The sequence below is a fragment of the Leptonotus elevatus genome, chromosome 4, assembly GCF_054856555.1.
Source record: "Leptonotus elevatus isolate MCC_2025b chromosome 4, RoL_Lele_1.0, whole genome shotgun sequence".
In the NCBI taxonomy this organism is placed as follows: Eukaryota; Metazoa; Chordata; class Actinopteri; order Syngnathiformes; family Syngnathidae; genus Leptonotus; species Leptonotus elevatus.
In genome coordinates this window covers 12117452-12252876 of record NC_141242.1, presented here as the reverse complement: position 1 = coordinate 12252876, position 135425 = coordinate 12117452, and the positions used below count along the sequence as shown (strand labels likewise).

The 135425-nt window shown below is 40.7% G+C and overlaps 5 protein-coding genes and 1 long non-coding RNA gene across 10 annotated transcripts in view; 4 read left to right on the top strand and 2 right to left on the bottom strand.

Moving 5' to 3' along the window:
- The window catches only part of LOC147175554 (uncharacterized), a 13542-nt gene extending 6496 nt beyond the window's left edge, over positions 1 to 7046 (top strand). The window contains exon 3 of the long non-coding RNA XR_015094530.1: positions 6935 to 7046. This is a non-coding gene — a long non-coding RNA (uncharacterized LOC147175554). The remainder of the gene's footprint in view (positions 1 to 6934) is intronic.
- An 8068-nt stretch (positions 7047 to 15114) lies between these two features.
- Positions 15115 to 41478, top strand: prickle1a (prickle homolog 1a). Of its 2 annotated transcripts, none has more exons than XM_086073834.1 (8): positions 15115 to 15324; positions 34151 to 34369; positions 36097 to 36210; positions 37438 to 37575; positions 38077 to 38280; positions 38659 to 38845; positions 39177 to 40046; positions 40125 to 41478. In XM_086073834.1, the coding sequence occupies exons 2-8, from the start codon at positions 34175 to 34177 to the stop codon at positions 40976 to 40978; spliced, it is 2562 nt and encodes an 853-aa protein (XP_085929960.1). In that variant the 5' UTR covers positions 15115 to 15324; positions 34151 to 34174; the 3' UTR covers positions 40979 to 41478. The 2 variants fall into 2 exon arrangements, with proteins under 2 accessions (XP_085929960.1, XP_085929961.1); XM_086073835.1 differs by lacking the exon at positions 15115 to 15324 and adding an exon at positions 30243 to 30443.
- Positions 41479 to 41942: 464 nt separating this feature from the next.
- LOC147175552 (uncharacterized) lies at positions 41943 to 63796 on the bottom strand. Its single transcript, XM_086074467.1, has 10 exons — positions 63778 to 63796; positions 63402 to 63455; positions 63112 to 63182; positions 61918 to 62136; positions 61712 to 61773; positions 54112 to 54168; positions 53054 to 53208; positions 51106 to 51182; positions 50760 to 50891; positions 41943 to 43905 (listed from the first exon to the last, which is right to left on the bottom strand). Coding segments are annotated over exons 2-10 (969 nt in total). The 5' UTR covers positions 63403 to 63455; positions 63778 to 63796; the 3' UTR covers positions 41943 to 43710.
- A 1181-nt stretch (positions 63797 to 64977) lies between these two features.
- LOC147175551 (YY1-associated factor 2-like) lies at positions 64978 to 67851 on the top strand. The gene is made up of 4 exons (XM_086073873.1): positions 64978 to 65143; positions 65376 to 65504; positions 66428 to 66580; positions 67044 to 67851. Exons 1-4 carry the CDS (start codon positions 64998 to 65000, stop codon positions 67282 to 67284), a joined length of 669 nt encoding a protein of 222 aa, XP_085929999.1. The 5' UTR covers positions 64978 to 64997; the 3' UTR covers positions 67285 to 67851.
- A 484-nt stretch (positions 67852 to 68335) lies between these two features.
- gxylt1a (glucoside xylosyltransferase 1a) lies at positions 68336 to 78928 on the top strand. Of its 2 annotated transcripts, none has more exons than XM_086074812.1 (8): positions 68336 to 68525; positions 69632 to 69724; positions 70228 to 70411; positions 71065 to 71196; positions 71285 to 71536; positions 71990 to 72113; positions 72194 to 72366; positions 74594 to 78928. In XM_086074812.1, the coding sequence occupies exons 1-8, from the start codon at positions 68398 to 68400 to the stop codon at positions 74753 to 74755; spliced, it is 1248 nt and encodes a 415-aa protein (XP_085930938.1). In that variant the 5' UTR covers positions 68336 to 68397; the 3' UTR covers positions 74756 to 78928. The 2 variants fall into 2 exon arrangements, with proteins under 2 accessions (XP_085930938.1, XP_085930937.1); XM_086074811.1 differs by having other exon boundaries at positions 68336 to 68583.
- Positions 78929 to 105082: 26154 nt separating this feature from the next.
- LOC147175549 (PDZ domain-containing RING finger protein 4) overlaps positions 105083 to 135425 on the bottom strand; it is a 136906-nt gene continuing 106563 nt past the window's right edge. For 2 of the 3 annotated variants that reach the window (XM_086074813.1, XM_086074814.1), the window contains 7 exons: positions 127840 to 128093; positions 125750 to 125852; positions 115713 to 115811; positions 111565 to 111627; positions 109729 to 109830; positions 108465 to 108593; positions 105083 to 108144 (listed from right to left, as the gene is read on the bottom strand). In XM_086074813.1, coding sequence (XP_085930939.1) covers positions 106717 to 108144; positions 108465 to 108593; positions 109729 to 109830; positions 111565 to 111627; positions 115713 to 115811; positions 125750 to 125852; positions 127840 to 128093 — 2178 coding nt within the window. In that variant the 3' untranslated portion in view covers positions 105083 to 106716. Of the gene's footprint in view, positions 108145 to 108464; positions 108594 to 109728; positions 109831 to 111564; positions 111628 to 115712; positions 115812 to 121508; positions 121655 to 125749; positions 125853 to 127839; positions 128094 to 135425 lie in introns of those variants that run through there. The other variant, XM_086074815.1, reaches the window with a different exon arrangement.

The following is a 135425-nucleotide window of genomic DNA, read 5'->3' as shown; positions in this document are numbered from 1 at the left end:
TATAAACCAAAAGAGAGCAGAACAAAGTCCCGGCAAGTCTTTGGAGTGGCGAGGCTTCAAAAAGACTCTTTTGAAAGCAAAAGAACAGAGGCTAAAATAAGAATATGCTTTATGTTTGGATTTATTTTAAAATAATACATCTTTTAAGTCTGTCCTTTGGAATGAACCATGACCGAACGCAACCTTGATTACAAAAGTGCTGACGATGAACAATGCTCTGGTATGTATTCTATATCGTCATCTAATCCGCTACATTGTCCATCTCAATTGCTTTTTCAGTGGCATCGCGAAAGGGGTCATTCGTCTTGACCCACGCGTGACTGCGCAAACTGAGAGCACTTAATGTAAGCAGCGAGAGCATCTTTTTAAATCTCACACCATCCCGACGGTGACAGCTTATATCCGCAATGACAGAGACGCCATCGACATTCCGGCCGTCGCCTCGCAGGCCTCGTGTGCATCATCCACTGCTGAGTGGCTCCAATGCCCAAAAATGCAGTCGGGAGGAGAGGGGGGGATTGTGAGGGGGGGGATGGTTGCTTGCGGCTGTTGGCCGGATCACTCCACACTGCGCTGATTGTGCAGAAGACAGTGAAGTAGTGTTGGCTTCAACTGATGGACAAGCGCTCGACAGCGCTGTTTTGTTGCCTTGTCAGCTCTCTTAAGACTCGTACTTACGTGTGTTCTGCGAGTGACCTCGACTTCTATTGTGTGACTCAAAACCTGCAGGTCTGCCATACGATGTCAAGGATGCCTGTTTGATTGATAAGCATACAATACAGTGGGTCCCTCTTTTTTTCACGGGTGATTCTTAGGTTCATTATAGGTGAATTTTCTAAACACTTACTCTTAATAAATGTAACTTTTAGAATGCAAAATAAAGAAAAAATATCGGCACTGTAAATCATTGCACTTCCAACGGAAGTTCTTCATCTTCCATTACGAAGAAGAAGAGGAAGATTCATGGGTTTTGGGGGGCGAGGAGCTCTAATGTTCTTGGTCACAAATTTGTCATATAAAAAAAAACAATATTTTTTGACTGGTCCAACTTAAAAATAGCAAGAAAATCTGCGAAATTGTGAATTATACGGACAATAGATACATTTATGGCCACAAATGGGTGCCCAAAGACAACTGGGATAGGCTCCAGCACCCCCGCGACACTTGTGAGCAGTTAAGAAAATGGATGGATGGATGGATGAAAACCCCGTGATAGTGAAGCTGAAATCACCGAACTGCCATGTAGCAAGAGAACACTGTTTACACTACAGTAAGGCTCTCTTTGATGATATCAAGGAATTTTCCTATTTGATGACCTTCAAGGCCTTCTTAGCTGGCCCAAACAACTATCAGAAGCACTGACCTACATTTCAAACTTACATGAAATAATAATTCCGGGTTTTCTTCATCTTCTTTCAAATTTACACCATATCAGATCTTGCGTGCCAACCTCTTGTGGTCAAGACTAGAATTACACTCAGAAAAGACGAGAACAACATCAGTTATTAACTGTTAATTAATTAATTAATTTATTTATTTTACTTATAGCGCGAGAGCAAACCTGTAACACGACGCAGAGTAATTTACCCTACAGTGTTTTTGTACATTATTTTGTGACGTGATGGTGTTATTAAAAAGATAAAAACTGCCGTCATCCGTATAAAAAAATGCTCAAAACTATCAAAGCTGAAGATTCGTTTCCAAACGGATGTAAGAGTCATCAAGAACTAACTATGCATCCATCTTGATGTCATCTCAACAAACCAACTCAAAAGCAAATGTTGGTGCACCATTTGAAAATGACTCGTAAATATTGTAATAGTTTGTCCGCCGCTCCACTGTGGAGCCGTCTGACACCTAATGGTGACCCTTGACCCCTATGAGTGTGCATAATATCACCTCTTTATGGGCTAAAATTGCATGGGCATTTTTGACTTTGACATTTTTGTTTTACGCGAGTTCAAAGGTTAAGGGATTTTAGGGTCAAGGTTAGAATGCGTGCGTGTGTTAGTGGAATATTCCTACACACACAAACCACATGGAGAACTTCAAGGTAATAATAACATGTTTCTTTGGATTTCAGTGTCACCATATCAGTCCAAGCAGCGCGGTGACCTAGTGATAAGCACGCCTGCCTCGCAGTTCTGAGATTCTGGGTTTGAATTATGTCCCGGCCTCTCCTGTGGCTTTTAGGAAGTGAGAGTTTCATTGAGGATTATATCAATTGGAATAATATTTGTTTTTTTCTTAAAATTGGTTCATTATTTGCTAATTTGTTGATGGTTATATATATATATATATATATATATATATATATATATATATATATATATATATAAAATCAGCAATTTTCTCACCTTAATTTTTTTTATAAATTTTTGTAAATAATTGGTTGATTTATTACATTTAAATTTATAATAACAAACTAAAATACAAATGATCTATAGTACTTCTATTTTACAGTTACATAATTTCACACATTTTTCTAATGGATTTACTATAGTTTTTTTTAATGAATCACTTGCATTGCCTTGTCAAGCAATTTTGTTGGGCTACCAAAAACATATTGCTCACCACGGCGAACTACTAGCCAGATATTGAGCTGCACTGTATTTGTTTACAGTACACATGTAGCTAGAATGACAGACAGATCCATCTATCTCTTGCCTAATATGTTCCCTGTAATTTCATACGCCGATGTGCCGTACTGAATGTTCCGTTCAGAAAAATCGGAATACAAATGAACTACACCATATCAATGTGTCAACTATGTTCAACATTGAAAGATTTTTTGTAGCCTACTATAATATATATACTATATTGTGTGTGTGTGTGTATATATATATATATATATATATATATATATATATATATATATATATATATATATATATATATATATATATATATATATATATATATACACACACACACTATGCTATTTTCAGCAAATTACAACACTTCCCACACAGTCTTCTTGACTGGAAGACAAGATTCCCAAAAAACATGATAAGCAATTTGTCGAGTTCAAGCTTGAAAGCTGGAGTGAGCAGAGCCGTCGTTAGAGAGAGTTTGGCCAACTCGGTTTCGGCAGGGTAACAAGATGGCGTAGTACTCTACGCTGTGATTGGGCAACTGCTGGTCACATGACACAAAGATGCCATCTTTTTACCCTGCTGAAACCGAGTTGGCCAAACTCTCTCTATCAACTCCTTTAGTAAGTTTTGTCGCACCCTATGGTGGAATAATGCATTACAACAACAGAAATGCTACATAGATATGTCAAACTCATTTAAATTCAGGGGCCACTTTCACCTAAATTCCATCTCAAGTGTGCTGGACCAGAATGTCCTTGGTCTCATTATTTAAATATATCTAGGCTTTGTTTGTTTTTTGGTGCAAATAGTAATCTGAAATTTCTTTTTTAATTAGGACTTTTTTCCAACAAGAAAATATTCATACTGCAACGTTAAATGTCTTTGCAGAGTAGTAAAGTCGAATAGTTGACTAATCGACTCCGAAGCTGTATGACGCCGATAACAGTGCGACGTCCAACTTAGTGTACACAGTCAATAATGGAAACACAACCCAGATCAAGGCTTACTTTCCAAAGACCAATCTGAACTGTACCATTTTGTTGAAAACTTTTTCTTTCTTTTTTTACCCCCTCCCTCTTCTTCCAAGCCCCGCGTCCTGTGGAAATGCTGCCACTGCCAGATGGTTATCAGCACGCCCATCCCTCGCTGTTTGCTTTTGTTTTATTTCACCGAGCAAGCACTGACTAAGCCAGGATGAGGGCCGTGCATGTGTGACTTGCCCGTCGGCCTCTGCAGCCCTAATGCCAAATCGGTGTCATTTATGGTCCAGACGGCCCTTTTTCCACGCTTTGAATACTCTTGCGCATAATACAAACACGGGTCTGTGCCCAAGGCGGCAACAATGTCACTACAAGGAATTGTAAAAGTGAAATATTAAAATGTGAACATGAGCTGCAGGCAGATGGAGACAAGCGTGACAAAGATCCAGTTCAACTTGTAAGTGTACCTTCAGGACTTTTGGTCATGGCGCCAGGAAAGTATGTGGAATAAGTACCGGTATATTAAACGGTCATTTGTGCGTAGGTGGATCTCAAGAAAGGCTTTCTTTCAGCTACTATAGCACACTACATTACCCAGAAATCATTGCAACTGACAAATGGCTAATTGTACCGGATGACCAAATATGGGCAAATATCATCCTGTTTTGTCCACTGAATTTTGCGCTTTTGCGGTTGTGTCAATAATAGCTCAATTTTTGGACATGTTGTAACCCCCAAGAGGTCATCAATTGCGCCAATTCAAGGGACCCGAGGACGCCGAATATGTTCTTTTTGTTACTTTCCGTCCTTGACAGCTTCTCAGACGAGCCGCCACAAGAATGTAGTGTCCTACTTTTGACAAGCAGCAACACTGCAGGCGAGAAGTGTTATTTTAAGGAAAGCCGAAAGGGCTGCCACATGAAAATTGGGTTGCAAACACATTGGCAAGATGAGAAGATTTTTCTTGTCAATCATCGCCTTCCCAATGTGTGAATGTAATTGGCTTCATTTATGAATATTTAACCGGAATATGATCACTTATACCACGTGGGGGGGTGACGAAGCAAATGGCCTCTATGATGATTATTATAATTTCCTAATTCTCTCCAGAGAGAATTACACTTTAAAAAGAGAATTCTTGAACCAACTTGAGTCTAAAAAGAAAATTGTTGACCAACTTCATTGAATTACTTCAAGTGGTAAGACACATTTGAATTAATCAAAGCTAATATATTCAGTTTAATGACCTCATAATTAATTAAACTTAATATATTAACTTGGATTAACTTAATTCAATTGTGTGTTACCACTAGAAGTAATTGAAAGTTTTTGAGGATGGATAGAGATCAGATGTAGGGTTTTAAAACGAGGAAGAAGAGGAAGTACCTTTTTCTTTTGGCTAATTGGGTAGAGAGTAAAAACTAACTCATTCACTGCCATTGACGGATATAAACGTCAAAAATTCATTTGAACTATTTCTATTAGTTTAAAAAAAATCCACATTTGTTAACAATTGTATTAAACCTAGAATTTTTTTTATTGTACATTTAGAACAGAAATTTGTGATTAATCGCGAGTTAACTAGTGAAGGCATGCGATTAATTACGATTAAAAACTTTAATCGCCTGACGCCCTGAATTTTTAATAATCTTTTCTTTTCTTTTTTATTTATTCACTTCCATTGATGGCTATAGACGTCAAAAATTAATTTGAACTATTTCTATTAGTTTAAATTTTTTGTCCCACTTTTGTTAAAAAGAGTATGAAAACCTAGATTTTTTTTATTCTATTTAGAACAGATGTAAAAAATTGTGATTAATCGTGAGTTAACTAGTGAAGTCATGTGATTAATTACATTTTTTTTTTTAAAAATCGCCTCTTACCTTTAATTTTTAATAATCTTTTTTTTAAATTAATTTATGGCTGTAAATGAGTTAATGATTAGAAAAGAAAGTACACTCTAAAAAGTCTAAAAATAAAATTGTTGACCAACTTAATTGAATTACTTCAAGTGGTAAGACACAATTGAATTAATCAAAGCTAATAATATATTCAGTTTAATTACCTCATAATTAATTAACCTTAATATATCAACTTGGATTAAATTAATTCAATTGTGTGTTACCACTAGAAGTAATTCAATAAAGTTTTTGAGGATTGATGGAGATCACAAGAGGAAGTACCTTTTTTCTTTTGGCTAATTGGGTAGAGAGTAAAAATGTTAATGATTAGAAAAGAAAGTACAATCTAAAAAGAGAATTGTTGAACCAACTTAAGTCTAAAAAGAAAATTGTTGACCAACTTAATTGAATTACTTCAAGTGGTAAGACACAATTGAACACACAATTGAATTAAGTTAATCCAAGTTAATATATTAAGTTTAATTAAATATGAGGTCATTAAACTGAATATATTATTAGCTTTGATTCATTCAATTGTGTTTTACCACTTGAAGTAATTCAATAAAGTTGATCAACAGTCCTCTTTTTAGAGTGTACTTTCTTTTCTAATCATTCAAATTCTTACTCTCTAACCAATTAGCCAAAAGAAAAATGGTACTTCCTCTTGAGATCATTTTAAAACCCTACATCTGATCTCCATCCATCCTCAAAAACCTGTGTCCTCAATAGGGTCAGAGGTGAACTATCCCAGCTGATATAAACAACAAAAAAGTAAGTCGGCACAGGCAAGCGTGTACCGTATTTTCATGACTATAAGGCACACTTAAAAGTCTTAAATTGTTCTCAAAAATCGACGGTGCGCCTAATAGTGAGGTGCGCTTTGTGTGTGGACCAAGGCCCAAAATCTGACTGACTGTGTGGAAAGTCTTCCCGCGACACGTTGCTTATATACAAGAAAGGCGGACCTGTCTGAGGACAGACATGAGAGCACTGAAGAGTCAACTTGGTGGCGAGTTCTCCATTTTGACTTAAGCCCACCAGCCCGACTCCTGATCCCCTCGCCTGACGCATAGTTCTGCCACTGATATTGACTTATTTTGGTTCAGTTTGCTGTCTATATTTGAAATGGATTCATGGACTAGTCCCTCTAAATTGTTGGCCAGTCTCCTGGGGTAAAATGGAGGAAAAGGATCATAAAAAGCACTGTATCGGCGCCGGCCCACCGGGCCTGACTATACGTATTGATTCTATGCCAATACATGATATATTTCTATGGATTTTAGTCCCAGCAGGAACTTTGGGGAATTGAAGCTAACTTAGAAAACGATGCAATACTGCGCCTCAACTTTTCCAAGATGCCTCAGAAACTCCAGGAATGTACGGAATGTGACCTGTGAGAGGGTTCCACTTTTCCCAAAGATCCCAACTAAACCACAATCACCTTTCCCCATCGCAGGTGTGGAAAGAAGTGAACTGGCACGGACCCAAGTTGATGGTCCCGAAGAACACGACCCTCCATGGTAGGGCGCATTCCAAAACTTGCAAGTGCTGATGTGACCACAAAAAAATAAAATAAAAAAGGATTGGAAATGTGTTTATGGATTCTATTTTACGCCTTTAACAGGTCTTTAAAAAGCGAGCGTGGCCCAAGAGTGCAGCTGACCTCATTTTTTTATTAATTTAGCTTTTGATAGCATTTCATTGCAGCAGTGTTACAGCTCGGTGCCTTTTCAAGCAGCCAAGGATTGCAGTTGAACATGTGCGGCTGCTGCCACGAGGGACTCGATCCGGTGGGTCGACCCTTTGCAAACGCTTCCCATTGCCGCGGAAAAAAGGAGGATGATCCTGAAAAAAGGATTATCTATATTGCAGGCCAGGAATTTATGCAAGTGGCTCACAGGCAACGACTCGGAACCGCTGCCGTTCTTTGCTTGTGGCCTGACATTAAACATTCATCTTGGTGTTAAATTGTTTTAAGGAGCCTGTAAAGTCAATTCAGAGCTTTGCTTTTAATATAAAATGATTTCTGGAAACGTGAGTAGACTAAGAAATCACGTAGAACTCAGTTGTTGAGACTTTCCTGACTTTTTTTTGTTTTTTTTGTTTGTGGGGTGAGGTAAATGGGGCCAAATGGGGCTCTGGCAGAGCCAGCCCTCCCCCACTATAAACAGTATCACACAAAAGCCATTAAAAGCTAAACCCAGGCAACAAAAGTGAGTACACCCCCAAGTGAAAATGTCCAAATTCAGCAGTTATTATTTTTCCCTCCCGAGTGTCATCTGACTCATTAGTATTAAAATGTCTCAGGTTTGAATAGGGAGCAGGTGTGTTAATGGCTCTATTTTGACTTAATAAGGGAACAATACATTTTCACTCTTATTTCGAAATGTCATTTCGTCCGCGTTGTCCTATGGAAAGATATAATTAAATATAACAGAGATACTGTATGACCGTTTATGTCTTTGCTTGCATTCGATGCAATTGCGTTAGCTAGCTACCGAAAATGCTTCTTCCCTTTGGATAGTCTGCTGGTGTGACCACTTTAGAGTGCCTCGTTGTTGGCTGTGAGTGTTCTTTTTTTTTCTTTCTTTCTTTCTTTTTTAATCTGAGGGCAGTCTGAGGACATGGCTGCTTTCAAGCAGAACATCCATTTTCCCAGACATTTAATTTTTCACTTTACAGGGACTTTAATTTAAGTTGGGACTGGTTTCATTAAAAGAAGAGGACGGCATCAGGACTGCGCGAAATGTAAGAAGTGATCAACTTTTGCTTCTTATAATGGTAACATTAGACATCTTTAGTGTAGAGCGAGGTCGCCTGCTCTCTGGGAATGTTGTCTGTCGAAATGAAGTTGGGAAGTAGCAGCAGACCGTGAAAATGTGGAGATTTGATGATTCACCTGACGTTACGATTTAGACTTTCGAGAGTGAGTTGGATTTAGGTCATGCAAACTTCAGAGAAGGGAGAGATTGTCCACTGGAGTCCAGAGTGCTTGGTGGCACGGCCTGATGTTTGTCTTTCCCCCAGCGCCCCTGGTTCCCCTGCCAGGAAGCCAACAAACCTCCGCAGGTCACAGCAAACTAAGAACTGTGAGAGCATTGTATGCTGTCAAGCCCTTACAGTTTCCTGACGGCATTTATACATTTCCTAATGAAATTACTCCATGTGAAGCCCCACAAATTGGCGTCAACGTTAAAGTCTTGTCGTACAGGAGCAGGACCGCCTTTGTCTGATTTTTATGCCGCTGCGGTGAACATTGCCACACTGTAAATATCTAAATTGCCTAAACCTGGGTTAGACATCTTCAGGTTCATGTCACACTTTTTTTTTCTGTACAAGTAACTAAGTTGATGCATCGAATCTGCTGTTCTCAGTTATTCACTTGCATTTACCAAAATAATGCTAGCTTCTGATTGGTTAGTGTTAGTCAGCTGATAGTGGGTCAGGACGTGTTGTCGCTCTACCAGCCGAGTAAACTTTAAGAAAAAATCCGTCTCCATCCTGTCTTTTCATTTTATAAAGAGTACGAATCCTCACGTTAGCTTCTGGTGGACAAAAGCCAGCACTTCGTCCAGACTATAGCGACGCAAATCTACGAGTTTATTTCTTGTAAATTTACAACGTTTTTTTTCTTGAAAATTTGCCACTTTATAATGTTACAAATTTGCAAGTTTATTTCCTGTAAATTTGTGAGTTCTTTCTCGAAATATTACCCCCCTAAAAAAATATAAAAAGTATGTGACCCTAATACGCCGCTGCACAGTAAACATGATTCTAATTTGGTAGCAATTGGATAAATTATATATGGAAATGGCCAAAATGATTGAAATGGATGCTTCAACCCAAAATGGAAGACCGCCTGTGTCTTTCCGGGATGGCTTCTTGAGACAGACTCATGGTAGACGCACCTCCCAAATTTCAGGAGGGAAACAGGTTACAAAGAGATGAATTGATGAAAAATTCGGAGGTCAATATTTGGGCTTCAGTACCGTTTGTACATTTAACCAGAATCAACACAGCTGCCAAGCACGGTTTGAGTTTTTGAGCGAGGAATTTCATTGGCCTAAGAGTAATAACAATAGCAATATTTAGGAGAGTCTTAGCACCATGTGCACAGACTCTAGTAAAACCTCAGAGGAAGTGATATGTAAACACCAAAATCGAAGGGTGGAACTTGTGTGAGAGTAATCTCTCAGGATTTCAGCTCTTTCATAAAAAAGTCATTTGGGGGAAATTTGTGAGCTATTATTACAGCTGGAGCTGGAAATGACATTTATTTGGAATAACTGCAAGAATGAGGACCTCTCTCGTGGAAATGCACAGGAGCTCTATCCAAAACAAAAATGCGTGTCATATGTACGTTTGAGCTCGATTCGTAAACTGGGTGAATGGTTTCATTAGTTACTGGGAGCCAAATCACAGTGAAAATTTAAAGATTTAGCTTTTAAGGAAGTGAACCGTATGTGCTATTTATCGGCCGTGGTTGCTATTCCTCCCAACTCTTTCCTTTATATACTGTAGCATGTCACCGTCAATCCAACGGCTGCCTGTGGCCCATTAACAACTAATGATTATACACATAAGCACACGCCAAAGACAAGCAGATATAATAATGAGTGCAATGAACAGTTGGGAACAAATCCACAATTAGCACTGCTGGACGTGAACAAAAGCCTCCTCTTGTTTCAGTGGTCGTTTGTAGTTATTTCAGGAGCTCTGTAGCGCGAGGCAGGCAAATAATGTGCGGCCTATCAGATATAATGGGCTGGTATTCACACAATGCCTGACACGCATGCCAAACTAACAGCAGGCCTATACGGCTTTGTGCTGTTTCAGTGGACTTGGAGATACTGTCTACATTAAAAAAATATATATATATTTAAAGTCAGGAACAGGGCGTGATTGAAGGCAGATTGGACGATAACTAAAAAACAAGGTGGATGACCTAAACCCTCTGTGAAGGTCCAACTAGAGCTTAAATATGTGGAACTATCATAAAAAACTGGAAAATCCCTGAAAGATGCAGTCAACTCAAACCATCGCTTTTTAGTACCTCTCTCTGGCGTGTCTTCCACACGGTAAATATTAAACTTGCCGACATCTCCCCTCTTTGGTGGAGGTTCACATGCATGCCTGATCCACCACAACATAATCTTCTGAACAGAATTTGCTTCTCCCACTAGTCGATGAATCTCTCTGCTTCATCTATCCTTCCTTCTCTTTATCCTCCTTCCTTCCTTTAGTCTTTCCTCTGGGTTCTTGAGGTCTCCCTAATGTGTTGGAATTTTGATGTTTCTGGGGTTGGTGAAAGATTCTGGTTTTATACCTCTGTGGGTGGTAGGTGGTGTCTGGTTGGTGCTGGATTCCACTTTGTTTCATCTTTATTTCCTTTGATCCTTCCTCTGGTCTCCGGACACTTAACGACTGTGGCGGGACTCTGAAGTATGCAGTCAAGGTGAAGGGTTTGGGATTTTTAACAGGTTTCAGGTGAATTAAAAAGCACAAACTCGCACGCACACGTACAAAAAAAAAAAGAAGAAAAAAAAGAGCGATGATGATGACATGTTGACTCGGGAAGGCTGCCAAATGAATAATACTGAGCTCTCAAAAAAAAAAAAGTCAAGACCTTGACTTCAGAACTTCTAATCTTAAAAATAAAAAAAATCATTTCGGACTAAAGTGTTGCCTTCAATGACCATGACCCGGATGACTAAGCATTGGCACACGTTGCTTTCAGTAATATGATCCCGTCCAATTGTGCCAAACATACCAACGGCAAAGCCAAATATGATCTCTTGGGGGATGTGGGACCACCTGAAGCCCCTAATTGGTAAGCGGTGTTTGGGTATGGACGGCAGCCGGGTGACTGCTCAAGAGGTCCAGCTGCTCCGCCGCTCGGTCCCGCCTCAGCCCTCAGCTATTAACCCGGCGTCCTGCTCACTTTGTTTGTTTGTTTTCCTGCCTTTGTTTGTACTGGAGACTTCCCGTGTAAACTCAAAGAAACACGATCCCTTTAGAAAATAAAAGACCACTCAATTTGGAAAAGCAGTGAGTGACTATTAGGATTATATTCAATGGGCAATGAAAAGACATCGACATACCACCCAAGGAATTCAATCATTAAAACATCTGAATATCTCAATCATATTCAAAAAACAAAACAAAACACACTCCCAAGTTAAAAAAATGGATCTTAGCCCAATAAAAGGTTATTGTACCTAATAAAGTGCCTATGGAGCATATATTCCTCCCAATTACAGAAGTCAGAACCCGCATCATTAAAATAAATCCCACCATGTCACCTTCAACGGTCCACCAGCTCGACTGGAGCCAACGCAAACACGCACTTGCTCATAAAAAGCAGCGCAAACATTACACGCCAAAGCAGCACGTTTGATTAAGAACACCCCAGCAAATATTCCATCCATCTTGGCAAAAGCGGCTGTAACGACAGGCGCGCTTCAGCTGTTAAACACACACCTGTCCAGATGGTCAAGGCACGGTCATCGGTCAAAAAGTCAAACGACGACTTGCGTAGTCATTGAAGACACACTCTCAGATTAAAATGAACAAGGAAGAACTTTTCGGAGAGGACCTTTAAGATCTTAATCTTGTGAAATGGATTCAGTCATAAATCTTTGGATCGGAGGGAAGAGGTTTTGAGGCAAGTAAATTATGCTGGACGTCCATTTTTATTTATGGTCTAAGATTGCGTAATGGATGCTGTCGGCGTCATAAATATGACATTTTGGAACGTTCTGGACCAGCCGGTTCAACATTCTCCTTTTAAGGGGCAACCGTCAGTCAGCTTCACTTGCTGGCTTTTGGGTCCGCATATAGACTGAAATGGTAAATGGTGCTTCATTTACATCGCGCTTTTACACCTTACAAGGCCCTCAAAGCACTTCACATTTTGGCTACTAGTTCACCTACTGATGACGCAGCATCAGGAGCAATTGGGGGTTCAAATATGTTGCTCAAGGGTACTTCAACATGGTCTGGGATCGAATCCACGCCTCCCCCAGGTAAAGGTTGAAAGGTGTAAGATCAGTCGAAAACTCTGACGGCAAGAGTACTTAAAGATCCTTTGACTAGCAATGACTATCTTCTTGAGTCAGGTTTTACTGTCAACCTCGACTACTTGCGTTTCCGTACCTGTGAATTTGCATATTCGCAAAGTTTTTTTTCTTCCCAATTTTTGTTGTTGTTGGTATTTTCAGTTTATTTTTCCAGATTTTCACCATCATTTTCCCCATGTGAATTCTTCTGCATATTTATGAATGTTTATTGTAGAATTATTTGGGTTTGAATATATATATTTTTTTGTTATAAAATACTGATAATTGGAATGATAAAAAAATCCTGGGGAACAAATATTTTTTTAAATGCCCCCCCCCCCCCAAAAAAAGACCCAAAAACCTGTCAATATGTAAATCCGCGGTTTCCTACTGCAATTGTTTTTATGTCGTTCTTCAGCCTTCTCTCTGCCCACACTTACAGCCTTCAACGAGGCGCTCTAAAGTGGCCACACCAGCACAAGGTCCAAATCTACACAGCTGTCAAGACTATCTCGTTAAAACAGTAAAAACAAAAATCGCCCCTCCTTAATATTCCGCAATTTTCTACATGCGCGCACTCACAGCCAACGACGAGGCACACTAAATTGGTTACGCTAGTGGACTATCCAAAACAAAGATGCACTTTCAGAAAGTATAGCTAGCTGCAAATTTGAACGAAGGCGCTCAAGTACTTATATAGTGGGGGCTGGGGCGACTTGTCTCGGGGTCCGAGTTTGTCATTGGATCCTGTTTGAGCCACACCCCGAAAAATCCATAAAACTTAAATGGTAAAAAAAAAAAAAAAAAAAAGTTTAATGCTATATCTCAACAATTGAACTATAGTAGGCTTACTATAGTTGTTAAGCCTTATCAGATTTTCAGAAATCTCTTTTGGTGAACCGAGCTTCCCTTCCTCTTATCCTCTCTCTATCCTACTTACCTCTTTATCTTGTTATATATTACAATGGCTACTACAGCTACTGTTCAATTGGTCTATATACATAAATACAATACATGAGGAGTCAATACTGACCTTAAATTCAACTGACTGACAAATTGGGAATTGTAAATCCAGCCCAGATTTAAAGGGGACTCGGGCGCGGTTTAAATAGCCTCATGCAAGGCCATAAAGGATGTCCGACCTGTTCTGAGTTAAGATCACGCTTGCAACAGTACAGCGGATGTTTCCCTAACTGGGCTGTAAGAGAGAGGTAGAAGTCAAATTGCATACAATGTAATCAATGCTCGCATATTCGCTTTCAAAGACATTTTTCTGGGTCGAAGGTTCTAATCAAGATTTGGTTCAGTTGTTTGGGACACGTTGTCACTTCCGATGTCACGGGGTAGCACGTGATCGGGGGTCACGTCAGGTCAGGTCTGATTTTGGCAAGACGTGCTGCCGGCACACAGGTGCAAGCAAGGTCAAGTGGGATCATTTTTACTGTAGTGGTTACGTTTATGGTTGTGGTGGGTAAAAAAATGGACTACAAGCCTCATGGTGTGACTGTGACATATTCTGTCACGACTGAATCAATACAGAATATACTGTAGGTAACTACACTACCAATGTAATGCGGAACCCGCGCAAGGATGATACATTTAGAAAAAGCTCAAAGTAATAATAATAATCATGATGCACTGTACTGGTTTATATTTTTCCCATTAGTTAGTTAGCAAGGCACTTCCTGATTTACGGTGTGGATGACATTTTAACATTATCTATCTATCTATCCATATATCCAGCTATCCATCCTTTTTATGTTACATCTCTGACTAAATATAAAATAGTAATAAAAATAAATAAATAAATAAAAGTATTATGTACAAATGTGAAAATATTCATCCATCCCGTTTATGTTACATCTCTGACTGAATTTAAAATAAATAAATGAATGAATAAATACATAAATAAACAAAGGTATTATGTACAAATGTGAACATATCCATCCATCCACCTTATGTGTAAATGAACCAATAATTCACTTTACTGTAATACCCTCACTTTCTATTTTTAAAACTTAAAATGGATGTTTTATTCATTGGCTTTATAGTTTCACCACAGGAGATGCTATACTTGTCTCATTTGCTTATTAAAAAAAAGAAAAGGGTTTTCAATGTGCTATGTTTAGTTTCAATTGCTTTAATCTTCTTTTTCTCTATTTGTCGTACAGGATTTTACGTCCATGCAGCACTTTGCCTCATGTAGACCTACTGTTTTTGTAAAATCCTTGATAAATAAAATTGACTTGAGTTTAAATTCCCAATCGTTATGATAATAATTTAACTCATTGGCTAAACTTCCATTTTATTTCATTTTTTAAATAGAACAAACCCCCAAATACAAAACACTCATCCGTCCATTCTATCTTACGCCTAAATTGCACCAACAATTCCCTTGAAATTCCCCTGAAATTCCCCATTACTCTATCATAGCAAACTGCCAGCAAACGTTTGGCTCTGTGGGGTGGGCGTGGGGGTGGGGCTGGGGGTGCACACAGTTTTAAGCCAATCGACGTCCAGCGGCTCTCACCCGCTCTCGCGCATGCACTCACGTCAACGTTGAGAAGCGCCACACAAGCACAGCCGCTCAAGTGCGGCCGATGTTGTGACAGCGCGCTCGGCCGTGGGGTTGGGGGCAGGGGGGGCTGCATGCTCGCCTAATGAGCGAGCCGCTTCAGTTTTCTTTGGGATCCTTCATCATTCACACGCCGATGAGACGCTGTGCGGATCGCTTTTCGGGACTTTTGGATTTGGATACTCGCGATTGGCACCGCTGAGCGATTTGAAGGTGAGTGGAGGAGACGCTTTGACTTTTGACGGTCATTTGATGCCAGCAAACACTTGTCCGTGTGTTTTAGGTCGGTTGTAACTTTTAACAATACACACATTATTACATTAAGAGGACCAGACACATTTTCCACTCAATTCCTCCACCGGTGCGCTTTTACGCACCGACACCATGCAGCAAGGAGACCCGTGTCACTTTCCCTGCCGTTGGAGGCTCATTTGGAAAAAGTAAACTAAAAAAAAAAATCAACAGTCAGGGTGGTGTGGGAGTGTGCACGGACCCCCGCCCCCCTCCCTGCCCCCCACGGGGCTCCAGATGTATGGACTCAGCTGTCGCCTGTCACTTGGGTGACAACTGCTCCGCCGCTGCCTGCGCGCCACTGGGTGGATGTCAAAAGGGCGCCGTGGAATTGTGTGAAGAGGAATGCACACGCGCGCGCGCTCGAGCGCGCGAGCGCGCACACGGAGGAGAGGTGACAATAGATGAGAAGTCACTCTGGAAATGTGTGTGGAGAAGTGCATGAGCAGAGACGACCACAATGTATGTCAGCAGACACCCACATGATTTAAAAGAAGATTAGCAAATTAGTTTGTTTTTGTTATTTTTAAATGGTGGTTGTGGATTTAAGGGGTGTCGAACTGCAGCATCATACTGAAAGATGTTCCTAATATTTTGGACATCTGATGGAACATAATTGATAGGCCACATTGTGATTTTCCTCGGAGCGCCATTGTATAACTTAAAAACCCATACAAATGCATGCCTCAATTTATTACAGATACACAGCACATTAATTGATAACAAATTCTGAAATCAGAAGCCTGTTAAAAAAAAAAAAGTCTGATCAACTATTTTTCAAAGGGTGATTGATAGCAAAAATTGCTTGCAATATCTCAATGTTATTAAAAATGAAGACAATTTTTTGCCTTTGCAGGCCACATAAAATGAGGAAGCAGGCCACATCTGGCCCCTGGGCCTTCAGTTTGACACAGGTGCTGTGGAGCAGTTTAACTATATTTTTTTTACTAGGATGGATTTGGTCCTGATCATTCCTAGATGAGAAAAAAGACAATATTTGTATATAAAATATGTTAAATATGCCTAGATTATTTTATTGAAAAAAAAATGCTTTAATTGTATTGTAATTTGTTTAGAATTACTTAAATTATGAATATATAATATATCTAAATATGTAATCTATATTTTAAAGTATATCTAAAATTGCTTATTTTAATATGTTTTTAAATGTTCTTATTTAAAATGCACCAATCGACAAAAATTTGGACCCTGGGCCACACTTTGCTCTTCATGTTAGCCAATCAAAAAAAAAAAAACATGAAGCAAAGTTAACAATTTAGATACAATAGGTACAACCGTATTGAATAGTAAACTTCGAAATTATTTTTAATATTTTGGGTATCTTATCTATTTATATGGTACTTTTTTCAGTTTAATTTACTAACTTTATCACTACACTTGATGTTTGCAATTATGGTATATTCATATTCACATCATAAATTCTAACTTCATTTATTACCATCATTACTATTCTTTGCTGAGTGACTGGGTGAAATAATGCACTTACACTGACCAAATGCGGTCAAGCTTCAATCCTCAAGCTTAGCGGGACTAAATATTAGTTGTTTTGTTTTTCAAACACTGTAACAATATTAACTAAGCTGTAATTGCAATTGCAAAGGCGTTTTGATGAGCTATCGTTTGGACTGTAGTCTACAGGTGTACCTAATGTTGTGACCAGTAGGTTTACAATTAAAACTCCCTCCTCATCTCAAAGGAGGACGTCACCCTCAAAGAACGTTCGAGCAAAAAATATACTTTTCCAAGGACTGAAGAGTGCGGTAAGCCTCATTAAAGTCTTGCGCACAGCAAAAGTCAGCCAGGCTCGGTTGCTACGGTCACAGGTGATGACGTCACCGATCCCAGAGCACTTTCGAGTTGAGAGAGGCCCTGGATGAGGTGTTTGGTTTGGACACGCGGTAGTGGGGGTTATTTGAGGTATTATGGTGGAAGTGGGATTAATAACCGTAGCACGCCGATGAAAGCACTGGGCCAATGTATCTGAATGACTATGTGATTGTTGCAGTTGTTTTGAAATGTTTAATAAGTGAGAGGGACCGACAAACTCGGAAGCGAGCACACGAGCAAGGTGATGGTGTCACCTAGTGGTCACATGGGAGGTTGCTTGAAATACACACGGAACTATTATCCAGCCCAATAAAGACATATATATGGTTTCATTCTGTTCTGTATTCCAACTATACAGAATGGTCGGTTAGAGCCTTTGTGTTTGCTCTCTCACTTTGATTCTACAGCACGTCAATCATACATTTGCTTCCGCTGCTGTGTAACAGTTACAACAGTCCTCCCGGAAACACCTACCTCCAGACAAATAATCCTATTGTAACATACTCTATATAGCCTGCATTTAACAACATAACTGCCCATTCTGCACGCACTCAACTTTAAACTATTCTCCCAAATTAGAATGAACGTGGCTGTAGATATTGTTTAAGATATGTATAGACCAAAAGTAACCTCAAGGGAATTAAAGTCGCCATGAATAGAAACAAAAGTGGCCTACAGTTGGTGTGGAAGTTTTGAGCAAACATTTCTTAATTTCTTCTTGGCTGTATATATGATATTTAGAGTTTTTTTTTTTATTATTCTGGGAGAAATCATTAACCTTCCTATGTAATCTGGAAATACAAATACTAGTTCCAGAGCCAAATTATCCACATCCAAAAGCAATTATTAAATGTGAGGGCTATTTTTAAAGTAGCTTTTCTCCTTCTTTTTTTTTTTTTACCCCCAAATGGAAGTTTATAGTAAAGAAAAAAATAATAATTAAGTGCTGCCTCCATGAGAGAAAATACAATCCATGTTTGTGAGCATTTCACTTCCCTTAAATAAATATAATAAATTAGACCATTCAAGGTAATGGGGTAATGTTACCTAATTAGTTTTTTCAGAAGTGCGTATGAAAGTGGTAGCCCTTGGCATTAATCATCAGCTATTCCCCAAAATGTAGCTCTCACTACTTTGATGCTTGCTGAACTGAGGTCTCACGTGATGTCGAGCATGACACTGGTTAAACGTTACGGGCATTTTTCCCCAAAATATTGAAACTTGTCTTTGGTAAGAAAAAAAATCACAACATAATTCAACAGAAATGAAAGATTTCAACCGTTTGTGCATCATGATTGAAGATGGTTGAAGGAGTTATAACACCGCAACATCAATGTTTGTTTCCTTAGCCTGTCTATGGCGTTTTGCACTGTGTGTTAGCATTAAGCTAGCCTACTTTTGTCAGACGATGTTGTTGGTGTTTGGCTAAATACACGTTGTGTAATTCTCTTTGTTTTATGTTTTGTTTTCAAGTCAAATTCAAATTATTGCTCATGACCAAACAAATCAGCTGAGTTACAACTTCAAATCATAAATTGAGGTAGCTCTGTCATGCAGTTTGTCAGGTGACAGTGCACAAGAGCGGTGATGTTTAGGAGCCCTGTCAAATAAATGTTTAGCACATGGGGCTAAGTTGTGGTAGCGTTTAGTACAGGGGCAAAGCTGCGAGCTCTGCTTTCCGTCGCAGCACCTTGTAAGGCAGCTTCCACGCCTCCACTGGTGGACTTTAACAATGCGCCGCAAGCCCAATACCAACGGCAGACATAAACATGCATGCGTATGTGTCACGGTTGCTTTCGGATTGGACATGGAGTGAACGTCCACGGACTGGCAGTGTCCCGCATGTTGATTTAAAAAGTAGAACGAATCATCATGGCCTCCCCCCAATTCCCATAAATTGTCTGTAAGGCAAACACTTTGGCAGCCTTTTATACCTCACACTGGGACCAGTTTGTTTCAGCAGGCCGGAAGCAAGCGCGAGGAAGAGGGGTTGTGGGTTCGATTTGGCACGGAGCAAAAACTGAGAACTGTAAACAGGTGGTTCTCAATCTGGGATCGAGGGGCCTCTGGGGGTCCTCAAATTTTATGGGCTGCAAGGACACGGACTTAATTGGGGATACGGTTCGAGCGCGGGCTCGCCGCGGTCGGACACAAGTTCCTCCTGCACACATTGCATCCACATGCGAAGCATTTACTCCCACTGCACTGCAGTGATTAAAAGTAGTTAGTGATTTAGCGCTTGCAGGCGCGTAGCTCTGCAGAATGATGTTAGCGAGGCTGGGGGGACCCGGCGCTTACCGCACGTTGTAATTGCGACGCTAACTATCAGACCACCACGTTGATGAAAGTGGTCCTTGCCGCACACGCGTCTCATTATCGCCGACATGTTTATGCATTAGCTTTATCAATGAATGCACAATTGATGTCGTCATGACTTTCTCCCCCCCCCCCCCTTCAATAAAATATGCATTATCAGATGTCTCTTAAAGATATCTTGAGCAATTTCATTTGAGTTAACCAACTTTTTGAGTAACCTAAGATTCATATTTGACCCAACTCAATCGGGTTCTTCAATTACCAAAGGGCTGGGTCAAATTAAATTAATAAACCACGAAACAACCCAAACATTTTAGTTGTTTTGTGGGCTATTCATTTGACTCAACTTTTAAATAACATAAAAAGTTGGGCTAACTCAATCGGGTTATTCAATTAACCCAAAAAGGTGGGTGAAATGAATAACCCAGAAAACAACCCCTAAAATGGGGTTGCTTTCTGGGTTATTAATTTAATTTGACCCAACTTTTTAGGTTACATAACTCAAAAAGTTGAGCAGATTTATTTTTCAATTAACCCCAAAAAGTTGGGTCAAATGAATAACCCACAAAACAACCCGTTTGCTTTCTGGGTTTTTAATTTAATTTGACCTAATTTTTTGGGTTACATTTTTTTACCCAACTGGTGTTCCACAGGGTTTAGTTTTGGCACCCCTTCTTTTTTCATTGTATTTGCTGCCTCTGTGTTGCATCTTAAGAAAGCACGGTATTTCCTTTCCCTGCTATGGAGATGATTGTCAGATCCATGTCCCGCTAAGCTAGTACATCTCACCCTGCTGACCTGGGCCACCTGGCGTCTTATCTAAAGCAAACAGTCCCAAATTTGGGTTTTAAATAGGACCGGTAAATTGGTTCCGTTGCTCAATCATTTTTTTAAATCTTATGCAACTAAAGCCTAGTAATGCCTCTCCTTTCACAACAGCACTTAGCAAGGGTGATCCATACCTTCGTTGCATCTCGGTACGGCTGGATTACTGTCATGTACTTTATTTTGGAGCCAGCCAGCCCCCCTCCCTTGAAGTGTCTCCAGTTGGTCTAAAATGTTTAGAGTTCATTTTAAGATTATTTTATTTGTCTTAAACGCTTTAAATGGTCTCGCCTCACCTTACTTCTACGTGCCTGGCCGCTGCCTCAGGTCAGTGAACCAGACATTACCGAAGGTACCGAGGACTAAGCTGCGGCTCAGAGGGGATCAAGCTGTTTTCGTTACTTTGAAATGATGTCGGATTTTTACTTTATGTATATCACTTTGTCTGCAGCTGTGGTTATTTTTAAAGTGCTCAATAAATAAAGATGAGCTAAGTTGAGTAGAAATGGAAATGAGTTATTTTCCTGTTTCTTTGAATGTTCATTCCTGGTAAAAAAAAAAAAAAAAAAGCAAACATGGTCAGATACAGTCTAGTCATTCAAGGGAAAAACATTCAGCAAGCAGGGTATTCAGCAAAACCTTTCCGGACCCCCGTCCTGAAATTATGCAAAACATGCTCACAAACACCCTCAACCCAACCCCTTCCTGTGGACCCTTCCTCTTGACCCCCCCCCCCCCCCCCCCGGCCCACGGCGGCGGCGGCGGCGCAGGGGTGGAGTCAGTGGGCACCGTCGATAAGAAAAAAAAAAAGGTCAGCGGGGTTTAATAATGGACCGACAACAAAGTGATTTCCTGCCAGGACATCTTTTTTTTCTCAAACCAGCAATTTATTGCTTTTTTTCTTATCGAGGGCAACACAAGATTGCTTTGCCAAATCACACAATGCTATATTTAACTAGAAAATACATTCTAATAATAGACCAAAAGAACATAAAAGAGCTCTCGATATCAACTTCTCTGTCGTGGAAATCTGCTACTTACTGAGATTGTTTTTTATTTATTTATAGTTAGTATAGATAAGGCTTCCATCTTGATTCCCAACCCATTAGCCAGACATATGAAAAAGACCGGAGCTTGTTGTCACATATACTGAACAGCCAGTACTTGCCAGAAATTCCTCCTGAAATGTTGCTGTGGCCCTCTTGGCAGACTGATGATGTGATGCAAGAGAAGGTATGATTTTTTATTTTATTTTTTTATGGAGAGCTCAGTTCATTCGGTAAGAAAAGCCTACTAGAACAACTAAACTTTATTCGGGGTTAATTGGAGATACTTTAAATAGTGGCAGGTGTGTGCTGGCTCCCATTTAACATGGGTCTGAATGTGATTGGTTATTCTGAACACAGCCACAAGCCCAATCATATCTCAATTGTTATTTGTAGTTCCCATTTCTTTCTTTTTTTCATAGTTCAATTGAGCTATTACACAGTGGTTTACATTCATGGTGAACAAAGTTTCGAAACAAAAAAATCGAATTAGTAAACTTGATTTTTTTTGGTGTGTGTGTGTGTGTGTCTACACTCTTAAAACATTTGTAGAAAAAAATAACCCAATTTATGGGTCAAAAATGGACCAATCCTCTACTTGAGTCTTTCTGAGCCAACTTTCTGAGTTGTTTTATACAAAATGACCACATTTTTTGACCCAAGTAAAAGATCTGACCAATATTAATTTCTTGACTCAAAGTTTGGTCAAATTGACCCATGAAGTGTATTGGTCCATTTTTGATCCATAATTGGGTCACTTTTGACCCAAATGTTTTTAGAGTGCATAATGCAGTAATCCCCGATTCATCACAGGGGACATGTTCCATACCCTCACACAGTAGGTGAACATTTGCAATATACACTCTAAAAAGAGGTGGGTCAAAAGTAACCCAATTAAGGATTTAAAAAAATGGACCGATCCACTTTATGGGTCAATTTGACCGAACTTTCTGGGTTGTTTTATACAAAATGACCCACATTTTTGACCCAAGTAAAGGATCTGACCAATATTTTTTGAGTTGTTTTACACTAAAAGACCGATTTCTTGACTCAAAGTTGGTTTAAATGGACCCAAGTCGAGGATCGGTCTATTTTTTGACCCATAGTTGGGTTATTTGTGACCCAACTGTTTTTAGAGCGTGGCTTATCATTGATGATTGGAAGGTTGCCATGTTTGTGTGCCAGTGTTGAATGATTTTTGGCCTTCACCAAAAAACACACACACACACAATGATGACGTCTAATAGGGCAGTTTCTTTCCTAGAGTGCCCAGTAGGCCTGGCATCCTTACTGTAAAAGTGATAAGGCCACCAGTTAGCTCCGTTTTTCCATTTCCTCTTAAAACACACACGCACACACACACACACACACACACACACACACACACACACACACACACACACACACACACACACACACACACACACACACACACACACACACACACACACACACACACACACACACACACACACGCGCGCTAATGACCTCATGCCTGGAACATTACAAAAGGGCCTCATGAGAACTTCGGACTGGATCTCACAAAACCTGATTACAGCAGACGACTCTCATGCATGTACGAGCACTACAGAGCCTTCCTATGTTATTGTCCTTAGGAAGCGTAAACACATTTATTTATTTAAAGATTTCTTTTACATGAATGAAATACTGTTTGATTGAGAGAGTTTATCACTTACGTATGCTAAGGCGAGTAAATTGTAGTAAACAATTGTATTAAAAATAACTTCTTGGCTGTCAATATTTAAAAAATCGAATGATAAACAGTACGTTTGGTGATAACTGATTGCGCCTTCTTGTGCTGTGATATCCTTACGCCACTGCACAAAGTAGTTCATTGCGAATTGTACAGTAGTGTTGTAAACTGAAGACTTGTTGTAAGCCCCCCTCTGTGTTCGACCTTACAGGGTCCATTACGTTTTGCTATGACTCATATTCATTCATTATTGAGATCATTCTTTTTCTTCTTCATATCTCAGTACAGATATTCCACACGTCAGTGCACTTTATATGAGAGGGTGGGGATGGGCGCGTTTATCTGTACGCTGAGATATGCACCGGCTCATCTTCATTTCAAAAGTCTAGAAAGGCAACATGCGGCATGTCATACATTAGCTCTTTTATGAAGTGTTACCCAGCTTTTATTGAGGTAAGGCACCCATTTTACATTTGATAAATCTCACACCACTATGGGGGTTTGGGGGTAATCATAAATACTGCAATTATGATGATCGTATCTCATTTTACTTTTGTGAAATCTGGTGAATGGATTGAATGTTGTTATACTCGGCAGGACGCCATCGTACCTTCTGTCATCTAGTGGAAGAGCATTTAATTGTTTTCTGCTGCAAACTCCTGGAATATGCTACAAATCACTCAACTCATCTTGTACCAGCTCAATAATACAACCAAGAACTATTTTGCTTCTCAACGTACAAGTTTTGAGCTTCGTTTGCTTTATAGTTGTTATTTTTTCAGTTTCTAACCTATATCCTCTGGAAGTGAATGAAAATGAGGGCAAGCATGTTCGGTTTGAACTGCAGTCCAGTTCCTTCCCAGTGTGCAGCAGCACTGGAGCATGTGCTTAATTAGAACGCTGCAAAAAAAGACTGCAGCCGAGCGCTTTCTCCAGGAATGTTAATCATTAGTGGGATCCCGACTGAGAAGCCCTTAACTGTTATAGACCATCGCTGGATTCTGCGGGGGTATGGGGGTGGGTGGTGGTGGTGTTGTTGAGGGGTGGGGGGGGGGTGTATTTTGAAGCCGCACCGTTTTGGGGGCTGAAAACGCTTCCACGTGTGTCCCGAGGATGTCTTCTCTTCCTACTAAGACTCGCTCATTGCCCTCCGTGGGGATGGATTGTTCGCCATGTGAAGAGAAGGATGTTCACCTTCAGAGACAAGCCCCAGATGTTTAAGGAGTGACTTTTTAACAGCCGCGGTCAAACTTTTACGCGCAGGTACGACAAACTATTTCCTGCTCATTGTCAACATCTTGACAGTCAATACAATAAAGCGCACACTTTCCTACTCCAGCTCGCCAAGTTTGTCCAGGGAGACCACACATGACAGGGCTTGCCCCTTTGCTCATCCAGAGCTTTTGTCGGCGCGAGTGCGCAGTGTCAGAGCCATCAGACAGCCACAGGCTTTTGTTGAGTTATAGTGTCCTCAAATAAAGGGGGCTTCCTCCCGTTAACAGCCCCCCGGGAGCTCTGCTGCTCCACTTCCCATTGTTCCACAATGAGGTCCCACTTTTACAACTAGGTGAGAGGGTGTCAAATTGAGGGTGAAATACGAGCGCTGCTGATCGGGCGTCCCTGCGACGTTTGGCGAGGCCGATGGATAGAAGATGAGGGGTGGAGACAAGTGGCGTGCCGGATCCCAAATTGAGTTTGATGGAACGACATCACCGTATTTGCCCACTAGGAGCTAGGGATGTAACGATAACGGCAATGTCGTGAAATCGCGATATTAAAATGGCCACAATAACGTCGTCGTCATGTCACGATATTAAAAGCAGCTCATCTGTTAAAAAAAAAAAATGTCAGGTTGATTTCCATTAGTGCAGTTCTAGCACCCTCTCGTGGCTAGTTTTTTAGTGCAGTTTAATTTTCACAAGGCATGTTCTAGCCCATTTATGTTTAAAATCTACACTAATGGTAAGATGAAGGGGAACGTAACGTTTGTGAACCGAGTCAATATGTGGAGGAACTCAATGACTGCTTGCATTAGCAAGTAAGTGCCTCAATATTAAGTTGAGTTAAGTTATTAAGTGCTTTTTTTTTGTTGTTTTTAGTATGAGATAAAAAAAAAATACAATATTGTGACCTTTTTTATATCGTCAACCTCCCCACATATTGTGATATCGCATCGTGATGTTTGGACATTGTTACATCCTTATTAGGACAACGGACTGTCATCCAGAAGATGATTATCAGAAGCATGTCAACATGCTGCTTTAATATAACCATGCAAAAAAATGCAGGACTGCGACCCTGGAGAACTGGAGTTTGAGACGTAGAGGTTTAAACCAACTTTCCTCTTCCACGGGCTTCGCACACAAAAAAATGAAGGATGCCAAATAAATTGTTCACGTTAGCTCATTTATGCTAAAATGCTAAACCAAAGCGAGTTGACGAAGCCAAAAGTCAAGTATTTTTACTAGGATCTGTAGAATTCGAGCAGCAGAAGTCTCTAAATCTCCACAATCAGAACCAAAACAATCTACTCAGATGACCTTAACGCAGAGCAGAAAATGGAGCAAAGACATTATGAATCAAAATGTGATAGTTGCGGTTTCTTTATAGTTTTAAAAACTTTGAAATGCTCTATATAAAATTAATGTAGTAGTAGTAGTAAGGAGTGTTGGGCCAAAACAAGCAAACGGCACAAGCAGTGTAGCCCTCAAACCATAGTTTGGATAGCTCTGGCATAGACTAAATCTGTCTCCTAAACAAACTAATAATCCATAAAACAACAAAGTGTGTGACAGTTAAGACAGCAAATTCTTTAAAATGTCACTTTTCTGTAAACCAAAGCAAAATCAGAGCGAGATGGAAAAGTAAAGGATGTCCTGGCATGCCCGCTTGCTATAAGCATCCAATAGAATATGCTTGGCAAAACAGTGCACCAGGTCTCTGTTTGGATGAATATTATAGTCTCATAAAAACTTCAAGCACAACAACCTCCATAATATGTAGCTTTAAAAAAATGTATACCACAGCAAGTCTTTACGCTGTACAATAAGGTGCCAACTCTCAGCATGTAATATTGCACTTGTAATGTAAACAGTGAAGTATAGCGCATTGTGTTGTCATACGAGCCACAGAATGAACGTTGTATTATTGGAAAAATAGCAATAAAAATATGCAGCGTGTACTAAGGAAATGTAAAATCACAATAGATTGGTTGCAAGTTACAGAACAGTCATAGTAATGGTTATTGTAAGAGATATGGACGATAATGTTAGATCATAATAATAGAGCTATAGCTACATTAGGAGCGTAGAGTTTAAATAGAAATATTGAAATATAAGAGGGCAGGGGTGGGGGCTAGCATAGTAACAGGGGATTGTTGTGCTATGTCAGATTTTACTACCCAACATCAGAGTCCTTGTTGCATTTGTCGCTATAGTATTTGGCTAAGTCACGGTAGTTTAAGCTAGTTGTTAAAAAAAAAGAAGAAGAAGCTAAAAATCTGTTTTTTTAAAGGACCTTGTGAATGGCTGGATGTGACACGATTAATCATCACTCAATTCCACTGTACATAACATATAATCATGGATTATTATTGCCCTACTACATACCCTAAATGTTTTCCTTTAACGTTTATTATTGTGGTGGTGTACAACTGCACTGCATCATACTTGAAAGCGGTTTCTCATAGCTTGTAATGTAACCCTTGCCCCCCCCTTTTAAGACATTTTCCAGAAAAAAATTAAACAGCGTTATCCCCACGAGGTCCCTGTGACATTATTTTTCTTGAGTTCCAATAAATACACCGTGGCAGAAAAGAGCCGGGATGAAAAAGTCAGCTGTCTGCGGCGTGTCGCGGTGAAACAGTAAAAGCAGGGGTTACGCCAGGGTTAGGGGGCTAACAAGCCTCCAGTCTGACCTGAGTTTGGCGGCCGCAAACCAGCTAAGTCAATATCAAGACGCTGGCTGCCCCACCAGTTGACCTTTTCCTGCCTCTTTCGAGGCGTAAAAAGGATTGTTGTTACAGTAGAGTGATAGGCTTTTATTGGCCTTTATAACCGGGGCTTTTGTCGGGCCTGTGTCCTGCTAATACCCGTTGGCCAGTCATTTAAACCTGGAGAATGCCTACTTTTTATAAGGTGGCTCACACACAAGTGAGAGGCATTCTTCAGCGGGGTCCTCAATGACGGCGAGTTAAAGACTGACCTTCCCTTTGCCCCTCTGCCGGCATGGATTTACGACATGTCTTGGGACTTTAATTTGACTCGTTTGAATAGATTACATTAGGCTTGAACTCTTGCTGCTGTCCCCGTCTATGGGATTCCTCCGACTGGATGCTTTCCTCTCGCGAAGGACGTGTTTGGACCAGAGAAAAATGCGGTTTTATCGTCGGGTGTTCCCTTTGGATGATGATCGCCTTCCTCTTGTCCTGTCCTTCTCAGGGCATGCTGGTCATGGGCTACCTTGCTGCTAGCTTCTTCTTTTTTTTACACCGGTGAGAAGGTGCAGACCAGGTGTGAGGTGCCGTTCAGGTCGTTGTGGCTATGACCGGGGAATGGGCCGTAAAGCCCCTAGGCGATAGATTTATTGGTCATCTGGTGCTCTCAAAAGGTCACGGGTCAGGGATGCATGACTTTATATTATTCAACGATCTGAGGTGAACCTTGAACTGTGTTTGTACCTCTGACAATGGCGCAGTATCTAAGCATGAAATTCCGGGCGCTCAGTAGATGCTTACGCTTTGGATCACGAGTTGGGGAAGCTATGGGCCATATACCGACTGTGAGAGGATTTGATTTGGCCATGCAATTCCAAACCATAAAAACTTCCCAGCAACTGTAACATTTGAACAGAAAGCTAAGCCAAAAGGCTGTTTTTCGTCATCTTTACTTTCAATCGGTATTCTATCACGTACAACTTGCAGGTGGCTAGCTTTCTTGTATATTTGATAGCTAAGGATGTTTATTTTCAAACACAGTTTTATTTCCATTATTTCATTTTGGGAATTTTCATTTTTTAAATCCATTTTTCACCGACAGACAGCTCCTTGGTTTTTAATGTTAGTTACATTAACTTGTATTTGTATCTAACTAGCTAGCCATCTAATTGTCTAGCTAGCTGTCATCTAGCTATCCATCTAGCTACTATATCCAACCATCCATCCATCCATCTGCGTAGTTTTAAGGAAGCCAAGTATGTTGTAAGCGTAACCACATTTTAGGACTGGGTGATATTAGCTCAGTATTACATGACAGCGTTTTTACCCCAAAATACATAGTAATATCTGTTTGATTACGGCATCATATTTTTCTTGGTCACCCCGGACACCCCCTGCCTGAGATTATTAATAAAGTCCACTGCCTCACACAAATCCAACTTTGGTAGCAGCTACTATGAAGGCTGTTTCCTTGGATTTAATAGGCAGGATGCTGTGCTGCCCGGCCCCTTAAAGATGTGCTAATGGAGCAGGGGGTTCAGTGTTTGGGATGAGCACAAAAGCCGGCGTGAAAGGCTAGCCTGTCCTTCCTGGCCTTGGCTGCTGCAATGGCTTTGTAGCTACAGTACAATCGTGGCTAAAGCACATTTAGCAATCAAACGCGACAGAGAGAAGTCCCAAAATGCTCACTGACGATGACATGTCCTACAATAGATACATATGTAGTTTTTTTGTTTTGTTTTTTTAACACAAGCTTCCTTTGGACCGAACATTGACAGCTCTCATCCACCGCCCACAAATTTTAATTTAAATATGAAAAGCGTGTGAAGGCAAAGAGGGCTGGAAAGACAGCCAAGGAGAAGCTGTCAATCATACACAGAGTTCAGCCTGACATGCAGTCTGTGGCTCAAACTGATTTAGCTCATTATATTTATGACACAAAAAACTGCCAATAGTAGTAATTGAGAAAAACGTGAATGATGAGCAATGTAGCCATCAGAATCTCATTAGTAGTAACGACAGTAATACATGATGGTGGGTGGATCTTTGAAGTTATGTTAGAAGACTAACTTCACAATCTCCATTTAAATCTTAAATGAATGTCAACCTATCTACTTTTTTTTTTTCAATATTTTGTGGTTAACACAAAGCTGCCACTAAAATATTTTTCTTGACACAATCTACAAAGCACAACACAGAAAGGTGTAACTGTCCAAAGATTGACTTGAAACGGTCACTTTTGTTTTCTGAGGCAACAGGAAGAGCCTCATGTTGTGACATTCCTTCAGAGGTGAAGGAGAGGCAGAGGTCAGCTGCAAACTCCCTGGGGAGTTTCACTGGATGGGCAGGTATGTACAGTCTCTTTACGTCTCAAAGGTACGCTTCCATGCCTTCGGACGCAATAAAACCAACCACAGGATTATTGGTCAATCAGCAGCTCGTTTGATGAGGACCGTATCCTAAAAAACTATCTACAAGTAGATGAGTTTGAGTTTAGTTTATTAAAAGGACAGTGACATTAACATTAAGAAGATGGCTGCACCAGATTTAGCACAATGCTAGTTTCCATCTATGGCGAGCAGTACGTTGTCTTTCATTTAAATTAAGACTTTTACAGTATATGTAATACAGATGTTGTGTACCAACGATTAACTCAGCATTTTGTATGACTCAAGACATTAGCACGGATTCAGTCAGTTTCGGTAGGAAACGTGGGAAACCTCCCTGGTTTGATATGACATGCTGATTTTCGTGAGGAGGTGGAAAATCAACCCTATAATTAAAAAGCTGTACCGAGCAAATGCCTTGACATCTTTGCTCACTTGAGAATCATTCACCACTCTTCCCTCATCTTTGAATTGAGAGGAATGCCACTGCGGGTAAGAGAGTGGCCAGTGAGGTAAAACGAGCCCCTGTGTCAGTGACATGTTACTTAAGATTCACGGTTCCTACCATTAACTGGCGCTTTTCTCATTTGGGAGCCGGCGTTTGAAGTGCGAGGGGTGGGTCAAGCAGAGGCATTACCCAGCGTTACCCTGCTGTGACTGGCTGCTGGTGAAGGGGCTGGGCTGAGGTTAAGGGAGGGGGGGGGGGGGTTGGATTTAGGGAAGTGGGAGAGACATGGGTAAGGGATGGCCATCTGGTATACACACACCTCTCAAATACCTCTGGTGCTGTGACATCGTGCCAGTAACTGTGTCGACCACTCTGGTGGAGGCTGCTGACTAGTGCTCTGGATTAAGAGTGTTGACGATCATGCGTAGTACATATAGAGCTGAGGAGTTGCAGAAGAAACTAGGACAGGCTGCTGATAAGATCACTTTTCTTGCTTGGCTCGGGAGAGTTGACCTGAACTGAGGTAAGAATGGCTGGGGAATGACAGAGGACTGTGTCATCTCAAGAGATTCTCAGCTTTGGTTGTGGTGATGGGGAAAAGAGAAACTCTCATTCAGGGGGTAGAAACAAACAAGCTGATCCCGCTTTGGAAAGTCAAGGAGTCTCTTCAAGCATTTGTCAAAGGTCCTAGTTTCTTGTTCTTGGTAGTCCAAAGTGAATCCACTAGGATGCTAAGTGATGGCAACATGTGTGTCCTCATTCATCCTGTCCGGGACATGCAGGTGGTCCCTCTGGTGGGGATGACACTCCCTTCCATTTGGTCTTGGAAAAACACTCCTCTGACCACAAAAAGGGTCAGACCAAACAGTCTGTCTGGTCCCCTAGCCAGGCCATTTAGATTATTATTCTAGAATGTTCAGGTATACACAATGATGCAACTGTTTTAGAATTCTAAGTTTGTAATGCTTTTCCCAGCAAGGTAACAAACCACAACTTGTTGACAGGCTGCCACATTTGTGCCGTGAACTGTTTCTTTTCCGAAAGCTGAACTATCTTGTCAGATGCAAAAGCAGATTTGACAAGCTCAAGCTCTGGATCTTTGAACAGAAAACCAAGTTTTCTTTGTGAAATAGAGGCTGCATTGCTGAGCCAGGGGCCGGTCCAAACTGACTGAGAGCACTGTGTTGACTGTGTGCACGTCCATCAGTATAGACAGTGATTCAGAAAGAAGCCGCTTGTTTTTCCTGCGCAGCCACCTGAAGCTTGTTAAGCCAATGCTTTGGTGTCTGGACATCACAGGACATGGATTTAGAGTGTTGCTAAATACTTTAAAAACACCAGAGGCAGCTATATTTCTTGGTACGTCATAGTATGAGGTCCTGTAAGTGGTAAGAGCGTAAAAAATAAGATAACACATGATGCGGTGAAGAGCTGAATGGGAGTTTTGTTCATTGTCTTTTTAGGACTTTTCTGACATAAAACTTACTTGTTTAATGTATTATAACACATTTTTTATGAGTTTCCATCATTCAAACAGTTTTAGCTTCAAAGAGTCTAACTCCCCGCCACCCCCCCAGTTCCCTATGCGGCTATGCCCTATGTGGGCAGATCAGTCAGATATGCAGGATTGCAGCATCCAAAGCCATGTTAACAAGCACCAGCACAAAAGAGCTGAGAGCCTGTTAACATTCAGGACTGCAGGGGTCTGGCTTGTGTGGGTGGAGGGTGGCAGTTCAGGGATGAGGTGGGGGGGTGCTTCAATGATGGTCCGCGGGTGAGAAGGTGGGAGTTTAAAACTAATGACAGAAAACATAGACCCCTTGTTCACCCGGGAGGAGGGAAAGTTTAAAAGCCGACACAAGTGATGAGTCAGTGAGTTGGCAAGTCAACCTGAGCATGGCCAAGTTAGCTGGCTCAGTGCTTCTGTCATTCAAGGAAGCATTGGAGGCTAAAGTGAGAGGAAATGAGCTGCATGACAAACTAATGGAAAAATTAGCATGTGAGCAGATGTGCTTGTAGAAGAAAAGAAGGGGGGCTTTGACTAACACTGACGCCAAACATCCTGTCTTGCGATTTGGACTTCAAGCCAGACATTCCTGTGATTCAGGTTTTCGTCTGTATGGAACAACCAAACGTCTTAATGAAGCACATGGTCAAACGTGTGACCAGAGAAGCCTATAGTTAGCTTCCCGCTCGCTGCTCTCGAGCATGCCTGCATTTTTGCAGGTTATTTTGGTCTAATTTGCAAGTCAATGGAGGCGAGCGGGACAAGGGACTGTCTTTCTTCCCTTTTCTTAGGACAGGTTATCTGCCCGTGTGGACCTTAAATGTCATGTATGAGATAACACAGCACAAAAAAAAAAAAAGACTAAAAAAAGTGAGATAAACAAGCTCTTGATGGAACAAGCACCCAGTAAGTTCCTCAACAAAGGCACTATTGTTTCGGATATCAGATGTGATTAATGGGAGATGTCAAAGCCAAGGTGCTTGACTTGACATTTAGCGCTACAATGTAGTCACATATCCACAACTACAATAGCCTTCAGTAGACAGCAGAGCTCTCCCACGGCAATAATGCCAGTTTCTGTTAGATTTGACTTCCAAGCTCAGTAAATAATTTAATAACGTATGTCAAATGGCCTCACAATAAGACCTTATTGCCACACTAGATACCAGAATTTCCCAGATGATTGATAAAGTAATGTATTGACCTAACAAACATGACATGACAACTCATTGTTCAAGACTACACATCCACAGTGTTTTGCGAAATCTTACATTTTACAATGACACAAAATCATGTTATACATAATTAAGCCTTGCCCAAGGACACCTGAGATAGGCTCCATTTGACCCAAGTGAAGATAAGCAGTCCAGAAAATGGATGGATGGATGGAATTACAACTAACTTATTAGCCACTAGTCTTCTACAATGTTTTATTAAAATCGTTTTAGGAAAACTTTGCCAACGCCCATCTGACACGGTCTTACTTCTGATGCTTTTTTCCCCGAGCAGGCCTGAGAGGGAAATGTCAGACCACAGGTAGAGTTATTTTAAAAAGCCTAATCATGTCTAGAAGAATCTGGCATGCTGCTATCTAAAACCCTGTCGCCATAAACGAGAAGCAGGGATTAAACAACTGACAGGCTGTTTATGGATTCAAGTCTATCACTAGTATTTTGTATAAAAGTCAGCCATGTGTATTATTCCGCATATTCATATCTCTGAAATGATTTAGTCTGCGTTCAAAGGCTGCATTTGAGTGTGTCTGGTTTTGTCAGCTGTCTTGTCGCGGCCTCTGGTGCCCTTGCCGGCCATATGGGGGGGCAAATAGAAGGGGAAGCAAGGGGGGTTTCAAGGGCCCAGGTTGCTGGACGCTGGCCGGACTCCTATTTGATCTCAGCTAGAGGCGCTTGGTCTTTGAAGAAAGGCCACAACTGGACATACATTCTTCTCTCATGTGTCTTTGTGGAGCTTCATTAAGGTGCACCCAAAAGTATTTTTATACTTCACTCTGTGAAGATCGCTGATCAAAATTAGAACAGCCAGTAGATCTCATAACATTGTACTACCAAGACAGAAGTATATAGACTTCAATGGTTCTTTTATACATGATGTATTGATCTATTTATTGTCAACCACAGAGCCTAGCCGTGCTTGTAAAAATAGTGTACAAGGCCACCCCATGCAGTAAACACTGACTGTTTGATCTCCCTTCCAGATTTTGCCTCTGTGACATTGTCACTATCCGCCGAGCCTTCTTCCCTAGCTTCACCTGTCTGCCATTTCTGTGTCCGTTCGCAAGATGAAAGGACGGATCAGACAGTGGCTGCAGCAGGTTGGAAAACAAACAGCCACTAGCAAAAGGAGAGATGAAGGGAGAGAAACTGGCCTCGCGGACATTCCCCATATGGTGGCCTTGTCCCATTGTCAGGCCAGTGTTTAGACAGACCCCAGGCTCAACTGATCACGCCAGCGCGGGTCACTTGCGGCGGCCTCTCTTGAGACATAGAAGGGCACACAGCTAGTGGCTTGTTCTCACTTTTAATTTGTGGTACATGGAAAAAAGCTGACACAAGACATGAAATGCAAACCAGTAAATGGTTCCTTAGACACCATAAGGTGCCTATAAAGAAAAACAATGTTTTGATTCAATGACTTGATGTGAAGGAGTGATAAGAAATTATCATTTCAAGACCTAACAGATATTTCTCCTTCTCCCTGTCTAGTAAAAAAAAAAAAAAAGACATCTGATGAGCCTGGCAGGTGCGAAAATGGCGGCGTCAGCTGCTGGCTATCAAGGCGGGGCACGCCAGCGAGACTTGATCATGGAGCAGAAAGTCAGCAAACTGACGTCTGGCTTCCAGCGCAGTTCTACCTCGGATGACGACTCCGGCTGCGCACTGGAGGAGTACGCCTGGGTACCACCTGGCCTTCGGCCTGAGCAGGTGAGCTTAAGAAAATAATTGCCAATATGTTATCCAACTACATGTAAAGAGCAGTATGGTATTGATTCCTTTACAGACTACTATCAACAGGCATCAATCTATAGACTTAATCGGGAGTCGGAGCCTATCAGCTACTCCATTGCTAGTCCTGGTCTGGAAGGTTAGACTTGTGACAAGACAAGTGAGATGGTTTCATAAGAAGGACAATTGATATAAAAACTGTGCCAAATGAATCATTTGAGTGACTCGTGGTGGCAAAAACTATTGTACGAGGAGTCAAAATACTATGACACAAAACCTATGAAACCTTTCACCAGAGTCACCAAAGCGATTTGGTACACTATTGTTGTGTTGGCTGAGGTACTCCATTTTTACAGACCCTAACCGCAATGGTAACCCTAAATCACTATCATTTTCAAACCTTTAGACAGAGACGATTTGAAAACAATAATATGATGTCAAGAAATGTCCAAAATTAAATTGTGACAAGAGAAACAGAATGGTATTTACTGTACGTATAAATGAATTGTTTGACTTGGTCTACTATCAACTGAGTGTCATTCTATTAACAAGTACGACAGCATATACTGCATCTGTTTGGATCTTTCCCGACATTACCACCCCGAATAATGACGTATCCTCTTGATAGAGAATAAAAACAGCGTTGACCTCGTTCTAATTTCCCACCAGGTTTCTGCTCGTGCCCTCATTAGTGGCGTTCAGCAAGTTACACACCGGTGTCGTGTCGCAGTGGATTTAGGTTTGCTTTAAGGCTTGTTGGTCTACCTCACAGCCACTAACAGGCAGGATGTCTAGTTTTTATTTATGAACTGCGCTATGGTCAAGTCTGCTTGTGATTATCAGCGATCTGTTTTGGGTTGAGCAGGATCGGGAATTTGGTGTGTGTGTGTGGGGGGGGGGGGGGGGGGGGGGTAACAAGCCTTTTCCTCCATAAACACGCAAACATAAGCAGGGCAGTTAGTCAAGCCCGGAGGGCAGCCGGTGTAATTTGGCATATTTCCGAAACCCGCCTGTGTGTTTCTCTCTTCTCCTTTTCTGACTTCATCCTGCTTTTCCTTTTCAACCACACACAGAAACAAATAAGGGGTTAACGGGCCCGAGAAGTGGCTCACAGACCGAGAGAAGTCCAAACATGTCGGGACTTTTGTTTGGCCAATGCATGGGTCAACTGTAATGTCTTTACTGCACTCATTGCCTTGAATGGTGCATTATAGGTCATCATTATGGTAAAGAAACACATAGCTGCCAATTCCCCAGCCCCTGGGGAGCTGGATGAGGGGTAATAGCAGCATCAAAATGTGCATAATTTATGATGGGGATGGGGGCAATTTTGAGGTTGATTGTCAGTGTAAATTGCCATTGCTCCCCTTCTTTAGACGGCCCGAGCTGCAGGATGTCCCCAAACACATAAGACCAGCACATCCCACCTCTTTATCTGGCTGGCTCATAAAGTTTACTCACGAAGTGGTCAGCCACAAAGGTCAAAGTGCCACCGCGACAGGCTGCTTTGTCCTGTCCCTAGAGACAAGCTTATGAATGTTAAAAACAAAACAAAAACAATTTAATTTGAACTATTTGGACATTTATAATGTATCAAGGAAAAAAAAACATTTTGTAACATCTCATATTGAACATATTTTTGCCTCAGTTTGAGGCAAAGAATTTGCACATATATGTTGGTAATACCGATATAATGAATTCCTTAGGTCCAGCTGTACTTCTCCTGTCTGCCTGAGGATAAGATTCCGTATGTTAACAGTCCGGGAGAGAAGTTTCGAATCAAGCAGCTACTCTATCAACTACCGCCGCATGACAATGAGGTAAGAACTTATCGACTGCAACATCAGCGCAACAGTTACAGTACAATAATGTTCAGTTTGATTGACAGATTGTCAGAAGTATGGATTTACCAATAAAGTGACAACCTGACTTAGGAGTTCAATTTGTTTTGTAACTGAGCTTGTGACTCTGAAAACTTGTAGGTTGACGCACTCACAATATACAGGAAGTCCTCGAGTTATCTCGTACGCGACCCAAGTCGTTCTTTACGGCGCCCGTGCCTCATCTGTAGCACCTTCTTTTTCATTAAATTCCCACAGTAATCATGGCATTTTAAAGTTATTTTAAGTTGTGTTGTTACCTCCAGCAATGGACATCCATCGAGCAGGTCGGCTCGCCATCAGACAGTTTGAATTAGCTCCGCTCTGCCGTACGTCAGCAATGAATGTCTTTATATTATATAAATATTGGTTTCGGGTCACGCAAATATGTTTATTTAAAATTACTGTAACTACAAAGTATTTTGATGTACCGTAAATATCGACTTTAGCGGTGAAATCCAAAGTCGAAATTCTTGTTAAATCGCCGGCGTAGGAACGGAACTCGGCCGTAAACAGAGAACTCCCTGTATGTTGAAATATTAGAAACAACTCCCACTGCAGTTCTTCTGTCACCCCCTTGGCATCCTGGTCAACATCCCGCTGTGGGATTGAGGTCACAACATCTTGTAGACATCTTGTAGCGTGGGCACAATGCAACTTCTGACTGGATACTTCAATGTTGTTTGATGCCCCCCCCCCCCCCCCCCTTCCCAACTGGATTCCTGTCATAGCGGTGGGTTTTTACAAGGACGGCTCAGCAGGTTAGAGGGACGCAGATTGAAAGAGGCTTTATGTGATGCCACCACCACTGCCGTGGCACCGCGCTCCCACACGGCTTGTTCTTTTCTTTTGTTGCCTGCCTTCTTGATTTCCCTTTAAACAGAGGCCCTTGTTTGTGTAAACGTCTGCTTTGCCCCTTGTTAAGTCTTTGGGAAAGATCAAGAGGGCTTGTTGTAAAAATCAGGTTGTCAATCAGGGCCCGTGGGTGGAGAAGTACTGTATTAGGGGAGTAGGAAGGGCAAGCTAGGGTCAAGAGTTGCCTTTGTTCACCTCTCCTAAGTCTAAATTTACAACCTTGTACTCTTAAGTAACATTACCGCAGCAACATTTGACCCATTAGAACACATTGTCTGATGTATAACTCAGAATGGTCTCATTCATTGCCAGATTCGTTACTGCCAGTCTCTTAGTGAGGAAGAGAAGAAGGAGCTACATATGTTCAGCGTCCAGAGGAAGAAGGAAGCCCTGGGGAGGGGCGCACCGAAACTGCTGCCCCGCAGTTGTCTCAACAGCATTTGTGAGCATGTGAGTAGATTCCAGGCGAACCCACAACACTTTCACCTCTTTGAACTATTGTATTCATCTGCATCTGATTCAATGTCATTTAAAGACTAATCATTGAAAAAAAAAAAAAGAATGATGGATGATGCACTCTTAGTCTTAATGGCAATAACGTAGTAAAGTTAAGTAGACTTTGGTGCATCTGTACAATGTACAGTATTTATGCGAACCCAACGTACAAGCTAAATATGCAGCCAACGTCTTTTCGGCTTGAGTGGTTCAGTACAGTGTTCTACTTATTTAACAATGAACACTGCTCTCCCACCAAAAGGGGATCATAAAACTTGTCAAAATAGCCTTGACGAAGATTTCCTTGGACATTACATAGATTTTATTTCCTATTCACAGTGGTTAGAATCGTTTAGATGAGCTGTGACCAATGACAATCTGGCCAGAAAACAGAAGAGGCAGCTAGTTTTTGAATATTGATTTGCGGAAGAACTAATCATGCGTGCATATTTGCAGTGCGGTGAGAACATCAACGGTGGAGAAATGGCAGTGTTCGCGTCCAGGTCAGGCCCGGGTTTGTGCTGGCACCCAGCTTGCTTTGCTTGCTCCACATGCAGTGAACTTCTGGTGGATTTGATCTACTTCTACCACAATGGGAAGATCCACTGTGGAAGGCACCATGCTGAGCTACTCAAACCTCGTTGCTCAGCATGCGATGAGGTAATACCACAATTCTACAACCTAACAACTGTAATTTTCATGTCCCTGTTTTGGGGGGAAATAATTATTTCTCTTTATTGCCACAATAAGTACAGTTGACTGCAGTGCTGCTATTCTCGGGGGACAAGGACCTAGAGCAAGCTAAAAAAAACCCAGATGTAATTAACAGCCATTGAAATGTATTTGGGTGGGCTGGAGGATTTAACCCCCCAAAATGTGTCCAACAAATGCTGATAAACATTCCAAGTATGTTTTGAAACTGGAAAAACAAATCTGCGGGTGCCGATGTGGAGGCCGACTGTACCGCCTGGGGACATCCTTAAATCTGAACTGTTTACATACAAGATTTTAGTACGAGTGTGCATATTTGCCTTCCAGATCATCTTTGCTGATGAGTGCACAGAGGCTGAGGGGCGTCACTGGCACATGAAGCACTTCGCCTGTTTTGAATGCGAGACCATCCTGGGGGGTCAGCGTTATATCATGAAAGATGGACGCCCCTACTGCTGTGGCTGCTTCGAGTCTCTTTATGCAGAGTACTGTGAAGCATGTGGAGAACATATTGGTAAGAAATGGCACCATGCTCAGAAATTGATTAAATGCTGAAAGATGCTAAAACCGAGCCAAGGAAATAAATCAGTTGGGGATTCACAGCACTGATTAAAATGTAGTAAAGAAAGATGATTGAAAGCTTTCGGGCAATGCATAATATTTTCTTTTATCTCCTTGATGAAAAGTCTAGCGTTTCAGATCAAGTCTCGAAGTGCAGCCTATTTAAAACTTGAGTGCTAGGCTCTCAGCGTTAACACAATTTCCTTTATCTGAAAAACCATCTGTCAGGACTGAAACGCTCTGGGTAATATTAGTAATCCACTTTGCAATTCCCTATTTTCCAGGTGTTGACAATGCTCAGATGACCTACGATGGTCTCCACTGGCATGCCACTGAGAGCTGTTTCAGCTGTGCCCAGTGTAAGAGCTCCCTCATGGGCTGCCCCTTCCTGCCGCACCAGGGTCGTATCTACTGCTCGAAGGCATGCAGCCTCGGGGAGGACGTGCACGCTTCTGACTCATCCGACTCGGCCTTCCAGTCGGCACGCTCCCGCGAATCACGTCGCAGTGTGCGCATGGGCAAGAGTAGCCGATCGGCTGACCAGTGCCGTCAGTCGCTACTTTTCTCGCCTTCGGTCAACTATAAATTTCCTGGATTTAGTGGAAACCCTGACGACACCATGACCAACAAGCTCGCCCACTTGAACTTATCTGATGAGCATTTCTGGAGGGGGCGTGGTGAGGAGACAGAGGCCCCCGAAGATCAGGAGGAGGAGGAGTGGGCAGAACATGAAGACTACATGACTCAGTTGCTATTGAAATTTGGTGAAAACGGGGTCTTCAGACAAGCCGGTGACTCCAGACCCACAGATTTTTGGGTTGCAGAAAGAGATGCCAAGTCAAAACAGGAATCAATCAAAGCTTGTAGCAGTAGTGGCGAAGGAAGGGGCAGCCTGGCCAGCAAGAAGTACCAGGCTGACATGTACTGGGCCCAGTCACAAGACGGGCTCGGGGACTCAGCCTACGGTAGTCACCCGGGACCGGCAAGCAGCAGGAAGATCCAAGAGCTTGAGCTTGACCAAGGAGCTGGAGCAAGCATGGAAGATGAGCCGCAGTGGTACGGTGGATCTTTGGAGTGCATAACAGACGAGTTCAAGAAGAAGGATCAGAATGTCCGAGACTCTATGGACTCACTGGCCCTCTCCAATATTACTGGTGAGCAACAGTTTTTATGTATTAATGTAGTAACCAAATTATGTGCCGGATTTTTCAAAATGTGTTCCTCTTTTTCAGGAACCTCTGTTGATGGTGATAGTAAAGACAGACCTTTGGTATACTCCATGCAAGGATTCCACGATCTGGAGACAGAGGACTGTGAGAAAACAAGTAACATGGGAACCCTCAACTCCTCCATGTTACACAGGAGTACAAATTCACTGAAGAGCCTTGTATCCGAGCAGGAAGTGGAGGCAAACGTTGCTGAAGAAGAGGTGATACATCTTCCGGAAGAGAGACCAAAACCACATGTGCCTGCCCTTAGGCGGACACGTTCACAAGCTAGACAGCAGCAAGTGAAATTCTCTGATGACGTGCTAGACCGCTACAGTGATCTCCAGGTGCGACAGCCCCCGATGAGCGAACGAACTCGTCGCAGAGCGTTCCATTTTGAAGAGCAGGACCAGGAAAGTCACTCTGGACGCAGCCATCACCATCACCGAAGGCGTCGCAGCCGCAAGTCTCGCTCTGACAACGCTCTTAATCTTTTGCCAAAAGAGAGGGCCCAAATGGGCTACGGAATGGACTACAGACGGAACGCGCATGATCCAAGGAGAGAGCACGGTTTCCATGGACACCCACCAGCTGGCACCATGTCAGATTACAGGCTTCAGGGCTCAGCCATGGGCAAGTTCTTAGATCTGTGTGGGGAGGATGACGACTGGTGCTCCACATGCTCGTCCTCTTCTTCTGATTCTGAGGAGGAGGGCTTTTTCCTGGGTCAGCCCATCCCACAGCCAAGGCCACTTAGACACTACTATACTGAAGACTTGCCCAGCCCTGTGGCGGGCATGTCTCCTCTCCCTTATGGCCAACGGACTAAACCCAAAAAGAAGAAAGGGCATAAGGGTAAAAACTGTATCATTTCATAGGCATTATCTTCTGCTCCTGCAAAAACAGTGAACCTGCGCTCTAATAAATGGTTGTCATATATCATATCTGATTTGTTAGTGTACGCTTCTGTGGCATTACAACTTGCTGGTAAATTCATTCAGTATTTCAGAATAATGCATATTTATGAAAACATGATCTAAATATATTGATACTAAATGTATATATGTAGAGAAAATAAAAAAAAGTGGCTATTTTTATACCCTTGGCTTAATGACATGCTTACGTACAAAAATAGCATTAACATTAAACTAATGGTAGGTCCCCCCGCCACCCCAGTCTCCCTAATGAAGGTGCCACACATTTTGACTTGTGATCTTATGTCTTTAAATATGTGATGTTGAACTGGCTTGTGCAGCTCTGACGAGAGAGAAACCGTTTCAAGTGATGGTCATTTTTTTGTGTAAGACAACTATTGTAATCTGTATAAATGTATAAACTGGAGTATAAGGTTAACATAATTGTAATAAAAAATGTATATAAAAAAAAAAAAGTCCCAATGTGTGTTCTTTGGGTGAGGACGGGTAGTGACGCGGGTGGGGTTGACCAAAGCAGACAGCGAAAATGAAAAACTGAATAAACTGTTCCATTCCATTTTGAAGGCCGTGGCTCAGACTGTAGAGACGATCGTTCAGTAACCAGAAGGTCGGCTGTTCGATCACCGCTCTCCCCAAGTCATGTGCACTTCACGCACATTGCCTCCAGCGCTAATCACACTGGTGTATGGAAGGTGCAAATGTTTGGTCGGAGGGGCCGTAAGCGCACACTGGCAGCCACGCTTCCGTCAGCCTCCCCCAGGGCAGCTGTGGCTACTTAAGTAGCTTACCACCACCACAGTGTGAATGTGTGAGTGTATGAATAATGTATCCATTCCATTGTAAAGAGTCTTTGAGTGTCTAGAAAAGCGCTATAAAAATCGGATGCATTATTATTAAAGAGTAAACGTTTTAAAATCCAAATATTTATTGAGCACTTTTCAGTTAAAATAAAACAGATACATGTTCTAAAATAAGATCACAAAATTAGCTCACATTTTCTCCCTTGCAGGCGTTTAGATTAGACCCACAATATTGTGCCAGTTTTTTGATTACATACTATGCAAAACCAATGATCAATCTAACACTTTTTGTTGGTTAGTCGGGATGTAGCATGGGTTAACAACCAACCATGTACAGGATTCAGTGAATTGAAGAAATTAAATGAAAGGTTTGTCACGAGACTAATGTGCAACAAGATGAAAAAGGACTTAATGACTGCAGCAAGGCACTCCAAATGGGCACACATTTTGATGGAACCCTAAAATACGTCAGCTTGACATTGCAATACTTTTGTACATTCTTATCAATAATGTTTTCTGCATTAGCTTTTACCAGAGGATCATAGACATTATAATCAAGATAAAACACACTTTTACCTTGAACAGTAAAACATTTTGGTTTTCATACAGCCATTTCCATTGCCCTTTTCACTGACAAATAACACTATCAGCTCAACTTTCTCCTGCAGCGCCCTTCTTTTTTTTTTCTTTGATGAGAGCCCCTCGAGCACTTCCACTTTTTTACTTGCATTCTGGTGGCCGTGCTAAATACTTAAGCTAATGTTAGCACTATTGCTATCAACGGGTGTAAACAAGTAAACACTTACCACTATCTCCGGGACCGGGTGACTACAGATCTGTACAAGACGCAGTGTGTGACTTTGCAGTCTGTTCCCAAAGCCGATTGGCTGGTGCGAAGAAATGTATTTATTTTTAAACGTTGGTGAATATGTGAATGTGCCAATTTTAAGTACGCCTCACCATGCCCTGCTCCAAATAGCCTACAAATGCGTCATCCGCACCGCACGCATCTGTGCCCGCCGGTGCGAAGTAATGTACATTGACTATAAAGTGCACCGCCAGAAAATGCTCAGTTGCTCACTCCGTGTTTGGTGTTTAATGTACCATTCGCCAACATGTCTCATGGTGTCTGTGGTGTGGACGCATTTCCATTTATATTGTGCTTTGTTAAAATGCCCATGCGAAATAGTAGGGGTGTGCCATCTAAATCACCCCACGATTGGATTCGATTACGATTCAGGGTGCTACGATTTGATTATTGAACGATATGGACTAAAGGTTGTGGTGGATGATGACATTCGTCTCGCCCTTACAAAGCTGCGGGGACGTTTTGACTATTGTTTGCTGGTTAGCAGCAACAACCGTCGGATTCATCTCCGCTAACCTGGGGTGGAAACGCAAGAGGTCAGTAACTTCCGCTGCCGCCATCATCATCTTGTGCGGGCGGCAGGCGTGTCTTTTACTTTCGCTTTCCTGTCATTAAGTTATTATGGAAAATAATAGTTTTTTGAACATTTATGAATCGTTGTCAAATCGTCAAGTGTTGCATCGCGATGAATCTAATAATCGATGTTTTGGCACACCCCTACTAAATAGGCCTACATATTTTATAATAATATTATAATTAATTATAATAAATGCAATGATAATAAAAAATTGGCATAATTTTTTCCCCGCCGTTTTGGTTTTCGGCCAAGCATTTCTCATTTTCGGTTTTGACCCCAAAAATTTATTTCGGTACATCCCAAATATAAATCCTATTAAAAACAAAAACACATTTGATGAACAGTGATAAAAAACAATTAATTCCACAAAAGGATATTAATTAAAAAAATGATACAGGTTATTCAAAATAAAAAATAATGTCCACATTATTTATGTTGTACGGTCTGACAACTCCAGCGCCTCATCGAGTTCTTTCACATAGTGCCTGAGGGCAGCGAAGCAATTCTGCTTCATCTCCGACAAGTTTGCATTGAGAGCATCGGTAAGAAGATTCTCCAAAGTGGGCTCCTTGGTCACCAACATCTTCACCACTGTGACGAAGGTCTCACAATCCTTACTATAATTCTGCACAAAAATATAAAACAACATAATTTGAAAAATGTACCATGTTGTAGTAGGGATGGGGAGTGGTCGGGCGGGCTGGAGGTGGGGGAAATGATGTGGAGTTTTGGTAAGCAACCTTGAATTAGTTTCTCAAAAAGCACAAATATTACACAAGTGCAATGTACAGAATATGCCTGCTGTCATTTTACCAATTATAGACTTTAAACTGATCTGATCAGCCAATATTTTGCATTTAACCGCATTTTGTGATTGGCCGTAATTCACCAATCGATCAATGACGTAATTGACCGACTCCACGAAATAAGACATTACAGCATTACACATTACCTGTGGCGGGCCGCCACAAATTAATTTTGGCCTCTAATAAAACATTATGGTGCTACCTGTAAATAAATGCAAATATACTGCATCAAATGACTGAAGTATCAAACGTATCGATGTTGATCGTTTGGGAATCGATCTTGGAGGTGTCAAATCTAAGTGTCGATCCCCCTCACTACACCAGCAGGTATAAATTGGCCATTTCGTCACTGCTCCTTTTGTCATCTTTAGGGTCTTCTGAGCTTTGGAATACGATGTGACAAGACGCACAGGCATGGCAAATATATTTCAAAGAGCGTAACTCTTAACGGCTAGATATGACAAGAACTCAGAGGGAACACCGCGACAGATAGTTCTAAACAATAGGCTCCACAATGTCACACGTGCCAATGATGACGATTCCGTATTGTCCACGATTATACAGTTATATACATAATCGCTGCCATGTGAAAAACACTTGTGTCCATTTTTGGCATTTTTACGTTTAACGTCTGCAATCAGTTTCATCCCATAAACGTAAAAATGTAAAAAAAGAAAAAATAATTACAAAAATTGACAAACTTCAGAGAACAACGACGATATGCAACCGTTACTTAATGTGACAAACTTGCTTCATAACGGTCTCACTCAACAGATACGTTTTCAGATGCAGGGAGTAAAAGTAAAGACATCAGATTTTTTTTTTTTACTCAAGTAAAGAAGTAGAACAGATATCTGAAATTTTAAGTACAGTAATAAAGAATTTGTACTTTGGTATGTCCCACCACTGAGTTTAAGAGCATAGAGAAGAAGAAAACTCGGCAGGTAGTTCCTGGCAGCTGTTTAATGTGTTTCTTCTCAGCTGTTTCTTGCCAAAGAGCCGTATTCCACCAAACAGGTGTGCGAACGCATTCAATTGTGCGCAGTCGAGGCGAATGTCGGCCCAGAACAAAACGAAGACACGAGGTGTCAACATATTTTGCCGTACTGGAGCATTCTTTCACACCACATTGTAACAAGCTCTCACATCCCTCGAGGGTTTTTACTGCCGACCTAAAGCGGCTGTTAAGTTCTTTGTAGGTGTCCCAGGTGCGAGCTCACAACACCTTTATCACCTGAGAGAGGAGGAGTGGATGCATGGCTTTTTAGGACCACGCCAGCCAGGCAAAGGGGCAGGCCGGGGCAGCCAGGTCCTCCAGCGGTGACTTAATGCAGTCCAGATCACCTTTACCCCCCTTCAATTAGGGTCTCGAGAATTGACAGAATGTGATTCTAGTCTGCTGCTTAAAATTGTCTGTTGACCAAACTGACTACTTGGACACAATCTGCTATTAAAATATACACTTCCAAAAACTTTGTAACATATCTATATATAGGTTAAGTGTCAAATGATACAATATTTACAAAAAATTGACGGCTGTACTCTTATAGAACTAATAGAAAGTTAACCATCTTCCTAAATGTTCCTAAGATGTTCTGATCTCAAAGCTATCACAAAAGTAAACTGTAAGTAAGTGTTTGGAATATAAACGGCATGTTGGTTGCAATAAAACTCGAATCAACGCTCAACATCTTGAGCAGAATGTGAGGTTAACCGGTTAAAAGGCTTTATTCCAAGAATGTGTCAGTTAAAGGAAAATGCAAAACCGCAAGTGCTTGTTTCTTATCGTGAGACATATTGTGCAGTGTTTTGCTGATGCTTTTTATCATTGCGGAACCATCAATTTCAATTTTTGTCAGAAAAAGCCCTTCGTAAAAATAAAAAAAAAACATTTCAGCAACGGATGACATGATTGACAGAGTAAAGGCAATGATATCATCTCTATATTCAAACTGCGTCCTATTTTGACTGCGCGAGTTGGATTATATGAATCTTAATTCACAGAAGACCACAGTAACAAATACTATGACGTATAATGTCACTACTTGGCGAAAATCAGGCAGGAAAGGAAAAGAAAAAAACTCACACACCGGAAACCAATGTAGCTAAATCCAAAAACACAAACAAAAATCACAAAGGCTGCATTTGGGGGGATCCTCAGCTTAATTTTGGTCAGGCCGTAGGCTTTATTATTTATGTATACCAATATTTTATTTATTTATTGTCTAGATAAATTCAGCGTTTAATAAGTGCTGTCCACATGCTCACATGATTGTTTCATGATACATGAAATGCCACAGATTTATTTGCATCATTGTTGTAATCCAATTTATGACTCACTGGCTGATGTTTATGTCACACTTGTTGGGTAGAATTTTGTGAAGTTTTGAAGGCATAAAAGGCTGCAAGTCTAAGTGCTTGCCAAGTTAACAACTCTAATTGAAGGAGATCAACTGTCTTCTAAATTTGTGGTTCATTTGCCTTTGTATTACTATAAGCCTAAACTATCAAACCAAAACAACAATGTGTAATAAAGATGACGGTTTATTGCAAAACATACAGATTAATTTGTTTGTGTTTGTTAGAAAATACATGGGAAGAGGATCTTGAAAAAATAATCACATTAAATTCGTTTTCAAAATATGATATGATATATATTATAAAATATTTAAACTTCTATTTTATGTTTCTACCTCCTGATTTAAATTCTCCAGATGAACTAGCCACAGCATGCTCATAAAGTCCTTGAATTACTCCATTCCTGCATACCATGCCTCTACAAGTATTTTATGCCATACACTTTGCGAGTGCAGGAGGGAAACTACAGAATGGAAATTAATGGTAGGATACACGGTTTATTACTGCTATCAGCGCAACTGGAGTACTTGTCGCGTTCTCTCTCTCTCTCTCTCTCCAACAAGGTGTTTTGTGCTCACAGACGAGTGAGCCGCAAAGGACCGAAATACCCCAGACTGTGGGATGCGTTTGAGCCGTATAATGACAGTGCTCAGTGCCTTGAAGTACATACAAAGCATACGGTGTGCGCAACCACATCTTAGAATGATTGTTTCTAGTATCGTCTTTGTACAGTGTTTAACATGACACCGCCGAAAGCTCAGGTGGCATTTCAATCACTTCTTCTCGGAAAAGTTATCCTGACATTTATGTAAAGCAAGTACAGTGGAACCTCCAAAGTGGAACGGCCCAAAAGTGGTGCAATTTGGGATGGGACGAATGATAATCTGTGCTTCAGAAGTTCAACATAGCTCTTTTGCCTACACAAAGCGTCAGCAGATGTCAAGACAGCTCAGAGGGCATCTAAGCGATTCACTGTACCGTTTATAGCTTTTTTTAATGATTAAAAGTAAATAATCATGGCATTCTGAACCCCCCCCCCACCCCCCCAAAAAAATTCGAGCACATCAAGCTTTTTCAGCTTGCCCCCCAGATAAGCGAAATTCCACAGATTTAAGACTGTAGTAAGAAAAGCTGATTATACGATTGAACTCATCTACAGCTACGTGGCAACTGGGTTGTTCATGTAGTAATTGAGACAGTGGAGTGTGAGGTGTGTGCAGCTTCCAATGTGTCCGTACTATCAATATCTGCAAACAGAAAGCTCTCATAGAAGGAACTAAGAGCATTCGTGCTAATTTTTCTCTTAAACTTGTACTCATGGGCATACCGTTGTTAGTTCTTTGCTGTTTGATGCTGTTTTACTACTTTTTTCAAAACTTGTACGTTGTAACTATTCAATCTTAGTATTTTATTTACATACACAGGCATTTATTTCCTATTTTTTAAGAAAAAACCTCATGTAAAAAAAACAAAACAAAAAAAACCCATCAGTTTTGGATTTTGCACCCAAAAATTAGTTAAAAACAGCTGTCAGACCCAACTCAACAAAAATTGTGTTCCCGGTGTTATCCATACAATTTATTTAACTACATACGCGGGCTTGTTAATCTCAGTAGTAACTATAAAATGCAGAGAAACGCGCATAGCGCACTATAATAGAGTCAGGGGTTTGCAAAGGGCGAGTAGTTTAAGCTTTATTACTACTACAGATGAATGCGAACGGAAAATTTGAGTTTAAGGGTTGTGATGCTGACAGTGTGGCTACCGGTAATTCGTTTGTTTTCTGATGGGAACAAAACAGTGAATTGCTTATAAGACAGGCAGAACGGTGGACTTGTGTTTAGCACAACTGCCTCAAAGTGCTGAGGTTTAGGGTTCGAATCTCGGGTCTAGCCTTCGCCAGGTACTCCAGGCTCATCCCTCCAGCTCACCCTTGACCCTAATGAGGACAAGCACTATAGAAAACGGATAGACTTGGTTAAGTTCCCGCAACCCCCCGCAATCATAACCGAATGATGCCATAATTCAAAAGGTCTTCAGATCTACCGGGGCCTTATAATTGAGTATGACCTCATACTGTATGCTCCCCCTTTACTAGCAAAAACTGAAAGGCAGATTTATTTATTTATTTTTTTACCTATATGTTGTGAATTTATTGCATGGTGGCTCTCTATTTTATAAGACCTTTAAAAACGAAGATTTGGGGCCACGGAGGTGGGGGCCCCGAGAAGAGCACCAGTAATGAAGAGGAGGAGCTAAAAAAAAAGGAAAAAAAAGAAGAAGTGGGCTTCGACCCAAATCGGATGTTTGTGGAGGTCCAAATTGTGAACATACTCAGGGCTATGCGCAGAGATGCTGGGGGGGGGTTGTGAACCTGAGTGAGATTATACATACAGCCCTCACATGAGGCAAGCAGGGGTCCTGCATAACAAGCATTCTAATTGAGGGCTGCTACACATGAGATGATATTAAAAGCTGCCTGTTAAGCCAAGATCTCGAGAGCAGCTAATTGTGAAAATGGATAAGTTTTGTCGGTAGAATTCCCAGAAGTTTTAAATTGATATTTTAAGGAGTATTGCCTTATATAATCACTCGTTCCGTATTCCACCATCTATGACTTAACAATAGAGGTATTTGGAAAGAGGTTTCTAAATGTTTTCATTATGCCAGTCATGTTTATGGCCATGATGTATTTGTTTAAGGTTTAATGAGAGTACATGCAGAAAGACTGATGAGTATCGCAGCACAAAAAAAAAGTTAATGATGAACTGAATGAACTAAACGGATTCCTTTTCTAGGAATAGAAAATGAGCAACGTATGGTTTCTGTAACGCAAAATGAAGGCTTATTTTACAAGTTCCCTGCGACCTGATGCGTACAGCTCGGAGGCAGATGTTCCCGTAAAGGCACCGGAGCGCTGGCTGCCTCCCACCCCTCGTCTGTGGCAGCGCTGGGAACTGGCGGGGCAAGCATGTGCACACCAATGCCAAAAGACGTACCACACTGGGTGGGCCGCCTGACATCCCGCGGGCCAATTCCTGCCCTGCTTTAACAGGAACCGATAAGTGGCACGTAGTACAGCGTGGAGGGACAAAGGGGCGGGGGAATAAAGCGCGACGCCAAATAGAAAAGCTTCGCTACCTGCTGACTGGCATTTTGAAACCAAAATGTCATGCGAATGGTGGGCAGGTCGTACTCGATCCTGCTTGCATTTTACTAAAACAAGGTGAAAGCTACTTTAGATGGTTAGTTTTTATAAAGTTGCTATAGTGTGGTATAAAAATGGTTTATAGTAGAGGTTAACTCAAGCCTAGTCAAATTTATTTATATAGCCCTTAATCACAAAAGGGTCTCAAAGGGCTTCACAGGCCCTCAGTTGACAAATATTAACGACATCCCCTGATCTAAACCCCCCAAGAGGGCAAGGAAAAACAAAAAAACAACAGAAACACACACACACAAGGACAAAAGAAGGGACCAATGTCCATAGATGGGGGGGGGGGGGGGAACCAAGCTGCAATGGATGCCAAGTGAGCAACATTTAACACATAATATGGTGCTATACAACTAAAACAGACAGGCAGACTCCTAGCCGAAATGGTGCCTTTTGTGGATTCGATCATTTTGACATTGCAATTAAACCAGCACACCTTTTGGGGGTATATACAGCAGCCATATTTTACCCTGCACAGATTTCTAGCAGCATGGACATTGTATCATTATCTGCTATGCATCACAACTCCAACCAAGTGAGACCAATCAAATCAAAGCAGCTTGTGTTTGTGACAGGCAGACGGCAAAAAAAAGAAAAGAAAATTAAATTGCAATGCAAAAAAAAAAAGAAGAAGAAAGATTTTAAGCTTTTGGAAGATCATATTACCGGTAGATACAAAAGAAGAATGTAGCAACTCAAAATGCTCACACTTTAGGATGCCCTGTTCAAAAGCCTTTTTATGCAACAAACATTTTTCAGAAATGTATTGTTACTCCTCCTTCAGTGTGTGTGTGTGTGTGTGTATATATATATATATATATATATATATATATATACTGATTTTTAATGAAATGTTATTCTTGCATATGATATTCCAGACCTCGGCTTGAAGAAATACTTTATATTTAATTAAGGACCTGTGGTCTTTAGTATTGGAAAATTGAATAGCTACACTAATAATATGAACTCATTTGATAGCACAGGCCAACATGCCCACGGAAAAACACTACTATCTGGTACAGGCCTATAGTATCGGACCAATACATTGGCCCATGGTAAAATATAATTTGCTATTTTTCATCATGGAACAATTCTTATTACCTTCTCAATTTCCAGAGCCTTGGCCTTAATGGCTTCTGACCGTCGCGCCTTTATTTCCTCATCTTGGGTCGACTCGGGCTCCATGTTGGAAGGGGCCGACTCCTTCTCTGGTACAGGATCACAGGGTATTTCCTGGTAGAGCAAAGGGTCGAGGGTCAGTGGCGAGGTCACCAGGTTTAGAAACAGGTTCTAATTTCAAAGACTTTCCTAACGCAAAAAGAGACAACTTAACTCTTTGACCGGTGTTGAGTTCTTGTTTTTGTACGAGCCTCATTATGCACGCCGCATGTCAACAGTGAATAGTGCCACCGACGCAAGTGTATCAAAAGCAAATGCTATTATTTACCTTTGTTACTGAAGATGTTTGCGGTGGTTCCTCTGCAGGGACACTTGGAGGTGGGCTTGGTATCACAACAGGCTTAGCTAGTGGGAAAAAAAGAAAAATAAAGGAAATTGGAGGCCAGTGGTTTGGCTGTTTGGTTTAACTTAACGAAACTGAAAATGGCTCTAGATCAAGTGAAGATAAAACCATCCATTTTCTACACCACTTGTCTTCATTAGGGCAATGAGTGAGCAGGAGACTATCCCAATTGAATTTGGGTGAGGTTGTGTACATCCTGCGATGGTCACAAGTCATTCACTAAGGTAACACCATATCAATTATTATAATTTAAGTATATGTGTGCAGTCTCTAGGGAGGCCAAAATGCCACATTGAGATGTTTCTTTACAAACCGTGGGTCAGCCTACCACTGTGAAAATTGTGTTTAAAAAGAATTATGCATTCATGGCCCCATGTGAGCATGAGAGCACACGGAAATCACCAGAACCCCATTCCAGCATGCTTTACTGGCCTAATTAGTGTTCCAGATGGAGGTGGGAGGTACAACTGTTTTCTCACTGGTTTATTGCATCTTCAAACGGTTGGCACAACAAAGAACTACATTTTCAGCACATAAATATGCTTGCACAGCTCAGCAATCAAAGCAAAGAAATTACTTAGACTTAGTCTAATGACCTTTACTGTGTTGAATTGAAACCATCTTTTCTAATTTTTTTTTGGGGGGGGGGGGGGCAAAATCTTGTAAAAGTCCAAAGAAAGCACGAGAAAGGCTCCAAAGCGATCCCTGTGACATTGTCGAGCCACACAGTAACTACTTTCTCATTAATAAGGTCAGTTTGTGAAGTAAAAAAAAGAAAGGCTATCACCTTCCCCCCCACCAAATTCACAAAAAAGGGCATGTGACATTTGTGCCATTAACATCTTAACGTGTGACTGCTCGCATTACACACCTCATCTTAGAACAGATGCTTCAATGTGACAGGCTTGATCTCATTGGACCTTTCAATTATATTGATTTGATTATTCATCTATATTTTGTATTTTAGAGCTCGGACTCAAAACCTCTATTTGCTATTTGTGTTGACATCAGCGAATGACATTCGAATCGGCTCACATCTTGTTCATTTCCGTAAAACAAATGAAAAAGCAAAATGTGTAAAGCACTTTCCAAATCTTCATATTCACTTACTGGTAATTCAAAATATATTGCGACACACTATGGAAAAGTTTCCCATTGTAGTTTAAAAGAGCTTTTTAACCACCCGCCATACCCTGACCTGCGGTATTACTAAGGGTGTTTTAGTTTTTTTTGTCTCATTTTAAATCCATCCGCATTCTGTTGTAACAGCCTTGGCTTGTCCTAGCTAATGCTAAACTAGCTGGCTAACTATTCCCACATACTTCCGGGATCTCACTCGAGCAGCCCGCCTGCCTTTTACATGACGAATGTGCATTCCCCACATACGTAAAGTACGTCACATGCACTGACGGAATAGCACAGGTCAACCGTATAGTTTTGACTTGAATCATATTTGGGGTGTTCCAACTTTTAAGGTTTCAGGTTGTACTGTGTGTCGATGCTTATTAGAGCCGAAGTGAAGCCGGCAGAACTGTGTCCTATTGGCTAGCGCATCTGATTCACAGTGCAGAGGTCGTGTGTTCAAATTCGGGCATGTTCTGCCAAAGCCTGTGTGGATTTTCTCCAGGTACTCTGGTTTCCTCCCACATTCTAAAAATATGCATTATGGCTTAATTGGAGAATAAACTGTCCATAGGTGTAAATAGTTGGTGTATTACTGCCTTGTGAATGGCTGACGACCAGCCCAGGGTATTACCCGTGACCCAAGTGAGGTTGAGCGCTACGGAAAATCAATGGATGGATGACCTGAAGTGCTTAGTGGAAACATGTCTATCTCCAATCCGTCACCTGAAATACATGAATAAAGGCTTACCAGTACTTTTTGGAGGGTGTGCAGAGCCTTTGTCTGACTCAGGAAAGACGTTCTTTTTAGGAGGTGGTTGGCTTTTCTCTTTTTTCTTCCCAGAAGAGCGGTCCCAGTCCGCTTTAACATTCTGCGAGTGCCTGAAGTGATTATGGTCGTCTCGACTGAAACAAACCACAGCCCAGTTAAGTCAATAGGGTGCAATCTCTCAATCTTCTATCTAGAAACAAGTAAAATCCAAGACATGCTAACATCCATACGAATCATGCAACAAAAACAATGGAATGGGGAATTCCTAATATGGTGAGAAGTGAAGACTAAAAACATAACCGTATTAACCCATTAAGGCCTAAAGCACCTGGCAAAACATGTCTCTAAACCCTATGGGTGACTTTTGAGCCACCCCTCGAAAACCTGAAATTTTCCTGGAAATTCGACAATATTAAAAATAATTGATATCTCGGCTCCTGAAGCAGATATAAGCATAATTCCAATAACATTTCAGAGCTTACACCTGTGGCGTTCACACAAACAAGTTTATTATAAATCTTCAAAATTAAAAAAATAAATAAATCAACAAACAAATGTCGCATCTGCAGGTATATAACCTTCAACACTGGAGAGTATACTAGCAAGAACCTCAGGAAATCGAGTGGTAATTATTCGTCGTCCATTCTGTTCGAAAGCCGTTGAAATTTTCAACATCCTCATTGTCTACAAACATACTTCTTTTTAACAATATGCCACTGTCAACTGGTTACATTGATTCGAATTCTTCCTGCGCCGTCGTCAATCACGTCAGTTATTTCATAACTCCCGGGAATCTGTGTAAGCCATAAATGCTTGAAAAAAATTCCAGGACATGCTACGAGGCCCACGTCACCCTCTCGTGTATATTCTGATGCATTTTATTGGCTAAGAGACCAAAAATTGGTCTAAACAAAACAAAATGACGTATCCGCTCTCCCGGATTTAAAGGGAGAAGAGCGCTGGAGCGCTCCCGGCTTTAACAGTAGAACCGCGTTCGCGTGCTCCCGGCCTTAATGGGTTAAAGGGAACTGACTTACTTTTGAGAGTGCCCTCGACCCCTGTTACTGAAATATGGACCGGGTCGGCCATTTTTCCTGAAAAACAGAAAACAGACTGGTTATGAATTTGCTGCTGCCAAAGAAAGATCACGGCAGAAGGATGAGAACAGAACATACAATTAATTCAAATCTCCCAGAATTCATCATTACAGGTTTAGGAGGAAAAGAGGATAATGGCTGAGCAATGAAAAAGTACGGGTGGAAGGCAAAACCACAGATTTAAATTCAGAGCCAGTAGGGTGTAGGGCACATGAATCAATTTGTGGAATGGATGCAATTTTCCACTTTTGGCCCTTGGAACATGTAAAAGGACCAATTTTCAACTCAGCGCCAATTTTCAAGTCAGCGTCTGTCCTCAATTGAAGGCACTGTTTAATTAGACCCAAATATAGAGCTGAAGTCACAGAGCGCTGTCACCGGATTGGCGGCAACCACACTTCCGCGCATTATTTAACCACTGAAAGCTGACGAAGCCATTGCGCCACATTTAGCCTGTATCCAGATGTTTAGGTGTGAATGTCCCACAACCACTGGTTGTTCAGTCCTCAGTCTGAACTAGGGATGCACGATAATGCTATTTTCAACCGATACTGATAAATAGTGTTGTTCCGATACCAATACTGGTATCAGCAGAGGCCCCAATACTGTATTAAAACAGTGTATCTGTATGTAAACTCGGTATCGGTGAGTACTAACAAGTAACACGCCGATACCATTCATTCTGACGCTAATATAGGACTTTGGATGCAGCATCTTGTGTCTTGCTCATGCACGACATTCACTGATGTGTGACATGTTCACTGCATGCCGAGCTAAGATATCCTATTGGCCCTTAAATGCTATGAACCAATGGCAGGACAGATTTTTCATGGTGACTCCCTGTATACACAAGTCTTACAAAGCAGTCTACAAGAAGTGACTGTGACAGTGTGCGCAGTAACTTATCATGGGAAGATTTTTATGCAGCCTGGTTAGGTTTTGGGATGAGAAAGGGAGGGTCAGCTAGACAGGAAAGCAAGCAGTCTGTAGCGAGCAGGCTTATCAGTAAGGTCACTTCGATATTGCTTCATGTACAAGAAGTGAAAAGCCCATTGTGTTAAAGACAATACAGGTGTCAACAATACAGTACAAACTTGTTAAGTTAATAAGTGTTAAAATAGTTTTTTCCCCATAACAGGACAGTAAAGAAAGCCCACACTGGCGACTGCCATGTCGCCATGATGCATCTTCTGTGACCACACGGTCCTCGTGTAATATGACGTCACAAATATACACTACCATAGGAGAAGAGAGGGGTTGAGGAGTTGGGCACAACTTGAGCCACAAACACATCTATTATTATAGGCGGATTTCCTTATTATCTGGTTTATCTGTATGACGTCAAATTGGTCGATAACTGCCGATAATTATCGACAGATATCTTTATTAAAGTATCTGGTTTATCTGTATGAAGTCAAATTGGTCGATAATTGCCAATAATTATCAGCCACCGTTATTATCGTGCATCCTTAGTCTGAACATCATTAACTGCATTTCCAAATGCGAATAGGTCAAATGAGACCTCACGTTTATTGCTAAAGATTTTTGGCCCTTTTCTGAACTCAAAGATGTGTGGTTTGATCACTTAAGGCTGCTCTCTGTAACAATTTGACCAAAAATATCTTTGCAATAGCCTTTTTATTTGACTATTTAAGACTGAAACCTCTTCTAATTGGTAGATTAAGACCTTAACTGTTCAAAATGGGTGCTCCTACAAGCCTCTTTGTTTTCAGACAGGATTCGGGTTAGAATTTCCCGCCCTCGGTCTACGGATGTGACGTCATGTACGCATTGTGTACGTGAAAAAGGGTGTGCGCAGTTTCATTTTTCATCAACAGGTGGCAGCAGTGATTCTAAATTCTATTTTCTGCGTTCAGTAGTGTTAATGAAAATGCCAAAGCAGATTTCAGTGACGTTTTAATTCCCGAACGAAGAGTAACAGTTGGGAGTAAATGTGGATCAATTGGTCATGATTGCAGAGAGTGTATCGATTTGTAGTTGTACCGGTTCAAATGTGAAAGGTACCCATTCCCAAACTGACAAGTGTTTTTGTTTTAATTTGTTATACATATTTTATACTAGCGTATTTCGACGTGTATACAATATAATTAAGTGTTTAAAAGGCAGCTAAAAATTTAGAAGTTCTGTGTTGAAATAACAGTTAACTTAAATTTAGTACCTCAGTTTTTGGGCCACAGTTTGATACATTTTCAGTGTGTTTTCTGCCTAAAAACAAATGTATCTACAAAAATATATAGAAGACATGAATAAAGTGTCTGACTATTACCTACAATGTGGTTGCAATTCTCGTTATTTTTATAGCGGTGAATGACTTGCCAGACACGTTACACAAAACCTCAACACAACCAGTTGCTCTTATTTGTGTCCAGCAAAAGCGCAATCTTCAGGACGCTTCATAATTGGTTATCATTCCGTTTTACGTTACAGCTAGGGACTCTGTGAAGGGGTGTGGCTCGGCTGACTTTGGTACATGCAATTGTAAAAAATATCTGAGATGCACGTGGATGTTTTAATTAAAAAGGGAGTGGTCTGGGTGTTTTCTCTATTAGGGTGGGGTAAAGGGTGGATGTGGGGGTTCTTTGGCAGAGTAAGTAGACACTAGTGCCCTTTGTCCCCCATTCTAGCCTGGTATAACTCCTAGAAAAGGAGACTGCCAGTGATGGGGGGCCCGTAAACTGCTGGTATGTTGAAGCTGCCGAGGTGAGAAGTGTGTGTGTGTTGATGTCGGGTTTACAACAGCTGGACTTAGCGACTGTCTGGGGTTAAGCCTTGAGGTTTACGAGCAGTAGGGTTTACAAAGAAATGCTTCCAAATACATTTTCCATCAGTATTTTTCTTTTTTACACTAAGGGATTTATTAAGTTAGACGGGTGAAATGAAGGACAAATCAATTAGAAGTGTAATTTTATACCTATATATACATAAGCAATGAAACAACCCTCTTAAATTATACAGTGTTCAAAAAAAATCAGTGTGCAGTCAGTTTCTTAAAAGGCGTGTTTCAATATAAAATACAGGAGGTGAGAGTATGCATGTATTGGGACATATCAGACAGATCAGTTTTAACATACAGTAGTGTAGAATACATATGTTATTATTAAACTTTGAACCAAATCTTAATAAAACCTGCTCCAGAAGGCCATGGATGTCTCTTATTTTAATCCTATTTTCAAAAACTGGAACCCTGCCGCCCTCTAGTGGTCTTTTTGCTTGTTATATACGGAAGCAGCAAGCAGACCACGGCAGGACAATCCTAATCTACAAATATCCAAAGTCATGGAGACACACCTACTATGGCTGCGCTTCTGCATTAAATATTGTCATTAAAATGCATGCATTATTTAAAGATAAACGAGGACAAAAGTAAAAAAAATAAAAATAATCCAGATTTTTTGTGTGTGTGTGCACTGTTGCATATAGTGTTTCACAACAGTAAGACGGTGAAAGAACTGAAATTGGAATAGGCAAAAGATGTGCAGTGTTATATAGGGCTGCACGATATTGGAAAAGCATGTGATATGCAATATGGGAGTTGAATATCGCGATATTTAAAATATGCCTAAAAAATATATATTTCCATTATCTAATTAAATAAATAAGCTTTAAATGTGAAATATGAATAGAATATGTACAGTAATCTGATCTAAACATTGTAATTGAGTCTAAATATATAGAGTGCAAACACTTAAACAAGTGTTACCCTAAACATGCGAGGACCCAAAAAAAAAAGCATTAGTGTTCCCTCGCTATAACGCGGTTCACTTTTCGCGGCCTCACTGTTTCACTGATTTTTTAAATTGCAATTTTACATGCATTATTTTTTTACAGTAATGTACCCATTTTATAAAATGTATGAAGGTTTGAACATTGAGAATGTTTAAACAAGAGAAAAATGTGAGAAAATGTAAATGCCTCAATGAGAAAACTGTATAAACTGTGTTGAGGGGGTTTAGAGCCTTAAAACATTTATAATAAATGTAAAACATAAAGCTAACTACTTCGCGGGTTTCAATTATTGCTGGTATTTCTTGGAACCTAACCCCAGCAAAAAAAAAACGAGGTAACACTGTACTCCTAATCAGTTATTTTATTCAAGCATAACCATGGGTAAGTGACAACCATGAAATTCTCAAGAGCTTTAAGCAGGACTGGTAAATTAAATAATATATACAAAAATATATATTATAATAATTCTTGAAAACAAAGTGCTTAAGATGTAAGTCTTCCCGTTTCAATGTTACAGTAACCATAAAAATCAACACTGCTTAACAAAACGTTTCAAGGTTTTTTTGCCAGGAAAACCAGCATTTTCACTTTGGCCGGTTTTAAACAAGGACGCTGGCGTGTAACTACATTGCCCGAGGCACGTTGAAAAGTCTCTCAGAGGGTGAGCTGCTTGCAGGTATTGACCATTTGCACCGACGTCACGTTATCACGTGACTGCCCTATGACGGACGGCGGAAGGAAATGATTGTTGAATGGAAGTGGACGTGACCCGGAGCGACTGTTATTTTACAAATTAAAAGTTATTATTGCCCATAGAGCTACGGAATCTATTACTTCAACCGAAGGTCACCTGTCAGTTGAAGTTGCACATTTAGTCGCGACTCATAGAGCGCGATATTTACTTTAGTTGGAGATCGCAAGTTTGAAAACAGCCCTTACTTTCTGTTGCATGATGTCTTTACAAAGTTAATCAAATCGCCGACTTTGCCGGAATTCATAGCGCACGACCTATATCATTATGTAGTCAATGACGTCTCTTCTTACGTCGGGGCTGATTCAAAAGCTTGTCGCTGGCTGAGTCTCTGGGACGAGATGCTACGCTCACACCGGGGGACAATATACCTCGTAATGCAAAGGTAAAACTTGTTTGTCATGCTAACTGACTTATTTTGACACAGTCCGTTCTATATTGAAACGTTGTGATGATGTTATGTTACTATGTTTACTGGCATGGAACAAATGACTATCATAGTGGCAAACTATGCGCTTAATTTCATGAATATGACTTTGGCTCCAGAGTGAAAAACTCCAAGCACAAAGAAAAAATCCCCCATTATTAAACTGTCAAATGCACTTCATAGTTTTGAAGGTGCATTTTAAAACTAAGCTGTGTGTTCGTGCAGTTGGCGTGGACGCTAACTATCTGGCTCGTTAATGTGATTTGAAACACGCAATTCAACACCTGTTACAATCTTTGTCAGAGTGTACGTTTATCTACTAATAACATTTATCGACCAACGTCGCAAAAAATGATCGCTGCAAATCCGCGAATACTTTAAGGGCTGTCAGTCATTTCTGTTGATTGCTGCTATCAATCGACGTCTTTAGTCTTCATTAGTAGGTATACATTTGGTTTACTCTTTTGTTTGTCTGTACAACCGACCGCAAAGCAAGATATGACCATTTTATAAGATAATCGATTAGATACAGGACTTTACGCTGTAAGAGATTCAATGGTTACAATACAGGCATGTGGCTCTTTTGCCGACCAGTGTCCCTGAGGGGGCGTTCCCATGAGGGCTGTGACGTCACGTGCAAAAGGTCAATACAGACTAAGGTACTTTCTGGCAAAATGTGGTAATAGCTTTGTGGCGCTTGGAAGTTTTCTCGCAAAACTGTCATTAATGGTTATCGATTTGCTATTTTACAACTTGCCTTCACGTTAGTAGTATTGGGACTCTGAAGACGGCTGTGTAGATTGGTTGCGTTTCCTCTTGACGTAGCCACTGTTCTTTGACATCACTTGCACAGTACCTGCGTCTGTGTCAAGTCATCTTTCTTGAAGCCGAAGTAGTCCCATATTTCAAATGTGCTATTCTTTTTAGGCACAGACAGTTCATTGTTTTCATCCTCGTTCATTTCTTCCTCTCCCGAGTGTGCTATTTATTTTTCCTCCTTCCACGGCTGCGAAGTTGCTAACAGGACGCCTGTGGTCCGCTCCAGCCAATAGGAGAGCAGTATCTAGGGAGGTGTGCAACGAAGCATACAGTACCATAACAAAACTTTTAATTTATCGCATGTCTTTGCGATGAGCATATTGCACGTGCCATCATCGCAATGACGGTATTTTTTCGATATATCGTGCAGCCCTAGTTTTACTTTTTTTTTTTTTTTTTTAAATTAAGACCTACATTGAACTGATCTTTCTTTTACAGAAATGTGATGCTCGAGTTGTTCCTGGAAATGGATAAAGGGACCACACAAATCCAATATTTATACAATTAAAATCTTAAAAATCTAATTAGTGGAATATAACCACCTTAAAATAATGCAATAGGCTTATCACCAAATTTGGAGGAGCAGTTAAAAAACAATGATGGTGACTAAAGTAAACCATTCAAATTAGGGCTGAACAACTATGGAATATAATCTAATTGCAAATTTTCCCCCAAAAAATTGCGATTGTGATATAATACGCGATTTTTTTTTTCAAGGTCCTTTTCAATTAATTTTTTTACCCAACAAAAAGTTAATTATAACAATATCAAATCTATTATAGATTACAGGATTTTACGATAAAGGCAAATGATGCCTTAATATCAGTTTTTTTTTTCTGCAATTAAAGTTACATTTACAATTTACCACTTCAACATATCAAACTTTTCATGTTGCATGAAACATGACATGTAAACACTGCATTTATCAATAAATAAATGCAATATACATATAAAAAAAATGAAACTTAGCGATCTCCAGTCAGTAAACTCACACATGCTAAAGTGTAGGCAAAGTAAAATTATACCTGCTTATATGACGTAACATTTTACGATTTGATTTTTAAAAAAAACACTAGCATTCTGTAGCAATCCTTGTGGGTGGGACGAGGGTGGGGTAATTTGAAGGTGACACAGACTTTTGTTTTGGTAAGCTAAGCGGAGCTGTTGTGTTCTGGCGTGGTTACCGCCGACAGTTACTTGCAAATTGTCATTAAAGAGTTGTTGTTTGTTCTCCGCTTGGCCTGATTTGTTCGCTACAATACATGTACATTAAAAGAGGCTGCGGCAGCGACACCTAAATGACGGTGGGTAATGACGAGCAATAATCATTTCGTCCGTCTTAATTTTCATTCATGAAATCGGACAAAACAACATACGGCCACATAAAGACCTCTTTAGCCTCAAAATATAGGACAACACAAATTTATCAGCCGCTGCCGGCCACACTCGGTTTACAAAATGCGCAAAATACGGCAGCCGAAAAGTCATAAATCACAACGGTGAAGTGTTTTAAAACCAAGATCAAACTGATTTAAACATGTTAGACACTCGTCTCAAGGTCTTATGAGACAAAAAAACCCTCACCAAAATTACGTGCGCTTATGGCGCCAGGCTTTAGTTACAGCGGTGACGTTCCTGCTCCCCCCATTTTCCCTCCTTCCGCTCCGTTTCAACGAGCATTTTAATCGCAGCTTTTCACGACTACGTAATCGTGTTTTGTCAAACTGCAATTTAATTGCAATTGCAATTAATCATTCAGCCCTAATTCAATTACTTTAAAGCAAATAACAAATCACCTTGAGCGTAAATGATGCCTCAAATCATCTCTGCCATAATGTGGACCTTGATAGTGTGACTCCTAAGAGAGGGGTTAGGAAGAAGGAAAAAAATGAAAAGCATGATAAGGCAATATTGGCACATATTCACTGCATTGTTATCGTGTTGAGATCTTCTGAATTGAATAGAAATATGATTGGTTTCAGACATCCCGGTCTAGTCTTACCTGGTGGTGGGGTGGAGAGTGTCCGTGGAAGTTGCCATATTCGGGGTTTTCATCGTAGTATGGCTCTGGTGGGTAATCCCTGGGAATTTCTTCACCGTGGTAACCTGAGCCATCATCATACCACTGCTCATCTTCATATCCTCTCTCATAGTCCACCATTGCAGGGGGAGGGTGTTGAGAGCTCTTTTCAAAAATGTTGACCACCCTACGCACTGTCACCTGAAAAACACATTGTGCTGCATGAGTGCATAGAACCGCTGGCATTGCCGGGTCTACCCAAGAAATAAATCCTACACAAAATGTACAAGATTTGGGGGATTGTAAATGACACATAGCCTGCTTTGAAATGACAATCGATTTGTACGACATCATCTACAGGGCACAAAGCTCTGAGGTCACAGAAATAAGATACAAGTTTCTGGTTTAGAATTCAGCAGTGTCTTAAAGAGATCACTTTCAGCAACAGGCGCTTTAGGACACAAAGCAAAGAAACATGAGTTTTAAATCTTAAAAGAATATGAACACGACAGACCGAAGGTAAATATTCTTGTCTTTCACCCACGTTATTAAAGTCTGGTACCGATGATTTACGAGTGACCAGATTTACCAGTTTATCGAGATACTAGCCATCGCTTGATTGACTCACAAGTAAAAAATTTGATACACAAAAAGCAGCAGCTTGTCAGAAAGTGGACAACTGTTCAAAGAAGATGCCAAGTACTTGCTTTAAACTGTTTATTGCCGTCCCCAGTTTAAATTTGTTTTTGTTGCATTGCTTACTGTAAATGAGGGATAATGTCATCATTTGATCTTTGTTTCTGTTTATGAACTTTACTATAATTTCTTCAAAGGGTTTCTTTTAGCCAGTATATTAACATCAAACCTCAATTCAATGTTGTAGATTTTTCGCAATTTAGCACTATTTTGCCATGAATTGCATGAGAACAACAAGTACAAATTATACGGCAGTGAATGCATACTAGCTCTTGGCATAGTGGCTAAGGCGATAGCCTAGAAAGTGTGACGTCACAGGTTCGAATCCTGGCGGTTTTGGTTAGGATTAGACTGGTAATATGTCTTTAGGGTGAGGGTTATGGTTAGTAATGCCGATGACAGCCGTTCACGGCAAAATAACGCTAGCAAGAGAGCTGCCAATCACGGCAAAATATCCACTGCCTTAAAACATCATCTTACCTCTCTGCTATTCGCTGGTGGGAACTGGTGTTCATAACGCATCGAGTGCCACCCTGGTGGTCTATTAGACACTAAAAAAGATAGATTACTTGGTAAACAATGTGGTTGTTCATCACAACTGTTCACTTGCATATAGTTAAAAACTGACTGTTTTAACATGGATTGGAGAAAGACTGAAGACGGTTATAACTACCGGCACATGTGGGCAATGAATTTACACATGCTACTAAATAAAACACATGCTGGTCTCAATACGTGCATAATACAAACTTGAAAATTGTTTCACTTACTTTTGGTGTTTATTGGGATGTGAACACGATTATGTTGAGTACAACACGACGGACCTACAAGCAGGCAATGTTCGTCTCGGTGAAGTTGTTCATTCCCCAATTGTCTTATACAACACCACAATAGCTGGCAATTTTCACAAATAAACTGATATTTGTGTTTTAAGGCTGAAATTACGTGCGAGGCAAGGTTGGTCAAAGCCTGTCCGTTAGCATCTGTTAGCGAGTTCGCATAGCATCCCACAAGGAAGGAGCAAAACCCGACACAAGTAACGCCTCTGGAAAAACAGCCAAATAACACAATTAATTCGATCGCCCGTCACTAAACAAAACTCGTCTTAGTGTATCGATAGTACACATTTATTTATACCTAACAGACCTTTAATCCCCGCATTAACGCATGCCTACGGTCTTCGTTTTCTTCTTCTTTCAGTGGTTTGTGGCGGTTGGCATTGGCAAGAATCGTTTAGGTGCATTACCGCCATCTAACGGTGTTTAAATTACAAGAACCTATACATTGAGAAGGGAGGGGGCTATGGGTTAAAAGAGATGAAATACTTGAAACGAGAGATCAAAGAGTTGAAGGGCACTAGCTGCTTGCCTGCTATGTGAACAATTTTTATGTGAGATATGATGACTTGCCTTCGACCCCTCCTCTCATCATTTACCAGATATCCACAATTTATCAAAATATGTTCCTCTCCGAACGCAAAGGTTGCGGGATTGATCCTCAACCCTGGTGAACATGTCCATGTGTCCTTGAGAAGCAAGACACTGTCACTAAACCCTGACTTGCTCCCAGTGATCACTGATGTATAAAACTGCAGTGTGAAACTGGGTGTAGAAAGTAACACAGGACTGATATTGCCGTTTTCTTGCGGAGTGATGGTGGAGCGTTTGAAGTAGGATGGGCCCTCACACAGCCCCAAAGATCTGTTGAAAATATGTGTGAATACTGGAGACAGCTGGTCAGTGCAGACTTTCAAACAGGAGAACACCTCATCGGCCCTGACGCCTTCCTGGTCTTTTTACACTACATAATTAACCAGGCTACTAAATAATAATAATTGGAAAGAAAAAATTAGAAAAAAAAGAGAAAACGAAAGATCTGTAGCTTTTAAAAAACAATACAGAATTTGACAAGTTTATTGTTCAATATTTGTCCTACTGTATTGCCAGTCTTTCACAAACATTGTAAATTCCTACCTACACACCGCTTGAAAACATCAAAACATACATTCTGTCATAAATATTGATTTTGTTACACAGACCATGGCTGATTTCCCTTATGAATTTTGTAATTTTGTTTTAGTGATGCGTTATGTGATGCGCGTTGTTTTTGTTTGCGTCTGCTCTTTGATAAATCTTAATTTGGGGAAACCGCATCTCCTGGTGGACACTTGAGAAAGTGTGACTGTCCATACTGCCTCAATGCAAGACCAAAATAATAGCATTTCAATAAGACAAAATACACTTGACTTAAAACGATACACATATTAGATTAGTATTGCTGTGTTTTCTAAAGTATTTCCCACAAAGTTTGTCTGAATCGGAGCGCTGTAGCGATCACGTGAAACGTGATTGTTGGACGCCGGTCACATGACCGTCGTCGACGGGATTTACAACGACAGCGGAGTAGCAGCCGAACGTGATGTGTTTATTTGTTTGTTAATGGTAACGTTTGAGCCCCTTAACCACACTGACGGCAACGTGTGTATTATGGGTGACAAGAAGAGTCCTACAAGGTAACGATCGAATGAAATACGAGTCGCACCACCCGGGGAAATTGATGGAGCTCTTTTTAACCGAACTGTTTACATGGCGATTAGCTTGTGAGATGCGAGGCAGCCGTGTGTTTGAAAGCTCTTCCGTTTGGACGACTTCAGAGTTTAAAACCGTATAGCCGTAGCGCTTTGGATTTAACTTTATCCGCACACGGTTTTTACGGCAAGCTTGTTGTTTTTGTGTTGTTCGAAGGCCGAAACGGCAACCGAAGCAGCCGCCAGCCGACGATGGCTACTGGGACTGTAGCGTCTGCACCTTCAGGAACACCGCCGAGGCGTTCAAGTGCACGATGTGCGATGTCCGGAAAGGGACGTCAACTCGGTAAGAAAGTGTCAAATCTTGTCACGTTTGGACAAAAGAAAGGCTGTATTGTGTTTACACAAGTGTCAAGACGACTTTAAGATCGCTGGAGTCAGTTTGTATCGGATGTTTATTATTTAGTTGTACACACAAAACAAAGTGCTTGCTTTCCCCCCCAGTACAGTAAACGCACCATGAAAAGGGTCCCTAGGTTTTGAATGAATGTAGGATGGTAGGGGGGGAAAAAACGGCTCCGTGCTTTTTGTACTAAAAATAGTAACGTATCCCACAATCCCATGTGTCCCAGGCTGAATACTGGAATTAGATGTGTTGATTAGTCATTAGCTTCCTCCTTTCTGCCACTGATGTTCCACTCCACCACAAAGCCTGCTTTCCTCCTCCTCCAATCATTTTAGGTGCCCAACAAATTCTATTTTTAAACTCATTCACTGCCATTGACGGCTATAGCTTTTGTTGACAATAGTATGAAAACCTAGAATTTTTTTATTGTACATTTAGAACAGATACAAATTTGTTTGATTAATCGTGAGTTAACTAGTGAAGTCATGCGATTAGTTACGATAAAAAGATTTGAATCGCCTGTTGCCCCTAATTTTTAATAAACTTTTTTTTGGAATGAATTTATGGCAGTGAATGAGTTAATGTGTTTACATCTTAGACCTGCCTAACATTTTGTCCGTTGCGTGTTTGTTAGTGGTCTGTGGAGAGATTAGAGAACATGCTAATATACTTAACAATGTCACTTTTCTAATTAGATCCATTACAGCTGTTCTGCCACTGCAAAGATACTAATTACATTTTGATTGGCATCATCAGAGATGTAATCATTTTTGAATTACCACCCATAGAACACACTCATGCAACTGTCTTGCAGATACACTCAAGTGTAACCGTCACACTCATGTCCTTTTGTTTGTTTTTAGAAAACCACGGCCCATTTCCCAGTTGCTCGTACAGCAAGTAAATCAGCAATTTGCACCGCCGCCGCCCACGCTGCTAAGGAAGGAGAAGAAAGAAAAATCGGAGAAGAGTGACAAAGAACTCACGCTGAGGAAAAAAAGCCTAAAAAAGATGAGGTATTTATTCGTCTGATAGCCACATTCATCAGTATTAGTTCATTATGTTTCATTAGATTATCAGGTGTCTGGCGGAAATGATCCAATTTCACTAAATTGCTCTGAATATTTTTTCATTTACTACAAATAATGTATATTTTTTCAGTTACCATTGGCAGCAACATAATGACAGGCCAAACAATTAAATGCTCTTCCAAAAAGATAGCGGAAGATACAATTAACGTGTCTTGTCCTGTTGCCATTCATACAACTGAATAATACTCTTTGTGTTGAACTAAACAGGCCTAGTTAGATTTCACACCAAGTAAATTTGTGAGTAAAGTACATTGAGATGAGATCATAATTATTTCACTGTATTTTTGTTTGGTCGTGTGCCTTGAGATTTTTCTAATGTAAAATATGCGCCTTTGCTCTGTTAAGTTTGGGAAACAATTCATCCAGATTTTTTCTTTTGCCTCTCCAGACCGAGGTTAAAAAACGTGGACAGAAGCAGCGCTCAGCATTTGGAGGTCACAGTCGGTGACCTAACAGTAATAATCACAGACTTTAAGGAGAAAGCCAAACCTACGTCTACTCCCGCCAGCAGCACAGCCGCCGACCTGCACAGTCAAAGCGGCTCGAGCCCCGACAACACTGAGCGAGGAGTGTCACGGTGTTCGTCGCCGCGGGGGGAGGGCATGTCAGTCAGCGGGGACGCTCGCTAATCCTCGGATTTCCCAACGTGGCAAAAGCCATTCTAAATGCACTCAACCAGAGATTGACATGCATGTTTTGTTAGTTAATACTATAACTGCCATTATGTTTGCATTGGCTTCCATGTTGGACTTGTTTTGATGATACTTCTGGTCTCATTGTGAACAGCCAAATCGAATGTGATAAACTGAGCGAATGAATATTAAGTAGCATACATAGGGAGGTGTGACATCACACTGTTGGTGAACAAGTGATGCATTAAGAAGGCAATGTGAAGTTTATTTCATGTTGTAGTTTACATTAGAAAGTTTATTTGCACTTGAATGGCATCTTATGTTCATGATGATATTTTTGTGCCCCTACTTTGTCATTATTAGTCAATCAACATTTAGATTCTGGCCTTATCTGCTCTCATTTCCTTGGATGCAATACTTGTTTTCCTGTCTAACATTTTAGTCAGAAATATTGAACTAAACTTTTTTTTTAATTTATTCTAGATCTATTTGCAGCATGATTTAATCAATGGAATGATTTATATTGTAAAATACTGTGAATTAAAATAAATGTAGATTCTTGTATGAGTTTTTTAATGCATGTATAAGAAAAAAATATGTGGGAGTGGTAACACTACGTTGATTATTGTGGTTATGGTATGCACTGTTTATGAATGACGCTTGTAATATTTTGGTTAGACAAAAATATGAGCTTTCATTCAGATTCCTTGCAATACGTTCACCCGTATTGATTGGCTATTTTGCTTGTGAGCAGGTAAACCTAACAACATTGTAATATAGTACAGTACAGAAAGTCTTTTCAACGGTCAATTGTTGAATTTTTCCCATTGACTACAATGACATGGTTGAAATAGCATTTTAAACAAATTTGATCCCATTTTATCAACGGATAAATGTATAATCGCATTGTTATTTGTAGATCATGTGTTGTGTAGTTTTGCTAAACAAACACGCTTGGCAGCTGGGTGAAGGCACGTTTGGTACACGAGTGGGCGGGACCTGACGCTGGATCACTTGGGTTGATTAAAATCAGTTTATGTAGGCGGGAGAGGTTAACCGACATTCTTACGAGAGGCCAAAGACACACAGGATGCGATGTTATAGGCGTGCATGGCTCCTGTGTGTGGCCATTTTTTCATCGCTCTACGTGTTCAATCATCTCGCATCCACCCCGGAGGAGACCGACGGGCGGGGTCTTGGCGAGCTGGAGACACCCGAAGGAGGGAGTCGAGACACGGGTAACGATTTCAAGAAGAGGACGGTATTGGCCGGCGGTCGAGTTCGCAAGCCGGTCAGGTAACTAAACTACATTTCGTGATACTTCATTTACAACTAGTAACGGCTACTGTAATATCCCCCTGCCTAAAAATAAGAAACACAAAATTGAAACCGAAATGATAACATAATACAACTCAGGATGAGTAATTTATTGCTGTACTTTACTTGTAGTGTGTACAGTAATCTTGTTTATTTTCAGGCTACTAATTCGCTAATTACTTTGGCTTCTTTAAACCACCTGTTAACAGCGGCGAGACATTCGCTCCAGGGAAAACGCATATAGGCTTATGCCAGCCGCTACACACATACTACTCCAGCATCATTACGAGCGCCCCTATTCTAGAAGTTACGGTTAAAAACAAAACAAGAAAAATACACTACAGTGTGTATACACAGTCGATTTTCAAAATAAAAGGTCTGTCGTTGAAAAGCAATGGACTGCACGCATCACCATTTCCGCATTTAGGGTAAGGAGGCGTGCTAATTTCCGGTCACTAGTCTCGTTCTCAACCCTGGTCCTCGGGGACCCTTATTTAGCCTGTATTCCATGTCTCCCTCAGCCAACACAGGAGTTGATAGTAGGACATATGCTCACAGGGCTCCTGTGACAATAACCACCTCAAATTTGCTACACTTGTAGAAAATGATCATAGGAATACACAGAAAAAGTCAGGTGATGGCTAGAATTCACCTTTTTAAAATGAGAGGGTGGCACCGTGGTACATATTCTCACAGGGCTCCCAATTGCAGTGCTGGTCGCGCAATATTTTCTATGAATTTTTACATGTAAAGATGAGCATTTTAGCTCAATAGTTTCTCAGTCATTTGACCTATTTACTCAAAATCAGTATGTACTGTATTCACTTTTTTTCGTTGGTTTAACTGTAACTTATACAATCTATACATTTTGCAGTAGGAGCACACAAATGTTTTTGGCTAGACTCAGAATGTGTTGCGAATATCCTACTTAAAACTAACTTCACCTCGGTGTTAGCAATGAAGTCTGTTTTACTAATCCCGTCTCACACTGCAAAACTTTAACAACCGTCTTTTTTCCCCCCATTAGGTGTAATTCATTGTCAGTCTCTTACTGGAATCTGTTTTGGAGGTCGCCTGCTGATGTTTGTGGACTAAACTGCTTTGTGGAATCATCCTCTAGGTATGACTGATTTTGTGCATCTCTACGGACTGCAATAAGCAGCATTGCACGTGGCTGCCACACGCAGTGAGATACAAGTACTGTTGCTGCCATCCCAAATGCCTAATGAGCTTTTAACAAGCTGCTTTAATTGCACAATCACAGTTGCTGTGTTGTGTTTTGTCTTTACAGACCGTGAAGTGTCATTTACTCATGGAATAGATGTGAATTTTTAGATGCTGGTCAGAAAATTTGAATATCGAGGAAAAGTCAATTTATTTCAATAATTTGTTTCAAAAAGTGAAACGCTTATGTTATATTATAATTAGTTATATTAGTCATGTTAGTTTATATTAGTTTACCACCCTAATATAACATACATTTTGCACTTTTTGGATGTAGCACACTATTAGCATGCAAGTCCTCGCCTCCAAACCTTAATGTCAAGTCTAACTCAACAGGGCTCACCGTGAGTTTACTGATATCAGAATTTCTGGGTCTAATTTGAATGTCTTGACTGTAAGAGACAGGATGGACTCTGAAGCAGAAGATGGCGGCGATGAAAGCATTCACCTGGCCGTGGTGGCCTGTGGCCCCAAGCTGGACGAGACGCTAACTATGCTGAAGTCTGCCATCTTGTTCAGCAAAAAGCCGATCAAATTTCACATCTTTGCTGATGACGAGCTTCAGGGTAGTTTCCAAAATGCGGTGAGTGTCCAGTCCAGTGACACAGCACAAACGAACATAGTACAGTAAAATCCACTATAAGAGCTGTATCTAAAAATATACCTTTTATACGGTTAATAGTTTTGATTGACACTGTCAGTGAGGTATTCATTTAATAAGGATAAATACCAAAAAAAAAGTATTTAGTTTCCCGAATAGTTCTGGATCTTGATGCAGCTGATGATTTTGTCGTCACAAAATCACTGCAAACACGGCCCAAAGGTAAACAGAGCTGCAGTGTTAGCACAGATTAGCATTAGCTACCACATTGTTAGCTTCTGAGTGATTTAAGCAAATGTTTAAAAGTCATAAATTTCACCAAATAAAGTATTTAGTTCACTGAAGAGTTCTGGATCTCGATGCAGCTGATGATTTTGCGGTCACAAAATCACTGCAAACATGGCCCAAAGATAAGAAGAGCTGCAGTGTTAGTGCAGATTAGCATTCACTAACACATCCTTAGCTTTAGCTTCTGTGTGATTTAAGCAAGTGTTTTATAAGTGATCAATTTCAACAAATAATATCAAGAGTCCTTTTATGAAGATGCCTCGGAATTGTTTTAATTAAATTGTGTAATGTCTCCAAGATTGTCTTACATAATAATAATAATCTTTTTTTGTCTCTTTACTTTAAAGCTACATTCCTGGCCGAGTTCAATTCAGACCAAATTTAACTTCATCATCTACCACATCGCTTATCCCAGCGTCAATGAGAAAGAGTGGAAGAAGCTCTTCAAACTATGCGCCACTCAAAGGCTCTTTTTACCAGTAGGTTCATCAATTATTTTTTAACAGCAACAGGGACGCTTTTTTCCAAATCTTCCAATTTGAAGTCATTGTTGCCTTGTCTTTCCAGCTAATCTTGAAGGAGGTGGACTCTTTGCTGTACGTGGACACAGATATCCTCTTTCTGCGCCCCGTGGAGGACATGTGGGCCTTCTTCTCCCAGTTCAACGCGAGCCAGCTTGCTGCCATGGCCCTGGAGACCGAGGACCTCCGTATCGGCTGGTACAACCGTTTCGCCCGCCACCCTTACTATGGCACCGCTGGCATCAACTCAGGAGTTCTACTCATGAACATGACACGCATCAGGGAAACTCTTTTTAAGGTGATTGTCACTGCGGTGTAAAATTTGACTTATTTATTAAAGTGAAGTATTACAGTATGTGGAAAAAATCATTTGGCTGTTGACCAATCCAGGATGTGCCATGCCTCTCGTCAAAGTCAGCTGGCAGCTCATCAGTAACCTCAGTCAGCTTAAGCTGTGTAAAAAAAATAAAATAAAATCAAAGGGTGGATGTTCTTATATTTTAAAATGGTGTTTTAAAATGTGTTTATACTAACACTACAGTTAATTACAGTACAGTACTGCAATATCCCCAAGGAAAGTTAGCTGCACTACCAAAATTGCCCACTTGAGGTCAATGTCATCATTCTTTCCTGGTTTTAGACAGGCACTCAAGCAACTGTTTACTTCAGTTTAGATCAAGTGTTGGCAGATTGAGCGATCACAGCTGAAGCAAAAACTTTTATTTCTAACTTTTCATTTGAATTCTTCCAGAATGACATAACTACCGTTGCGCTTAAATGGAGTGAAATGCTGATGCCCCTCCTTCAAAAGTATAAACTTAAAATCCCCTGGGGGGACCAGGACCTTCTCAATATCATATTTCATCACAACCCAGGTGGGTGCACAGCTACGCATGCATTTGACAGGCCAACAAGTGATCTCTCACTAAATTGAAATGCTCTTGCTCTGTTACAGAAAGCCTCTACGTGTTGCCCTGCAAGTGGAACTACCGTACGGATCACTGCGTCTACGGCCACAACTGTCAGCAGGCTGAGAAAGATGGCGTCTCCATCCTCCATGGTAGCAGGGGAGTTTACCATGACGAAAATCAGCCGGAATTTAGAGCCATCTATGAGGCCATCCGACAGGTACGGACCACCTACTTTTACCAACTCTAATAAATAATATAACAGAGTCCACACAGGATATTGTAGCCCAGATAGAACCCTCAACCTCAAATTTTGAGGCTGATCTGCTAAACTTAGCTGTCCTAGAAATGACAGGTTAGGGGAAATAAGCTAATCATATTTATCAATACGCAAACAGTCCTATTCAACCCTTGCTTGATGCAGTTAGATCCAGTTAGCCGGAGAGCGCTCTCCTCGCCGCTTCAACCGGTCACCTTTAATCTGCCCGCACACCAGTCAACAAGCAGGGAGCCTTCATTAGCTGGCCTCCATCCATTACAGCCACAGGCTCCATCCCGACAGCCACCAGCGCGGGCTGGGTTCTCAGCTATTTAAGTAAACGAGCGGGCTACGTAACGGTGCGCTCGGCCGTCATTCCGCCATCCGTCACTTTGACGGAGCAAACCTGCGTGCCACGCCGTGCAAAGCAGTGATACACGCACTGTAGAAAATAGATTCTTAACCAAGCAGTACAGTTCGCTTTGTGTGATGGCAGCACACTGGCAAACAGCAAAATACATTACTGTATATTACGGTCTTTTATAATCCATGTTGCTTTGTCATCATTTTAGGCATTTTGTACTGAGTCAAGTGCTGTCATTATCGAATATTTTTAGATTCGATTAATGTATCGATTATTCAATCGATTAATACTTCATATTCATTATAGTGATTAAAAAAAGGGGGGATTGATGTTGTACTGTGTTACCGGTTCTGTCATTATTTTCCAAAGAAAAAACAGATGTTTGCAAATGTCTTATTTTGATTAAACACAGAAGATAATCAGTCTTCTTTCATGAAGGACTACAGAAATGAGTGAACAATTACTGTGGATATGCTGAAATCTGAGGATTTGGACAATTAAAAAAAAATGGCTCCAAACAATTACTCGATTATTAAAATGGTTGTCGATTAATTAGATAATCGATTACCTGTACTTGTCAAATAATCGATTAATTTGGACAGCACTATATCTATCCGCTTGTGTCATACCAGCTGCTAGCTAGCGCTAAGCTAACCTTTGTATTTTCGTATTTCCTCTCCATCGCACGCGACCTAGTGTGATGAATTTTAAAGTGTACATACATTTTAAATGATTTAATAGAACTGTCCCATACACCAAGTTGCAAAGTTTCATCCTTATGAACACATCATTTTCAGGGTTGAAATTTATGATCCAAGGCGTGTACAGTCCTCCTATGCAATCATTAGTCAGCCTATGGGAGTAAAAAAAAAAAGAAAAGCTTGAGACTTAAGAACGTTTCATCCCCGGTTACAAGCTGTTTTATGTCACACTTTTATTATCACTTCCTATTGCTCCAGCCCGTCGAGCCCACTCACAATTTGTTCCCACTCAGTCCTTCGGGGACAGGCTCCGAAAGCCTAGAGGAGGCAATTCCGGTCGAAACTTTCATTTCCCTCCCACCAAGTGCTCCTTAGTCAGCCCCGTGTCTCCAGGCAGCCTCTCCCATCCAGCAGAGGCGCTTGCAATAAAGGGCACTACCATTACCCTGGCCCGGCCCACAAAAGAGTTATAAAATCTTTAGTGCTGATGCTAGTTAGAGGCATCATGATGGCGATGCGGACGACGCAGCGGCAGCATCCACATAAAAATCGATGCGAGGATGTTAATGGTGCCTTACAGCCTGTGGCGCTATATGAAAGATAATAAAGAAAGTGTGCTTTGAGTAACCTAATGCGTGGCCAAACAGGAGTCAAATGAGGTGCCGTAAAATTGAGATTGCTTCGTATTTACAGGAGAGCAGTAAAAGAATGAAAGCAAAAGTCAACATCGCTTCTCGCTATTCCGTAGTATTGTCTGGAAGTTTCATCTTGGTTGCTTCATTTAGCAGCTTTGATATTTTGCTTACAATAAAGGAGCCCGGAGGAGCGTACAATGCCACACTTTTCTCCAAATACTATTACACCTTAGCGAGCACATAGCCTCACACTTCACTTGATTCATATTCATCATTAAGACACAGCTTGTATTGAAAAAAAGGAATCAAATACCATCGGAATGGGCCATTGCACCTGGCAGGAAAGTGTAGAAAAACTCCCAGCACAAATAAAACAGACAAATTGTCCCGAAGTGCAGACAGTTTATGGTGGATGCATTTTGTAATATGATACAACAGCTAAAAAGCATTGGTGGTATCATATGTAATGTCTGCAATTTCATTTGCAGTACCCCTTTGGCGACAACATGGAGACTGCACTGCTTCAACCTTTGGAAGCATCTCTCCGGACCACCACCAATTCCTACTGCGGACGGGTGAGCCACTTGTTCACCAAGAGGCTCAAACAAAGTATCGCATCTGTTCAACAGGAGGTCACAAGGGGAAGATGAGATGTGGTTTCATAAGGGGGTGCAAATTGCAGCGTACTCTTTCCAGTCAATCTGTGCCGAGCTTTGGGCTGCTTGACACCGAAAGTCTGGTATGTTTGGGTTGTGTGAGTGGTCTGATATTTACTCAAGCTTGGTACGCTGACCCGGAAGACGTACACGACACGTGTCATCCACCCACGACAACAACCATAGGAGAAATAATGGGTCAGGAAAGTTGCAGGACAGGATTGACGACAGGGAGGACATACCAACGGCACACTGAAAAGCCTGAGCTGAGATTCAGACCCACATCGTCTCCACGCTAACCACGCCAGCAGAACAACAGCTTGATACAATGCAAATGATATTGTCAAGTGTGTCAGGTTCAGTCAACCTAGAACATTTGATAAACAACAGACCAAGAAGAAAGACAACAGGCTTAGATTATTTTTGCTCGCGAGGAGAACCAAACAGAGATGTGCACAGATCACAATCTCCTACCCGTTCTGGAGCACACTTCGCCGAATTTCTTCTATTTATTGGGTCGGCCCTGGTTAATTTAGCCTATTGCTGCTTTTAACGCTTAGGGGAAGTTCATATAGTAGAAACGTGACAGTCATCCCAGATATGACAATAATGCAAAGGTTCTTTTCCCAGCGTGGAAAGTTTCAGTCAAAGTTTACAGTTTAACCGCAAAATGCTCCAGCCGCTATCTTGTCAGGTTTAAATTCCTGTGTTGCAACTTGCAGCTTCTTCTCTCCAGACGACCCCAACCCACACAGTTCAAACATAGGTCACAGGGTTGAATAAATTCACATTGTTGAATAAATGCTTTGCAATTAATAAAAGAGTAAATATGAGATAACTTATGTACATTTGTTCTAACAAAGTGTACAACCCCCCCCAAAAAGTAAGTTGTTAATATAATTACGATACACTTTTCTGTTGAAGCACTCTAATTGCTGTTTTTTTTAATGTAATATTTGATGTATCAAGATATGAACTTACAATACGCTAATTATCATTGATATTGTGGGGAGGTTGGCGCAAAAAAAAAAGTTTGTTACTGTATACTGTATAAAAACTCACGATATTGTAAAAAAAAAAAAAGTATTGAAAAACTCACCACAATAATGTGTTTTTGTATATAACAGCAGCGACACAATGCGAATTAGCTGAGATTATACTTATACACATAGTTACGACAGTTAACATAAACCTCAATGTACATAAACAACCTACAATCACTAATAACACTTAATTTCGAGGCACTTACTTGCTAATGCACACACACATTGTGGATCGAGTCAATTTTTGGAGGAGCTCAAACGTGATACATTCCCCCTCATCTGGCCATTAATGTGGGTCTTAAATGTAGGTAGACAAAACATGCATAATTAAAATTAAACTGCACTAATAAACTAACTCCCAGAGGGTGATGGAATAGATGTTGCTTTTAATATTGTGACTTGACAACAACAATATTGTGGCAGTATTAATTGTCGTGATATCATGATATTGCCGTTATAACTGAACGGGAGCAAAATGTTTATGCTTCAGAATGCGAGCCAAGAAGAAATCAGGTGGCACCAGAAAGCAAGCAAAGTTACTGTTGTACTTATTATTTTCCATGAAATTGTTTTTTAAATTTATTTATGTCCTAGAAGTGTTTATGATACAAGTATTTCTTGTCATTGTGACTCTTCTGCTGTGTTAGCATAGGGTGGCGATCAAAATTGGGTTACATCAGCGCCCTAAGAACGGAACTCTGATGTGAAAAGAGGACCAACTGTTCAACTAAATAATGGAAAGACCACAAAATGAACTGACAATGAAGCAGATTATTTATTGCTAAGCATTTTGAACTGCGCATAAATTCAGGTTACTTTGCCACCGTATGAAAGGAACTGGATGTATACAATTGCAAGATTCACATAATTGTATACAGTTCGAAACGGCAGTATATGGCAATATCAATATTTAGCCCATCTTCTAGTCTGTAATGAGTTATTTAGTGTCCCCCTGTGGAAATGAGGACACAAGGAAAGAATAAAAACAAGACACTGTTAAGAAGCCTAATGAGGTGTTTCCTTTAATAGTTTGATCCGTTTGAGCTCTTTAAGAGGTTCTGCAGTGTTCTTCAAAGATGTTTTCCCCTTAAGAACATTTGGTACACGCGCCCAATAAGGTTGATGACAAACAGGCTCAAGCCTACTGAATTATTATCTGTTTACAACTTTCTCACAGTGTAAATTGGGCTGGTACTCATGCACAGCCTGCTTAATTTTTTATGTGTTTTCAAGTGCTGGTTCATATAAAACACCATGATCACTCCCTTTTATTTTTTGCACCACAGTAGAAAACGCACACTGTTGGCATTGCCTCTGCAGAAATGATTCATCTTCCAGTAGAAAAAACACTTTTGAGACACTCGGGTCGTTTTTAAGGAAAAGTTACAATCCCAATAATGTCGCGATAATCACTTTGCACAGTTAGCTTAAGATTTTCACAAAGTCATTAGGGCGTACATCAAAGTTCCATTTTAGTGCAAATTAGGGGCAACTGTTTTGTAGTGAACTTTTTTTAAGCAACTGTTACAAAGAGTCTGTTATGTCATCATGCTGTATAATGATGATAATGATGATCGAATGATAATCTGATCATTTTATTGTTAGCACTTTAGCATTTTATTGTGTTGGCTGGTCCACCATTATTTCAGACCGCAGCTATAAACATCCTATTTTACTTATAATTTTAAAGGCACACAAACATTTTTATTGTTATAGTTTCACAGGAGAATTTGTTCAGAAGTGCAAGGTAGCTTTAATGTAGCGCAAAAACATGGTTTCTAAAGTATTTAGAATCACTGCCATTGTTACTGGATTGTGCTTACAATGTTGTTTTTAATGATTCTTATGTTTCCTGCCCTAACTGGCTACTTAACACTATTCCCAGCGGCAACAGCAGCCAAATTTGCCTGAAATGTAGTGCACTGTGGGATTTTGGTCAGTTGTCCCTCCTTTAACAAGTCTTGATACGTTTTCTGATGGTTAATCACGGCGTACAAGATAATGCGTTTTGGAGCGGGGCTGCCGAATCAAGGAAGTTGCGTCCCGTTGTTTACCACAGATCTGTACGGTCACACGTTCTCATAAAATCCTTCAAGTTTCTCAAGATGATTCACAGCCAGCCCAGTTCAAATGGATTTTTGACGAGCATAGCCGTCAATGGCACTGAATGAGATTTTTGTCTTCTTTTGTCTCAAAACATGCAATATTTCATTATTCACAAATAATGTGCATGGTATTGCAATGCATCACTCTCACACTTAAAAATTAAAGGTTTATAGCAAAATGAAATTGCATGGCATAGCTATAGAAGAAATGTGGGTGGCGAATGTGAATTGTCCGCATAAATGTCCCACTAGAGACAGCCTTCAAGTTGTGCTATGCCCCATTACATACTGTCAGGTTTCAATGCGTCATTACGTCCAATGAGGATTCTCTTCTGTGCTGTGATTGTCCAGGCACTTTTTAATTTTTTAATTTTTTTTACTGGGCGTCATGACTTGTCACGTTTGCCCATCATAATCTCTTGCGTTCTCTCTAGAGCTGTCAAATGATGAATTTTTTTTTCTATCAACATTTCTTAACCCCCAAATTTGAAGAGCACCTGTTATGTGTTAATTATTTTTACATTTAATGTTATGAGGATGTCTTCAATATTTTTTGATCCACTGCACACTCCTCTTTTTCTAATCAGTTAATAATTTGCATAATAATAAATAAATGACCCCAATAGTTTGACATGAATACATATTCTGAATGTCATACGCAAACATTTATTCAAAGTTTTACTTTAATGCATGTAATTATGTTTATTGCTCAAACACAACTTGTGCTACCTTTAACGTAACCATTCGCTGTCACGCTTAAGGATCATCTGTGGTTAAAAATAATAGTGTGATTAATCTGCATTAATGCATGAATAATGCGATCATTTTTTGTGATTAATCAATGAGTTAACGCTTTAACTTTCACAGCACCAGTTCTCTCACAACCACCCAGTTTTGTCGGGAACATAGTGTAAAATGTAGCATTAGCTAAAATCAGCCTGTTGCTATACGAACCATATTTTTGTCAATGTAAAACAATGTTTGTGTGCTATTGTCATCAACGTTTTACATTTTTTTGTATCTCCAAATCACCATTAAAATCAGAGTGTTCTATTAGCGTCAGTATCAATTTGTGGATATCCGGTGATACACGACCACTGCTCGATAGTTTAGGATGTCTGTAGTCTTTTGGATGAAACCAAAAAACCCTTTCACAAGCAATATTTACATCACACACGTCACATAGTGTCCACGCTAAGAGGGTCACTCGTCTTTGAAACCGCAATTACTCTCGAGGAAATGTGCGCAACGACTTGTGAAAATGCTGAAAGATGATTAAAAAGACAGCTGATGTGTTGGCTTCCGTTGCTCCCGGCTCTGCATTTGCACGGGCGGATTGACGTACTACACATGCCTCGGATCAACAAACGTGATGAATTTCAAACACTTCTCCCCTAAGAAGCTGTTAAATATTTCAGGTTTTGGCAAGGAAGTGTGCCGTGTGTGTGGAATCTTATGAAAGAGTTGCGTAAAATAATTCACAAGTTATATAAGCAATACCTTAAAGTTTGCTGAGGCAAAGACTATAAAGACCAAACACGGTCAAGTGATTAAAAACACACAGGAGGTCCATTAGCGTCTCACATTAAGTGATTATTTCAGAGCAGAACAAATGATAGTGAATATCTTGTGGCAAGATGGATGACGACGGTCTCAGTGAAAACCCGGTTGACTTTCGAGGGGCAGGCTAATGCTGCTACTGCCTGGTTACACCCCCCCCCCCCCGCCCCTCCCCACGAGTATGTCGCTGATTGAGGTCTCATTCTCGCTCAGTCTTACAGGAACAGCTAATGGATTATTCATGTTATTGCTTGCACCACTTGGCCTTTCTATTGCTCAATAACGATTTTTAAAGTCCGGGCATGAATTAAAACAGTCATAGGCTTGACAGTAAGAGTAAAAAGGGTGACTTTAAAAATCGTCTATTGAGCAATAGCAAAGGCCAAGTGGTCAACGGCGTATGTACTGTCTATTGCCTCATAAGCAGTTAAATGAAAATGACTTTCGCGAGAGACCGCCATGCAGTTCTTAAAACTAAGAAAACCTCAGGGGAACTGTTGAATAATATTTAGAAATGCGCATAATGTGTATGTATATATATATATACATATATATATATAAATAAAAGAAGAAAATCTCCAAGGATATAGGAAAAAAGGTCCCCATCCCTGCAATACAGTTTAAATGTTGTAGCTATTAATGTTGTTGTAGCAATATTGCTATGTCCGTATTCGTTTTTAAATAAATTTGAAAGCAACAACAAAAGTATTAAACATTCAACTCATGCCATTTTCTTACAATTGAATGTTGGCCAACTTATAGTCATTTGGAGGAATTATTAAGGATCTCGTCTATTGCAATTTGCCAGGGCCACACTTTACAGTACATTTTAAACCACTAAACTATGTTCACGATACTCAATACAAATAATCTTGATATAATTGCGTTACAGTCCAAGGTTCCTCAGTAGTCCCACTCTATGTGGTTCATATGAAATATCGCTGGTGTTTGGGTCAAAACCTTTTCAAGAAACCTCAGAAACGGCATGTTTGTTAAGCCATTGACATTGCATCTTCAAAGAGAGCAAGTAATTTTCAACACTTCAGATTGGTCAATAATTAAAAAAAAAATGAAACCCCCACATGTGGACTGACCAAAAGTATAGATTTTGGGATATTTTTTTTTTTAATTTGGCAAATTGTGACTTATGAGGTTTCGGTCTGATGCCAGCAATATATAAAATATACTCTCATATTTTTGTCTGACAAACCTTTGGTAGATACATTTTTAAACTCACAAAATGTTGTTTAGATTTTGATTTTGACGGTATAACGAATGTTCCTTTTAGGGATGGGCGTGTACAGTTTTGGGCTGATACCAGGCCTTATTTCAAGGTATCGGTACTCACGGTATCGGTCGTCCTCTTTTGACCGTTTTACGATCAGGAACTAAAATTTAGAACAGGGTTTACGAATTCCGGTCCTCAAGGTCCGGAGTCCTGCAGGTTTTAGATGTTTCGACTTACCAACAAACATGTTACTTAATATCAGGATCGTTATCAGGCATGCTGATGAGCTGATTATATGACTCAGGTGTGCTAGTGGGCGGAAACATCTAAAACCTGCAGGACTCTGGACCTCGAGGACCGGAATTGGTGAACCCTGACTTAGAAAAATCAAACATTAATTAGTTTCATGCAATTTTAAGGGAAATGCTATATTGGGATATACAGGTCTTTCTTTAAAAATATTATTATTATTATTGTTATTTATTATTATTATTGAGAGCTCAGTATTATTCATTCGGCAGCCTTCCCGTGTCAACATGTCATCATCATCGCTCTCTCTTTTTTTTGTGTGTGTGTGTGTGTATGTTTGTGCTCTAATTCACCTGAAACCTATTATAAATTCCAGATCCTTCACTTTAACCGGATACTTCAGAGTCCCGCCAGAGTCGTAAAGTAGTCAGGAGACCAGAGGAAGGACCAAAGGAAAGAAAAAAAATCTTAAAAATTGTGGACTACTGGAGTTAAGTACAGGTATCGGTCTGAAAACCCCACGTTATTGATCATCCCTCGTTCCTTTGTTGGAGAAAGTGCATTCCCACATCTGTGCCTAATTTCATTGAGTAGACACTTGCACAAAATGTTGGTGATCTATAGAAATTGTAATGTCACCATGGGGTAGTTGAAGGATAAAAAAGTTCATGAAACTAAGTCCATTACTTGCAAAATATTGCACATGCAGTGAGTCCTGTAGTGTTTGCTCGGTAATGTTTATGATTTGTTGTTGTGGTTGACAAAGCTGTGGGAATCCTTTCTGGCCACAACAGAGAGCAACTATTATGAGGCATTCAATATTCCATCCAGAACTTTTAAAATTCAGTCGCTGTCCAGTTGACGCGGCAGGTAGGCTCTTCCTCATGCTTTGCATGAGGCTATCATAAACATTGCTTGTATGTTTGCATTTTAATGGCTTTTTAATGCCATTTCGTCTTTAAACACTTGCTAATGAGGCAGTGAGTAAGTAAACAAGTGTTAAATCTACTTTGTCCTTGCGCGTATTCTACTGCCTACTTTGTATACCGCAGTGATCATTTGGATCAACATTACATTTGCCCTCACTTTTAATTGCGCTTGTACGTCAGCCTTGAAAGCAATTCATGTAATTTACCGCCGCGCGGCTCGGGCTGGATCCTCCCTGCACTGTGCTGATAAAAGGGAATTCCTCACTGTAAAGCAGAGCAGGTAGAGAAATATCTGCACATGCAAATAAAATGATGGCGCTAGCGCGGTGCCCGTAGGCGGACGTAGATGTCATCTCGCCAGGTGATTCCGTCACACACTGTCAATTTATGATCTAACGTGATGACCGTTTGGGGTTGTACATACGCCGGTGTTGGAATGCAGTTACTGCTTTTTATACGGTGGGTCGTGTGTGACGTTTTAAATCAACACTTATTAGTTACTTCCCTATGCACAACTACACGATGAGATCCATGGCTATCAAAAACATTCATCAGTTATGGCAATTATGTCCTTCCTACGCTGCTCACAACCACTAGCATTGTATTTGTCGTTTTCTATGCCATAAAATATACTGTAATGCAGACATGCTATTATGTCATAAACTTTATAGACTAGAGCGGTCAAAATGATCAAATTAATCGACAACTTTTTTTTAATAATCGAGTAATCGTTTGGAACCACTTTTTCATTTAAAATTGTCCATGTCCTCTGATTTTAGCATACCAGCAGTAATTGTTCACCGATTTCTGTCGTCCTTCATGAAAGAAGACTGAAGAGGCACAAAGAGAGCGTGACAGCGGTTGTGCTTTGAAAAAGAACTCCACCCCCAATATTGTGATTGAGATTTATTATACGATTATATTTTAAAAGGATACTTGACTCATTTAAGCATTTTCAGCAGCAAGAAGATAATATTTTGTCAACAATTAATTAAATAACCTAATTATTTTTCATGTACAATTAATAAATTAAAAAACACATTTCGTCACTTGCTGTCGACTGAAAACAGGTGCGCGATGATTGGTCGCTACCTGAGCTCTGAGCACCTGTGATGAAGTTGACATGGAAGTCCCACGTCAGACATATGAAAACAAAAATCTCTAAAAGCCTCTTAATTATTAACAAAGTGAAACATTGCTTGGATGGAAATGCACTTTGTATCCTTTATTGCACGTTGATACAACCATATTTCAACTACTGTGTCGAAGTGTACAATCAATGTACAATTAATCCTCGAGTAATCTTACAGAAACGGGCAATGCGGATCATTCATAAAGTTGTTTTTTCTGGTCACACTCATGGTCTGTTTATTCAGTTAAAGTTGTTTAAATTGCATGAGTGTGGTGTAAACCATAAATCAAATTATCATGTCGATTTGAATTCAATTCTTGGTAATTGTTCAGACCTACTTGTAACCAACATCTGTCTCGTATTCTCGTGTGTGGCTAACGTGACAGATAAACATAAGTTGACGTGTTCTTTCACGAGAGAAATTCCCGAATGCTGAGCGGAAGCAAAGCACATTAACGGCACATTGCGACGTGGATGGAGAAATAATCCATTGCCAACCTCAGCCGAGAGTCGCGCCCGCTCTCCTCGCACCCCATAAACAACCACTCAAACAGCATCTACACTGACCCAGGGGCTATCGCCTCTGCCGCCATCGCCATCAAGATAGCGAGACATGCTTTATGGATGCATAATATTCAAACACACAGACATAACAGGCTTTCTCGTATATTCACTTTTTACAGCCTGGTTGGAGCAAATGTCATGGAGATGGAGCATTGGCAATGCTCACGTAATACCTTCTGTATTGCCGCTCATAAAAGAGGATATCAATCACTGGGGCTGACCTTTTTTCCCTGATAAAACGTCTCATCAATGAGCCTCATCCAAGCGCTCGGAGGCAGAAGGGCCGCCGCTTGGAATCCACGCGTTGTTAGCGGACAATATGGCGCGCCTTTCCGTGTGCCGCACTTCCTTGATTGCGTCGTAGACCCTTGCTGACACCTTGCATAAATAAGCAGAGTGTGTGATTCGTGCTAACTAATGACCAGCATCCATTGTCAGTCGCATCAGTGGCTATAAATTGTGACGGGCCAGATGCCCGAGAATGTATTATTGTGCTTTGGCGTGCGGGTAATTCTGTTAACATGTGCATGTTATTGAGCTACTGAGATCATGCTTGCCTTGTCTTTCTGATAAATTTTTTTTCTCCATTATAGCAGTATTTTTACTCGGGGAGTAGGGATAGGCTGGCCTGGTGGTAATTTGTTTACTGAACTGTCCTTGTGACTTTCATTTTAGTCGCGTTTATCTTTGACCCGAGATGTTTTAATTGCTTTATAATTGCAGCCAAGTTGGAAAACTTTGCTCCTTGTTTTTTCTCTAATGCGAGCTGCCTTTTCCCTCTCGCTTCTGCGCAGAACCCCCTTGAGTCCTCAACCTCACGCTGGAGGTCATTTAATTGTCTTCCGCGCGCATCCCCACTTGCTGGCATTTCCTAATGAATCTATCGCTCGCGGCCACACACATACACACTCAAACACACACGCTGAGACAGTTTGCTTCATTGACTATCGGTGCGGCTCGACCTGCGTGAGGAACCTTTAATTGTTTTTCCCTGCCGGGTCTGACAGCCGGCGACACATGATGGATTTGCCTGAATGTTTATCAGTGACACACAAAAAAAGGGCACTCTCGCTAAACCTTGAGAAAAACATTCACGGTCAAATGAGAACTTCCTTGAGAATGCAACTTGCAAACACTTGAGCGTGGAAAATCCCCGCGGCTAAATGGGCTGTTGGGCAAACTCGACATTTGAGCGCAAATCTCTCTCCAGCTCATAAACTTTGGGCTGTGAAGGGAGTGTTAAATGAGCTTCGTGCAAACACATGCCCCTCGTATGAAACTTATCACGTAAAAGCTCATCTGGAGAACTAATTCACCCGTCACCTTTCTTACCACTCGGAGGGCGCTCGTCAGCCATGCAGATTAATCAGACACATTACAGCAACAACCCAATTTAAGGGTATATATGCATAATGAGCTGTGCGGTTTCAGCCAAAGAACGTTGGACAAATGGCTCCAAGAAAGTCATTTTTCAGACCCCCTTCATTACTTCCAAGGGCACTTTGACCTGGAAAGACCAAAATGGATCCTCATCAAAGTCATTACCATTGTTGATGTATTCTTGGGGCATTAAAGGGACTTCTATTTTTTGCCTGTAGTATGACCAATCGTCTACCGTATTTAACCCTATAAGGCCAAATGTATCATATTAAATACAAGGCAAGACATTTCATACACGAGGCAACTCAATGTGCTTTACACAAGGAAGGAAGACCTATAAGCATAAACAGACACATAGTTAACATTTAGAGCAAAAAAGAGAAAACAAAAGCAGGTTACTAAAATAACTAGGGGTGTTAGAAAAAATCGATTTAGCAATATATCGCGATATTACAGCGCGCAATTCTCGAATCGATTCAATATGCGGCCGAAACGATTTTTAAACATACATTTTTAAAATGGGAATATTCAACAAAACATCTTACTTAGGGTTAGGATTCACACACTGAGCATGGAAGAATGTTATATGAATGGAACATTAAGCCTTAATATTTTATTTCAGTGCTGTTCAAACATGAAACAGAACAAACAGCAGTGGCTCAGTTATAAGCCTGAATTTTCAGATAAATAAATACATTTTTATACAGATCTTACAATGTACATGTACAAGTTAACTGATAAGTATTTTCTAAATTTGAGTAAAAAATAAATAAATCGCAACAATACATTTTTAGATTCGCATCGGGATTAATCATTATCGAATCGAACCGTGACCTATGGATCGTGATACGAATCGAATCGCCAGGTACTAGGCAATTCACACCCCTAAAAATAACATAAATTGACAGTGTTAAAACTGTAAAATGTAAGAAAGTAAAAAAAAAAAAAAAAAGATTTAATACTGTTTAAAAGACCTTGATGAAAGGTATGTGGAAAAAAAGCAAAGTTTTTAACCAGGACTTAAAAGTATTTACAATCAGGGCTGACTTCACTTCTGTTGGCAGCTTATTCCATTTGTGTGCAGCATAACAGCTAAATGCAGCTTCACCATGTTTACTTCAAATTCTTGGTTCCACGAGTTGGCCCAAGTCTGTAGATCTCAGAGCCCTGCTGTTTTTTTTTATTCAATCAGCATTTCTTGAATATATTCAGGACCCAAACCATTCAGTGATGTATAGACCAGTAGCAGAATTTTGAAATCTATTCTATTCTTGCTTTTGGATAACCACGCAATGCATCACCGGGAGTAAGATTGCTATGTTTGTCCACAACGTGCAGACGCAGACATGACGTCTTGCGTCTTGATTGCTTTACTAGGTCATGATGACGTGGTTTACGGCAACCTCAATTGAGAAAGGAGAGGAGACACCTATACTTATTGAAGGGTTGATCAAAGGATTAATAATAGTGGGAAATGTTCTTTCTGATTTTTAGGAAATACTAATATGTCTTCTATGTCTGCTTAATATTATATTTTTGACAGTTATAAATGTACGAATTTAAAGCATTGTGACCGGATGTATCAAATATGACACAAATCAAAAGTCAAATTGTTTGTTCAAAAGGACCAATAAATACTTTATTTATAAAGAATCTGAATTTTCTCTCATATATTTCATGGTTCAGGCTTTATTAATCAAATCATACGCGAGAAAATCTTTTTGCGGATACCTATTATGTTGATAATGTGAGTTTCAAAAGCCCCTTTGCGTCCAGATTGTGTAATCTCGAGCCGGGCCGTTGTTAGATGATTACACGGTCCAGCATGCGGCAACCTGACCAAGAAATCACGTCAAGTGATTGCCATGGGCTTCGACGACTCCGGAATTTAACTCCACAAAGTCCAATTATCTTACAAAGCTTGATGCCAGCTTGCCTGGCCTGAAGGAGCCATTGCTGCTCAGCTTTTGTGACTTAATCAGTCCATTTTTGCCCACAGCCACCATGTTCCACTTACAGTGTTACATCCCCTGCAATTGAAACTTGCATGACATGACACACAGTCTCGAAACTAAATTGCTTTCTGTCTATAAAGCAGAAATAATCAATGGGAAGAAATGCCAGATGACTTCATAATGGAACAGCTGTCATTGTATCACACCAAAAGGAAATTAATGACACGAGCCTTTGTCTGAGAAGTTATTCACCGTAGTTGGAGAATAAATAGATTTCAATTAAGGGAGAGAGAAAAAAAATCGTTTACAGTCGTGGGACCAACAGAGTCCCTGGTTAGTTGCTGCAGGGTACGACTTCACTGTTTCATGATCAGTCTGCTGCGTGAATAAATATCGCTTTACCTTCACCCTGCAGCCATTCACTCGTTTGCCTGTTCTCGTATTGAAAATCTCTTTTTAGCATTCACACCATACCATGACGTGACCCAGACATTTGCATTTGTGCAAAATAAGGCCTTCTCTGAAAAAAAATGCTTAAACCAGATGTGAGCAGTTTACAACATTTTGCTGGTCCTTAATTTGTCATGCATCATCGTCAGTCCGTCATTTTTTTAAGCCGAACCTAACTGTAAAGCATCAGTCCGTCAAAATGCCCGGGACAGTAATTCCTCAGTCAGTCATTGACACCAACCTAAATAAAAAAAATAAATGCCACGATTAATAGTTAAAACTGCAAATATAGCAAAATTATGATCCCGAAATACTTTCTTTTTATACTCATCTTACAACATTGCCTTAAAAGAAAATACCTTACAGATTTAAATAGCTATAGCGCAAATAATGATCCCAAAAGACTTTGTCATTTAAAACTCCCAACATTGCCGTTAAAAATACTGTAAGCAGTTTACAGATCTGATTTGAGTTTGGGGGGGGGGGGGGGGGGGTGCACCAGAAGTGCATGCGCAAGACTCTTGTAACCTGTTCTGTGAACAATGCAGGCTAAACTTCGCACCTCTCCGACCTAAAAGCTCATCTCTCTGTCAAAATCATTTCAACATAGGGGTGTGAATTGCCTCGTATCTGGCGATTCAATCCGTATCACGATTCATAGGTCATGATTCAATTTGATACCGATTAATCCTGATTTGAATCTATTAGTCGATTATTGTGATTTTTTTCTCAACTCAAATTTAGAAAATACTAATCAGTAAACTTTTACATGTACACTGCAAGATTTGTATGAAAATGTATTTATTCATCTGACACTTCAGGCTTATAACTGTGAGCCACTGTATTTAATTTACAAACAGGTTACAATCTGTTTCATGTTTGAACAGCATTGAAATTAAATATTATGGCTTCATGTTCCATTAATAGAACATTCTTCCATGCTTAAAGTGTGAATCACAACCCTAAGTAAGACGTTTCGTTGTCTAAACATCGATTCGGGCGCATATTGAATCGATACGAGAAATGTGTGATGTAATATCGCGATATATCGCCAAATCGATTTTTTTTAAAAAACACCGCTACAACATATGGTACTTCCTCTCGTCAGTGTACTATTTTCCTGTTCAACAAGGCTTTGGTGAAATATTGACTCAAAACCCCCAAATTAAAACTGTACCACTGCTTCTTGGTGTTGCACTCTAAAAGCAGTTGGGTAAAAAAATGAATAATCCAAATTGGGATCGACCTACTGCTTGAGTTAATTTGACCCAACTTTCTGGGTTGTTCTGTGCAAAATGACCTGATTTGTTGGGTTGTTTTGTGCAAAATTACAAAATTGATTGGGTTGTTTTGTGCAAAATTACAAAATTGATTGGGTTGTTTTGTGCAAATCTACCCACAAAATTGACCCAAGTATTGATCGGTCCATTTTTAACCCAAATTGAGTTATTTTAGACCCAATCGTTTTTAATGGTGTGGATATTGACGATCGTCCACATGATTTCCATATTGTGGTTCCTATACAGGCCACCAAGCACCTGTAACTGACTCTTTCCCTCCTATAGATGTATTCCGCAAGCATCACGGTTTTCAAAGTAGAGATAAGAAACGGTTTATCTCAGTGCAATTGCCTCCCAGCCACAAAATCTTGCTTTGTGCTCTCTCTCTCTTTCTCGCACTCTCTCTCTCTCTCTCTCTCTCTCTCAGCTATGCTCCGATGGGGATAGAAGTGTAGAGAATGGATTAAAACAGCTCAGATACACACACACAGACGCATACAACTGAACAGAAGACAAAATTGAAACATTAAAGCACGAGTGTGTGGATATCTTGGGAAAAGGGGAATACAACAATAACTGTCCTCAAAATGATACCGCAAATACTGTTGCCGAATGAAGAAAATACATTCCCAGAGCCAAATTTGACTTGTTTTTAGCAAATACTTATGAATGTTTCACTAATCGTCAATGCTGGTGAGCACATTGACAGAAGGCTTTTACTTCGACGGGGAATCAATCTACTCCATATTGTGAACACTAATTGCTGTCTTCCTCGGATGTGTTTGTAACCCCCAAGAGTTCATTTGAGATGCTACAGTACGGAGGTCACAAAGGCGAGAGCATCATTGATTGGAAACACAGTGCAACCTAAATTAGCCACGGCGAGTACCTTAACCAACAAAAGGAAATTCATTTACAGGAAAGCACTTGATCAAACGGTGGACAAGAGCAGCCAGTAATTAAAAATCTAGCTGTATCTGATCGTGTATCAAAGTGAGAAAAAAGCAACAACAAGTATTCCACTAACCCTACCCCGCACTCTTAACCAAACACACTATGCAACCGGAGTGGCCCAATTAGAATCCTGCCACATGGATAAAATGTCTTCAAAGTGACAGGAAATGACAAACCTGAAAACAATAGCTATAACACTCCAGCAGGGTTAACTAATTTACTGCCATCAACGAGTGTACTCGTCAGACCGTTTTTTTTTTTCCAATAGGAGGGGTAGAAGAGCCTCTATTGTAGCTCCACAGCCAAAATAGAGCTTATGTATCTTTTTAATGTCGCTAGCAGATGGCAGCATTACTGAAAAACAGATAATGGTAGAATAAAACTTTTTTTTCCCCTGGTGAGAGAAGGTATTCTTTCGTTTGGTAGATACAGTGTATACATAATCATACAACACAATATTCTGTGGGTCTTGAAAAAAATCAGTCAAAATGCTCAAAAAACAGCGAGTGTGGAGTTGGCCAGCTGTGAATGACAATTAAACAATTAAAGTAGCTCAATTGAAAACCGATTTGAAGGGATCTATCACTTTGACCTCCACCTGCTTTTGGTGTCCAGTATATTAAGAAAATTAAATAGGTTCTCTCTTTGAAGCATTAGAGTATATTCCTGAAAGTTTTGAACAAAGCCATTCGCGGTCTTTTTCTCTTGGCTCTTACCAAGCGACCTGAGCACAAAAGAGTGTGTCCACTGATGTCAGTCTTGTTTGTCTGCCTCACAACACCGTTGAAGTCTAATTAGCACCCTTGGCACTGATACCACCTCTAATCGTTTAACAAAGGCCCAAAGAAATCGGTACCACAAAATCAGAAAGCAATTCTTCATTTGCATTTAGATTGTGTTTTCATAATAAAGCCCGTGGATGAGTTTGTCTGTGGGAAAAAGATAATGAACCCTCTGAGCATGGCTGAGTCTCGCATAGGAGCTTCTCCACTGGCAGGAATCTCTGGCTGGAGACGATTGTGGGTCTTAGCTTACCGTAGCCTATGCCGCACCCCGGACTCTAAAACCCTTTTCACACTGCACTTGTTAAGCGTGAAAGGGTTGCGCATCAGCGTAGAAAGCCAATGGCGCACCTGGCGCCAACATGCCCATATTTGGAAGTGCTGACCTCGCATTCTACTAAGAAGTAAACATGGAGATGATTGCTGCTGGTTTAGATGAGAAGTCGACCGCAATTCAACAAGATATATATTTTATTGCTGAAGAATCAACCCTTGGCTCGGTTTATTTTAAGAAACTAAAACTAATCTTAAACATACCTAAACATAACCTCCTCTATGACAATATGATCTATGCAGCCCCACTAGTGTAAAAATGGTATTCTGGTTAATATTGTGCTAGTGGAATATGAGTTAAGCAGCAAAATCCAGGAGTTTTTAATCAATATCAGAAGGTGGCCATTTTGTCACTTGCTGTCGGGTGAGAATAACAACAAAGTTGCTCAGGTCTCAGGTAACAACCAATCATAGCTCAGCTTCAGAAAACAGGTGAGCTGTGATTGGTTGTTGCCTGAGCCCTAAGCAACTGTGATGTCATCATCAGTCGACAGCAAGTGGCAAAATGGCCGCCCGCTGAGATGGATATAAACGGCTGGATTTTGCTTCATGACTCATATTCCACAAATGGAATATTAATCAGAATGTCATGTTTGGACTAGTGAGGTCATATATAAGATATTATTGTCAAGAAATGTTGAGTTTGACCTGCACTTTAACATTACCAAACACTATCTTACACTAAGAAGAATTGTCTAATTTTAACAAAATCGTACCCTATTCCTAACTGTACCTCAGCACTATTCAGTGGACACAAATCAGATATTTTCGCTGATTTTATTTTGGAACTTATTGCTCTGTTATTTGCAGAAAAAACTCGCCAATTCGCGAAACTATGTAACAGGTAAATATATATATTTTTTTAACCTGTTTTAATTTTAATATTTGAAATACTGGCTGCATTTATGATTTGTTGTATTGTATCATCTCTCTAATTGAGACAACAAACGGCTACTGTAAAAACATGGCAAAAAAATCATTGAACTCGTTGTCCGCTCAACCAAACTTCTGCAGCGGAAGGTGGGAGTTCCGCCTACACGCACACTCAACAAGTGTGACTTATATGAAATATATGTCAGAAAATGCGAAGTGATTTCAACACAACAGTGCGAGAGAAGTTGAGTTTTGAGTGCCAGCCAGCATTGCGGAACCCCCTTACTCACAGGACCGGTTACGGTGCCGATAATTCTCCGGAAGGCGGGAAACTGCTGGATTACAGGCAGCGTGAGTAGTTGGACTTGGCCTTTTATTTTCATAAACTGCCAATATTTCTCCAGGGTTTCACACCACATGAGCTACCGTTCAAAGTTGTTTGCTCACTTTATTCCTCCGGCTGGTGTCAACACACTGCGAGCGTTATTGCACGAGCTATCTGTCTCATTACATTCTGATATTGAAGTCATATTCGGTGAAATAATAATAAAATCCAGCTGGCAATGCGTTTTCTCCCTTCCGCACGTGTTCCACCGCTATTTATGCCCGAGTATTCTGAATATGAATAGACAGGTTGAATGAAATGATGATATCTGCGTATAACTGACAACGTATCTGGCCCATCAACGAGGTTGATTATTCCCCACCATTTCAGCGCATTCATTATTTGCTGCGCTTTTTCATTCCCCGGCGTCTTCCTATCTTTGAAAACACTGGCACATCTATTCACCGCGCCCCTTAATATTTCTCTTTCATTCACCGTCTCCAAACCCATTTCAGGGGCCCGCTAATGGGATAATGGCGGTGTAATAATACACACAGCCGTGTCCCTGGGTCATCCTCACAGTTTTGTTGAGCAGCATGAGAAGCGTGTGAAGTCCATTCAAAGAATATTTATGGGGACAATCCCAAAGGCAAAGGCAAGGCATGCGCACTCTGCAATGTAGTATCTTGAATGCATTCATCTTATGAATGTTGCCATTCAATGAGACTGCTTTCTTGTGAAATGCTTGGCTCAAGTACAAAAAGAGGAAATTGGATGAATGTAAATACAGAGGCTTTACAAAAAGGTCCAAACCACTGGTAGATAAGAAGAAGATCAAATAAGATTAGGGTTCTTAAGTTTTTTCGCTTTTGTTTTTTTACCTTTGCCTGTAAAAATGGGCCCCGGGGCCCATTCAGAAATTATGATTTATGTTGACTTATTATTGTTTGTATTTAATAACTAAATTAAATCTAGTTAATGTTTATAAAATAATTATCAAATAACATGATACAATGTGGTCATCAATGACATTTATTTCTGTGTAAACATTGCCACCCAAGATGTCCGACAAGCACAGAAATCTGGAATCAAATTAAGCTTCGTCTCAAGTCAAGCTTTTCACCACCAGTATAGTTAGAAAAGTTATTTTACCTCATTAAAAAGGTGTTTTGGAATGACAAATTGTGTTAGGAGGTGACAAAAAAGGTGCTTTTTTTGTGTGGCTAATTACTGCCGCCGGCATGAATCTAAATGAGCTTAAAAATGCACTTCTCCATTTTTGTGTGTTTTCTTTAAAAAAAAAAATTCTACACAGGGAGGGGGGTAATATTCGGTTTTTAAAATACCATGTTACATGTGTACAAAGCCTCAAATGAAAGCTGCTTGCGGCCCACAGTTACAAAACTGTAATGAGTTTGTGGCCCACTAGAGGGCGCTCGCGGCCCAATGGTTAAGAATCACTGCACTAAGGGGTTGGGTGTTCCTGGGCCAACACTCCAATACAATATATCTTCCGTGACAATCGCATAATCAGTAGTATCAAAAGTTGTTTGTCGCTAAATACATCCTTGCGTCATGGTTTTTCCATTGTTGTGAGCTGGTTATGTGTGTTAACTTGTAGGGTTTCCCCCCAGAAAACTTGCTAAACCTTGTGATCAGGGATGGACTAGGAACAAAATTTTGCCTGAGAAAATATTCATCAATTTGGAGTGGGGGCAACATGAGCGAACAGCTTAGCTTAGCTTGATGAGGGGCAAAAAAATAAATAAGCCTGGTGGCCGCCAGACTTATTAGACGCTGGGGGAAACCCTGACTTGGTGTGTGGGAGTGAGTTACCGCAGTCTTTTTTGGGAGATCAATACATTTTAAGGGCACGTGAATCATAATTATTTCCCTTTTTTGTCCATTTCTTGTTAGCTTTGCTAATAGCAACTCTTATTTTGAATGCTCTGCAATAGCTTAATACATCAGCAATTCAGCATTTGCCTCCAGTAATAAGAACAAGAGTCTTTGGGAGTATATTGGAGTTGAGCTTCCATTGTTGGAAGGCAGCCACAAAATCCCCTGGAGGGTTTTTTTTTGGCGGAGAAACCTGCTGCCATATACATATCAGCGAGCTATGCAGCGCTCTGATTATTAAGAAGCCAAACAGGGCGAGCCGGGTAGAAAATGAACTCATCTGAAAACAAAGTTATCTACCGGCAGCATAAGCAGAATTTTTTTTTCTTCCCATATTACATGACTGCATTCACCTGATTTGCTGCAAAATGTAAATAATTCAATACCAGGTGATATTCGTGCACAAACACTTTTGTTTAAGTGAAGAAAGTCCATCCGTTTTTTTGTACAGGGCTTGACCTCATTAGAGTCGCTGGTACGCTGGAGATGCCCCAGCTGATTTGTGGCGAGAGGAGAGGTCAAACCTGGACTGGTCTCCAGTCAATTGCAGAGCACAAATATTAGAATAAACCATTTATGATCCCACGTTTGGTGTCTGCAATGAACCGAACATGTTTTTGGATTGTGAGAGGAAGCACGAGTACCTGGCGAAAAGCCACGCAGGGAAGAACATGCATTAGCTGAATCGTCTATATCTTTTTTGTATTTTCTTTGATACTTTTTCGTGGATTGATCTCCAGTTTGCTCTGACCTTTCTTCCCGGTCCATCTCAAAGCAATCCCCTTCAGTCTACTGCTTGCAATCACAGATTCTGCCTCAGCGTGTTTGCCTGCCTCCTTAGCTCTTTTGTTTTGCTATAATGACCACCAGAAGTGTGAGTTTCGCCCTACTGCTATCTGCGGATTACGTCGCATTACAGGACCTGACCTCGAACCCCTTCCCAATCTTCAAATACACTTTACCTGGACTTTGAAGTTAACGGTGTTACCACTCACCCGGAATTATTCCTGTGATTGTGGTATAATCCTAAATATTAGAAACAGCTCATAGTGTAAGTTGTATACCACTACAAACTACAACCACAATAATCACATATTTTAAAATGAATTCTAGACTAAGTGCAATTTCTGCAGACATTGCGTGGAAATGCTGAAAGCTGAATGCTAAGATGAATGCTTATGAAGTAAATTGAAATATAAATTGTGAAAATGACAAAGTATTAATTGTAGTTGAAAGATAAATTAATAAAAAGAACACTAGAACTCGGGAGGCGTGAATTCTTGAAGCAAGTTGAAATTTATATGGAAAAGTCTTTATCTGAAAGCACCCTCCATTCATTTAGATGGACAAGTGGAACTAATAATATCCAATGGAAAAATACAAAATTAAAATTAAAATAAATCATTCAATAGCGCCACCTAGTACCCTCTATTAATTTAAATGGAAAAGTGGAACCAATGATATACAGTGGGAAAATGCTAAATAAAAAAAATACTCAATAGCACCACCTAGGCACGCAGTACCCTCCATTCATTTTGATGGAAATTGGAACTATAATAGTCAGTTGGTATACACATATAACCCTTAATGTGAAATCTGACGATATATACCCCGAAAGACGTGAATTTTTGAAGCAATTTGAACGATGTAAATCGGAAGTATTATGTGGGAGTCTCAGCAAAAAAAGTGAGGAGAATAAAAATCACAATAACATGCGTGTTATCTGAATCTTCATGTGTGCCTAATGTTGCCGTTTCTCGTGCCACCTATTTGTCAAGACGTCATGTTTCAGGCAGACGTTGTTTGTGCATCTCCGCGTAGAATTCCGACAGGTGCCTCGCGCCGTCCCTCATGCGGCTTGCCAGCGAGCCTGTCAGCAAAACAAAAGACAAGTTGGCACACAAGAACATCTGGTGAGTTCTAATCTGCGGGCCCACCGAACCGCCAAGGCCTCTCTGCTTACTTTCAAATCGTCTCTCTCGACTCCGCTTTGAGACGATGTCGGCCTCATATCTCCTCTCCATCGGAGGCTGCTGATTCCAAATCAGGGTTCATGCCGCGGCCACCCGCAACGCTCCGATGTAGCTGAAAATGTTCTGATAGAATGTGTTGGTGAAAATGTAAGGCAATCAAATGAAAGCGCGTAAAGAGATAAGGAGAGTGTGTTCTGTTGTGAAGGAGATAATAGTGATGAATGTGTCTTTTTGTCCGAGATCGGCACAATTTAGCTCACGACTCACAATGCATTCATCTTCGAAGTCTTGCGTAAATACAGCATTTAGAGTTGAAATAGGCCTTAATTGACTTTGACTAATATACATAACTGGTGTACAACCGTAATCATACAATCGGATTAAGAAGTGTAGGAAAGTAGCAATCCAAGCTGTGATTTAATTACACATTACACAATGATTATTTCACTCTTATAAAATAATTATTTAAAGCTGACGAATGTAGAAAATTGAACTTTGAATCGCTGCTGCCATCTGTGGCCAAAAAAGGAAACTGCACACTCCTGGCCGAGGCATGCGGGAGTACTACATTGTGAACAGCTAAGGTGTTAATCTAGCTAATTAAAACATGTTGCAGTCATAAATGGTCAAATAAAAAAGGCTATTGAAAAGATAATTTTGGGCAAATTGTTACATACAGCAGCTTTAAGTCTTATATAATTCTGACTATTGTAAAATTGTGACTTTTGACCAAAAGCATGGTTTTTGAAAAAAATATTATATAAATGCTCTAGACGACCTTAATCATAGGTATGGGGTTTTAAAAAAGGGAGCATCATTTTTTTGGTGTATTTAAAAGCCTTTACAATTGGGGCTAACCCATGACGTTGGCAGCTTATTACATTTGCTTGCAGCATAACAGCTAAATGCTGCTTCACCATGTTTGCTTTGAACTCTGGGCTTCACTAATTAGCTATAGTCCATTGATCTCTTAACTATATTCTACTATATTCTAATGAGCATTAAAAATATATATGTATATATATATATATACACACACACCAGTAGCATAATTTTCAAATCTATTTAAAGCAAAAACCAAACATTCTTTTCATTTATAGTTAAGGATGATAATTTATAATGAAGAAGAAATTAATTGTTTGTAACGTGATTTTTACCTATCACACATACAGTATATCACAATTGTGTGTGTGTGTGCGGGGGGGGGGGGTGTTGGAGGAGTTGATGGTACCCTTATAACCTTCTGCTCCAGTTTCTCCTCATCCTCACTACAAACAAAGCCACATAAATCACACAAAACCCACACAGACAAACCATGCCAAGTTCTTCGCTGAATTTGCACGGCAGGGGGTCCCAGCCAGGTACAGCAGCCTGTGATGTCACATTAAAGCTGCGGTGTGAGGATGTGGATCTGCAGGAGCGCGAAATAGGACACGCAACAAGAGGGTAAAATCATCTTATAACATTGCCTTGCGGGGAAGGGGTTGGGAAGGTATCCTCAAACAAACAGCTGACACACACACACACACACACACACACACACACACACACACACACACACACACACACACACACACACACACACACACACACACACACACACACATTGAGGCAACGTGAGCCATTAGTGGAATGATAAGCGGGGCATGTGGCAGGAACACAGCTTCAGATCTCGGTGCATATTCCGTGTTTCTTGACAGAATGAAAAGACGACTCTTTAAGGGGGAAGCGCGCTGCTGTGGCAGGAGTGGGTGGGGTTTTCTCTGTCGATGCGGGCAAAGCGGTAAACAACTATAAATGATGCCGAGAGCTCGACGAAAATAACATTTGATTCTTTTCCACACTCAGTGAGGTGACAATAATAATAGAAGTAGATTAAAGGCACCTCAATGGCGAGAAACAAGCAAAAGAAACCCTTGGAAACGTTACTAAAAGGAACACAGATGGTGATCTTATTGTGATGTCATTGATGCCGCTAATAGAAAAACAGGAGGAGCCAATTTCTGTTCTTCAGTATGCTATTGATGCTAATCTACTTCAGTGCTAACTGCACATTTTCTAGAATCCAAAAAAGTCACCATAACAAAGGCCCATGTCTCACACTGGTACCCCGTTCCAATCATCCACAGAAGTCTTGAGTCTTTACGCCCCCTCCCCGATGAAGTCCTAAAATTGCCAGACTAAATGTTTTTGTAGATATCAGGATTTCATTCTGCTGCTACCATCATGAGTTGCATTGCCATGTCCCGCCCTGTTCTAACTGTCCAAGCGTCGATCACATACGGGTAACCTACCCGGATGCCGCCTTTGACACCGAAAGATGGAAGGAGCAGCACTTAAACTGGATTTGACTGGAAAACCAGGTCTGTGAGGGTAAAAAGTGAAACACTGACCACATTTAAAAGCCAGACAGACCCTTTGGTATGCCAGCGAGGTCATGCACGCCACCGCAGAGCTTTTCCTTGAAGTTGACATCTTGTCCTCTCGCATGGAGATGAAAGTCCGCAAAACTGGAGTCCTCATGTGCTTAAAGTCTTCTTATCTAGCGCTTCATATTCTCGCATTATCAAAAGTTACAGGAAGATAGTGTGATGATTAAGCTCTCGTCATTCCCAATTGGTCGTCTTCCAATGTTGTTGGACAGATACTTTGATATTGTCTACTATTGACACTCATGTCATTTCTATTTCAAACAGAATTTGTTCTAACGGTGCCGTAGAAAGTGTGCTTGGATGCGCTGTACGCGCCCAATCAGCTAAACCGTCACCACTGGAAGAACAATGCGGCAATTTCCAGTGACAAGACCCGCCGAAATGCGCACCATCAACGGTCTCGTAGCACCGCCGGCAGACGAGCACAAAAGCCGACACGGGCGGCTGGTGATGGACGGATGACGCGCGGTTATGTTAGCCTCCGCCGCCGCGCATCTGGAGGTTATTCCGCTTTCGGCAAAAAAAATTGCTCATCGCTCGCCGCGTTTGTGTTATTGCGACGACGCGGGAGGGGAATTCATTGCGTTTATTTGATGCTCGCGTTCCGTTTCACCATGTCGTGAACCCGACTTCACGCAGATGATTCGTATTGTAGTGAGCTTGAATCTCACGATATTCCCGTATATAAATGTACGAATCGTATTTGTTGAACTCCATGAAAGAAACTAGATATTTAAAAAAAAACAAGTTACGATAAAAATCTATTCTAATCTCTTCTGGACCAGGAGTTGAATTCTGGGGCTGCTTTGCTCCAACTGCGGGAGTTTGGGTGTCTTGAATCTGTGCACGGTATAATAAGATCTAAATGTGCTCAGAATAATGATCCAAAACACACAGCTAAAATCTTCTGATCTAAACCCTATTGAACATTTGAGCAGATGACATTTGACAGCCTGAGTCGCAACAAAAGCGGCGCACAAAGCTCGTAATATTTTACCGCCTGAACCTTTTGACCCAAAAAATCCTTTATGCGCTAAAATTCCATAAGGGTTGCTTTTGTTTGATTTTCATCAGAGACGGGAAATGAAATAAGATGGGGCGGGTGGACGAGCCCTATGGATCGCTGGTCCAGTGAGTGGGTCCACGCACCAACGGCTATCTGGTCCTTCTGTTCCCCATCATCCCAGAAAATATTAGCACAGCTATTCATCTTACAGTTGTTAAACAGAATCCAATTTACCAAGTGTCTGCGAGACCTTTTACATATATATATATTTAATAAAGGTATGCGTGTGTGTGATAGCAGATAGAGGAATATGCAGTCGGCCTCCGATAAAAAAGAATATTCGAGGGCGCAGACTGTACAAGCTTACTTTAGGGAAACCGGGCTTGTCTCTACTTTTTGGATTCCGGGCTTTCTTTTGTATGACAAAATCGAAGATGAATGGCAACTATTACCAACGTGTCTTGTGTAAATGTTTTGATACATTTGAAATATCCAGACAGAGAAATGCATTAACTGTATAACGTGAACATTATTCTTAACTGCAAACTCGACATACACAAGTCCATTTTCTTGGTGCTCAACCTCACTAGTTTCTTCTTCCTTCCTACTTCAATGCATATGCACTGTTTCTCACCATCGTTATCCAATTTATATGTTGTTCTCGTACCTACCTACCGATCTACCTCATTACTGATCTATCTTCTTACCTAGCTTCCTTCTTTCCTAGCGACTAGAGTAGCCCTGCCTGCCACATAAAGCAAAAATTCACAAATAGTAGACCCCGCCCTCTTTAAAAGATGTTTATAGTAAAAGTATAAAAACCCAGCTATACCCTAAACTTTGACCTCAAAAAACTTAGCTCATCTTACAACATAGCACAAATAGGTGAATAGCCAACTGCAGTTACACGTACAGTACACAAAGAACGATACTGAGTCAAAAACGTAATACAATGGCTAATAGGAAAGTAGTAATTTGGTAATTTTAGAATTGAAATTTTGAACTGCCCAGTGCAGTTTTTAGACGTCCTTATCATTTTTAGATTTAGAATTCACAACACGTTCAAGAAAGATGAAAACAGGAAGCTTGGCGGGTGACCTTTCAGTGCCCCGAGTTTCTTACATGAAAAAAAAAACATAAGGAAGAAGGATATCATCGTTTGGGGTTTATTTACGGTTTCAGAAAAACATGTATAAACATTTTTAGGGGGCCATTGACTCTTGACCACTTTTCACAATTGTTCACTGTATTCTTCAAATGTTGCCCAAATAAAAGCTAAAGAAAAAGCCCCAAAAAATAATGAACTGAGCTTGTGTGAGTTTGAAACTCATAACCTCGTGTCCCTATTAAGGGCGTTGGACTTCTCTTAATGCTGCGTCGTCCTATGACATCACCGTATGGTCTGTCCGGAAAATGATGACATCACCACAATTGAATGGATTATTAAGTTGACAAATGACACATGAATCACAGTCACAGGCATATTTTGATGTTTCCTCCGAACGCTGTCCGAAACAAAATTGCGCACACTCAAGATAATTAAAATTTTCCACCCTCATAATGACTTTATGCAGCAATCTGCTTAAAGACATACGGCGGATGTAATTGATTACACGGCTCACAGCTTGACCGTATGAGCTGTTGTCTATTGTTCTCCGGGGTCACATCCTCGCAAGGCGCTGACCTCAAGGAGGCTCATTATTTCCCCCCCCCCAACAAGAGCGGCGGACATTTAGACAAAGCATCCCGAGAAAAATCCAAATCCCAAGGTGTTTAGACGCGAGCGAGCAGAGTGCGCGGAACACAAATGCATTCATCATAAGGCAGCTAAAAGTAGACGCTGTTAGGTCACTACAACAAAAGACTGCACAACTTTTTTTCCCCTTCTCCCGACCCGAGTTTAATGAGGGATACAGTACAGTAGCTGCACGCTTCAAAGGTTCAAGTAAGGCTGCGGTACAGTTACGTAACCTTACCATTTACCATATATCAAACCCGTCGACATTCTTACCATCCGGCTACTTTCTTACCTTACCCGTCTTACCTTTTTATATGTCTTTCTACCCGTCTTCTTTCTTACATAGCCACCAACTTACTTGCCATCTAAGGACCTACCTTCCGACCTTCATGGTTTGGTCTACCGTCCTTCTTATACAGTGTGTCCTTATCTGTCCAGCGTACAATCCTACCTATCTCTCTTCCTTTTAGCTGTCAACTTATTATTTTGCCTCGCTCTCTTCTTACCTGCCGTCTTAATAACCTCCCTTGCTCGTTGTGCCTTCTGCTTTTTGTTTACCTTCTTGCTTGTCCATCTTATACATTTTCCGTCCTACCAACTTATCGCCCTTTTGTACCTTCTTCCTCGTCTTCCTACCGTCTTACCGACTGATGTCCTTACTTGGCTTCCTTCTTATGCCCTCTTTCCATGTCAACCGTCCTATCTACCTATTTTCTTTTCACCTTCTCACCTATTTAATTCCCTTTCTACCATCTTAGACACCTAAATAATCCCTACTTTCTTACCAACCTTTCCAACTATATCTTTACCCTTAAACAAGAGCAATCTTCCAAATTTCGATTGTGACTAAACTCAAGAAAAATACAAAATGGATTTGGTTGAGGAATTATTGTATGCCATGGAGGGTATGCAAGGCGCGTGTCTGCGTTTTTTGTTTCGTTCCAAATTGAAGTGATTTTAAGGATCCATAGACACTCTGTAAACAAAACCACAAGCCACAGTGGAGTCGAAGAATAAAAGTCAACTGAGTTAAAATAATCTTGAGCGATATGGCTGCAAAAAGTGAACAGAGTTGGAAGGAAAAAGGGGTACGATTGTGCTTTTCAAACTCTTTAAATATACTGTAATCGCGGAGTAGGCCCACATTTGAAAACTTGATTTAAAAACAAGGCAGGGGTTTTATTACAAATTCAACATTATTGTATGCCACTGTAGCACGAAGCAGTCTGAAAAGTAAAACTGGGCCGATTATCGATGCCGATATTTGGTATTTTGAAGAATATCGGCATCAATCTTTTTAAAAATGTAACAGATGATAAGAGATCAATTAAAAAGTTAAATACAACTAAACTGTACTTAACAAATTGTAATTTACAGGATTAGAAACATTTCACAGATTGAACATTTAATTGAGTGATCCCCCCACCGATACCGATCGAGAATCACTGTGTTAAGAAGACATCAGTTTTTGTACTTTTCCACACCTTCCAATAAACACAAATTGGGATAAAGGGCAGATCATTTGTTGTCTTCTATCCAGGGATCCCCAAAGGTCACGAGCAAACATTCAAAAGCGAGGAGGCATGCGCGAGTTGCGGGGACGACTACTATCTCGTTGACATTTGCGCTGGTGCCGCTGTTTGAACTTCGCACGGCTCAGACAAATGCCACGGCTGTCACCTCACGCTTTTTAATTACACCTGATCGGCTCGGTTAGGGGCTCGCAGATGAACTTAATTAGCCACCCAGCATTTGGGCGACTTCCCAGTGGCCCAAATGACTACTGCGGCAACAGACCCTTTCAGCGTGACGTCACAGGCTCCTCCATTTGGTAAACGACAGAGCGATCCTGATTGTGCCGCAAGTAAACAAAGCTTCATATGTCATTTGACCAAGGCAGCGTGATTGAGAAAACAGGCTAAAGGGCTTGAATGGGGAATTTAGCCGTCTTCGCTACCGCCGTAGCTTGAATGTTAGAAAGTAATGCCGCTGCTTTATTAAAAAAAAAAAAAAAACTCTGTAATCACTCATTCATTTGTTACTTCTCTCAGTGATGTAATCTGACTACAGTTACTTTGCAAAGTCACAATAGGTTACTGCACAGTATAGCAATGTTAGCAAGTAGATCAAGTCACTGTCAACGGTAGTGCCGTGAACTGCCTCTTGAGTGCAGCAGTGAGTAACAATTTTGGCAACTAGTGTTTACAGCTTGAAGTGAAGACCACGTGAAACATAATGCAGGAAGGAGAGAGATTTGCGTTTTCAAGATGGAAATGCAGTCACTATTTTGTGTGTTTGCTAAAGAAATATTAATGACCGTGCTGTTGGCAAAGTGTTATCTCGTTTGATATTAATAATAATTGCCATTATGTTTTGCTAAATTACTCAAAAACAAGCCAACCCAACCTTTGATATACGCATCTGTGAGAAAATGTCTTCCATAAACATCCACTTCATTTTTTGTTTCTGCTGGATTAATTTTGAATTTTTTTTGGGGGGGGATATAGAAACGATAAGATAAGGACCACGCTGGACACACCCAGCCATGCCAAATGATGCGTTAGTCGTGCTCATATTAAAAAATTGAAGTTAAGACAATACATTGAGCAGCTCGGCGTGGCGACGAGGCCACGGGAGATGATGAAGTGACCGCTCCCTCCTAATGAACATAAAGCCAGCCGAGTGGAAGGCTATTTTAATTGAAATCTCCTCCAGCTGAACGGCCTGACACGCTGGCAGGAGACGGGCGAGGATGGATGTGTACGCCACTGGTAATTCACTTTTCACACTGGGGGTTTCCACTTTCCACAAATCCATGTTAGTTTTCGACCTACTGTACTTTGCCTACCTTTATACCTACTTGTCAAAAATCTTACCCATCTACTTTAATACCTTCAAACCAGATATTTTTATTTACCCGATTCAAGTCAAGTTGGCTTTTCCATCTACCTTCTAACCTGTATTATTTTCTGACATTTTCTTACTTACCTTCTCACCTACTTTTCTTCTTCTTTGCTATATTACTGTCTTTGTTCAGTCTACCTTATGTATCTACCTCACCTTCCTACCTATACCTTCCTCGTCCCGTCTACCTTCTGTACATACTGACTGCTGACTGAAATTTTTTCCTTATTCTAGTTGGTAAAGCCGTGTACCTATAATCTAAAAATTTTCTGAAAAAGTAAAAAAAAAATAAAGAAAATTCTTGCACTTAACTTGATAAAAAATTTAATAAAACCCAAGAAACTTTCACCAATAATGTAAAAAGAAAAAAGCAATATATGTACGATAATCTCTCCATGTTGCTGTTGTGAGGCAGCAACTCATCTGACACGCTAACACTTTCAGTCACGGTTTGCCGTTGCTATAACAACGCAAACACTCGGCTGTGACAGTGAACGTCTTTCATTGATTAACAATAAAAAATAAACAAAATTACTCAATACTTAAGACCAGGTACATTTAACTGGAACACTTGATACTCCCAGAAGTCATTGCAGCAGTTCTAATCAAGTGGGTGGAACTTAATTCGATGTTTCCAACACTGACCTCCATTTAAATCAGACAGTGTTAAAAATATACTTTGGAGGTTGAAAACTATTATAGAACATTTTAAAACTCCAATTTTTGCTGAGAATGTATCTAAGCGTCTTAGATTCTCAAAACACAAAATGTAGAATTTTGTACTGAAACTGTTATACATGATCAGTTTTGAGAGAAAAAAGACGTATTAAATCCTCAATAATGTAGTAAGCTATTACATTATTGGTAAAAATGTTACTACAATAGCAGTCAGGATTTTTTTTTTTAATAACGTTATTGGGTTTTATTACATATTTTTGATCAAGCAAAGTGCACATTTTATTACATTTTCGGCTTCACGGGTTAAATGAGAATAATTTTTGCATGCTAATTGTACGAAACATTTGAATTATTCATGATTTGACCTGCAACCTTGAATTCGACATTGGGCAGTTGAGCGATGAGAAGAATGTTGACATGAAATGTCTATGGACAAAAGTTTTGGGACATTGCATTGGGCCATTTGTCGTCTTCCAATAGAGATTATCCATTCCAGTTGAGACCAAATAAAACGAGCAGCACAGTATCAAACCCAAGAGAAAAAAAATCACAATTGGTTTTGTCATTTATTTTGCAAAGAGCACCATCATCACATTTTGTTTTTCTTCAACTGGCTACACATTTGCCGACTACGCGTTCACGTGAAACCATGGCACACGGACTCAAAACAAAGACAAAGGGGATCCGCTCCATATGTGAAATTTACAATACTTCTCATGTAAGCAATGACTTCACTTGGAAATAAACGACAACTTCAATTTGACTTCTATACTGCAATAAGAGATCCAATCTGCTGAGTCCTGCTCAGTGGCTAACTATACAATTCAGGTATGGAAAGAAATATAGAAGTAAAAAAGTTTGGAATAATGCAACAAAGCTAAACAAAATTCTGAACTTAATATTGTAAATGGTCTATCATTTGTGGAGCTCTTTTTCACGGATTCATTTCACATTAGGTTCAGTATCTTGCTCAAGGACACTTCGACATGGTCACAAGGGCCGGGGATCGAACCCACACCTTGGGTTTGACAAACACTCCAACACAGAGCCATGCCGCCCCCGGGCATGCTTTTATTGTGGATTTGTTTCTTTTTATATCTGATCGGGTTGGAAAAACAGTTTGTGCACACTCATCGAGCAAAAAAAAACAGTTGGTGACTTCTCGGTGTTAGCTCCAAACTGAAGGGAGCAACAAGTCCTCCAACAATAAACGTCCATGGTCGTTTTTACCATGCACCCAAATATGACCGAGAGATTGTTATGTATTGTAGTTAAGCGACCTCTATTGGCCATGTTAAATAGCAAAACAAATAATAATAGTAAAGTGAACCATAAAGGAGTTAATGAGACTCGAACCCGGGTCATCTGGCATCTGAGCTATTATTACATCACTGTTTTTAGTAGAGGTGTACCAAAAAATCGATTATCATAAATTGCGATTCTCACCTCAATTCAGAATGGATTTTAAATGTCCCAAAATCGACTTTATTTAAATTATTTTATACTATTTTGCCCTGGTTTGTGTGTGTCTTAACATGTATGTCAATTCGTTGCGACCAGGACTAATGGTTGGGGTTAGCATTAGGCTTTCAGTGAGGTTGTACACGTTACGTCTTTACATGGGACACTAATGGTTGAGGTTAGGAAGAGGCTGAGGTTGTAATATGTTTGACGTAACAAAACATGTGGTCAACACTGAAACACTCGCTGCCCAGTTAGCTCTGTCAGATAGACGCTTGTCTTCCGACAAGGCGACCCTGGTTTGAATCCCAGTAATGGTTCCTTTTACCATTTGTCCGCTATTTACATGGCCGTACAATACGTAACACTTGGCCGTAATTTGGCACATTTCAAAACGACGCAGGTCGTCGAATTGTGTTGGAGGACTGTCTGGAAGGGAGATACTGGGCAAAAAGGCATGAGACCTGCTACGTTGAAACCGAGCACATAAAACAAACATACCTGACCGAGTCGTAAGATTATGACGTGACTGTGAAAATAGGCGACAATCCGTAGAAAATGTGGAAGGGAATGCCGTAGCGCCACGGATAAACTCTTTACAAAATGCTATTTGGGTGTACAAAGTGTGAAAAATACTCCTCGTGTCCTCATAAAAACGCCACATTGAACGAGGCAATTAGATCGATACCACCACGGGTAGAAAGTCGGTACGCCAGTTAGTTTCACACAGTCGTGACCGACAGGAAGGCGTTGTGCACTTGCGCCCCCTCCGGCGCTTTGGTCCCGTGCGTCATCAGCTCCTGGATGGTCATCCAGTTGTCCAGGATCTTCTTGTTGCGCTTCTTCAACATCTTCTTGTGGCTCAGCTCGATGATGCTGGCCTCGCCGCTGCTCTGCGGGTTCTCCTTCAGGCTCTCCAGGCGGCTGCGCTGCATGAACTCGCGACGCTTGCGCTGCTCCTTGGCGCGCACCAGGTGCTGCTTCCGCTCCTCCTTGCTCCAGTAGCGACCCATCTTCATCTCGCTCATGGCGTCGTCGTCCGTGGTCATGCCGCCGCTGCGCTCCTCTTTGATCTTCAGCGCTCGCTCCCGCAGGATCTTGTCGCGCACCGGCCGCTTGGTCACGTAGCGCGTGCCGTCGCTGCGGATCTTCACCTTCCATTCCATTTTGGGCTCGTCCAGGAGGAGAGGCGGCGCCTGCGGCTCCTTGTTGCACACGCTCAGCAGGCTGAGCTGGCTCTGGGCGTACTCCACGGCCGAGCGCTGCTGGATGAGCTGCATGTAGCTCTGGTAGTGGCGGGCGTGCGCCGGGATGTTGGTCTGCCGGTGTTGGGAACTGTGCGACGGGGAAAAGTAAGGGATCTGCGACAGCCGGGGTTTTGATTTCCCTCGGCGCTGCTCATCCTCGGGTTGAAGCATCTGGTCCGACTCGGAGGGGTTGCTGTGGTCCGGGCTGCTGCTCTTGCAGAGAAGCGGGGCCCGGCAACTCGGGACGGGGCTGGGACTGAGCGAGGGCCCGGCGGCGAGGCTGCTGCGGAGGTTCCTCTGGTTGGTGAGGCTTACCATCCTCTGGAGGGAATGTTCAGGGGATCGATCCATAGCCAGAGGGGTACTCCGGGAGCTCTCGGCCGTGTTATAGGCACTGGAGCTGTCCTTGTCCGACTTCTCCAGCCTCTCGTTGATGTCCGTCAGCTTGCCTTTGCCGGACTCCCCTCGCAGGGGACTGGCTGACTGCTGGCCCGTGCGCAGCTTGTGCGCTTGCATGATGTTCTGGCACTCCAGCTCGATGCTGCGCAGCTCCTCGTTGAGCATGCGCAGCTCGTGCTGGACGCCGCCCGGTTCGCCCACGCTGCACTCGATGGTGCTGCGCCGGCTGTAGAAGAGGTCGTACTCGCCGCTGTTGCGGATCTGGCACTTGAGCTCCAGGAGCTGCTGGAAGCGATCGCCCTCCGCCGCCGCCGTCTCCTCGTCCTCGTCCTCACGGCCCTCCGGGCGGCGCGGGTCCCGGTTGTCCAGGAGGCACTGCGACAGGCGCCTCTGGATTTGCGCCAGAACGTTGTGCTCGGAATTGTCCTGCCTCTCTTTCAGGATGCGCCCCCTGTCCTGATGCTGAGTGAGGGTGGAGCAGGTCGGCTTGTCGTCGTCTTCTCGCTGGTAACGAACACAAACACAATCTTAACTTCTGGTCACTGTTGCTTTGTAACGTTTGCCTCATATTTGTTACTGATGTTTTGGATCAATATATGTTACCGTCACAGAAAACCATCACTATCTGCGGGGATTGGGTTTATAATAGATTTGGATATTTTACTATAGTTAGTTTATTATTTCTTTTTACTGTATTTTCATTTCAAAAATGATTTGTTGTAGCTTAGTTTTCATTTGTTTTATTTTTTAAATATACAGAGTATTTGTCGAGTAAACTATTAAAACACACACGGCAGTCAGTCACTCGTCAGCATGTGTCCGACCTGTCCGCTCTCGCGCTCCTCCTGGAAGGCGGCCAACTCCATCTCCTCGCGCCGTTGTTCCTCCAGCATTTCCATCTTGAGCTGCTCCAGAAACTCGCTGTGCTCGTCATCCAGCCAGGCCTCCTCCAGCTGCGGGCGGAGGAAATTGTTATTTACGCACCCACGTCAACAAACAAAATAGCTGCTTGCTCTGTTGGGATGAACCGGCGACATTATGAGATAGAGTTTGTCTCCATGTCGTCCATCTCTTTAGTTTTCCCACTGGATCAGAATCATCCGTATCGGAATGTTTTTTTGTTTTTGTTTTATTTACGACGGAGCGCTGCTTTTTAATTAGAAGTGACTGCCGGTTGAGCTGCACTGCGGCACGGGTCCTTCCGCTCATTCGGCCGCGGGCCTGAACCCGTGCCGCATTAGCATGCCATTAGCTTTTATTGCTTAGCGTCGGAAGTCAATTACAGTGGCGCTACATAAAAATAAGACATGATGAGGTGCCTCGTTGGTGGCTTCCAAGACTGGATTTGGCCTGAAGGGAGGGGCGGGAAAGAACGACTTGGAAAGAAGCAACACACTGATGAGGTTGACCCCAAGCACCTAAGAAGTGTGTATGGCTTTTTGATTGGATTTTTTGTGTGTGTGATGACACCACTGAAGAGTAAATGGCACAGAAGAAGAATGCGATGGCTGCCTTTAAAATGGGAGTTGTTGCGATTTGAAAAAGGGCAAACACGTCTCACCTGGCTGCTCAGTCCACAATAAAGGTAATAATACAGGATAGGATGTAGGCCTCAAAGTATATTTAGTATTTATATACATTTTGGGTGTTTACATCAAGAACACATCGATGTGTTACACTTTAACACTTAAGAGCTATTTTTTGGAGTTGCTGAATAAAATGCGCCTCACATCTAAAGATCAAGTGGTTTAGAGTCACTACAAAAGCTGTCCATTCGGCTCTTGGCTCTCGCAGGGGTTTGAGAGTGCCCTCTTGGAGTGCTGTAGTAGCCTAGCTCGTTGCTAACAGCTAACCGAGTGCGTTCTTTTCAAATGGCTCCTCCACGCTAACATTCTGCCCCTTAAACATTGTGTGGGCGGTCGTTAATTGAACCAAAAAAAAAAGTGTTGTTAAAGACACTTTAAATTAACGCGATATTAACGCAATCATTTTGACACCCCTAATATGTACTTGATTGATATGACTTGACGACAGCCAACTGGCTCTTGAGAACAAGCGCAATGGAAGGTATACGAGTTGCCTTCGAACCTGCATCTCGGGCCTGGCGACCAGCAGGACGATGCTGCGGCACTCTTCGTTGGAGAGCGCAGCCATGGCCTCCCCTCGGTCCTGCACATCCTGCCCATTAATCTGAAGATGACACCAAAAGCGGATTAGTGCGAGACAAAAGGTGTACGCAGGTGCATACAGTAGTTACACACGCAAAAGGAGGTCAGCTCACATGCAATAAAAAGCCCCGAGCGCCGCAACGCGTCGTGAGCACTTATTATGAATGGGACGGTGCTACAGTGGGCAGACGGCGCGTACATACATCTCGCCGTACAATTAACTGGCCGCTGACAGCGAGCGTCCATCTTTTCGCCGGCCAGACTAATGGCGCTGTCATCGGCGGATAATGGCGCCGGTGTACACGTAAACAACCCCCGCAACACCCCTTTCTGGATACGATCACTCAGCCAACACCACTGCACAATTAGAGACAATAGTTTGGGGCGCAAAGAAAGAAATACAGTATGCTTTAAATCTTACAAAATATTTTTGAGGAATTAAGTTGTGATATAAACAGACAAATACGGTCATAGAATTTTATATCATAATATGAGGGAATTTTTCGACAACGATGTGGTAATACGTAGAACGGGAACGACTTCAACAAAGAGAGAAAAAAAAAGTTGGATGTGAAGTGTAGAATCAAAACTGAAAAGCTGTTAAATTGCCATGTGGCAGTGATAAAGTCCTAATATTTGGATGAAAAGGTGATTGTTACAAGTATAATATGGATGGCCAAAATAAAAAAATAAAAAAGACTAAATAAAGAAATGAATAACAGTGAAAATACAAATGATATAACAAATAATTCAAAAATTAAATACCCAAATTTTATATATATATAAATGGAATAATAAATAAATGAAAGTAAAAATAAAGAGATACAAAAATTTTAAATGAATGTCGAAATAAATACAAAAATGAATGAAATATCAATCAAAAATGTTAACTCTCATTTATTTATTTTATGCTGCAGATGCTTTTTTTTTCAAATGAGGGGGCGATCCTAAGTGTGTCTTGGGTTGGACTCCGCCGTTGCAAACTGCCTTTCAATGGTGTCGAGTAAGTCGCAAGTTAGTTAACAAGTTAGACAAGATAGTCGTCCGTTGCTGGAGCTCTCAATGCAAGACGGCGAGATTTCCTTGTTCGCCGACCCCGCCCACTCGACCATTGAAAGGCAGTTTGCAAGAGCGGAGCCCAACCCAAGACACGCTTAGGACCGCCCCCTCTTTTAAATAACATTTCGTCCTGACAGAGCGTCTGCAGCATGAAATAAATACATGTGAGAGCAGAGCGTTTTTATTCATTGATTGATATTCATTCTATTAATATATTTATTTTTGTATTTATTTAGACATTGTTATATTAATTTAAATTTTTTGAATCTCGTTTTTTTTTTTTTTAACTTTTATTCATTTACGGTTTTTTATATATATATATATATATATATATATATATATATATATATATATATAGCTTTTTAGCTGCCTCCAAGTGGTCAAAACAAGTGCATGTACCCTGTGACTACTTTTGCAAAGAAGCATTCCGCATGTGCGTCTCGCCTCTCAACTCTCCCACAGGAGGCACGAAGCTGCAGCGTAGCAGCCATCCAGAGCCAAAAGGAGAAAAAAAAACTGTTGGTGCTGAGTCTGTAAGTAAAACAGCCAGGGGGGCGATTCTCGCCTTTTAACAGTCACAGCGGGGGGAAAGATCCCCCTTTAATGTGTGGCCATTAAAAATGAATGCAGCTCTTCATGCTGGGAGGACAGCAGTCGAGTGTGATCAGGGTCTTCTTTTTTTTTTTTCTTCCCATACCTGTAATATGCGATCCCCCTCTCGGATGCGACCGTCTTTGGCGGCGATGCTGTTGGGACAGATCTGTGAAAGGAGAGGCAACGGGGTTAGGTCAGAACCCAGACCCAAGACCCGGGTGATCATCAATCAAACCTGACACGGCATGCACCTGCTGCAGCTAATGTGACACAACAACAAGGGGGCGGGGACTTGTGTATGTGTGGCAATTTTTTTTGTTATCTGTGAGGATGCTGTGGCACTTCATCTTCATCACGCTCCGCCTATACAGAGCAACACTCGTTAAAGTGGGAGGTGGCACCCGACAAGACTGACAGGGTTGGATTACAGGGAACAAAAGGAATTGAAGGTTGTGTTGTATTTAGTCGTGTGGGAGGGACAGCTAGAGTCAACGAAAACTAACTACAAGCAGTTTCGTCGTTGCTAAAATAAAGCCAACGTGAGCATCATTTTATAAAATAAAAAAAAGGGTAAAAGACTCATAATGTTACAAGAGCCGCAATGTCTCAAAAATATATTAATAATAATTTGTATTTATTTATTTTTAAATATTTGTGTTATATTAAGTCGAAAGACATTTATGAAAAGTCAACGTTAATTCATTCTCGCAGTTATTTTCAGTGAAGCAACCCCCTTCGCTCATGGCTGTTTTACTGGATTTTGCAAGGCCCACAGAATATTGTGTTCTATTGCTATAAAAACATGGAACCTACCAAAATAATGATTAGTCTCTTCTTTCAACAGGAAAAAAGTAGATTTGTATTTTTCAGTTAGAATATAGCTTCATCATTATTCACAAACCTGTTGAAAGGAAAGAAAATTTGCTTTTTTGCAACATGGCCCTGGTTAATCTCTTATATTCTGCTGCCACCTGCTGGCCGTTTTTTTGTAATAACTACCATTGCTTTAAGCGACATCTTCAGCTCAGAGGCTGCTTCAAAGCCTTCGGTATGCTCTAGCATAAAAAAAACATACAAAAAACGTATAAATACATTTTTGGGACCATGGTAATATTTAAAATAGAACGTTTTTATAAATTTTTGGAAGTAAATGAGTAAAGAACAAATGTGCAATACTACAAGAAAATACATTGTTAAAATAGGTTTAAAAAAAGTTACGTAACGTTATGGAACAAAGTCGTAATGTTACGCAAAAAAAAGAAAAAAAAGCTTCACAATGACCCCCCCCCCAAAAACAAACAAACAAAAAACAAAACAAACAAAAAACAAAACAAACAACAACAAAACGGCGTAATACAAAAACAAAAAATGGCGTAATATTCCAGGAAAAAGGTTGTATCGTCACCGAAAAATGTCCTAATGTTACAAGACTGTTTTTTGTAATGTTACAGTTTTAAGTTTGGGAAATAAAGACGTAATGTTGTGAGAATAAAGTCAGAACATTACAAAAAAAAATCATAAATTGTGACAGATAAGCGTCATGTGAGTACAGTTTTATGATAAAAACGCAGTTATAATTTTACAATAATTAAGGTAGCATTCGAACATTTTCAAAAATGTAATCTTCGATTAAAAAAAGTCACGGTTACAATTTTTTTTTTTTATAAACGAAAATGAGCAAAACGTTACAAAAAAGTAACATTAACAAGAAAAATTAGGAGGAAAAACTCATACGGTCACAGGAATAAAGAGGCAATGCTATGCTATGCTACATATGATACGCATGTAATGTTTCTGCGAAATTACCAGAAAAACTCGTAAGGATAAGTTAATAATGAGTATATAGTAATATAGAGATTTTTTTTTGACAAGAATATAGTTGCCATGTTGGTAGTAAAGGTTAAGGAAAAAAAGATGCAATGCTAATTAAAGGAATACAATTGAGAGATTAGGGCGATAAAGATACTTTGTAAAAAAAAAAAAAAAAGACCAAAAAAGTCAGAATGATACAAGAGTGGCAGTGTTAAGAGAATGAAACTGTCATTTTGACAAGAATTAAGTGACACTATCGCGATAAAAGTTGTGTTTCAAAAACGACAGGAAGTTGTAATATTAGAATAAAGATGTCATAAGAGAAAAAGTGCATTTGTCATTTAATGAGAAAGTCAGAAAAGAGCTGTGATGTTATGCGAGTTGCAAAGTGACAATAAAAAAAGGTTTTAAGGGAGCTGAAAATGATGTGTATTTGTTTAGGAGGCAGAAGACGATTGCTCTAAACCTGTCCAAAAATAGTGCGACATTAAATAAGACAGAAGATATAAAAGGTATAAAAGGCAAAGTGTAGAATTAGAGCGACGCTGATGATTTCTTTTATAGATGGCTCTGCATCTCTAGAAGAATGGTATGAACCAGAAATGAAATAAAACGGAAACCGCGGTTTGTTGATGAGCTGTCTAGTACAACATTTTGATGTCAACATTTTCAGGTGTTGAGAAAAACGATGCTGTACAGAAATTCATGTTTCTTTCTAACCTGCCCAATAACTAAGTCAGACGACCTTCTACACACGTGAAATCAACGAGGGCAGCACCTCCGATAGACTGTCACATTCAACCGCTTCATCGAAATGCAGCGCACTCTTCCGAAACCAACTTTTTTCTCCCCCTCCTCTCCCAACAAACGCTGCCAGTAGCTGTCGAGCGCAGATTTATATTCCGCTCGGCTTTCAACTTCAAACAAATCCGAGACAAAAGTTAAGAGAAATGGAAGCAACGCGCGAAAGTCAGCTCGTGTCTTCATCCCTGCTAAAAGAGACTCAACGTTAGGTTGCCTTCATCGTTTGGATCGTTAGATAAGATAATGAAATGTTTAAATTGCCGTGACAACATTGATGCTAACTTTTAAAAGCCAGTTTATGGCATTTCACATTGAAGGCTAGCATGAAGCTAGCACAACTTCGTCATTCTGTTGTTTGATGTGGAGCTGTCAAAATGAATCAATTCATCAACAAGTAATTGATTATCAAATTCATCAACAACTATTTTAAGAATCGAGTTACCTATACTGAACCCATTTTTCTTTTACAGAAACGCGCTATTCGTGTCGTGTCTGGATGTGCATACTAATTCAATATTTATACAACTAAAACCTTAAAAATTCAATGAATTGATGGAGTTCAACCGCCTTAAAACAATGTATAAAGCCCATCATGAAATTTTTACAAATTAACATGCAAATCCAAAAAAAAAAAGTTAAAGTGAGTACAAATTAAGTGGAACAGATATTTTTTTCCAAACCTAAATATAGAACAAAACAAAATGAACGATGCATTTCATTCAACTCAAAGTGTCAGTTTGTGGAACAATCTGGATTATAAAACTAAATCATCTCATTCCATTCAAGCTTAATTACTGGCAAAATATATCAAGCACAAGGCAATGCTCTTGAATCATTTTGTTTGTTACCATAATAGCATCTTGACTGCTTAGTGTCATTTATTTTGTGTTGATTATTATTACTATTATTGTTCTTTTTTCATTTTCATTTTATTTTTATTATTTATTTCCTTTTTTTGACCAGGTGCAGATACCACAAGTTTTACTTTTTTCTGTCCCCTTTTATTTCTTTTTTTAAATAATGAAATAAATTGTTTTTAATTGAATTGAATTGAATCATTTGGAGCCATTTTGTCATTTAAAAATCCTCTGATTTCAGCATATCAACAGTTAATTGTTCACTAATTTCTGTAGTCCTATGAAAGAAGTCTGATTATCTTCAAAATATTTTTTTTTTCAAACATCTGTTTTTACTTTGAAAACCAATGACCCAACTAGTAACATAGTAAACATCAAATACGAAGTACGAAATAACCACTAATCACTGGTTATTAAACAGCAATTAAGTAAAAAAAAAAAAAAAAAAAGGCTTTTGTAATACACTTTAAAGCAAAATTTTAATGAATCCAATTAGTCGATTAATCGATTTAATAATCGATAGATTAATCGGTTCTAAAATTATTCGATAGTGTCAGCAGTAGTTTAATGTTTAAATATTGAATATCTTCCAAACAAAAAATGGCCTCGTCCACATGATCGCATGTACTTTGTAAAATCGGATTTTACCCGTCCAAATATAACATACATGTATGACTCGTAAGTGTTACTAAGGCGGGTTTTGGACTCCTAAAGCAAATATTTCCAGGGTATGATTTCCCCCGTATTGTTATATTTTCACACTTTGGCATGTCCTCACCTCGCTGACATAGATAGCAACGTCCTCTTCCTCGTCCGTCCTGTAGCACAGAGTCAGCCCCAGCTTTTCTTGGCTGCTGAGTCGGCATAATTCCACTTCCTGTGTGGAGGAAAGGGGAGAATACAGTAACGCAAATGTTGCCCTAGGTGTTGTGCAGATGAAAGAAACTGCGGTTCTTCAGCGATTCTTTGAGGTTGAAGTTGTTCTATTACTTTAATAGCTCATTTCAGCACATTATTATCAAGGCCTACGTGTGAAAGGAATCGGAAAAAGATGGAAATGCCATCGCAGTGCATCCGATGGAAATAGACAATGAGTCTTAATGCTCACTTTGCTGCCGATTGCCTATTTGCATACGGTTTAATTAAGGGAACAGTAGTTGAAAACGGAGCTTAATGTCAGAGTAGAGCCTCAAATGAGAGACTGCCGGGATTTCATTCAAAGGAAAGCCGATGCTACTTGATCATCGATTCAACAAAGACGATCTATAAATGATGGAGAGCCGCTTGCGCGATGAAAAGTTGGACCATCAAAATTCATGCCGGCGCTTTTCATGCTATGTGAGTTGTGTCGGGCTGTCTGATTCAAACTCACGACACAAAAAACGTCCATACAAACAAAACAGTTTGAAAAATGATCCAGCTATTCAACATTTTATGCTATAGTATGTATCAAGTGATTATATTACAAAATTCACTTGCTCACAACTTAGGAAGTGAAAACTAAACACACTCTAAAAACTTAATATCGCAAATATCATATTGAAGCAATGATATTTAAAAATTAAACCTGGGAACAACAAATTCAAAGTCACATTAGCATTAGCATTAGCGATGGTAATGAATTGTGTGCAGTACTGAACAAAAACGTACCTCATATCTATTCTATTTAAAAAAAAAAATAATTACATCATTTCCATTTAAATTACTTCCTACTTGGACTAGTAAAAATGCTAATACCAGCCTGTTACACACGTGAGGCGTTGTGTTCAGTCTGGAGTTTGGGACATAGCAAACAGTTCTTCAAAAAGAGTCAACGAGCTTGAATTGAAGTTTACTGCAAAACTAACACACACAATAAAGATAATTAAATACATACATAGTTAACTAAACACGTTTTACAAAGTTTTACAAAGACATACTGTAGCTTTGTACCTGCTAGCTTAATGCTAACACGTAACGTTAAATACAAATGGCGCAACATATACAGAAAGATTACTGTATCTTATATTATATAAGAATGCTCATATATTACTTCTACTTTGTGAAAACGAGTTATATTACTGCAGCTTTGCTGTGACATTCTTATTGTATGTACCTGTATTTATTTATAAATATTTATTTATTATTTTATATTATTTTTGAATCATAGTTGATAGTGTGTAAAAGGAGTGTTTTTTGTGGGAAACGTATGCCATGTTTGATGAAAGTTTGTGTTTTCATTGAAAAGTTTTGAACAATATTCCATTGAAATTAAACTTTTTTTTATTTGTTTTTATCAAAATGGCAATTGAATGACATTGTCAAATATGAGTAATTATCAGCCAGTACTCAAATGTAAGTACTCTTAATATTCTGTCTGAAATACGTGATATTGGCGCTATTCTTTACTTTTTCTTTAAAAACCTGACTCAATGAAGATCAAATGAAATGGCAAGTTTGATTCTTCTGGTTCAAGCAGAAAATTCAGACTAACTTTGAACACACTGGAAGGCAAACTTCCCTCTGACTTTGGGGAGTGCGAATGCGTTTGATCATAAGAGACGTTCTCATGCGTGGGGAATTGAAATGTCACAGGAGATCAAGTGTTTTTCTTTCCAGTCGGCGCCAAATATAGATCATCAAACCATAAATATGATCAAATTATGCAAATGCGAGCAAGCGTACGTATGATAATGCGGCACACTAAATAATTCCTCGCCTCGTCCTGGTAGGCATCAACAAACTATTGACTTACATGAGCCACACATCTGCATCGAGTCCTCATTCAAGTTTCAGGGCACAAAAGCAGGACACCCGTCTCCAAATCCCCGCCTTCCGGATGTCGCCATCCAATTTCTCTCCCCCTCCGGTGTGTGCACCGGCGGCCCCGTCTCCCAATGCGGCGACATATCAACAGCGCTGGAGGGAATCAAGTGTGAAATGGCCCTTTCCACCTGAGGTCTTCATTAGGGCAGAAACAAGGTGAAAAAAAAAGAAAAGAAAAAAAGAACGGGACGGTTGTTTTCATTTCTTCGTGACCACGTGTGTGTGTGTTCACATGTCACGTATGACAGGACTTGTCAGGGAAGGGGAGGTTTAATAGAGGTTGGATTAGATGAGGGGCAGACTGCTGGAGAGTCAACACCTGCTGCTTCTGGGTCCAAATCACGCGGGAGAATTTTGTGGGATTTTAGTACAGAAAGTGATGCAGTGTAAATTTGAAACCCTACTCTAAAACCCCAACCTAAGTTTAAAACCCAAATTTAAAACCCTCACCTTTGAAACCCTATACTTTAAAACTCTAACCTTAGTTTAAAGCCTTATTTTGAAACTCTAATTCTGGTTTAAAACCCTACTTTGAAACACCAACTTTGGATTGAAAACCGTATTTTAAAACCCTAACCCTAATTAGAAACCCTACTTTGAAACACCAACTCCAGATTGAAAACCGTATTTTTAAACCCTAACCCTAGTTTAAAACCCCAATTTGCTACCTTGACCTGAGTTTGAAACCCTACTTTAAAATCCTAACTAACTAAAACTAACCATACTTAAAATCCTCTAAAACCCTAGTTCTGGTTTAAAACTCAAACCCTAATTACAAACCCTACTTTGAAACACAAACTCCAGTTTTAAAACCGTACTTTGAAACCCTAACCCTAGTTTAAAGCCCTACATAAAAACCCTAACACTAATTTAAAAAACCCATTTTGAAACCCTAACACTTGCTTAAAACCCTACTTTCAAACTCTAACCCCCCTTTGAAACCCTAGGCCTAGTTTAAAACCCTACTTTGGAACCATCATTCAAGTTTGAAGCTCTAATTTGAAACCCTAACCCAAGTGAAAAAAACAACATGAAACCCTAACTTAATTAAAACCCTACTTTGAAAGAATAACCATAGTTTGAAAGCGTAATTTAAAACCCTAACCCGTGTGAAAGCCCAACTCTAGTTTAAAACCCCACTTTGAAACCCTAACACTAGTGAAAACCTGTGAAAGCCCGGGTGTGGCGGATGGAAGTTTTCCTGTGTTGATGCCCCTCAAACCTGTGGATTCTGGGCTGTGGATTGCCCACCCACCCACTAGCCCCGCCTTCTTCATAAATCCTCCCACCCATCCCTGCTGATGTCAAAGCAGGTAAGCACAGCTGCAATGACTTTTGTCGAACACCAGCTACTAAATGCTCAAGAACTTGCACCGCGTAATGGTTCGTTGAAAGATACAATTTCCAACATATTGCACACATTTTTCACCACTCGTGAGCACACACCTTGAAACGAAATCAAACAAAGCTGCAATCTTCGACTAAATCTGCAGATGTGACAGCTTCAAATCTTGCTTGTGGAAGTGCGAAGACCGGACAAGAAAATGAACGTGTCATCTCAATAGCGCCGTATGCTCAAAATGCTTCCAGGCGCCAAGAGCCATTAGAAATATGATGCCGGCGCACCTCGTCACGCAGTGGAGGTGGTAATAGGAGCTCCAGAGACCGCGCGGCACGCCTTGCATGCTAATACCGCGCGAGAAGGATGTTGAAATCGTCGGCAAGGTCCCCAGCCATCCGAGAATAACAAACACAAATGAGCTGTGAGCGGGACGCGACATCGCACCTTTCTGCCTCATAGATTCAACTTATGTGTGAGAACAAACGACACCTTCTGTGTAAAAAAAAAATACTGTGAATGGCACGCTTTCAAGAAAATGTCACAAAGAATTGGGCTGAGAGGTCACAACGAGAAAAATGTTGCAAAGAAGAAGCGTCAGGATACAACAGCCACACATACTTAAATTCATTTTTGTCTTCCAAAATAAATTTTTTTAAGTTCCCGGTAGATCAGCGCACGGCACTGAGATAAGAGCTGACAGTAAATTAACGGCGACGGTGGTGGTGGCGTGATGCGGCGCAAAAAATGTTCGCGGCCGCGCCGCCATCAAAGCGCACTGTGGGCTGTCATCATAATGGCGCCTTTGATTAGCAGTAATTGAAAAAGCAGCCACAAATGCACTGAGAATGAGAGGGAAGCCTGTCAACAAGCGCAAAGTTGTCATTTTCCTGCGGTGATCCGCCGCAGTTGGCGAAAAAAACAAAAAAAAGGTGGTCAGGCTCCTTTTTGCTGTCAGTCTCCAAAGGCAGCGGGTGATATCGCAAACAAAACGTATCCAACATTAAAATGCGGGACTCATTAGGGTCTAATGCTTCTCATATAAGTGTAATAAACCAAAACAACCATCAATTATTGCTGTCGTTGATTGCCTCCAAGTGATTAATTACTAACAGCGGCTTGTCATCACTCTAGAATTTCAACATGAGGAAATAAGTTACTCATCGAGAGATCATTATTTAACAGTTATAGCTTATGAATAGGATTGTAGTGTAGAAAAGCATTACTATCATCCTGCTTTTGGTATTTAACTCATCTGCTCCCAAAAACATATAAAAACGTTCTATTTTAAATATTGCCATGGTCCCAAAAACCTTTTTATGTTAGAGCATACAGAAGGCTTTGATGCAGCCTCTGACCTGAAGAGGTCGCCTAAAGCAATGGCAGTTATTACAAAACACGCCAGCAGGTGGCAGCAGAGTATAAGCGATCAACGAGCGCCATGTTACAAAAAAGCTCTTTTCCCCAGTGTTTTAAACAGATTTGTAAATAATGATGAAACGTAACTATATTCTAATGCTAATTGCTGCAAAACGGAAACAGGTACAAATATACTTTTTATTCCTGATGAAAGAAGAGACTCTAATCTTTCTTTTGGTAGGTTTCATGTTTTTATAGCAATAGAACCCGATATTCTGTGGGCCTTGCAAAATCAGTTAAAATCCAGTAAAACAGCCTGGAGCAAAGGCGGTTGCTTCAGTGAAAATGGCTGGGAGTGAATGAGTTAAAGGGGAAGTCAACCCTCCCAAAAATTCTTGGCAATAATATGTTCTATGCAGCCCCACTAGTCTAAATATGGTATTCTGGTTAATATTGTGTTATATAAATTAAGCAGCATAATCCAGCAGATTTGATCAATATCATAAGGCGGCCATTTTGCCAGTTGCTGTTGACTGAAGATGACATCACAGTTGCTCAGCAGACAACGACCAATCACAGCTCACCTGTTTTCTGAAGCTGTTTTTTGTTACCTGAGCAACTGTGATGTCATCTTCAGTCGACAGCAACTGGCAAAATGGCCGCCCCCTGGATTTTGCTTCTTATTTCACAAATGTAATATTAATCAGAATGTCATGTTTAGACCAGTGAGGTCACAACTAACATACTATTGTCAATAAATGTTTAAGGTTGACTTCCTCTTTAACTCCATTTGACGGTCATCAATGTTATGTCGTTTGATGCCACCAACATACAAAAGGCAATCAAAAGTGAGCAATATTGGTCAGCAATATTGACATTAGCCTGACAATCTGTTCTTGAGTTTGGAATGTGATAAACAGCACCGAAAACTGCAACGAAAGCCGCAGTGATAGCAAAGAACGTTCCGACGCAGCCTGTGTCCACTTTTAACAAGAACAAAGTGATCTCGGATTGCAAGCAAACGACTTCAGCTAGCCGGGAATTGCACCGTGGACGTGTTGGAAAGGTGACTTGCTTTTCAATGGTCCCTCTGTGAAGTGGCGGCAAAACGTTCCACCTCCAAGTAAAGTCATTTCAAGGAATGTCTTCCCTAGTCCAGACAGACTCTCTCCATGAGAAGCATTGCGGCTGCAGACGTGCGCCGTCATGAGCTACAAAGCCCGCTGAGTGTAATAGGATTTGTAAATAGCAACGAGGGCTACACAAAGGCTTTAATACACCGTGTGATATTTGTTACCAACGTGTCACGGTGATCTAAGCGGGGGCACACATCTTTTTGCCATGTCTCAGTGGGTGGGAATCTTCAGAACTAATTCAAATGCAACAAATAAAAAGGGAAATGAGGCGGGCACGTGGCCGACGACAACATATAAAAGAATACGTCAGCTTTGTGTTCTTAGCACCTTCAGTTAGTTTCAGCATATGGTACCTCGGTTTAAAACAGGAAATGAACTAGAATGGTTCCTTGACTCAAGATTTGCGTGGGTTCTGTGGCCAAGCAGATTTATCTCTGAAATGAGTTAAAATACCCCACAAAGTGGATTAAAAAAAACAACAACGAAAAGACATGTACATATTACTGTACGAGCAGTAGTATTTGTGTATTGAATGTGTGCCTTTAAGGGGCGTGGCCTAGTAAGTGAGGAGGTGGAGTTGGGCTGGCCCAACAGCAGCTCCTTGCAAGTGTTTGCCTTTCAAAAGTAATCCAATGGATCTTGCGCCTCTCGCCGTCTCGCTTGCTGCAGGCTAGCCAGGAGCTAGCTGGAGACGCTAACACTGGAGTTAGCGCTGAATATTAATACAATGTCAGCGTAATTAGCTAGCTTAGCTTTTTTTTCTGCGTTGTTAAGCGATTGAGCTCGATATCAGAATGACGTTGTTTGGTGAGTTCAGTGGCTAAAGCGACAGTGCTACCAAGGTTACTACAAAGTCAGTGGTCACGCCATGAAACGCCATCGGGAACCACTTCAAAATAAAAGCGCTCATTTGGAAATATTTTATTTTGAATTTGACCTCTTGCTGAATGTTCCATCATGGATAGCATGAACAATTGTTGCTGCTTTCAGCTTGACTAGTCTTGCTGAGGGTCTCTACACACCAGTGACGTGCGGTCAGGATAGGCAAGGTAGGCACTGCCTACCCCAGGCTGAAATGAAAGTTGAAACAGTTTGGGCTTCTTCTATTTAATTTAATTATTTATTTCATTTCAGAAAGCCTACACTACGTATAGGTTTAGAAGTGACAACATTTGGTGATTTTCATACCTCAATTACAAATGATTCATTACTTTGTCTGGCCTGCAGGCAAAAATGCTACAAAAATGATCCTCCTGAAGGCACACCGCTGCTGTGCTTTTCCCAGCCCTGTCCGCGTAGCGATGTGTGTCCGCGCATGCGTAGTCAGTTTGCCATTAGAAAAGTCCTTTACGCAAATAGGCAGATCGCTACGCAGCCTTTTTATGTCGCTGTATTATTCCTATGCGAACGTAACACACTTAGTGCACAGCAAAGCAGTAAAATGACGCCACTGTGGAGAATATAAAACTATTTTCACGCCTTTCTTTTGAGGGAAAACGTCAGCTTTTGAAAGATGGGAGCCCAACGCCTTAGCTACCGGATCTTCAGCAAAGTAAGGGACAAATAATTATTCGGACTTTTCACAAAGAATGGTGCAAGAGAAAAGATTGGCTTTGTGGATGTGCTTCGATTAACTGGCTGTTTCACTTGACATGGTGTTTGGCATTGCTATTGCTAGCTTGATTTTGTGAGGAATTGGGCTGTTTTACAGGGAGATATTCACTTTATTACATTCTGTCCGGGAGGGTTTGAAATTGTCAGTTTTTCGTTGTGCGGCAAATGAGAGGCAGACTGCACTGCAACGTTTACTGTGGCTGTCAGACTGACTGACGGTGGCCCAGAACTTTAGCTGAGTGGCAAGTGTTGAGCTGCCGCAGTCCGGAGGCAATGGGTACGAACCCCGCTCGAAGTTAAAAAAAAAAAAAAAAAAAAAAACGATTGCGGGAAAAAAATGTTTTACTTTAAAAGAGAGTAATATTTTTTTTGTTTTTTATTTTCTACCTATACTGTACCCTTCTACGCTAAGTTAAAATAGTTTGAATGTACGACATCTTAAATCTGAGTATCAAGTATCTCGAGGTCCTCTTTTTTTGGAAATGAATATATGGTCACCCTAGGATACGTTGTACACTTACTTGCCTGCCGACACAAATTTGTAATTGGTGTGTGCGTCTGGCTGCCTACCCAAACCTAGAGCTCATTGCACGTCACTGCTACACACGAACGTTTCCTGGAAACGAGGTACTCAATTACACAAATTTGTAAAACATTAGACATTAAATATCATGTTGGAATGTAAGTACGCCTCGTTAATATCTATGTACCGGTAAACGTCTATAAAATGTTTAATTTTGGGGGGTATTTTTAGGATTCCATGTATTGTAAGGTGGGACGATTTTTGATCATTTTATATGGAAAAAAATACAGTAGGCCTGCATTGTATTCACGGGATTTTACGGTAACATGACAGATAATTGTGAAGAAAGACCTTTCTGTCTTTCTGACGCACGATGAGTCACTGATGTGTCAAACGGCCGACAAAGAGCTTCTTCTACATCTTGCCTCGATGAATAAGGAATCGCAATGGCAAATGATTCATGGTGTGTTCAATGTGGAATATCATCTGCCACTCCTAATCCCTCTCCCTCCCCACTCCAATCTGTCGCCCTTACGATGCTTGGGGAGTCAATTAGTATTTGGACGCTTCCACCGCCTGGTAAACAAAATCGAAAACTGGCTGTTGAGGAAAATGTGCGCAGCCACAGTGTGTTTTCACACATAAACATGTGATTAGGGCAACTTCAGCAACTTGTTGATCACAGAAGGACATGTAAAGTGGAAATGTAAGGTACATTTTAGTGACTAGTTAAAATGATATTTGTAGAGAAATGTTGGATTTGATGTATTCTACAAAGAAACAGCACCAGTCATCGAATAACTTTGAACATGAAGCTCAATTTTTCTCTCATCTGTCCAAAACACATTCTCCCAGAAGCATTGGGACTCTTCACTATGCATTATGCCAAATATAAGTCTCGTCACATCCAAGTTATTTCAGTGACCAGAGCAAATAGAGTATGTCTATATGAACATTATTTTGTTCAACACAGAGGGTCCAGCTCTTATAGTGAGGCCTTCCAACCATCTTGCACTTTGGGAAAACCACACATTGTCATTGAAGACTGATGAAAATATAACTGCTATAGTATGACTCGGAATATTATTCTAGTTCATTGTTTGCCTGCTGGTGAAAGGGGACTAATAAACATAAGTAAACATAAGTAACTAGATGTTCATTGATTGTAATTAGGTAAAATAGCAAAGGGATTTCACATTGTTTACATATTTGCAATTTTTAACGTTTAATGCATTGATGGACTTCTTTCTGTGTGAGTATGAAATGTCCGAATGCATTTGAATGCACCGCACATCTTGCAAAAGAGGTCAATGTTTACATTCCCATTAGGGGCTAACTGCCAACACCGGAGAGTTGTGCCGTATCATTCAATGGCGGCGTGATTGAATAGCGGTTTCTTGGTGTCCTTAATTAGCGATCGAATATGATTTCGGGATGGCGTCGAGAACAAACAGCCACGAAATACCGTGGAACGTAACGAGTCAAGTTAGAAGACACGCCACCATGCGCTCCGAAGGTCCATTTCAAAATAAAAGCCTACCACCCCTATTGCATTGACGTCCATGTATTAGTTCGTAGCCATTTATTTTGGGTGGCCTTCAGTAGGCAGCACGTGACCTCCTCGCACTTGATCAGAACGAGTTATGGCTCAAAGATCCGTTGCACTACTAATTAAAACGTGCACTTGCGCCCAGCAAACGGATCATTTTTTAATTTTCTTTAAACCAGCAAACACTGTTGACCACATTTATGGTAAATTGGTCGCAGTATCGAGCCCTGCTGTCTGGTGTCTTTTCCACCATCCATCCGGTGTAACACTGCGTGGCTGCACTCCTCTCCAGCACCCAACTGCTTTAATTGGAAATTTGAAGGAGCGGCGGCTACGATTTAGGAATGGCGGGGCACCGCCGCAGAACCGGAAACGCCGCAGAACTGGAAACGCCGCAGAACCAGAAAAGCCGCAGGACCGGAAACGCCGCAGAACCGGAAACGTTGATTACAGTATGCTGTAATTTGAAAAGACGAATTGAAATTGTTACCTCATATTCCAACTCTTCCGTCCTGTCGCCGTCGACCGGAAGTGGCGAGAGGTAGTCTGTGCCTTCGTAGTAATCCTGCTCCATGGTGTGAAGGGAGTGACAGCTGTCGGGGGAGGCAGGCAAACACAAAGAGGCAGACGTAAGTTGCATCCTCTGGTTTATTTTCTCTCAAAGCCCTTCAACGGCGGTGAGTGACAGGATTTCCTGTCGCCTTTGTCTCTGCAATATGGCGAAGAAAGACGCCGTCGAGGGCTTTCACTGCGGCTTGAGTGTGTGCGATAAAAGTAAAGCCGCTCGCTAATAACAGCTCATTGCCGTGATTTGCCTGCTGCAATTTAATTGACTGACACCCCCCCCCGCCCCCTCGCACACACTTATTGTGCAGCCTATTATCATGCCATCAATTACTGAGTGGCAGCATCAGGACCACACAAGACAACAAAAAACTCTGAAAGCACACTTAAGCAGGCTACACGCAACATGGCTGAAAACAATCGGACAGCATTTGGAAATGTTAAAAGTTGCAGTATGTTGCTTCTGGTGCCCCCTAGGCTAGAATTCAGCATTACAACAACAGTTGTCGCTTTGATATGACTTAGGGTATTCCTAGCCCACCATCAACCCACCATGTGACCCTACAATATTTTGATTGTGATTTGAAGGACAACCAGGTATCAATCAGTATGGGGCTGATGCCGGCCTTATTTTAGGGTATTGTTCATATTTAGGCCCCGAAAAATGTGATTAATCAGGAGAATAAGAATAAGAATAAGAATAAGAATAAGAATAAGAATAAGAATAAGAATAAGAATAAGAATAAGAACAATAATTGCTCGGGCCCTAACTAGAGCTGCGAGCAGTTAAAAAGGGCCCTCGCAGGCTCTAATATTTGTGGAGGGTGCTGATACTATCCACCGATATATGAGGCAAACAAAATTTGACATTGAGTAAGTCCTCCTTGGCAGTAGTTGGCGCTACACTGCGGCAGTTTGACACAATGGTGAATCTGGTTAATTTAATGGTGATCAAAGATGAATTTCTTGTGGCCATATTTGTGGTATATTTACAGTTTTAACTATGACTATAGGCAATTTTTAACTTTTTTGCCTGCAGAGGAACGTCAAATGACAAAAAAAATATTCGCTACTCGAATGGCAGGCTCATCGTATGTGGTCTGCTTCAGCAGCGCCATGTCATGGTCTGATTACGGAGCAGCAGGAACCAGACTAGGATTTGTCACAATGCCTCCACTTTAGAAACATAAGTACCTCTGGCAGCAGCTGCAAGGAACATAATCACGCGTGACACAACATTTGTCATATCTATCAAATCGGCGCTATATTGAATTGTGCACCTGATCGCAGCGATGAAGAGGAGTAAAATGGGGGTTTTATGGGGCGCATTGATTACATTTGGGCTCGGGGCCGCGGGCTACGAGTTGCCCGATCCAATGTGATGTCCAATTTTTTTTTTGTTTGTTTGTTTTTTTACGAGCCAATTTGCTTTAATCACGTTGTAAACCTTGGATGAGTCTAAATGGGCCTTCTTGCTATATAATTGCCAACAAGGTCCTGTGGGGGATTTTTTATTTGCGCAATACATTACGTGTCAATAATTCTTTGATCCACAGCAATGAGTGTGGTACAAATGAATTAATAGTGGCTGAAATAAAAAATAAAATAATGAAAATCAAGAAAAAAGTAAAGAAGAAATAAAAGAAAGTCCCTGTTGTTCCAGTCCCAGGAGGTGAAAACTACTTTTGAAAATATGCTTAACTCTTTCTGTTTGTTGCTTTGTGATGTGCAGAACAGAAAATCAAAGTGACACCAGGGAAAATAACAACTCCTATTTCTTTTGTAGTTTTTCAAGGAAAACCCCTTCTTGATACTCTATTTGATTTCAATGTCAATAATGGTGTCATTAGTTTTGGTGATAACACATCACTGCTTCTCTGTGCGGTGTAGGATGATAAAACAAGATTGAGGATGTGCAAAAAGTTAATAAGGAAGAAGAGAAAACAACCAACAATAATTAAGCAAGTTAGTACAGTTCAAATGTCCTAACGTGAGCATGTAACAACTTGAGCCCACCTGTCGCTGAGCAAGAAGGGACAGACGTCAGGCACGGGTGGCGTCGTAGGCCGCAGCTTTGCCAGCGCCACGATGTGTTCGAAGGTGATGTCGGTCTGAGTGCACACATCCACCACGCGGATTTCCTGAGGCGGGCCATGAGGTCGGCCGCTGGGGGTCCGCCGGATGACTTGAACCACGACGGGATCCTTGGCCGGAAGGAAGCTCTCCAACGTCTCCTCATGGCTGGACTTGGACAGCTCTCTGCCATTGACCTGAAGAGAAAAGGAGGAGGATAATAAATATATATGCTGATATATACACAATATGTGATTATTTATAGAAATACAAGAAATTACAGGGCATGCAAAAACCAGTTTGACACTACAACACCATCAAGACATTCAAAAGCCTCATGCTCATCAATCCGTCTTCCTTAAATCCCTCCAATCTCCAAGAAAGGAGACGAATTTTCCGGCAGACTGAAGACTATTTGCACTACAGCTGGCACGGCTAAAGAAAATCATCGCTTCATTTAGCTGCGGTAATTTCTCTGGAAAAGACGCCGTGCGAGTCTCTGTGTGCAGCACTTCAAAGATATGAAAGTGGTTATGATCATTTCGGTAAACCGTAGAGATGCATAATCACACTTTATGTATTTTAATTAGGCCTGCTTGCACTGCTCAACTCAAGTTAGTCGGAAAGTCCAAATCAAATGTTCATATTGCAGGCTCCAGCACCAGCTCACCACAGCAAGTGAGCAGAAGCAGTATATAAAATAATTACCTGGCTGTACAGTCAGTGAGTATTGCCCTGAAAAACTCCCCCAGACAAATCATATGCAACTCCCTCAGCTCTTGTGCTCCGGCCGTGACCTTTATTTGTAGTGATGCTGCATTAATCACCTGAGCAGCAGATAAACTGGGTCACACACTCCAGCAATGTGGAGCAACAACACGCCCGCATCTTTCATTAGGGTTCGTTTTCAGCCACTCAGCATTTATTAAGAATGCAAAATGTACATCATGTGCTACATTTTAAGTAAAACGAGGCGCTATCATAATTAGCTGATACAGTACATCCCCCCCTCTCCTGCTTACTGTTGGCCTGCGGCCTAATCCTGGAATTTTGCGGGGGAACCTGGCAACAAAGGCGCAGACAAATGAGGCAGCCCATGGTGTATGACAGTCCTGCAGAAAAATGATCGCATTGCCTGGCTCCCCCCGCACTGGAGAGCCCGGCCGGTCCCTGTGCTTCAGCTCCTTGCTAGCCCCACATCCTTAAACCCGACATCAGGTGCGCCTCCTACTTTTTTTTTCTAATCCTCTGTACCCTTTGTAAACCAGATGGAACAATAATCCTCAATCAACACATGAATAATAAGTGGCCTTAAGTAGTGCAGGAGGCAGTCTGATGGTGGATTTTAGTTGAGTTAACAGACGCTCATGCACAGATTATCAATAGGGTTGACGTCATGGTATGGTTTTCTTCAATTTATACCCATAGCAGCAAAAACTAACAGTGCCGGCTGGAAATACTTATTTTGTCACTTTCAGGAAACCTAAAGTAGTCATTCCCTACAACTATCTTTTGGGAAATCACATAAATGGTTAGAATAGAAGAAAGAAATAATGTATGTTTGTCAATCTCATCTGTGACATACAGTTACAGGCAGAACAATTAAAACTTGGTAAATGCACTTCCGCTAGAAGCTACAAGTAACCCGTTTATCCACTTGTTGCTTTTCATACAACAAAATAACAAGCAGCTTTGTGTTCATCTTAACAGGTCCACATTTCACGTCAACTCATTCACTCCCAGTCATTTTCACTGAAGCAATCCCCTTTGCTTCCAGCTGTTTTACTGGATTTTGACAGATTTTGCAAGGCCGCCAGAATATTGTGTTCTATTGCTATAAAAACATGGAACCTACCAAAAGAAAGATTAGAGTATTTTCTTTCATCAGGAAATAGTTTATCTGTTTCCATTTTGCAGCAATTAGCATTAGAATATATCTAAGTTTAATCATTTTTCACAAATCTGTTTTAAACTGTGGGGAAAACAGATTGTTTGCAGCATGGTCCTGGTTGATCTCTTATACTCTGCTGCCACTTGCTGGCCGTTTTGTAATAACTACCATCGCTTCAAACGTTCTCTGCAGTTCAGATGCAGAGCAGCCTTCTGTATGCTCTAGCATTAAAAACAAACAAACATATAAAACATATAAATATGTCTTTGGGAAACTTAAAACATTAAAAAAATATATAAAATATTTATACGTTTTTGGGAACAAACGAGTTAAGTACATTTACTGTACACACTTTGGGCCCATTTGTTTGGTGGTGTGCCATGATATTTTCCCATTGTAAAATATGTACCTGGGCTCCAATACATCTATGAGATCTGCACACTTGGAGTCCAGAGTTAAAGTAAACATGGTGAAGCTTCATTTAGTTGTTATGCTGCACTCAAATGGAATAAACTGCCAATAGAAGTGAAGTCAGCCCCACGTGTAAATGCTTTTAAATCCAGGTGAAGAACTTTGCTTTTTTTCTATCAGACCTTTGACTAAGGTTGTCTCATCATTTTTAAAGCATTTTTTTTCTTTCGTAATTTTAGAAACCAATTTTATTAATTGTTTTGAATCTTTTTCAAGTTTTCTGTTAATGTGTTTAAATGTTGTCATTGTAAGTACTTTTAATAATTTTGTTATTTTAGTTTTCTTTGCTTTAGTTCTGAAAGCCGTTAACTGTTGTGTTTTAGGTGATGCGTCCTCACTTGTGTGAAGCACATCGAGTTGCCTTGTGTGTGAAATGTGTGATATCAATAAAGCTTGCCTTGTATTGCCTCGATTAAAAAGGTTGGGAAACACTGCAGTCCTACCATTGACATTCCCATTATTCCTGCCCAAAACTAATTCAACCAGCCACAATCCACCAATTTAGATAAACCAAAGTAGCGCAGCATCGTTTGCTGCTCTCAAATGGCTTTTTAACAGCTGCCCTTTTAATACCATGCAATTCCTTAATACACTTATCAGAACAAAGAGTGAAATTATTGAACACTATTGTGATTTATATTCCTTAAATAAGACATTTAGTATTTTTCAGAGCCTGATTTTTTCAATAATAAACAAATACGACAAGTGTTTTTTTTTAATCAGTAGAACAGTTAATTAGGCTCATCTAGAAAACTAGTAAACCTGTCTGAGAATTATTTCAGTGCTCCAAACAGAGAGCAAAATGATGATAAAGTGGCCCAGAAAAACATTTTATATTTCACTTAAAATCCTTTATGAGCCAGACAACTAGCATTTTATAAACCTTTCTAAGTAGTGGTGTTAATTACTCATGTATTTTCAATATTATTGCTAGACAGGAACCGAGCCTTGTCGAGATTCGCAAAAAGAGGGGAACACTATTGTGAGCTGATGTATGTTGTACCTTTAGTTTTTTTTCAAGAAAGGCAACAAAAAATGCCTCTCAGTGGACCTCATTTCACAGCCTGCATCAAAGGATTAACTCTGCGTGTGTGTTTTGCTTCTCCTCTTGGATTTTTTTGCGGCCCTTTTCTAAAAGGATGACAGCGGTAAAAGAAGAATAAAAATATCCAGCAGAGTGTAAAGACTCACATTCTGAGCAGAGAAGACTCGAGTGGTGTACTTCGTCTAGCGTTGGCGATTGTTTCAGTGTCGGTTTTGTTAGTTTTAGTTTGTGTTCCCATTCTTATTGGTTTGGAACAACTCGGACAGGCAGACTTTTATGAACAATTACTATCATATGTCACTGACTAGTATTGTGTGTTTGACTGTACATTATTTGTTTGTGATCTTTTAGCTTTTGCGCTAATGCTAACCACTCAAATGTGTTACATTATTTCACCACCTATTTGTAGTTTGTAATTTCATCTATTTGTGTTTTTGTATTGAAAGAAATTCAAGCACCAAAGCCCTGTCTGAATAGGAATTGATCTCAAGGAGAGCTGAGAAAAAAAATAATCGGCTAACTCGTTTAAGTCAACCACAATAATTTCTGCCTCAAAACTTTAATGAAGAATTTTAAAACTGTAGTTCAGGCACCCGGAAGCAGTATTTGGCTACTTTTGTGTTTCCACAGAGACATTTGTTGCTGACGGGCCATTTCTGACTTCCTCAAATATATAAAAAAATGCATCTTTAAACTAAAAAAGGACAAAAAGTTTCATGGAATTACAGCAAAGGAAAGCTAACGCAGCTTGGAGATGGCAACACGATGTCCGCTGCTAGAGGTAAACAACTCACTTTTAGTGTTTTGGAATTTTTAAGCATTAAAGAAATGTAAGCCTCGTCACAGTACGTCACATCATTACTTTACGGGAGCCAAGTAACTTCCACAAAATTTTTCTGACCTGTTAAACTTCAATCTATGTTAAATAGGGTGATCAAACGTCCGTTTTTGTCCAGACATGTCCTCCTTCTGGGGGCAAAAAAATGATCCGGGCGGATTCAGCATATTTAGCGCATGTGTGACCTGCATTCAACCCAGCATTAGCAACTGCATCTCTATACTCGCAGGAATGACGCCGTGGCTAAACCTACAAAATGCTGAACCGAAAATGTATGTTTGTTTACGGACAACCTCAAGAAGAAATATACACGTTCCCCCGTTCTGGTCGGGATTCATTCGATGCAAAATGTTTGGTGTGCAAAGCTGGTCGAGCTGTCTCCATCGCCAACAAAAGGGGCCGGCAATTTGGACCACCCTATAAGTTCAAGTACCCGGTAAGCAAAAAAAAAAAAAAAGCCGCTGTTGTGAAAAGCTCTTCAGGTAAAATAGTGGACTATTTCGTCAATGCAAAAATTGATGTTAAAGTTACTGCTGCAGGGACGGAGAGCCTTTACACTTCAGAATCAAGACACTGACTGTCACTCTAAACTACTTAAAATTGCAGAGTTCTTTTTTGCTATTTCTCCACATAATGCTAATGTAGAGAGAATATTTTCACTGATGCAAAGCCAGTGGACAAAGGATAGGAATACGTTGTCTGTGGACTCACTGAGGGGACTTCTGTGCACATGTCATGCGAAGAGTTTCATTTACACTTGACATGAAATGAAAGACTGCTAACAAAAGCTTGGATCATCTGAAAAAGAAGTGGCAGACAGGAGTAAATGTCTTGGGAGAAGACATTATTATTAATATTTGTAAAGTTTTGTTTTGACTTTATTTAAAATGTGCTACAGCACTCCATCTTGGAGTCCTCTTTTTGACAGTACTACAATCTGGTCTTCTCCAGCTAATTTAGCTTAGCATAGCTGGCTACCTTTTGTCTCTTATCAACACATTTCATTTAAAATGAGTTTAAATGAAATTTGACTTTAGAGATTATAGTTTGTGGTGTATTTAAAGTTTAAACTAGTAAGAGACAATTGTACTACTCGCCGGTTTTTGCTATTCATGCCAGGGCGCAATCCTTAATACTGTACTACACATCTAACGTGTCTCACCCCCTTCTTACATTCCTAAACTCATGCAGGCAATAAAGCAGCTGTTGTGTTGATCGAGTGCAGATGCTTAATGGCTTGAAGTATTCCACATGTGGAGTCAACGTATCCAATCAGTCCGGAACCTAACAATTATTCATGAGAAGTCATTTGGCAGCACGGGCGAGCCAGCAGAGGATCAGGCGGCTGAATGAAGTAGCGAGGCCAAGACGCATCTGCCGGCTGTTTGCACAAGAATATTCGGTAGCTGTAGCCTGGAGCGGGTTTACCGCTCAAGGAGGCCCCCCCAAAAGACAACTGGAAGCTACGCCAAGGTAAATGTAAGAGAGTAACTTTAGTTTAATAGAGGAAATCCCCTTTCTGAAGACAGTTGTTTACTTTTGGCAAACATCATATCACCGAAAGACGTTCATGTGGAAAAGTTGCCATTTTCGTGGCTACGGTATTCACCTTTGTGCTTGTTTTATGATTTATCCTGCTGGTTTGACTTCAGACAGTGCTTTGCCATTATGATAACCTGTCCGAATTTGATCATTTACCCCACTTCCGATTAAAGTCAGAAAAGGCCAGATTATCGGATGTTTCTAACGGATTATTTTGAGTGATAATCCTGTGTTGTGGGGTGTGTTAAGGGTGACGATAAACCTATTTAATAGTTCCACTCATAAACCCTCGCGTGTTTAATTGACATAGTTGGGCCCAGGGTTCTAACAGTTTTGATGAACACTATGACATTACTGTATGTTTGAGAGAGTACTTAATGTAAAAAATATTGAGAACAGTTAAAGATTTTACCGTGACAATGATGATTATTTATATTTCACGACGTACTATGGATCAGTGATGAAAATGGTACATTCGTTTAACTTGAGCGTAGGCGAGGGTTCAGTTCTCACTCAGTGATGGGGTGAAATAGAGTGGAAGGGTTGCCTGTCTTTGTATGTGGCCTGTGACCGACTGACCACCAGTCCAGGCTATCGTCCTCCCTTCTCCTGGAGTCAACTGGGCTAGGCTAGACTACAGTTTGTTGGATAAGAAGTACGGAACATAGACGGATGGATGGACTTGCCATGGATGTAACAGATTGTGTCCGACTATCCAAGAATAACTCCTCATCAGAGACTGAGGGCAGAATGAAGTGACAGAGGCAGTAAAATGGCTCCAGTTCATTCTCAAGATGTCAACATAAGCCACGCCGGACGCCGCTCCGGCCCTGCTTCCTTGTCAAGATGCTCCAACACAGCCGTCAGCTTGCAAAGGATCACTGATAGAAGTGATTGATGGACTCATTCTGCGTGGCAGCCCCGGGCACAAGACTCAGCGAGTCCATTAGCTTTTAACGCTTCTGAATTAACTGCATATTTTACTTAACGGCTTTGAATACTAATTAATTGTTTTCAATTCCAAGGTGCAGGAGAATGCAGACTAGAACTGGAACGAATGAAGCAAGGTTATCGTTACTCACAAGCAAACGAGGCTACAGTGAAAAGAGCATCCCGGGCTTCATTTCAGCCAACTAGCGTGACCTTGACTCTTAGTATCTTTACTCGCAATAAATCCACATTACACTCAACGCGCATCCCCCTCAAGCTTCCGTGCGCCGGCACCTGCTGTGCGAGTGGCGGCCTGCCGAGTGCTAAGTGAACGCAAGCAGATGGAGGAAGTCTAACATGTAGGTCACCCGGCCTCGGGAGTGTGGCGCTACAAGCAGCGATTACACGCCAGCTCTTCCTCTTTTTAGGAGGAAGAGGAGGAAAATAAAGGACTAACATGACCCCTCGGTGTAGCGGTTCACTCAGCTGTGCTGAGTCCTCACATGAAGACAGGCAATGAGGAACAGCGACAGATGAAGAGGTGAAATGCTAATACTATGAACGGATATATCATATGTAACTTTTGTCGTGTATGCTGTTATGTAGGTTTTCAGCTGTCTTTTGACTCATTCCGACACAGTTTCATTCACTAAATGTGTCTGGAAGAGAAACACAGTAATGACTGTGCCACCAAAGCTTGAGTGTCACACAACGGAATTTTGCATCCTTACGAGCTTACCATCAAACCCCTGTGAGGTTGCAGATGTTTTTGTTTAGCTACGCTTCATTTGTTTCCGTATTTGGAGGCATTT

Bases quoted from the DNA above. Each gene is read 5' to 3' on its own strand.
- LOC147175552 (XM_086074467.1), bottom strand. The intron at 51,183-53,053 runs GTAAGCCTTTAT...TTTTCCCACTAG, and splicing joins ACACCCTCCAAAAAGTACTG to CTAAGCCTGTTGTGATACCA. The intron at 43,906-50,759 runs GTAATAAGAATT...ATTTTTGTGCAG, and splicing joins AGGCTCTGGAAATTGAGAAG to AATTATAGTAAGGATTGTGA.
- prickle1a (XM_086073834.1), top strand. From the start codon at position 34,175: ATGAGCCTGGCAGGTGCGAAAATGGCGGCGTCAGCTGCTGGCTATCAA. The intron at 38,281-38,658 runs GTAATACCACAA...TTTGCCTTCCAG, and splicing joins GTTGCTCAGCATGCGATGAG to ATCATCTTTGCTGATGAGTG. The intron at 38,846-39,176 runs GTAAGAAATGGC...CCTATTTTCCAG, and splicing joins AGCATGTGGAGAACATATTG to GTGTTGACAATGCTCAGATG.
- LOC147175551 (XM_086073873.1), top strand. From the start codon at position 64,998: ATGACCGTCGTCGACGGGATTTACAACGACAGCGGAGTAGCAGCCGAA. The intron at 65,144-65,375 runs GTAACGATCGAA...TGTTGTTCGAAG, and splicing joins GACAAGAAGAGTCCTACAAG to GCCGAAACGGCAACCGAAGC. The intron at 66,581-67,043 runs GTATTTATTCGT...TTGCCTCTCCAG, and splicing joins AAAAGCCTAAAAAAGATGAG to ACCGAGGTTAAAAAACGTGG.
- gxylt1a (XM_086074811.1), top strand. From the start codon at position 68,378: ATGCGATGTTATAGGCGTGCATGGCTCCTGTGTGTGGCCATTTTTTCA. The intron at 70,412-71,064 runs GTGAGTGTCCAG...TTTACTTTAAAG, and splicing joins AGGGTAGTTTCCAAAATGCG to CTACATTCCTGGCCGAGTTC. The intron at 71,197-71,284 runs GTAGGTTCATCA...TTGTCTTTCCAG, and splicing joins CTCAAAGGCTCTTTTTACCA to CTAATCTTGAAGGAGGTGGA.